This window comes from Pogona vitticeps, chromosome 1 (assembly GCF_051106095.1).
Source record: "Pogona vitticeps strain Pit_001003342236 chromosome 1, PviZW2.1, whole genome shotgun sequence".
NCBI classification, from domain to species: domain Eukaryota; kingdom Metazoa; phylum Chordata; class Lepidosauria; order Squamata; family Agamidae; genus Pogona; species Pogona vitticeps.
In genome coordinates this window covers 64,826,911-64,948,806 of record NC_135783.1, presented here as the reverse complement: position 1 = coordinate 64,948,806, position 121,896 = coordinate 64,826,911, and the positions used below count along the sequence as shown (strand labels likewise).

General features: G+C 40.1%; 4 protein-coding genes across 9 annotated transcripts in view; all 4 read right to left on the bottom strand.

The window, feature by feature from the left end:
- Positions 1-1,876: 1,876 nt before the first annotated feature.
- LOC110087146 (uncharacterized) lies at positions 1,877-65,276 on the bottom strand. Of its 5 annotated transcripts, none has more exons than XM_072994314.2 (14): positions 65,116-65,276; positions 62,782-62,882; positions 55,172-55,288; positions 51,141-51,296; positions 43,356-43,442; positions 41,106-41,244; positions 38,985-39,079; positions 26,972-27,076; positions 16,787-16,876; positions 11,970-12,067; positions 6,956-7,016; positions 5,598-5,791; positions 4,899-4,998; positions 1,877-2,312 (listed from the first exon to the last, which is right to left on the bottom strand). In XM_072994314.2, the coding sequence occupies exons 2-14, from the start codon at positions 62,863-62,865 to the stop codon at positions 2,238-2,240; spliced, it is 1,401 nt and encodes a 466-aa protein (XP_072850415.2). In that variant the 5' UTR covers positions 62,866-62,882; positions 65,116-65,276; the 3' UTR covers positions 1,877-2,237. The 5 variants fall into 5 exon arrangements, with proteins under 5 accessions (XP_072850415.2, XP_072850399.2, XP_072850395.2 ...); XM_072994298.2 differs by having other exon boundaries at positions 64,997-65,117; XM_072994294.2 differs by lacking the exon at positions 65,116-65,276 and adding an exon at positions 64,392-64,504.
- A 6,132-nt stretch (positions 65,277-71,408) lies between these two features.
- Positions 71,409-73,527, bottom strand: PRR18 (proline rich 18). The gene has a single exon (XM_072994277.2). The coding sequence runs from the start codon at positions 73,283-73,285 to the stop codon at positions 72,443-72,445; it is 843 nt and encodes a 280-aa protein (XP_072850378.2). The 5' UTR covers positions 73,286-73,527; the 3' UTR covers positions 71,409-72,442.
- A 2,333-nt stretch (positions 73,528-75,860) lies between these two features.
- Positions 75,861-100,096, bottom strand: SFT2D1 (SFT2 domain containing 1). The gene is made up of 8 exons (XM_020808594.3): positions 99,882-100,096; positions 96,047-96,133; positions 95,044-95,129; positions 86,688-86,769; positions 85,024-85,059; positions 84,438-84,496; positions 78,747-78,776; positions 75,861-76,493 (listed from the first exon to the last, which is right to left on the bottom strand). The coding sequence occupies exons 1-8, from the start codon at positions 99,942-99,944 to the stop codon at positions 76,454-76,456; spliced, it is 483 nt and encodes a 160-aa protein (XP_020664253.1). The 5' UTR covers positions 99,945-100,096; the 3' UTR covers positions 75,861-76,453.
- Positions 100,097-108,255: 8,159 nt separating this feature from the next.
- Positions 108,256-121,896, bottom strand: part of MPC1 (mitochondrial pyruvate carrier 1) — a 14,946-nt gene continuing 1,305 nt past the window's right edge. Inside the window, exons 2-5 of one of the 2 annotated variants that reach the window (XM_072994287.2) lie at positions 117,162-117,165; positions 114,201-114,297; positions 110,657-110,789; positions 108,256-110,503 (exon numbers count right to left, since the gene is read on the bottom strand). In XM_072994287.2, coding sequence (XP_072850388.1) covers positions 110,485-110,503; positions 110,657-110,789; positions 114,201-114,297; positions 117,162-117,165 — 253 coding nt within the window. In that variant the 3' untranslated portion in view covers positions 108,256-110,484. Of the gene's footprint in view, positions 110,504-110,656; positions 110,790-114,200; positions 114,298-116,201; positions 119,013-121,896 lie in introns of those variants that run through there. The other variant, XM_020808581.3, reaches the window with a different exon arrangement.

The following is a 121,896-nucleotide window of genomic DNA, read 5'->3' as shown; positions in this document are numbered from 1 at the left end:
TAAGGGTTAAGAATTCTTCATAAATGGGTCAGTTCTGCACAGGCCTTTCTTAGAAATTCTTGCATATTTTCTTATTTGGCACACAATAAATATTCAGAACTGTTATTAACTTACATTGTGGCTTTGTAGGTAAACTTATGGAGAATAAAGAATAATATTAAGAACTACACAGCACATGTAAAAAGGCTTTATGCAGACTACCCGAGAGGGATTTTACTTCCAATGAATCCGTAGCATCTAGATGGTCCAATTATAAAGTCAAGTATATGGATTCTGCAGTCTTCTTTTATAGAATGTGAAAATATCTGGTCTGCAAAGGAGAAGGCAGCTAGGAAAGGGAAGCAGGGCTGGACAATCCAAGTGATTTACCTGGGGAAAAGTTGTACAGCATGCCCAGAAATGGGACTGAAATGAGACTGAATTCTTGCCTTGCCTGATACTACTGAATACATAGCTATAGCTATAGCTAGATAGATAGGACACATACACACACCATCAGCAACCACCACCAGAGTCTACCAAACCACTTCTTCTGCTCTGAAGAGTGGCTAGGAGAGAAAGCTATTCCATTTAATCACTGTTAACTGAATCCATACCAGTGGCTTGCTTTCTACATTTTCGCTTTTCATTTAGTTCCACTCCATGGCTGCTGCTGATAAGCAAAGTGCCAGGAGAGCCCACGGGAATGGCAGGAATCTCAGTGTTAGAGAAGGATAATCAGTTTCATTTTCCAATGAAAAGTTATTCAGTTTAATTATGCCATTCCCCCAATGAATTCAAGACAACTTAAAGGAGCTTTCCTCTTTCCCACTTTATCCTCACAGCAACAACAAGGCTATGAGGTAGGTCAGGCTATGAAAAATGGCTGACCAGCAGTCCCCCCAAAGAATTTTGTGGGGGCTTCAGCTTGCATTTCCCATGTCCCCAATCAAAACCCTATCCACTATTTTATAAAGCTGGAGTGCACTATAAAAACTGTTCTTGAATCAATGAGGATAAGCAAGACAGCGCGATCACTTGTTATTTTAAGATGATATGTTTGTTCATTAGAATCTGCAGGAACCCACCCTTTTGTAAGGGTATATTGAAAGCCACAGAAGAGCACATTTCTAACAGAATTATAGCTAACCCACCAAATAAAGTGTAGTTAGGGTGCAATCCTAACTAGCCAAGTTGGGCTAGGTTTGGCTGAGCTAACACGAGGTCAGCTAGAACTGTGGTAAATCCAAAATTTTCCCAGCCTATGGAAGTTGGAAATTATTAAGGAATACCATTCCCCTGGTCTAACTCAGCACTGCTCCTCTGCTCCTCTCCTTTTCTGCCTCTTTTTTGGTTCATCTGCTGGCCAATCTCAGCCAGGCTGTGTTGACAGAGCCACTGGTGCTGAAAGATACAAGATAAACTAGCATAATGGGGTTTGTGCCAGAACAAGGGCAGCTGTGCGGACACAAGAGGTGTCTGCCAATTCCAGAACTGCTACAAAGTGTCACTGAGTTTGCATTGCACTGCCAATTACATAGCTTTAAATAGATCAATTTATTAAATTCACATGGCACAACAACGTCACTCCATGAAGCTATCACTTTCGGCACTGAGTAAAATTTCCAACATCCATCAATTTAAAATGGGAAGAAACTGGCTCTCAGTTAAAAGGCCCACCCACTTGTTCTGGGGTATGTGCTCCAGTAACCCTGGTGTTGCATGTCTGTGCCTTCAGGACGGGTGTGGTAGTGAAGGCAAGACTATAACTGCTCAGAGACCTTCTGGGGCAGAGCCTTCCGTCTATGTGGATGCTGGTGAGAAAGGGGAAAGTGGAAAGGAGCAAGGCCAGAACAAAACTCATTGTGAGGCAGTAATTAATCTTCACCCATGAGAATATTTTGGAATTAGAAACTGGTTTATTAAAGGTATAAAAAGACAGTATTAAAGGATGATTAGCTGTTTTGAGGAACAACAGAGTCCTCTGTGTGTAGCAATGAAACTAGTCATAAGAAGAGAGAAGATAATGTATATACATTATTTTTAGAAAAACATTGTTAAACATATTAACAAATCAAAAAGTATGTTGATAAATATTACATGGTAATCTTTTAGAAACAATGTTCTATTTTAATTAAAGGAAGGGATAGTTGAGAAAGAGAAGAATGGTGGGATTTCATACATACTTTTGCTCATTCTCACAGTCAGCAACACTAATCATAGTAAACGTTCTAATATTTTCAGAGTGGCATTTGTGGTTAATATTTTTCATTGTTGCTGATAAAATCGTTGTCTGTGTAGTTTATCCAGTAGTTGCCTGAGGACTTGGATTCCTAAAAATAACCACATAAAAACTAGCTTTACATAGAGTATTATTTAACAAGTGATAAATTAGCACAGTTTGAAATAATGTGTTAAAATTAAGAAAACTAAGAAAAATTTAAATTTAATCTAATGTTTAAAACAATATTTTGAGTGTGCTCCTCTATAGAAGGGACATGTGAGTCCACATTTTCCATTTTCCAGGAGTAATTCAAGATTAGGCCATCTAGTACAAACGTAACAGGACTTTAGCCCTTTGGGGAGTAATGTGTGTGCTCTGTAAAGACTGTAAGACTCTTTTTTTTAACTACTTTGTTAATAGTACGATTCAATCAGTGAAACATTTTCAGGTTTAAATATTAACAGCAATAAATTAATTTCCAATTTCTAATATACATCTTTAACTAAAAATGTTAAAGCTAACATTCCGAATTCTGAAAAAATGACTATATTGTGGATGAATAGTTGGAGCAATAGCTGACAATGGCAACATCTGTAGGATTCACTGGCTATGTAACTGGCTACTGAAAATCCATGTTCTAGTTGACAAGTAATTATTTTCTGTCTCTGATGTAAGATTTCAGGCACAATGATCCTATGGGGCAGGAAAAGAAAGGACCCACCACAGGGGAAATATCTTTTCCAATGCACCAGCAGAACACAAAGCATGTTTGTGAGAAGTCCTTTTTATTTGGCCAAAATCTTTCCTTCTTTTCTTTATGTTTCCCTTCTGTTGATTTCAAACGGAAGGAAATTAACTGTGCTCACTGCAGGGCTGGCATAGCTTATTCCCTGACCTGGGGAAGATCCTCATAATCTCTCTTAATAAACACATTATATACTTCTTTTTTCTTCCCGCTTTTTGATGCCAAAAATGCACTGGTTTCACTCATTTCTACTATGTTGCAGACTTCTCAGGCTGGGTCTCCCAATGGGTGCAGCAGCTCCCCCCTCCCTTCTGGAAGCAAAGATTTGAAAAACCTTGCAACCTCAGCGTCTCCCAGGGACCGCAGGATTACACCTAAATGACGGCTCCCACAAAATGGTATCCGTTACCAATGACTAATTAATTCATATTGCCTGTCATAAACTACACAGTGGCCCTGTATAAATCAAAGTGGTAGTGGGCAAAATATACAAAAACAAGTCTACAGTATTCTGTCTTTTTAAGCAAGAAACACCAATGATATTGAGGGGCATTAAAAAGCATTATTTCCAATAAGTTTCTTCTCTGATGACCTTGATCAATTGCAGAATTGCAAAAGGTCCTCAGACTAATCCAAACCTTGAAAAGTCAACTTTCTCTGCTAGGGGCAGGAATAAATTTTCCTTGGCAAAATTGCTGAGGACCTTGCTGAAGAATAGGCATGAACTTTCTTACACTAAAAAGTTTTCCCATTAACAGTTCGCTAGTTCAGCATATGCTAAGGATTCTGGATTAACAGATTGTACTCCATAGAAATTTTTAGCTACTTTTTACTTTTTCATTTAACATATTTTTCATTCTGTCTATTTATGTCCCAATATCTACCTTTAAAAAATGTTCTCAAGAGAATCACATTCTGCTGGAGCCTGAGGACTGACAGTGGGTATCTAGAAGAGGGATTTAGTGGGGCAATCACACTGACTTATTGCTCCAGGGTTGGGTCTGTAAGATTTGTACTATTTTCTGTTGACAATGCAACATTACAAGTCAATGAACATCAGCCCAGAATTATCCCCCCACACACTTGAATTTTCACAGCACCATTAGGGCTTTGTTTTTTGTAGCATATGCATTCACATTGGTTCAGATGGTGTGATTGCTTGATGCAGAAAACCATGTGCAGGAATGTTGGTGGTTGGTAAGATGGGAAGAGATATATTCCCCTTAAGTCTCAACCAAGCACCCCTTTAAGTAAGCTGAACTACAAAGCATTGGGACAGTTTCCCTTTTCTGTGGCTTTCCAGCCATCCTGGTGTCAGAATTCACTGTAAACAATTACCTCCAACAGGTAATGCTGCAATACATGCTTCCCTAATAAGTAAGTCTAATTGAACTCCAAGGGACAGAGTGTTGATTAGACATGTACAAGACTGTGCTTTAAATATTTTATGAGACCACCAAGAATACTTTGGATCTTTGCTAAAATGCTGTTTCGTTTCTTTTCTTTAAAAAAAAGTTTGGTGCCAGTGTTGCAACAAAATGTGCTACAACACTTAGGAGAAAAAAATAAAAAAATTAGAGAAAGGAGGAAATTACAAATCTGCATTTGTTTGCAGCTTATTAATGTAGCTCTGCTGTAGCCATGCATCCTACAAATCTTGAAGGCTACAGTATAAGTTTTCTTAATAAGCTACAAACAAGTATTGATTGCCAATTTCCTCCCCTCTTTCTGCTATCTCCTGTCTGGTCAGCTAAAGTAAATTCACCCAGGGAAACAGTTTCCTGGTGCAAATTCACAATGAATCAATTTGTATTTTTCTCATTGTGCAGTCTCACTCTTAGTCCATGAGTTAAGAAATGCTACACGCAGGCCTATGAAGAACTACTGACAGAATAATGTGCAATGGGATTGGAAAAGAGAAGAAAGAAAAATAATTACAAATGAACATACAACAACTGGATTGTAGAGAGCAACATCTTCCAGAGTTAAAGGGACAGGAATCATTTCATGCTGGCCAAAGGTAGTGGTGTTGCATTTTTCCTCTTCAACTCTATAAGGCACATAAGAAACAACTTCAGCACCATTAACAGAAATCGCAACACCCTTTAAATGCATTATCCATTCATTAGGATACAAAATGATGCAGCAGTGGTACAGGGATTTTGTGTTCTAGAAATCCTGTTCTTGCACATCATGTTACATACATTTTCCAAATGACAAATGGAGCTTATTTTTCAGGAAGTCAAATTATATAAATGAACATTGGAGACACTCAGAATGAGGAAGTTTTAGAACTTCTAGAATGCACTGTGTGACAACTGTTAGGTAGCATATTATTAAAAGACCTCCTTTCTTATTTCAGTATATTTTTGTTTGAATACAAATGTTATATACATTTCAAATCAAATATCCTTAGTGTATGTGTATGTTATTTTATTCAAATTTAGAAACAATCGCCAGGATATGAAGGTCTGCATCTTCCCCAATGAAGATTACCTGCTAGCTTACATTTGTATGCATGAAACCTTATGAAGTACAGTACTGATCAACAACTCATTCTTTCCAATCTTAATTATGTCAAGAAAACATCAAGTCACTCCACTAATACGTGCTCATGCAATATGTGGAATGAAAACAAAGAATCTTTACATTTCAACAAGATTGCTCTCTTGGTTCATCATCATCTTCTTTTCTTTTGGAACTCCGAGTATTTTGGTGGATACCATATACTTCATTTCCAGCTGCTTTATACCGACGGAAGCTGGGGTTCTCTTTTCATCTACTATCTTTTTGGTTTGATTCCTTACAGATCTTTCATGCTCATTTGGAAATAAATATTCAACCTTCAGATCATGAAAACAAGCATTAGTGTAATATTTTTTTTTAAAAAAACAGCAACTGTTTCTTAAGTGTTAAACATTTAGTGGCAAGTGATGATAGGATTAAAAAGACAAAATGAAAAAGATACGATTAGGATGTATTCAAAGTGGATGAAGTAAACTGTGCTCAGCACCTCAGAAGTTACTTTTTGAACAACAACTCCCAGAATCACTAGCTGGGAAATCGTACAAATTGTAATCCAAAAAGTAATGTTTTCACATTCTGATTGCATTACATATAACACACTAAATTAGCCTTGTGTAATATTTAGCATTTAAGTGGACATACATGGGGTTTAGGACAGAGACTGAGAACGTGTAGCTCTCTAGAACCTGTTGGATTGCAAATCTCATCATCCTTCAGCATTGGCCATGCTGGTTGGAGTTTATGGGAGCTGTAATCTAACAACTGCTGAAATCTTGTTGCTTAGCATAGTAAGTCATACTATAGTGGGCCCTCTGTGACTTACTTTAGCACAGTAAGTTGCAAAATAAAGTAGGCCCATTTGAATCAATGGAACCTATTAAGAAGTAGAGTCTCAAAATCTCCACTGATTCAGTGGGCCTACTCTAGTGTGACTTACTATGTTGAATAACAGGATTTCAGCCATTGTCTGAAGGCCCCCCCATTCTTGAAGTGTCAAGAGATTTATCAGAATATTCCCCATTTAAATGCAATAACACTTTCTTATTTATGTCTTGGCATTTTCCATAAAACTCTTTCAAAACTAGAGATCTTCTGCCTCAGTTGCTGTGCTGAATAAGTGATTTTATATGAAGGCTTCCCAGGCACCATATGCACCCACAGCACAACAGCAGTATTCCCTGGTTATGCCAAGGAGTACAAAGGAGGATATGTAGATGAAAATAATTATCAAATCTTAGATATGAAGCATGCCCATCAGGATTTGAGGCACACACTTTCATTTGGTCTTTGGAAATTATTTCTGAAAATTCAGTATATAATCAAAATTTTAAGTGTTTAATCAAAGGGCATAACATAAAATACCAAAATAGAAGTAAATAGAAGTAAAGGCTTTTAAAAATATGTTCATGATTATCAAAAACAACATTCCTGAGAAACATTTAGGTATATACAACTATGGAGAGATAGTAGTGACTACTGACCAGATCATGAACATAGTCTTCTCTTCTGATGTCTGAAAATTGACCATTTTGCTCTAGTAGCCTAATTCAGATAGCATCAAACAAAGAAAATCTAATTTAGAAAACAAATTTACGTTGCAGCTTCTTAAATACAGCACAAACTCTATTCTAACTATTTTCATGTTGCTGTGCTGTCTACATATCTTGCCATGCTGGTAAGATAGCCAGAGAATTACTCTTCATTGCATTTAATAGAATCACAAAATGTCAGAGATGGAAAGAACACACAGGTTATTGAATCCAACATCTTGCTGACTGCAGGAAATCCAGAGCTAATACATTCTTGACAGATGAACATCCAATCTCTGTTTAAAACCCTCCCAAACCCCTCCAAAACATGCATCCAAGAACCAATAAATATTTAGTATGCAACTGATATTTCATTCAACATTTCATTCTGTTTCTATATGTCTGACGAAGCGGACATGTTCACAAAAGCTCACATCCAAATATAATAGTATTTAAGGTGCCACATGTTTTTGTCTTTTTTATTATTATTCTTTGGATTTTGCCTGATTTACTATAAGGAAGTTTTCCTAAAGTTTATTTGGAATTTCCTTTCCTGCAATTTGACCCCATCAGTTCAGGTCCTACCCTCTGAAGCAAAAGTAAATAAGTTCCCATGTGGCCATTCTTCAAACATTTGAAGAAAGGTATTGTATCAACTCCCAGTCTTCTCTCCTCCAGATTAAATGTGTTGTTTAGTTCTCAACTGCCCATCATAGAGCTTAATTTCAAGATCCTTCCCTTTTACCATATTGGTCACCCTTCTCAGAACATGTTCCACCTTCCTAAACAGTAGTGCCTAGGACTGGACACAATATTCCAGGTGACATCTAATCAGAGAAGAACTGAGTGGTACTATTGTTGTTGTTACATGCTATAAAATAACCTCTGGCTTATAGTGACTCTACACATGAGCTATTTTCAAAATGTCCTGTCCTCAACAGCCCTGCTCAGCTCTTGCAAACTGAAGCCTGTGCCTTCCTTTAAGGAGTCAATCTATCTCATATTTGATCTTCCTCTTTTCCTACTGCCTTCAACTTTCCCAGCATTATTGTCTTTTCCAGAGGAGCTTGCATTCTCATGATATGCTCAAAGTAGGACAGCCTCATGTTCAACTTTTTTGCCAGTAGAGATAGTTCAGGCATAATTTTATCTACGACCTACTTGTTCCTTTTTCTGGTAGCCCAGGTTATCTGCAAAGCAATCCTCCAGCATCACATTTCAGATGAATTTTTTTCCTGTTAGCTTTCTTTAGCATCCACCTTTGATTGATTAGGAATACAATAAAGTGGATGATTATGGTCTTGGTCTCTAATAACACACACTTAACACTTGATGAGCTTTTCTAATTCCTTCATTGTTGCTGTTCTGAGTCTCAGCCTTCTTCTGATTTCTTGGCTGCAATCTCCATTTGGATTGATGATTAAGCCAAGGTATGCAAATCTTTAACAATTTCAGTTTCTTTATTGTCAACCTTGATTTATGTCTTCTAAATGTTCAGTTGCAGTCCTGCTTTGCACATTCTTCTTTCACTCTTACTAAACGTCATTTCAAGTCATTGCTGCCTTCTGCCAGTAAGATGGTTTCATCTGCATATCTTAAATTATTGATGTTTCTTCCAACAATTTTACTCCTCCTCCTTCTAAATCTAGTCCAGCTTTCGATATGATATGTTCTGTATATAGACTGAACAGAGAAGGGGACAAAATACACACTTGCCTCACACCTTTGATTAAACCATAGGCTGATCATCTAAAATCCTTGGTGAGCTCCGGTAGTCAGAGGATATTTGCAATATGATCTTAAGTGCCTCTTCTTTTTTGGAACCAGTTTGAACATCAGGCATTTCTTGTACATTTCCTGTACAGGTTTTTCATCACAGAATTCCTCTTCAAAGGAGTTTGTCATCCTTTTATCACTTCAGTATACTGTTTCCACCTTCTCTTTATTTTCTTCTGGTCAGAGAGTGTGATTCCCTGTTCACCATTAAGCACTCCTAGTCTAAGCTTAAATCTCCTTTTGATTTCTTGAATATTCTGGAAGGGGGGGGATCTCTTGTTTTTCCCTTGTTGCTCTCCTCTGTTTCTTTGCACTGGCTGTTGTAGTGTTCTCTTTGTCTCCATGTGACAGTCACTGAAAAGTTGCATTCAAGATTCTATTTCTATCAACTTTCCCATCTCTCCTTTACAATTTTAAATATTTCTTTCATCATCCATCTAAGTTCTTTTATTCTTTTCACTATACAAATTGTATTTTTGCATTCTTCCCTAATAATATATCTGGCTTCAATCCACAGTTCTTCTGGTTCACAGTCAACTGTGTTTAGTAATACAAATCTATTCCTTGTGTCGATTTTAAATTCTGCCACATCCATCACCATTGGAACTATGCATTATTTTCTGCTGATGTGACCATTACCCTTGAAGAGGGTGGGTGCATCTTAGTCTGGTGTCTCAGCTGTGACCATTCTGCCTTGGGTGACCTTGCTAGGAGTCCAGGCTCATAATGAATTCTGTCCTCCAGATAGTTTTACTCTCAGATCCACTGGCACACTCAAACCCCTTAACCACATTAAGGTCCGCATCCAAGAAGGTGGTGGTACTATCACTTACAGTTTCTTTGATCTGGACACTGTACATTTGTTCATGTGTATTACATAAGCTTTTTTTCCTGCTGCATCACACTGTTGACAGATCCTCACTTAGCTGTTTACTAATACCTCTGGAACATTTTCATATGCATTATTTCCAAAGCAGACGTCACCCATCCTATATTTGTGCCTCTGATTTTTCCTACCTAAATTTAGAACCTTATCACTAGAATTATGTCACTAGAGTTTTAAAAACTTATTTTGCTTAAGGTCAGTCTACCATTGCTGGGTTTCCATGAAGTCCCCTTTAAGTAAGAAAGAATGACATACTTTGCTGGGTATGTTATGCTTCAATCTACTGCTCCCTCTTTCAGCCTCTTTCATTCTTTCAACTGCTATTCCATGTTTGTGCGCACTCATTCACCTGTCCTGTGCCCCATGCTGTTGGCACAGTCCCCACCCACCACATAAATGCTGCTCCAGTCTGCCTGCCACTGCTGCCCACGGCATTCATCACTCCCCCAGTGTGACCTGTCACCTGCTTCCCCAATGCTGCTGGGATTTTCTGCTGGTATTCCCACTGTTCAGGGTTCAATCAGTAGGCCCATTACAGTCATTTCCTAATATTGAAGCACTGCTGGCTGTTGGTGTGCACTTTTTTGTCTGGCACAATCACTGGGAAGATGCTGGAGGAGAAGGGAAATCCTATTAAAATGTTTTGCCTGATTGTGTTTTGAAAAGGGGAAAATAGCAATTTAAGATTCATATTGACTATAAAGGAGTTCTGGATGTCTGCAAATTCAAAATTTTTAAAAATTTGAATCTGAATTTTGGTGCGAATGCAGCTTTACAAGTCTATGATTCAATGGCTTGATCCTACAGGGTATTTATGTCATCACAGTGTTAAGTAAAAAGTAGATATTGCAGTAGTGAACTGATGCTAGTTCATCAGCTGCCATTTGACTTCTTCACAGTGCACTAACACACGCATATGTATGTTAAAAGAAATAGAAATTAACTAGGAGCCATTTGCTGCAGCAATTTATGCCACTGCACACAGTTAGCAGCACTAATCACAACTTTGCTATAATCTTTTCACTGAAAAATGCATCAAATGCTTTTTACTATGAGTTCAATGTGTGCTCTGTTTTTGTTTACTGTGCTCACCATGGTTACTGTCTAGCTAGCATGGCAAGCTCCTTTATTTTGCCTCTGCATAAAATGGTGAGGCCCAGCCTTCCTCCTCACTCTGGAGCAGCAAAGTTGAACATGGATATTTCCAGGAGTTGGGCTCATCATCACAGCCAGCTCTAGTGAAGGGCGAAGGACTGGATATTGCTCAGCTACGCTATTGCTGAGATGCTCAGAGCCTCGAGTTCCTTTGCAAGACTGCTTGTCTGGACCAAGGAATGAAGGCAGGAACTTTCCTTAAAGCTGAGCAGCAACTAAACAGGCAACCTCTTTGCCCCCTAAGCAGGTTGCTTTCTTGGCTACTCTTCAGCAGGACTGATGTGATAGGTTTGATATCCTTGCAAATTTGTTATTGGATTTGTTTTGTTATTTTACTGTTCACTTAATTGGCTCTAAAACTAGGGCAATATACCTGTACAGGGAAATGACATAATTCCCAAGATGAGGCTATGAGATTCTTATTCAGAAAAATATTATAATAATCAAGATTCTTTGGTGACACTTGACAATGTACAACTCTTCACATTACACTTGTTTTCTTCCTGCTACTTCTTAAATAGATAGATGACATTTTATTCACTTCTTATGAGAAGAAAAACTGTTTGTAATTATTTTAGTTTAAAATAATTTTTCAATAAAACTTTTGTTTTTGTTTTTAATTTCAAATTATGATTTTTAAAAAGGGTCTTGTTGATGAGAGAGGAGAGATGAGGAAGCATGACAATTTAAAAAAAAATGTGAAACAGGAACATGATGCCAAGAAGTCTGGGAATTGCTCACTTACTTGGACTGAATGAGAATTATTTGAGACAGTTACTCAGTCTGCAAATTATAACAATAAATATTGAATTATTGATTCAACAAAACAGCTAAATTTTGGGATGGTGGATGCTGCTGATTGCCATATATTGCAGTAAACCCACTCTTCCTTTCAGTGAAGCATCCTAGCTGTTCTATAGGAACAGTGAAAATTGTGTTTTTCACTTGTGCAGATCCATACATTCCCCATTCTTCTTCCAGTGGCTTGATCTGGCTTGTGTAGTGTAGCTGGTACAGTGTAACAGGCTAGGAAGTCTGCTTTGTGTATCACATTGTAAAAACCTTGGCAAACCTGCACAATAAACAACTAAAGGAAACACACAATTGTCTCTAAATGTTATTATGCAGTTTGTTTACACTACAACCTACCTCTTAGATAATGCCGCACTCACAAGAGAGAGGTAATACATATGATGCAAACGGTGAAGATGCTGTTCACCTTTTACTTGTCTTTTGTATGTTTTGTTCTGTAAATTAAAAAAAAAGAAGTTGGCATCTATCTGCACATTGGTTTTTAGAGCCCTAGCATCACTTGATGAACATTATGTGAAATTCCTAGGAACTTTCTTCATGAAGCTGTTCCATAATGACATGATCTGTATGCCCACAACATACCCTCTAATTGTCAGCCCCACTGAGTGGGTCTCTCTCTGTCTCTGTCTCTGTCTCTGTCTCTGTCTCTGTCTCTCTCTCTCTCTTGTGCCTTCTCCCCTGCATGCAAGCATGACTCCACCACCCCCCTGCATGTGGGGTTCCTGCAACCAGAACCAAACGGGCAGTGTGGAGGAGCTAGAAAGCTATGTGGAGGTTGTTGGAGTCTTGTGAGCGCGCAGCCATGCACTTTAGAGTGATCCTTGCTTGCCCATAATGATTTCATAGCTGACTTTCAAAACAAATCCAGCCGGAGCCTTCCAGTTTATACAGTGATAAAGAAAGGACTTCTTTAAAGTTTAAAGCTGAATCCTGGTTGGCAGGAGAAGAAGAAATACAGTTTGCTAGTTCTGGGGTAGCCCTACCATTAGACCAGGCAAGACAGTTGTCTCAGACAGCAGGTGCCATGAAAGGGCACCAAACTCTTATTTAGTTTGTGTTTTTCTACCATGGATGAGAAAAGATCGATATATGCAGGATCTTCTGCCTGATGTGCCAAAATCACTTGGCTACCTTTGGCTATTGTACACTCTGATCCGTGTGAGCTGAGGGGGAATCATCTGATGTTCTCCTTCAGGTAGCAAATTACTTTGGGCTGCCCCTGGCCAATTCAAATACAATGGTTTCACATAAACCAGGCCAGGAAGCTATGCAATGATATAACTGAATCAGCTCTGTGATAAATAATGTGCTTGTTAAAAGTATTTACAAGTATTGCCAAATACTATACGAATGAGAATATTGGCAGTGGCTCCAATTTGAGAGACACATAAGATTAAACCCAAAGTTGCCTATACTTGGAGTAGTTACATTAAAATAATCAGGAATTCATTTTTTGTGAAAAGAACATTATTTCATGTAAGTTCCTTTCATTTCAATGGATCTACTCTAAGTATGATTAACTTTGACTTTAACATATTATTATTATCAATAACTGACAATATTATTGCCTTCAAGAAACAAAGCTTATAGGGATGCCCCCGGGTTCCAGGGAGGTCGCAGCTCTTAGAGAAAACCCTTTGCAAGCAGCATGGTAGAGATGCAGCCTGTTATTCCACTCATTACTTCCTTCATCTGTAGTCACAGTAGTAGACATCAAGGAGGATGGCAAGTCTTTGGATCCAAGTCCCAAGTACGAGTCTGTGGTACCAAGTACCAAGTCTGAGTGGGAGTCTTTGATACCAAGTGTCAAGTCACAGGCCCCAAATCCGAGTCCTTGTTAAAAACAAGCTTTTTACTCCAGAAAAGAAGGGAGGAGAGGGTGGGTTCTGAGTCACAAGTCGAGTCTGAGTCATAGGGGGGAAAAAACTGTGAGTCATGTCTGAGTTGAGTTGCCGGTGCAACTTAAGTCTGACTTGACAGCAAGTCTTGCAACTCAAGCTCCCATCCCTGGTAGGTAAAGGTAAAGGTTCCCCTTGACAATTTTTTGTCCAGTCGTGTTCCACTCTAGGGGGCAGTGCTCATCCCTGTTTCCAAGCCATAGAGCCAGCGTTTGTCCGAAGACAATCTTCCGTGGTCACATGGCCAGTGCGACTTAGACACGGAACGCTGTTACCTTCCTACCAAGGTGGTCCCTATTTACCTACTCGCATTTGCATGCTTTCGAACCGCTAGGTTGGCGGGAGCTGGGACAAGCGACGGGCGCTCACTCCGTTGTATGGATTCGATCTTACGACTGTTTGGTCTTCTGACCTTGCAGCACAGGCTTCTGCGGTTTGACATGGTCTGTATTTGCATGCTTTTGGGTAATTCAACAGGGAGCCTCAGTTAAGAGCCGACCCACTGAATCAATGGAATTTTGGTAAATTAATCCATTTATAAATCCAAAGGACTTAATGAGTTCACTTTAGTTAGGATTAACAATTGGATTTAATCTTTGCGCCTTTAACTAGAGGCCAAATCTAGTTCTCTGAACAAACAGCGAAAACACTTTTGGCGGTGGGGTTCATTCAAAATAAATTAACTAAAAATATTCATGGACAGTATCTCTTGCCACTCCGTTGTGGTATGGCTCTTCCATCACATCCTCAGCTACATTTTCAACTTCCATTAAGAATCAAACTTTTTCTAGCTGGGAACTAAGCATGCTGGCAAAAAACAGCATCTTCCTAAAGGCCATGAAAATCAACCACATGAAATTCTTATACAGTATCAACTCTTATATAAAATGTATTTTTATAATTTCATTATTACTACCTCCTCCCTGTCTGAATTTTTTTTCTTGTTATCATAAAATAAGTCCAAGGAGGTAAGATAACTATTTGTTCAAAATGACCAATATAAAACAAATGTGTCATATCAGGGGCTCATTAATGAAAGAGGATTTGGGTGAAATGGGTTGCATTAAAATAGGCCACTATCTCAGCCTCCTCTAAACACTACATTTTAACAAATGGCCACCAGCAGATTTGTTCTGGTACATTTTACAGGACTATTTGTCTGAATTGCAATATCATAAAGGCTGCGATACAAGGATATCTGGAAGTGGGATCTGAAGGTCTTAGGAATGGACCTCAACAGATGGGAAACCCTGACATCCGAGTGTTCAGTTTGAAGGCAAGTGGTGCAGCACGGCCACCTCCCAATTTGAAGAGACACTTTTACAGCAGGCCGAGGCAAAGAGGCAATCCCGAAAGCAGCAAAATCAGGAAGCTGGACAGGGGACAGATTGCATTTGTCTTCATTGTGGAAGGGATTGTCACTCTCGTATTGGCCTTCTCAGTCACACTATGGTAACTGTTCCACGTTTCCACAGTCTCTCAAGATTGAAGAATGCCTAATCTAAAGGCAGGTGTGTGGTATTATTTGTTTGTGAAGGTTTATTTCCAATTAATTTATATTACAAGGCAAGAACTCTTCAGACCCATCCCAAATTATTATTGTGTCCTTATTAAATGCATGATTTTAAAAGTCACAAGCTCATTATCAGGTTCGTTAGAGTTCATTGAGAAAAATTGTCCAAAGCAAAGCATCTGATATATTCTCAATTTTTAAAATGAACTTATTCTGCTGTTTCCAAATCAAGTAAGGATTTTAGAATAAGATGAGAAAACACCGACTGGTCCCTTCAACCTGAAATCACTGAAATATATTGAGATTATATGTAGGAAATTATATGTATCAGCACAATTAATCTATTCCTGTGACCAGCAGACTTATATACAAAAAATGTATTTGAGTTTAATTTTTTGGCAGATCTTTGCATCTAATTAAATTAGAATATTTTTCAAAGGACATACAGAAGAAGGTTGCCAAGTCACAATTAATAGTCCTAAAGCAGAAGGAAAAGAGGAAGTCAAAATATGAGATGGGTGGATTTCATAAAGGAAACCATTGACTTGAGTTTACAAGAATTGAGCAAGCTGTTGAAGACAGAAGATCTGGAGGTCATTCATTCATAGGTCAGAGGTTATTTGACCATACATAATAACAATAGTCATAAACGACAGACTGCTTTCTATCTGCATATTTAATTAGGAAGTTTGATTGCACCTTTTGAGAAGTCTTGTGCCCTTAAGTAAAATGGAATTTATTTTGAAATAGGGATAGTGTTGACACAGACTTAGAAGCCAGAACTGCTGGATAGTTCAGTGGTTTAGGTATCTAATTCCAGAGCTAGAGGCTGGGAGTTCAATTCCCCACAGTGCCTCCTTCATAGGGGCAGGCAGGACTTGATGCTCTGGAGTTCTAAGATCACGATGATCATCTGAATGTTTAAGCTCACTTTTGGTGAAAGAAGTAGAAGTGGACTGTGCCCATGAACACTCACATTAAAATATAACAGTTAGTCTTTAAGGTGCCATAATGTTTTTGTCTTCTCTACTTATTTGTTTTTGCTTTTGTTTTGTTTCTTGTCTGATAAGCATCTGAATGGTAAAGGCTACCCTATGAAACAAGCTTTCCTCAAATTAACTGAGCCTTGACTTTCTTTGAAAGCAGATGGGTGTCATCTTGAATTTAGGGAACCTCAACAGCAGTTATTGCATCCTGATTTAATTATATGCAGAAATACTTAAATTTTCCATTCACATCAGTGCTAGTGCTATAGACTCTGTTTCACACCATTTCAGGTCCTTCTTAGTGAAAGAAAAAAAATTCATTCACTGTACTGAGACCAGAGGCAACATATAACAGCTAGTCTGAGAAATCCTAATTCAGATGGGTTCCAGATAAGAGAGTGAAACCTGCCACTCCCCTTGACTTTGTAGTTCTCTAATCATCCTACAGTGAAGAAGACCTGTGAATCTCTCTAGCAGGAAGCAGTTGATGGCACAGTAGCCTAGCCCCATTGTGTAGGCTCCTTCTATCTAGCTTCATTATTATCATCACAACAAAGACAACGTGTTTCCCTTTCTCCTCCTTCAAATCTCAGTTTGATCTTCAGTCTTTAGAAATTCTCCTTCATTTACTCTAAAGGCACTGGCTTCTCTTCCAGACAGAGAACAAATACAAGAAGGAACCCTCCCTCTCTCCTCCTTCACACAAATAACCTCCCTGCTTTGGAGATGGAGAGGTGGGAGTGGGAAGATGCAAACCTGATGAAGATTAGCTGAAGATGTCACCACCTGCTGAGTTTTGGATGGCTCTCCAAGCCTCTTCTGCACTTCAGAAAGCCAAGAAAGCAACTGTGGAGAGGAAATGGGAGAACATCTCCGATGAGTTTGTTTGTTTTTTTAAAACATCCTTATGGTGGGAGGAAGAAAGCCTCAAACTGATAGCAGAGACACTCATAGATATAGGAGCCTTTCTTTCTTCTCCCTGTTTCTTTGCTTTGTAACTGATCAACATGGCTACCCTTTGGAATCTGTAAATATTTTATTACAATTTTGAAAGTCATTTCAGACTATGTAGACCCTATTAATTTATTTAATACGCACAACTGACCTTCAACTGAAAAAAAAAAGTTGCTCAAAGTGACTGGCAATTATAAAACACACACTAAAATGCAAAGCCAGTATTAAAACCAAAAAGCAAATACAACAAAACAATCAAAAGTACAACATACTACTGTGCCACTCACCACCTTATGGACAGCAGACCAGTTTGCATGCCAAACATAAGATAAATAGAAATGTCTTTGTCTGCTGTTGGGACAAGAGCGACTAGGTGGGCATCCTCCTCCTTATTAGAGAGTTCTAGAACCTGGAAGAAACTGTTGATAAGGCCCTTTCTGCCCTCCCTTCCCCTCCCCTTGTGACTCTGATGGTGGAAGGACTGAGAGAACGGCTACCTTCAGCTGTCTTAAAGTTTTGGCAGGCTAGTGTGGGAGAATGGAGTGTTTCAAGAAGCCTGTTTGCCAGTGAATATATAAAAGTTCAGCCTTACTTTCCACCCACCCTCACACATTTTCACAAACTAAAACTGCTTTAACGATCCACCCAAGCTCATTCCAATAACTTGAAACTAGTCTTGAGCCAGTTATTTGCTCCTTACTGAACATCTTTTAGAGTGTGGGCATATGTTTTAAATACTGAAATTTAAAGCATAAGCTTGTATTCAAGGGTGCTTCTAGGCAGGTGGAAAACACTTCTACTGATACAAGTCACAGTTCCTATTTTCACTGGTTCCTCCCTCTGCAGGACCCCATGTTGTATTGTCTACTATTCTGGAAGGTCCTTCAAAGATCAGAAGCAGTTTGCCAGAGGGAATGTAGCTTTTCTGTTTGTGCCAAAGCATCCGTGGGTACAAACCACAAGTGTATTTTGTATTATTACAAAATTGGCATGGGCTTCTCCCATAGCCCTTCAAAAATAGTTTGTCATTTTCTTACTAAATAATTCAGTCTTGTTTTGAAATATGGAGATGTTCACCTAAAGATGTATCCTTTGTGATATTTTTGCAAAATAACTTTTCAGAAAAAGGTATCATCTCAAAAATACCGTATGTGCCATTCAAGCATTTTAAAGTTTCAGCAGACAAGTTAAAGAAATACTCATCTTCTGCTGAAAACAATTACACAGTGACGCATTTGTTTTTGTATAGTTCCCAATCATATTTTGGTTATTACATTCTTTGCTAAAACATTTTCTTCTAGTTACATGAATAAATAACCACACAAGTAATTCTGAGCATAGTAAAAATGTGCATGTGCCCAATTATATTTTAAAAATCTTTACATTCTACATGCCTGCCAGTTTTGTACTGAGTGAGAAAGTAACATGAAAGAGATCTCTACAATGTGTAATTCCGTTAAAGATGTGTGTATTTTTGAAAATGCTCTCTGAGACTTACAAACAGCCCTTCATGAATTCTCAGAGATAAAAGCTGGTATTTTCAACACACTGGACTCTTGTGTGGTTATTATTCTGCTTGTTATTAATTGAATTGATATATTTGCTTGTATATTTTTTTAAAAAACTTTTAATTTAATTAAATAAAAATATTTAGTAGGAAAAAAATAAATTGTGTGTGGTCTTCAGACTCGCACTGCTAACATGAGAAAGTAATGTCACCGAGTTGTCCACATACTTATGACAGTCAAGACCCATCAAATGTAAGGTTAAAAAAATCTTGTTATAAATCAGTTCAATACAAAATGAAACAGATGTTGGGACACAGTGAGTATTAACATTTACAAATACAGTCCCATCCTACTTTTTTTAAATAAGCAGCTACAGAGTAAATTTAAGCCAAATAAAGGGATCTAATGGTTGTTGTGGGTTTTTCGGGCTCTTTGGCCGTGTTCTGAAGGTTGTTCTTCCTACTGTTTCACCAGTCTCTGTGGACGACATCTTCAGAGTGCTGTCCTCTGAAGATGCTGGCCACAGACACTGGTGAAACGTTAGGAAGAACAACCTTCAGAACACGGCCAAAGAGCCCAAAAAACCCACAACAACCAAATAAAGGGAGATTAGAATTTGGCAAAAAAAAAAAAGTTAACTACATATTAACTAATAATATGCTATGTATGCACTTCAAGGGAATTACTGTTGCCTTAGAAACTACAGTATATGAGTTTTCTGCCTTGCATGTGATTACTACAGCTGTTTCCATATTGAATTAATGTGGGACTGACAGATTTGCTTCTAGCCAAGAAAATTATAACTGAAAAATTTGTTTCAGTATTCTCTGCAGCTTGTGGTAAACACCTTTAACATTCACATTTACAAATTAGTCTATTGTGCCTATTCCTCTACCCAACTCCCACAACTGATCTAGTGGTTAATATCTCAATGTACCTGAGACAGCTAATTAAAAAAGGAAGTGGTCAAAGTCATTCTTTTTTGTAAACTTCAAAGGTGATCTCGCTGCTGCTTCCTCCTCTTTACATTTTACTGTCTGCAGTTCTGCAGCTGTCAGCTTACCCTGGGTTTCATGGCGTCAAACCTACCTCCTCATGGTCCATAAAGTTACAGCAGCAGGGATCATGGTATGCAGGTGTGGAAAAGGGAAAAAGTGCAGGATGAGTCTGTTAATGATTTTTCTGACACCCCATGCTGGGCTGGATGAAAAAAAAGAGCACAATGCAGAAGACCACCTTTCTTTGCTTGAAAACTTATTCTGCTTTGTATTGTGCCTCTCTGTTGCAAAGGTGTTGGCTTTCCATGTTAAGGGCTGTTTGCTGAAACAATTCACCTTATAGAGCTTTTAAAAAGGCCTGGAGGATTTAATTAGAAACAGAAGCAGAATACCGCCACAGCAAAGACTTATACTTTCTACTTAACTTTACCTTGCCAATGTTTTCTTTAGTGATAATTCCATGCACTTTAAGTTGTGTAAATGAAGGGAGACAAGCAGAAAAAATTATGCCATGGTACAAACCTAACATACTTTCCACAAGCCAGATTCAGGCTGAAATTGAAAACACAACTACTAAGGAGCACATTTCATGGTTCATGGGGAGAAATAAATATTCACAGGATTATATGCATTTCTCATTGAACCCCACAAAACAGGATAGTCAATATCTGCTCCTTTTAATGAAATTTAGTAACTACTATCTTTATTTGATTTGAGGTGCTTCTATTTCATTTACTCTAAAAGAGCATTCCTGATTTTACAGCACATAAAAGCTACTGTGACAGAGTCTACACTGGCTGAATTGAAGCAGGCGGGATCAAACTAAATAGTGTCATTTAAGGTAGGGTAGAGGTCCGGTAGGCCATTTGGTGTGATCCTTGTGCTCCAATGGCATGCGTACTTCAAGGAACCCTATGTAGCTGGGTTCCTTTAAAAGACTAGGGGGGAAATCTCTATCCTTGCCCTCTCCTGTTTTCTTCTGCTTCTGAGAGGAAGATTTAAGTAACGCAGTGAATTAGCAATGCCCTAACTTCTTCTTCTTCTTCTTCTTCTTCTTCTTCTTCTTCTTCTTCTTCTTCTTCTTCTTCTTCTTCTTCTTCTTCTTCTTCTTCTTCTTCTTCTTCTTCTTCTTCTTCTTCTTCTTCTTCTTCTTCTTCTTCTTCTTCTTCTTCTTCTTCTTCTTCTTCTTCTTCTTCTTCTTCACAGAGTGCTGTCCTCTGAAGATGTTGGCCACAGAGACTGGCGAAACGTTAGGAAGAACAACCTTCAGAACACGGCCAAAGAGCCCGAAAAACCCACAACAACCGTTAGATCCAGGCCGTGAAAGCCTTCGCAAATACATAAAACCATAATGCTTCCAAATCATCTATGAAGGGAATTTTCCACAAATACAGTTTGTTTAAAAATGAGAGCTTGGAAAGATTTTTTGGAGAGTACTTATACCAGAAATAGTCATGGAGTACCTATAAAATTGATTAGCTTAAAAAAGCATCAACAAGCTTTCATAGCTCTTCTGAGGAATAGAGTGGCCATGTACAGTATAATGACACAGTATCATGAAATTGTCTCTGTGAAGGCACAGAGTGTTCTCAACTTTCTGACGTACTCCTGATGCACACACACATTTGCTCATCTCCTAATGTGATACATGCAATCATTTGTCAGCAACAACCCACTGCATTTTATATTGAACGAACAGGCCAAACTCCACATTAGAGAGCAAATGGACACAAAATGGACATCAGAAATAAAAATATCCATAAACTAACAGATAAATATTTCACCCTTCCTGGACACTCTTTCTCTGATCTCAAGAGTTTCAGTTCTTGAGTAAAGGAACTTCAGGGGAGACTACTAAGCATGGATACACTTTCTCTAGGCCACTGGTGGCGAACCTTTTTGGGCTCGTGTGCCCAAACTGGAGGGGGGAAAACACTGGGTGGTGTGCCGCTGCCGCGGATCTGGAACCAGAAGTGGCAGCAGAAGGGGGAATCCCGGCACAGAGGTGCCTGTGAAGCCCCAGGCCAGGGCTAGGAAGGATATATAGGAGTGCCGACGCTCCCATCTCACTCTAAAAGCAGGGGTTTTAAACTCAATTTACCTGGGGGCCGCTAGAGGCAGAGTCTGGGTGAGGCTGGGCCGCATCAGATTTTCCGCCAGGCGGAGCAAGAGCCCGAGGAAGCCGCCCGGGAGTTTCCTTAGCCGGCAGACAGGTGGGCTGGCTGGCAGGCTGTAGTTCTGGATGGAGGGTGCAAGAGGTGCTGTCTTGGGAGAGAGCCGGCAAGCGAGGCAAGGCTTTTTTTTAAACTTTTGACAGCAGAGGATGTGTGGGCACTTTGGGGGGGCAGGCAAGGCGAGCGCCACAAACTATCATCTGGGGGGCCGCAAATGGCCCCCGGGCCGCATGTTTGAGACCCCTGCAAGGAGACTCAGACCTCCCCCCCGCCTTCTCCACCTAAGAAAGAGAACAAGAAGGTGGACACTAAGGAGTTGGAGGAACTGAGAGACAGAGAGGGACAGAAACATCAAGGGGTGGATACCCGAGATTTGTTATTGGGGGAAAAGGGTTAAGTGTGTCAACACAAACCGGTGAGGATTTGGCGGGAAAAGGGGAACAGTTGGTGGAGGCAGGGGCAGGTGATATAAGGGCGAAGCAGGATGACATCCCAGGAGGTTGGGAAAAGGTTTGGATACAAGATCCCTGGACAGGGAAATGGGAACAAGTAAAGGTTCCCCACGAGGAGGCTGAACGGCGGAGGCGCCAGGGACAACAACCTCGTCCCTCCTACTGGGGAGAGACTGAGGCAAAGGAGTGGAGGCGCCGTCTCAGGGAGGAACGCGAGGTGGTAGCACGGGAGATTGAGGCCGAGAAGACATGGCATCTTTCCGAGCTCCAGAAGATGGGAGTCTTCCCGGACCATGGCTGGCCAGTCCAAGAGAGGGGTCCCCATTCTGGGGTTGAAGCGGGGATGAAGAGACCCTAACATTACTAGCTGCGGAGGGAGATGAAGGAGACCCACCGGTTATAGAGAAAGTTTTATCGGGACCGTGGGAGTTTGACGAATTGAACCCGTTTGTTAACAATGTTTGGACACCCTTGCAGGCACGGTTTCGACAGCAAGAGACGTTAAATCTTGTTCAAAAGGAGGTTGCAGTTAATGTTGAAACATTAATAAATGAAGACAATGTTGTTGAGTTCAAACCATCTCCTACTTTATTTGGTGTGACTGAAGCCCCTAATAACGAACCCTCACAGTGCCTCAAGCCCCCTCTGCTGCCAGCACCAGTTGCTCCAGATCCGCCTGCTGAAGCATCAGCACCAGCTGTAGCCGCCTCCTGAGGTTTATCTGCATGGGGTTGAGTAGTGATCTGGCGACCTATGGCTTGTGTGCCAGCAGAAAGGGCTCCACGTGCCAGCTGTGGCACATATGCCATAGGTTCGTCATCGCTACTCTAGGCCTTAACAAGGATTATGGTTACATACACTATTGTAATCATCTGAAACTTTTTCATCCAGCCAAACTCCAATCACTATTAATGTGATGAAATTAATCACTTCCTATTGTCTGTTTTAAACTGTTCGTAAGGAGAACTGATGACATCTTAGAACTATTACCAACAATTTTAAACTGCCAATAGTTTTAAACTCCACCCAGAGAGCAGTGCATATATTTTAACTCTGTTCCACTGGAACTACCTAAGTACTTCATTGGTTGTTCATGCAGTGAAAAACAGATATCCTACCAAGTATAATGTTAACCCCCATAGGCACAGATCAGTCGAAGTCATGAGGAATTCCCTAATCATTAATTTCTACAGGAGATTTTTAATTCTGTGTATTTTCTCTACATAGAAATCAATATGATTTTTTAAAAATGAACGCCAGCCAAATCATTTAAATCTCCTGAAGACCATAAACATCATCTCCAACTAAAGAATAGCCAATAGTGAGGAATTATGGGAGTTGCAGTCCAAAAACATCTGAAGGACCCAGTTGCCCACTGCTGATACAGCTGAACTTGGACAAGGGAATCTTATAGTTTTATTTGGCCAAACCCTCAGCTCTTTCTACTTTTTGCTACTTGCACTGCTAATTTACTGCCAATGCTGTGATTATGCCAAGGTTGTGTACAGCCTTGATATATCAATAACAGTGGAATTTAATAGTGATTCCAGAAGATCAGGAAACATAATGTGAGAGTAAGATTACATGCTAAAATAGTAACATATTATAAATTGGATCCCAATTAGATCTCTGGAATATGAGAAGCTACATTTTGTTAAGTTGGAGTACTGACTCATCTAGATCCCCAGTGTGATGTAGTGGGTAGATTGACTGACTGGGACTCAGGAACCTTGAGTTCAAATCCCTCCTCAGCCATGAAAACTCACTGGGGGTTGGGGCTGGAACTGGTAAAACCACTCCTTAACTATCTCAATTACTTTGAAAGCCCTAATAGAGTAGCTGTAAGTCAGATCTGACTTGAAGGCACATAACAACTCCCCATGTTTCAGGCAAGACCCTTTTCTAGCTGTATCTGCAGACCCCAGGTGCTACCTAGTGGTCTCCCAGGGCAACCTTTCCCAGCTTCTGAAATGAGATGAGATCAGATAACTTCAGGATGGCAAGATAACATTATTCATCCTCCATCAACAGAAGAATTTCGGGTCTTTGTGGAATGAAATTAAATTAATCATAGGCTACTGTTAGATGTCAGACAGGGAAACCCACTTCTTATCAATTCTTCCATTACTGTGCAGTCTCCACACAACTCCCCACACTGTCTCAGAAGGTATGCCAGCTTTTCAGAGCACCTTTTCAGGGGCTGCTGTGAAGAGAATCAGCAATAACAACATACCCATGTCTTCCCAAAAGGATTTCTTTTAGTTGGAATTCTGGTCATGGGAACTCAGGATTCAAGCCAATATGAATTTTATACTGGTACTCAGATCTTTTTCCTTTGCAACTAATCTTGCTTTGGACCCAAGAATGTAAGCTGGTGTTTTGTGTTTCATATAAGTGTGACAATGCAATGCACCTGAAGGGTAACAGGAGGAGGATAAGACTAAAGCATCTATAGTAAGAAATTAAATGCATACATTAGGAATAACACTTACGCCGAGATTTTAGATAACTGAGAAAAGGGGAACAAGGAAGGCTATGAGATAAGTTGTATTTTGGCTGTTTATCTTTTCCTTGTAGTGAACTATTAATCCTCAGATGTCACAAGAGTAAAATATTGTCATAAATTATTGTGTTTTCCAGTCGTTTTGACTATGAGACTCAGGCTTATTTGCCCACCCTCTGGGAACCAATAATTATCTTCTTTTCATCTGGGCAGCTGATTGTTAACACGGACTTGCAAGAAACAAAATCTCAATTTTGAGCCACCCCACTCCTCTCTGCCAAATGCTGCTAATCTTTGTGCCCCTGGCATTGTATTTTACAACATCTTTCTTTTGGTCAGGTTTGTAAATCATCATTCCCAATAATTCTCCCAATTCATTATAAAAAAATTCATACAGTACAAATTCTTTAAGAAAGGAACAATGCAGTTAATCAAGCTGGGTCATTTGGAGTTTAGTTATAAACAAAAAACAAACAATAAGAAGAAGAGATTGATGAGAACCATTCAAACTTATAAATAATTTAAAATTATTAATTAACTATTAATTGTGATTACTACACAAATAACATTCAATTCATAAAATAACAAATCTACATGATGAGACAAAACTATTATGGAGAAAAAGATCAATTCATTATGATCAAGTGATTTTGTCTTTCTATATGTCAATGTGATGCATGAGGGCCCCCTCTTCATTTGAATTTAATTAAATCTATAAATGGGGACAAACTGTTGCAAAACTGTGCGCTGTCACAACTTCCTTAGAAACCTGTATTTAGGCAATTTGCTTTTCCTATGTCCTATGTACCATACTATATATATATATATATATATTTTAAAAAAATCTTGACATCAGTAGCTGAGGCTTGTGTACAGAACATTTACCTGGTACCTTTGATGAATAAGAATGGTCTTTGGTGAGAAGGAAATTAAATGTTTTTAACCGAGGGAAAGGGTGTTTTCCCCAACCCCTTTCCAGGAAATTAATTTTCCAAGAAACAATATTAAAATATATATACAAGTAGACTGACTAGCTACCCCTTTCTGCATATATACACTGATATACATAGATGCTTTATGGAATGATATGAAGGTCAGAAGAGGGGAACAGTGTGAATGAACCCACTTTTCCTACATAATTTTGATTTACTCATAGAGGGAAGCACTGAAAATGAGCATTAAATCTCGCTAACTTGTTTTTTAAAAAGAACAGAACACGGAATGATAAATTGGTATATATATATATGCAAGAGACACTGTGATATTTGTAAAATATACACATATAGTAGTGTAGGGAATAAAAGGGCACCTTGTAGTATACAACAGTAGTGGTGGACTAAGCATGCTGAAAATAATGGAAAAATCCAACTTAGCAAGAGCTGATTAATAAGATTTTGCTGAACATTCAATATGTTTCATTCATTTTTAAAATTTACTTGTTACGTTTATATTCTTCCTTTCCTCCAGGAGACTGAATCAGCATACACAGCATTTCTCCTCATTTTTATTTTGAAAATAATCTTGTAAAGCAGAACAACATGCAATCTTCTGGTATCTTCAAGACTTACACATTTTATTTGGCATAAGCACTTGTGGAGTGCAGTCCACTTTATCAGCGGCTTGAAATACACCAAGCTGAGAGAGAGTGACTCTATCCATGGCAATCCAGTGAGTTTCACAGCAGAGATCTGAACACAGGTCTCCTTAGCCGTAATTTAGTACTTTAATCCCTACATTATGCTGATAGCAGACAAATGATAATAGGGCAAAACCAAGCAACCTTCTTTCCGAACTCTCTTTTCTTTACTGGAAGACAGCTACCCAAGTCATACATCCCATAGGCCTATCATCAACAGGAACCTATGGTGGATGACAATAGGCCATGACATGATTATGAAACATTTGAACCTTAAGAGGCAGGAAACCCCAAAGAAAGAAAAACTTAGGACTCATGCTCCATGTTAAATCCCGTAGCCAGCAGCTGTCATTGGTGGGTGGGTGTGTTCAGTCGTTTAGTCGTGTCCGACTCTTCGTGACCCAATGGACCAGAGCAATCTCAAATAATGCATTTATATGATCATTTGACCAATTCAAATCAAAGACTGGCTGGAGGGCAGAAAGAATTAGCTGGTACTTCTTATACTTTCACTGCACAAAGTGCTCCACAAAACTTTAGATTTATTATCACAGTAATGGTTGAATATTGAGTTCATATGGGATCACGGACTGTCCAGTAATGGTGGTGAATAATTCTACTGTATTTTAAGGTGTGCTGGAACTATATCTACTGCATAACCTCATCAACTTCAACCTAGCCCTCTCAAAGGATAATTGTAAGAGCTTCCCACCTACCTTGGGAAATATTTGTTCAGTTTCTTGCTGAGAGCTCATCTGTTTACTCATATCATGAGTTGGAGGCTGGCAGGTGTCTGCAGACTCCAGCGGTGAAGCTGTATTCTGCCAGGAAAATTGGGGAGGGGGACAAATAGGGTTTTTTTTTACCAGCACAAACATTAAATGAGTAGTACTTAAAGACGTTATTTTCATGATTGTACCTTCTTCAAAACAAAATATATAAATAAAGAGCAAATTTGGTGCCACTTTGTTTTAAACAATGAAGAACCTATTTCTAAATTAAGCTTACTCTTCCAAATTGTCAACATTGGTCGATGTCATATTTTGCACCAATGAATCACATAATCATGTGTCTAATGTGGTTGAGGTATAGCTACTTCCATTGTATAGCCAGGACAAGTGACAAACAGTGACAGAACCATGAGTTGAATCTAGTTTAAAGTGTGTGCAACTGAGCTGGCTGAAACAGATTTCCATGGCAGTAATTCCAGCCTTTTAAAATGCTACTTAAACCACAAGGGCAAAAAATGGAAAAGCTACATTTTTGGAATACAACATCCAGAATGTCTTAGCTAGCATGGCTATTTATTTTATTGACTGGGGAATTAATGGGAGTTATTTCATCAAAAGTAACTTATCTTTGTTCTTGGTGTTGGGACTCTGTTGAATAGAGTGAAATGTGTGGGCAGAAACCCTGAAAATCAAGTGAAGGCATCATCCACAAAAGTAGACCTTCCACCCATGCAAGGCAAATCTTGGATCTAATCCTATATTTACTAGTCCTCACTCTCCTAGTCTAGCAAAGTGACAACACAATTCTCAACATGTTTCTCAAAATGTAAGCCCCATTAACCTCAGTGGGATTCATTTTCTGGTAAGAGTACATAGCAGTGGTGGGACTCTCTGGTTCAATGGTTGCTTTTGCCACCAAGCCCTAACTGAGATCATCTCTTTCTTCAAATGTGTAGTATCAGCATGAATTCGCAACTGGCATGGGGTGGTGAAATGAATGAAAGCAATAATCCCACCACTTCTAATAGCATGTCAGCTTTCCTGCTTCCAGTATGCAGGTACAATTCCTACTTTCAATCTCCAGACCAAATCAAGGCTAAGATAGGTTTGGAGCACTGAAATACAGAGAAACCCCTGCTCTACTTCTAACTCTGAACTCACAAGTATAACATTTGTGCATACATGCGAAGTCAAAGGGAAAGATATCAATGATAAGTTGACCTGGGATATCAAAGCTTAAAAGGGCTTGATAAAAGGAGAATAAATTTGTAGAAACATGGCAAGACTTGTTGAACTATGTGTTAAGAAGGAAAGGTAAAGGTTGTTTACCTAAACAATTCTAAAAGGGTTAAGAGACACCATAACAATAATAATACATGAAACATATCTCTGTCTCTACTGGTCCAAATTGGGGGGGGGTGCACTTCAGCATTGCTTCTAAGGCAAAACCCTTCCCTTCTGACTGGGAGAAGCTGTTCTTCATGTATCTCCATTAGTACACATACACAGCTTCTTCACACAGTTGTTGAGTGTGTGACCAATATACCCACATAGGTGGTACAGCTGACAATACCATTATATGACCTCTTCACACCATATTTCAATGTGTGAAAGCGTCTGACTGACCATCTTCCGCATGCTTCTAGGCTACTACTAGTCTCCTCCCCAAGACTCCTGTTTTTAATTTCTATGGCACTACATACAAAGATAAGAAGAGGAATTAAAATGCACTACATACAAAGATAGGAAGATGAATTAAAATTAAAATTAGGGAATAGTCCTAGACTGTAGAACAGAAAGACAGACTTTTAATTTAAAAGATATGGAATGCCAGCCAACTCATTCTTCTGACAAAGGGCTGTCAGCAGAAAATGCTGGACCGTCTGGTATCTTTTTTGAACACAGGAATGCAGGGAAGATACCCTATGTGATAAAATTTGGCAAAAATAAAACCCTGCACTACAGGAATCCACACATTTGTGAAATTTTGGAGGCCAGTCTCTAGATTACTGATGGGTTCCCAGAGTTGGTGCGATGTAGACCGCAGCCCATAAACTGACCTTGGAGAAAATCCTGTAAGGAAGTATTCTTTTGCAAGCAGAAGTTGCAGCTTTTAATTATTTTATTAGCATCCTAGAAATGCAGTGTATCAATATAAAAAATGCGACAGCAAACTTCAAAAGGATCAGACTACAAGTCTTGAGAACTGGGAAGCATTACAAAAAGTAGCAACAAAGGCATAGCCAGTAATACAATACTATATTCTACTATTTCCTAAGATACATATAAAAAGGTGAAAAGCTGGAGTTATTTTTCAGGGGATCTCATTTCAATTTCTTGCCACATAATCAATAAGCTACATGGAATCCCCATGGCTGCAGTGTGTGTGATTGACATGTGTGGACAGATCTTTCTGAATGTCTGTTAAATTATGGCATGCAAACAGGCTTAATCATAAACTGGAAAGGCCAAGTCAAATAAATCTGCAAGAGGAATTAAAGGCTGAAATCCAGTAATAAGTCACAAATAACATAGGCCCATTGAATCAATGGGAATGTTCATAGGCAGTGACTTATAAATCCCCACTGGTCCTTCTAATTGCATCTTATTACTGGATTTCAGCTAATATTGCAAGATATTTACACTAAAACTGTTAACCTAGCTCTGCTTTCTTCTAATCTGAAGAATCCCATGTAAATGCATTAGAACAGTATCAAAGTTTAGAGAAAAGCTTCAGAGGTGCAGTTAGTTTAACTCTGATTTCTTTATACATTCACAACCATAATGACATAATTTTAAAACTGGAAAAACTTACAAATCTTAAAAAGAAGCCGTCTGAATTTTTGAACTGTATTGTTTGAATACTAAAAGAACAGATTCTAGGGTTATTGGAAATTGTGTGGCAAAAGTCAGTTTACAAGTTTAGGTTTCCTGTTACAACAACTTTCAAGTGACCAGGCTGTTACATCCCGACTTTCTATCCATATAGGAAACACTACAAACATCTTTGTTAGAACAGGTTGTTTAATTTAAGCACAAGCCAGCTGAACAAAGAGAAGACCGTGTATTCGGCCTTCTAACTCTGTGCCACATGTTACCCGTCTATTTTACTGTTACCCTGTAAACAGTCAACCTGTATTCTACCCACTGCAGCACATGTTTTGCAGAAACAGTGAAAGAAACAAAGAAGTTTACTTATACTGATCAGAAATTCTATGCATGTGGTAAGAACATGGTTCAACATATAAGGCAGAATCTTATTGCGCATTTATGGCATAATTGTATACATTAGCAGGCAAATTCCTGCTAGTTAACAAGTTCCCATTTGTGCTCTTAGCTGCACAGAAAATCAGGCAACTAGCACTTGACTAAAAACACAAGTGGCAACTTGTTAATTACTGCCAGTTCACTGCTATGGTCTGCATGGTCACACTTATGCTAGTGTAAAGCCACAATAAGGTTCTGGCTGTTGTGACATTTTAACCACAACTATATGAATTACAACAGTACAATATCTGACAAATGTGAAAGCTAAAATTATTACAGATAAGGCATGGAATGGCTAAAGATGAGCATACACTTTAGCACTAGATACAGAAAAAGAAAGGTCTCTTTTGTAAGCTTGAAATAGCTATGATGAGAATTTAACTGGCTTCGGAAATGGAGGGATAGCATCTGCCTTGTGTTCTGCACTGGGGAAAAAGGAATGATATAAAATAACTAAGTAAAATGCATAAATAAAAGGAGGCTCAATAGTCTTCATGTTTAATGGGACATTCAATAATGACACTTGAAATGGTTCCAATTAAGAGATAAATACTTCATCATCTCTGGATGAAATACAGGTTACAGAAAGCTATCCAGCAGAAAATACTGGTGAGATAGCTAGAAGCATGGGCTTAGCTTTAAAAATTCAGCTTGAACAGATTGAATGAACTGGAACCATATTAGCTGAAGTTCATGAAGTGGACAGAAAGATTAGCTAATGCTTGGAGACCAAGGAAATATGAAGCAACATGGGACAACCATTAAGGGGAAAGGAAAGCTCTAGCCAGGATATTTCAAGGACAGAAAAGCAAGGCATTTAAGATGAAAAATAAGGAACTAATTGCCGAGTAAGAAGATGTGGGACTACAAGGGGAACTAATTCAGAATGGGATCCCCAAATAAAAAACACTCTAATGAAGGCATTAAAAGAAATAAAATCTGACCAAACTTTTTAAAGAACAGAAAAAATATATTTAGTACCATTGCAACAATAGATCTAGGAATGAATCAAAGATTCACTGAGATAAGAAAATAGTGAATGAAATGATTGAATCCAGTTAATTGTTTGAATACGTGATTTCCAATAGTGTCATTTTTTTTCTTAATATTGCTACTTATCCTATAAGAAAGGAATAGTGTGAGGAAATAGGAGGAAACTGGGACACAAGATTGCCATCTCTGTGGCAGCATCTCTGTGGAATCCTCTTCCTTGGGAGAATAATCTGATGTTTTCTCTTTTATTTTTCCACCAACAGCTGAAGACAGGTTTTTAATAATTGAGTCCTACATGCTATTTTTTAGCTAAGTAAGTTTGTTTTTAATTTTAATTAACCATTTAATATATTTTATTTATTATTATAGTTTAAATGTTTTTTTTAATTGTACCGTCCATTGTGTTTTTAATTTTATTTGTTTTAACTTGTGAGCCACCTTGAGTTGCCTCATCAGGAGAAAGGCAGCTTACAAATGACATCAAACAAACTTATATTGGGAGAATAGAGGTGTTTATTCAGTGGAACCTCTGTATACTTTGTATGCTGCAACCCATAATTTTATAACTGCAAAAGAAATGCCAATGGACAAAAAGAGAAGAGAAGAGAAGAGATATTTTCAAAAACATATAGGTTTTTTAACTGTTAATTTCTGGACATGTTTAGATGAATTTGCCATATTTATGTAAACCAGCTCCTGGGTTTCTTACTTAAGTTCTCCTCCGTGACAGATTTTTGCACTAAGCAGCCAAAGTGTGCCAGCACTGGAGTGAGTGATATTACTGGGTGTTAGCTGCAGCACTCTGATACTTCCTTGAGAACTAGCACATAATTAGTGATACCTTCACAACTAAATGTTCAGGCCTTAGATCATATGTCAGATAAAACCAAGTGTGTTCCTTGGTTCTCTATTTCTTCTTCACTTAATTTTTTTTTAGTTTATTTAACTGTTTTGATTGCCTTTTAACATCTCATGGAGATTTATCAATGTAGCTACTCCTCCACAGTATGTATGCATGTATGTGTACATATTTTATAAACAATTGACTTACTAGGTTACATTACAGTCTTGTACAGTACTAAACTAAGGTTCATTCTACAGGATTGCCAAAATCTACCTGATCAGTCAGTTGACTATTATTTTGCACCAAAACTAATTGTGGTGAAAATGCAACAGGTGTTTTTAATAGAGTTTATGATTCACACAAATAAACACATTTGTGTTTTCTCAAACAGATCTATAGTAATTTGCAAATTTATCATAGAAGCAGCATACACCCAATTCATAAAAACTGAGAGTCCATAATGATCTGTGAACAAGTATAACATATATAATTATAAAATTTAGCCACATAGGTTGGAACTGTGAATCACATAGAAGAGAATATGATAAAAGTGTACATTTATGAAACAAAACCATTCAATGTATTTTACATAACACATGCATTCACTGATAAAAGCTGCTGTTAGTTTACTTCTCTCCTAAATCCTGTAAGTTTCTTGATTTGTTGAGATATGCTTCTTAGTACTGAGGGGTAAAATAATCTCATCTGGAGCTTCCTTTGCAAATTGAAAAGGGAGACTTTGCACTGACAAGTTGTCTTCTAGGTTCTTTACTAGTTTTGGTTGGTGGAGTCCATCCTCCATGCCTATTGCAAAGCCTTAAATTGCACCACAGATTTCTACTAATGGTGTTGGAACCCTAGTGACAATCATAGTGTTTTTTGGAAAGTCTCAGCTCTAATCTACTGGCTGGCTGTTGTAGTCAACAGAGTCCCCGTCATTTTGGGAAAAAGAAGTTCTTTAACTCTATATTGACTCCCTTGCCCCCTCCCAAACCCAGATGTACATATATAGTCTTTCTCAGTCACTCTTTCTTCTCTGATTCAGAAATATTTTTCTTGAGATGTATCCAACATTACATGATACAAGGGAAGACTGTGTTGTGGAGTCTTTTCAATCTAGCATCTTCCAGATGTTCTAGATTCTAGCTATCATCAGCCCCAGCCAACCTGGCCGATGAACAGGGATGATGGGAGCTGTAATCCAAAATATTTGGAAGACATCAGCTTGCTCACCTCCATATCATGCAATCTCTACTCTGTTTCATTTCTCCTTCCAGAAGCACCTGTATAAAAATGAAGCAAACCAAATGCTTGCTTTCAGGTTCAGTGCATCACAGAAATATATGATGAAAACAAAAACAGTGTAAACTACAATTATTACTAACTATATTTGAAAATAAAAATTAAATTGCAATGACTAAACATAAAAAGATAGAATTGGTTAATCCAAACAATTTTTAATTTTCAAAACCATTTTCACGTACACATTTATATATTTACTGATTTGAACTTTCTCTTTCTTCTCTATCACACTATAATCTCAAATAAGATTTTAATTCAATGCCAAGATGCATGTAACCATTCTAATGTATAAAAGCACTTTTTCTTTTCTCCGTTTTATTTTTTTCACACATAACTGTGAACAATTTCCTTTGCTTCGCTCAGGCTCACAGTAATAAGGATTCAGCCAAGATATATTTGTCTTAGGCCAGGCAAACTGGGGCCCATGTGGCCTACCTTTGACTGGAGCAGGATGAAAGTCTAACAAGATCTTCTAACGGTTGGGTGACATCTCCACTAATCCTCCCTCTGTTTGCAAACAATTACAGAAGTCACCCAAGAGCATCTATAGGAAAAATATCCATGGTAAATTTTTGGAAAGCGTTCAGTTCAAGATCCAAGGTAAATCACTTTGTTGTAATCCTGAATAATTATATTGGGTTTGTTGAAGTAACTCAGAATGAATATCAATGAAATTCCATTCCAAACTGGAGACTTACTTAACATTATGAAATTCATTATGGTAAAGAATAGTATCAACTTATCAAATTTGGACAGATTTTTTTCTAAAGGAATGCAAAAAATTTAGAATGATTTTTTAAAAAATTATCAATTGATCTTAGTTAATACAATGGAATCTCCATTTTTGGGAGCTGTATTCCTCCACAACCCTGATGCCAGAGATCAAAAACAAAGGAAACCACACCATCTTAATTCTCTGTTTGTCAGCTTTCAAAGGCATCCAGTTGACTACTTGTCAAACTGTAAGTACAAGACTAAGAAATGCTTGGTTTGATTCTGAATCAGACATCTTACTGTTACTAGCTGAAGAGCCATCAAATTAATCCCTTGCCAACTTTCTCCATTACTTCTCCCTACTTTCCAACTCTCAATAAATCACCGATGCCATGTCCTTCAGTGGCACAGGGAATAGGCCAAGCCCTCCTTCTCTAAAGGGGATCCTACCTGTATCCCAGAACCAAAAGTCCTGATTAGAAGGAATGGAATCTCTACACTAGCCCATGTGCACACATTAACTCACTTTAACCTAGACTCTTCATTCAAGGTTGGGGTAGATAAATAACGAGGCAATTGTTCACATTCTAGTAGCTTCTTGAATGAGATTCAATATGCAATCCCTCTATTTGCAACCTGTTTATTTTTTTTCTCAGAGAATTCAGATACTGTAAGAGATACTAAGAATCAATTTAGGCCTAGCTGCTTATACAAAAACCTGCTCACAGGTTTATTTCTTGATTCCACTAACTAAAATGTGGCAAAACACTTTAAACTCATTTTATATGTTTTGAAATTCTTATCTTTAGTATCTGCAGATGCAGCAGACAGGCAGAAGCTAACATGCTTCTGAATTCCCTATGACAGAAGATCCTGACATGAAAAGGAGTCCAAGATGGTGGGAGTTTCCTAAAAAGGTTCTAAAGAAGCAACTATAGACAATTCCAACAATAATAAAAAGTGAAAGAAAGCAAAAAACAAAAACAAAAAAAGTGTCTTCACAAAAAAAGTTCAGAGAGGACATGCAAATAAAGAGAGGCACATAAAGGAAGTGGAAGGAAAGCCAGGCTACGAAATACAAGTACGAACAGGTACCAAAGAATTGCAAGGATGGCATTAGAAAGGCAAAAGCTGAGAATGAGCAGAGGTTAGCAAGAGACACTAAAAGCAACAACAATAAAAATTCTTCAGGTATGTGTGTAGCATAAGAAAGAGTGACTCAGCTACTCAATGGGGATAGAAAAATGACAACAGATGACAAAGAAAACATAGAAGTGCTCAATTACTACTGTAGCTCGGTCTTTTCCCAAAGGATAGCCTATAACCATCCAGGCAAATGGGAAGCACTACTGGAGGGGACAAGATTGCAGATTCAGACTGATAAACGAATAGTCAAGGAATACCTTCTTATTTTGAAAGAGTTCAAATCTCCAGGGCCTTATGAATTGCATCCAAGAATATTGAAGGAATTGAGTGAAAATTTCTCAGAACAACCATCTATTATTTGGTTGTTGTGGGTTTTTCGGGCTTCTTGGCCGTGTTCTGAAAGTGGTTCTTCCTAACGTTTCACCAGTCTCTGTGGCCGGCATCTTCAGAGGACAGCAAACTGTGCTCTGTCCTCTGAAGATGCCGGCCACAGAGACTGGCGAAACGTTAGGAAGAACCACTTTCAGAACACGGCCAAGAAGCCCGAAAAACCCACAGCAACCATTAGATCCCGGCCGTGAAAGCCTTTGCGAATACATCTATTATTTTCTTGAAATTTTCAGAGGATGCATGAAATGCTGAATTATTGGAAGGCTAACATAGTACCTATCTTCCAAAAGGGCAAAAAAGGAAGAACATAGGGACTACAGACCAGTCAACCAGACATCAATTCCAGGAAAAATTCTGGAGCAGATTATAAATCAGTCACTCTGCAAGTACCTTGAAACCAATGCAATAATAACTACTGTATAAGCCAACACAGATTTGTCAAGAACAAATCCTGTCAGGTTAATCTTATCTCATTTCTGGTTGGGTAAGCTCCCTGGTGGACAGTGGGAAATGTAATATATCTTGACTTCAGCAAAGTCTTTGACAAAGTGCTACATAATATTCTGATTAGCAAAATAACTACTGTACATGTGGACTGGATAGAACAGGTGGATACATGGTTAGTTACAGAATCATATTCAGAGAATCCTTATCAATGGCTCCTTCTCAATTTGGGAGGAGGTAACAAGTGGAGTACCACAAGGCTCATTCCTGTGCCCATTGCTCTTCCAACATTTTTATTAATGACCTGTATCAGGGAAATTTGAGAATGGCACAGAATTGGGTGGAACAAAATTCAAAAAAATCTTGATAGGCTCGAGCACTGGGCTGAATGCAACAGAATGAAATTTAAGAAGGATAAGTGCAAAGTTCTACACTTAGGGGAAAAGAAACAAATGCACAGTTGCAAGATGGTGGATACTTGAGTGAAAAGAATCTTAGAATTGTAGATCACAAGGAGAATATGAGCCAACAGTGCAATTTGGCTTTAAAAAAGGCAAATACTATTTTAAGCTGCATGAACAGAAATAAAGTCTCCAAATTCCATAAAGTACTAGTTCCCCTTTATTTTGCTCCAGTTAGACCTCATTTTGAGTACTGCATCCAGTTCTGGGCACTGCACTTTAAGAAGGATGCCGACAAACTGGAACAAGTTCAGGCGAGGGCAACAAGGATGATCAGGGGATTGGAAACCAAGCCCTGTGAGGAAAGACTGAGAACTGGGCATGTTTAGCCTTGAGAAAAGAAAACAGAGGAGAGATAGGATAGCACTTTTCAAACATTTGAAAAGCAGTCATAGAGAAGGAGGGGCAGGATCTGTTCTTGATCATCCCCGAGTACAAGACAAATAATAATGGGCTCAAGTCACAGGAAGCCAGATTTCTGCTGAATATCAAGAAAACTTGCTAACTATTAAAGCAGTACAACAGTGGAACCAATTATCTCAGGAGGTGGGGAGTGATCCAGTGGTGGAGGCATTCAAGAGAAAATTAGACAACCTTCTGTCAGACATACTTTGATCTGTATTCCTGCTTTGAGCAGGGAGTTGAACTCCATGACCTCATAGGCCCCTTCCAACTCCATTATTCTATCATTCTATGATTTTATGAAGAATAGAAATAAAGCAACTTAGGTTCCTATGGAAACTTTGTAGAGGAATTTAGTTCATGACTATAATTCAAAATGACTTGCCATTCTACCAGTGACTTGATGTTACTTGCAAATTATGCTTCCTAGGAAATTATGATTATTCTAAAATGGAAACAAAGCTGTTTTTTATTCTGCTTTATTAAAAAGATGTAGATGTGCAGCAATAGAATGAATGTCATTGCATACACTCAAAAGGACCTTAGGATCCTGAATATAAATTGTGATTCAGAGACGTGAGGAAATGGGGACTTCCCTTTATTTTTCCTATTTTGTGTGCTTTCCTAGCAAGAATATGCCACAAATCTGAAAAATGAAACATTGGTCCACAGGGCAAAAGCATTTAATATACATTCCAGTCCCAAAGGAAGGAGACACCAAAGACTGCAGTATCACTCGGACCACTGTGTCTACTTTCCTGTCTGCTCTCAGTCTGTACACACAGCATATCCTATAGAATTAGATTCAGATGAAAGAGCCATGTAAAACTGGTGAAAAATATCAGTAATTTACAATATGAAGATGACGGCGTACTATTGGCAGAAAGCAATGATTAGATAGAGATGGGCACGAATTGAACCATGAACTAGAAAAACTGACAAATCAGGCTGGTTTGTGGTTCAGTTCACAGCCTAGTTTGGGGATCCTGTTTTACCAAAGCAAAACAAAGTGCTGAACTTTTTACCCCTTGGCACTTTGTTTTGCTTCAGCAAAACGGATGCCCACTCACCCTCTTCCCACTTCCCCTGTTGCTTCCCTGCTTGGTACTGCTGCCACATCCACCACTGTTGCCATCATCAGAGACAGTGGGCTGGCTTCCCTTCCAGGATCCAGGCCTGCTGCCATTGTGCATGCACCTGCTTATCAGCTGGGTGGTGAGTGCATGTGCAGGGGCAGCAGCTTGCTCTGGGAAGCCATAGGCATTTGAAGCTATGTAGACAAGGAGCCCATCAAACCCTATTATTTTCACCTAAGCACTATGAAAAATCCCTGTAGCAAACTGGGCTCCATTCGCTCAATCCCAGAGCTAGGCAGTTTATGGCCCCACAGATGTTGCTGGACTGCACAGCCATCATTCCTCAGTATTGACTATGCTGGCTAGGAATGATGGGACTTTTAGTCCAAGAACATCTGCAAGGCTACATGTTGCCCCCTGGTGATGCCGCCCCATGCCAAAACAAGCTGCATTTTCTATATACAAATATATGGCATATAGAATAAAAAGAGCAGATTCCTTTTTTTTAGGTGTTTTGCACACAACTGTAAGGAAACCTTTCAGCTTAAAGGGATTAATATATGAATGATATAAATGAAGTTCAGAAGGAGAAGATACTGATTTTTGGGTAGAATGCCTAATCTCAGCACAGTACAGGAAATGAAAAATTCTGATTTTAAAGTAGAAATAAGATTTTAAATGTTGAAATGTAAATACACACATTTACAAATGCAAGACAGATAAAAACCTATCTACACACCACAGGAAACAAATCTATCAGAGTGATTTCCCCTATCCCCACTCACTTGGATCATTATCTAAAATCATTATGATCTAAGATCATTATGATATAAGAAGCAGAAAAGAAGTAACTTCATAATTAATTATTGGCTTTAATGAAAAACCTTATGAATTAAGGCAAAATATTTAACAATTCAAAGTTATAAACAGAAAAAAAAAACCAAACCTTATTTACTTACTTTTTTCAGCCTGGTAATGTTTGCAGAGTCATTAACAGGCTGCGGTTGGGTGGTTTTTGCCGAAGTGGAGATAAATACGGACTTAGCGGCAAACACTGTAGAGCAGAAGCACAAAGTAACTATTGTGTATATCACATAAGTTATTTTTTTCAACTCTAGAAAAGAATAATCTGCTGCTGAATCTTTACTACACCATGTTAGTCAATCCAGCCTTTCCAAAAGCCATTCCTTCTTCATGGTAAAGCAACATTTAGAAAGAGATTCTAACAGAATAGCCGTGTTCCATGTTTAGGTTAAATGGAATACCTCTGTAGTCTATTGTGGGCAGACTAGCAAGTTTTATTTGGTGTAAGCATTTGTGGACTCTGTTGCCTGGACAGAGACTGCAGGTAAGAGGAGAATGTTTAAAGCTTCAAGGGTGGGTGACCTAAGAAGGACTGAGGGCCATTTTCAATACTTGACAGCAGCCCGAGGACACACATTCTCAAGAGGCTAGGGTTAAATGGAAGAAAAATGGCCAATGGGGAGCTAATTAACTGAAAAAAACTTGCCTCATGTCCTCTAGTGGCCCAAAAAGAATTATTTTAAAAATAAAAATGATGTGGCTATAATATGACACCAGGTATTCTGGGGGACCCTAAAAGCATGGCAAATTCCACACCCCACAACAGGTACAAAGGGGCTTTCTGAGTAAAAACATATACAGCATGTTAAAAAAAAAAGTTGGAGAGTCTGGGAAGGATAAAGACATGTGCTCCACGAGCCACCTGCCTTACATGCAACTTTCTCCCTGTAACTACCGCATTTTGAAACCCCAGATGGGTAACGGGAAATGTAAACATGGAAAAAATCATTATTTTACAGATGTTTGCACTAGAAGAGAATACTAATGATTTGAACAGTTTTGTTTCCCAACAGATTATTTAAATTTATAATTTTCATAATATACTATGGAGATAAGCTCCATTCCATTAATGCAAAAGTAGCAAACATATAGATTATAGTGACTACAAATGGTCTCTCAAAATAGTCCAAATTATTCTGAGATAAAGAAACTGAGGAATTAGTTTACCAAATTTCTCCAAGGGAAGGAGACTTCTTTAACAGTTTGTCAAAGATGGTGCTCATCATTAGCAGTGGATGTAACACAGCTTTGTTCATTTTCCCCATTGGAATGTTTTAGTTTTGCATTGGCAGTACACTGTATCAGGAGCCTGGCCATCATTTTGCTTACTCTACAATGCCCTCTATCATTATACAATTCTAGGGCACAATGGTGCTGGCAGTGAGGCAATCACACCCCTCTTAATAGCATAAAAAAAACACTGGAGAAATTTTGGAGATACAGTAACTCTGCAAAGTAGTCTTTACATTAAAAGTGTATGTGAACTCCTTAACATGTGGCAATTCACACAATGAGATTTATATAAATTGTATTATGTGGGTATAAAAACTTGGCCAGCATCTCTATGGGGGGAAAAAGTCTTTTGAGTAATTTTGGCTCATTACTAGTTGTCATTCCATGGGGTTCAGCACTTTTCCTGGGCCTCCCAAATGATGTTTTGGAGGGGTCACTGTAGCTACCCTTTCTCTCTACAGCAGCCATTCTCAACTAGGGGAAGCATATGTCTCCCTGGGAACCATGGAATATTTGAAGACTGAAAACAATTCCTCACACACCACCTTATAAGATTTGTTCTGCATCTTCCACAATCCTGATTTGGCCTATATGTCCTCCATATTGTGTGGGCCCAAAATGATTGAGAACAGCTGCTCTATAGGACAAGATGTCTTTAATGAAGCTGACATCCCCAAAAGCTCTGTGGGAGGAATTGTCATATGACGTCTGTAACGACTTTTACTAAACTGTGGAAAGTTGTGGGGAAGAGTTGCACAGAGATGACTCTACAACAAAAGAAATAATATTTACATATGTCCTCAGCTATCTGATAAGCGAGGTGCACACACAAAAATCTGAACCTTGACCAGCATAATTTCTCTGAAATTTGTCCTTCTTTGAAATTCTTTTCAAACAGATGTTCTTTTCTATCAAATTAAACTATAATGGTCAAAATTTCCTTAGGTGAAATTTGCATCATGGAATTGGTATAGATACTCAGCTTTTTGCTTTTATGTCTGGAAGCTTTTCTTTCAGCTTTGAACCACAAATGTTCTCTTGGACAAGATTCCAAAAGTATTCATAATCTTGCTGGTTCTTTATGATTCCAAGTTTAGTTAATTCATTCTGCAACCCAATAATCTTAAAAGAAAATGAAGTTAGAGAAAAAAAATAGAAGGATAATAAATATTTTATCAGATAACAAGTATCAGAAGCAAATACAATCTTATTTATTCCAATAATTTCCATATCTTGTGATAGATGATCAAATGTAAGTGAATACAATATTTTACCAGGAAATTGTTGTCCAGATATAATTTTGCAAGAATTGAAAAGTAAATGGAAACATTCAGCTCATAAAACTTGTCTCTCCCTGTCTAGCTTTAAAAGTATAGCTCATGATATTGGCAATGATTGGGGGGGAGGGGAAGAAATGTGTTGTTCTTTCCTTTGAGCCTCTCTAATAACAATTGTGATCTGTCCAATCAATTCTGATTTACAGCATCCTATTCCAGGGCATTCTAGGTATAGGGTACTCAGAAGTGGTTTATCACTTCTCCTGAGTACTCTTGGGACTGCACAGCTTGTACACAGGCTCTCTCTTCTCTTGGCAGGCAGAGTAGGGAATCAAACTCCCAACCTCTGGTTCTTCAGCCAGATACCTAACTCACTGAGCTATTCAGCCAATCTACCTGCCTGTAGATTAAGAGCAATCACATTAATTGCACAAGCTACCCATGTAACTGAAATACATGTTATGCTATTTATTATATACAGTGACTTCTATTTGAAAGAAAATACAGATAGATTAAGATACTGTTTTTGAATATGTCCAGCCATAAAAACACAATATATGCAGTAATTCTATTTGAGCTGCACTAGTTGTGCAGCTCAAATAGAATTGCAGTACCTATTGTAATTACAGTAAAAACAACAGTACAGCTCTTTAATATATTGATCCACTTCCACCTTTAAGCAGGCATCTAAAGATACGCCAAAATGACAGACATGATTAAATATGAGGTTAGAAAACAAACCCCCATTAATATATGAAAATATTTTACATTTCAATAGATTTCCTTACTCAATTTCCAGTACTAAATCAATCAGAAAGAAAGAAGTTAATAAATGCAAGCCTCCTCCTACAGGGTAATATACCTATTTTGTAGGACACGCTCATTGTCTATTATCTATTACACACATACTACCATATGTCTGTAACAACAAAAAAGCTCAATGATAAAAGCATACAATGTACCAGGGAAGGGAAGCAGGCCTCTCACACCTGCCAGATCACTTTTCATTAAAGAAAAAAGCATATAATTGTAAATTGGCAAAAATATATTATATCAATTCACTTTTGAATGGAAAAGGCTTTTTTTTCAATAGTTAAGAAGTGTTTTGCTACTGCCTATACAGAAGTGAAAAATCTACATTTAAGAATTAATTTAAGGTTATATAGATTATAAGCTAGTTCCTGCAGATAACAAGCATTTTCACAAAGGGCTGTGAGTTGCTCTTTAGGATCTATTTGTAATTCAAAGAAAACAAAGCAAATGTCTAGAAGGACAGATTACTAGGAAAATCTACATAAAAGTCAAAGGCCTATCCACTTCTGTTTGATTTTTAAAAATGCTATAACTTAAATTGAGTAACTTCCAATACTTATGTAGTACTTTGATCTAAACTGATGGTTTAAAATTATTTTCCTGGTGATAAGGTAATGCCTGACTTTCTAATGCTAATTAACAATTAGCATTAGGAGATTTAAAATGAACAGATGGTACCTTGAACTGGAAGCATAGGAAGGCTGAAATCTTTGTAAACTCACACTGTGACTGCTGTCTGTATAAGGAGAAGTCTTCAATACTCAGGACTTTCCATACAGATTATACAGTACTTCTTTTGATGCTCAATTAAGCTGACAATACTACCAGATATGCAAGTAAGGTTCCGATTGTAAAGTACTCTTTTTCTACCGCACAAACTCTTGCAATCCAGATCTATGGGCATTTTCTACCCAACACAAGTGGAAGCAATAAATACAAAACCAATCGCCAGGATAGGAAGGGAAGCTAGTGTCGAGAGCTATATATTTCAGGATGTTTTGCCTATAGAGAGTATCCTTTCTGACATCCCAGATGGGATAAAATGATAGCCATATTTCCTGGTACATTTTTCAGTATCAGTAACATTTCCTAAAACAATGTAATTGCAATTTTAAAAAAACTAAGCAGAAACTTGGACCTTACCAGGTAACTACTTGACTGTGGTACTGTCTGGAGGTATTTCGTATCATGAGACAATTTGCAGAAAGGCACTTTATGACTGGGAATGCACTTTTGAAAAAGAAGATTAAATTTTGATAAGTATTTTTTTTTCCTAGTGGCTGGGAAACCAAGCTCAGAACAAATGACAAGTAAACATTCAACCACAGGAAGCCATTAACAACAGTGGGCATCAATTAGGGCTCAGCAGGTATTCCTAACACTGCCTGGTGCTTCTGCTCCACCCCAAATGCTTTGACCTAAGATTCACAAACTCAGGCTTAGGAAGCAGGATGTTTCATTTACTCAGTAATTTGTGGCTACATATTCCTGCTGACAGGCTTATAAATCTTATTGTAGACTTTTTCTATTCCCCTTCAACTTTGTTTCATTAGACAAGACAATTACTGTTCGTCTGAAGGAAAATATTTTTGAGAGAAAACGAAATGAGTTTTGACAATCCCTATGTCTTTTGCCTTCCCCTCCTCCTTGTATAAAAGCAATGATTAATGGTGGATTTTGTGCACTCTGTTTATAAATAGTATTTTCCAGAGTGGAAGGATAACCATTTTAATAAGACTCTTCAAAAGATTGGAATATGTGGAACAAATCTACTTTAAACTGTTGCTATTGTAAAATAATTTTCCATCTTCTAATTTATATTAAATTCATATAATGCACTGAGAGAAAAGTGATATTGCGAATACTGACTTTCCAACTGGTTTCTTAGACATAAGTTGCTAGAGAAGTTAGTGCACATCAGCTTCAATTAAATATACTACTTAATAATTAAGCATAGAATTGTGCAGGATTTCTAGTTTTAAAATGTTGGTTTTTGGTAAAGTCTGGAATCTTGGGGATAATAGGTAATGAAATGTAAAAAAAATATGACACTGACCCAGAATTCAAAAGTATATGTACAAACTCTAGCAAGTATTATTCATGTCAGGTCAGTTATAGGTTTAAAGAAAAATTTCAACTGGGCTTTTTGTTTCAGCAGACAGAGTTTCAACAACAACCTCATAAACATAGCTGAGGCAAACATCTCAGCTCTTGCAGGTTTTGTCTGCTGCTTCTGAATTACTTTTAGATGTCCCAGAGTGTTACTTTCTAATAAGAAGACCTAGAGATCAAACAGAAGCTAGAAATAAGCAGAGGGGTCAAGCATATATAAAGTAATTTGGAAGAGGGCAAATCCGGATAGTCAAATTAGGAGACAAAGATCGTTGTTTCGGCCGCATTTTCTCTGATGTTGGTTGGTGCAGTCTAGTTTAGTCTGTTCCCAACATTTGCAATTGTTGGGAACAGACTAAAGCAGGACCTTTTCAGAAATGCAAGTATTCAGTGGCTGTAATCCCTCTTAGGGTGTGACTACACTTGAAAGCCAAATTGGAATGTTTCAGCTTTGCTGCAGTTTGATTAACAGCTTGTATTATGTTTGTAACTGCATTCAGTGCTCACGCAGGGACTGCAGATTGATTTGGGAGTTCACCCTTTTCACTGGATGCAGTGTGAGTTGCATTCACAGACCAAAGCCCCTCTTCTTTCCTTCCTTCCTTTGGTCCTGCCTCTGCTGATCCTTCTTTCCTCTGATCCCACCTATGCTGATTCTTTTATGGTTCACTGTAAAGCCAGTTTCTCAATTAAAGATTCAGATTACTACATTTCTCAAAAACCTGTCTATAGAAAAATAACATGGAAAGGTACTTAACAGTAAAAGAGTACAGAACAATTTTGCAAAATACATCATATTTCACATATCAGAATGATTCCATAACAAGGATCAACATCTTCCCTCCCCATACATTACTCTTTTCTCTTACTTTCAAGTACAGTGGGGTCTTGACTTGAGAACTTAATCCGTATTGGAAGGTGGTTTTCAAGCCAAAAAGTCTGTAGGTCAAGTCTCCATTGACCTACAGTGCATTGAAAACCGATTAATCCCGTAACATGCCGTTTTTGTTCCATTTTGGTTTTTTTCTGGTCTTTAAGTCAATTCTCAGGCTGCAAGTCAAACCTAAATTTTGCGGCCAGAGAAGACTGTAACTCAAAAAGTCTGTAAGTCAAGCCGTCTGTAAGTCAAGGGTCCACTGTAACAGAATTATCTAATCTCTGGTCACATATGGTTTTAAACTATTGGGCAGATAAACTTTTAAAGTCCACTTTCAGACCTGTCAGGTAAGTAATTAACAGAACTAAGCTTTTGCTTTGCAACAAAAGGGCCTTCCCATACGATCTGAAGCTCACAGTGTTTGACAGGATTCGCAACTAACCCCACATTAAAATCATGGTGCTTTGCTTTTGAATGTCCTCCTGCCCCGCTTGAGTCTGAAAATCACATCTTATCTGCCTACATCACTGAAGCACCACCTACAGACATGCCCCTTTCTTTACAAGGATATGTCACAACTTAGTACATAGGAAAAAGCCTGTTCAAATCATTCTGGTTTGAAAAAGTTGCTTTAGGAGCAAAAAAAAGGCTGGGCCAATCTGAATCAGCCTTTGCGTCATGCAGTCAGTAAAAAAATACTTCAAATTCACCCATGTTATAAGTGGCGAAAATCCTGTGTATTTAACCATATACTTGCACTCTTAGCAGCAGACTGTTAATACATGTTACAACCAACTATTTATTACTTTTTTAAAGTTACATCTTATTACTTTATTTCAGACTTGTTTAGATTCCCTTTGAGAAGGAGGGGGGAGAAAGCAAAAATCTAAGCAACTCATTAAAGGTGTTGTTTGGAGTACAGAGGGTTGTTACAGTGCAACAGCAGTATAATTTGTGACTGAGTTATGGAGTCCCTTATCCAAACTGCTGTCATATGAACATATGAAATGCCTTTGTTTTGTCTTGATCTCAGATGTTATTTTCCTGTTAGGTGAACAGTGAAATGTTAGTCATTCATTTGGTGAAACCAGAGAGAGACATTCAGTGGCAAACAAATCCAGACTGAAAGACAACGCTTTTTGAAGATGGCCACAATTGAAAACGACCATTAAAAGTGAAGCATCTTGTTCATAAACAGAACCTGCTGACAAATTATGAAAGTAAGGCATGCCCTTATGCTGGAGGTGGGGCAGGGACTGAGCTACAGCCTTTTTACTGCTGCTTCATTGTTTTAACTTTCTCCACACTTTAAAAATTTATAGTACCAATAAAGTTACTGAAATTCAAATGGTATGGAGAGGAGCATTTGCCTGCATTTCTTTGTTATTTCATCAAGCCCTAGCAATGCTTTATGGTCACTATGGATGTAGTATTCTTTCATCAACACAAAGAAAAAATATACAAATTTGAAAAATGAGCAGTGTTGTTATTTAACTGGAATATCTGTAACTGTGCAGGGTGATTTTTATCCTTCTTGGCTTATATAGCATAAGAATACACTGTTAAAAGTAAACAGGCTTAATGTATAAATATTTATGCATAATTTTGACATCAAAGAATCAGTACTCATCTGAAGATTCATATGAGTGTTTCATAATAACATTTAACCCATCCTGCATCCTGTCACATCTGTATAGTATACTACTCTAGCCGCCTAGAGTGGTCTTAATCGACTAGATAGGCGGGATATTAAATAAATAAATAAATAAATAAATAAATAAATAAATAAATAAATAAATAAATAAATAAATACATACATACATACATACATACATACATACATACATACATACATACATACATACATACATACATACATACTGTGTGACCATTTATGTTCCAATACATGTTAACCATTGTGTAGTGTTTTAAAGGAAGCATTATACGTGGACTGCTCTCTTTAACAGGAAGGTTGTTTTGCTGCTGGTGTTTGCCACTCCTGTTTTATTTGAAAAACATGGCACATTCTACATGCTGCTATAGGAGCTGATGCAATGTCTCCCAAATGTATAGCATTTTTAAACAGGAGGGAAGGTTTAGGTGAAAAATGCTCTTCTCTCTGTACATTGCTTTCCCAAGAGTGAGCTGCCTGACATCTTCATTGGTGGCATTGAGATATTGGGCTAAAATCTTCCTCTTCTGATAGGCATTCACAGGTTTTTATTTTGTTTTTTGGGGATTTATTGTTTACATGTTATTGCTGGCTCTCCACATTTTAATATTATAGCATTCTATTACTTTAAAATCCTAATTCCGTTTCAGATTTTTTAAAAAAATACTGTAGAAATTGTTATTTTATTGATTCTTTTTGTTTTAATACTTGTAAACCACCCTGAAGACATTGCCATTGGGAATATACAAACATTTAAAATCAATCAACCAATCAATTAATCAGTCAATCAATCATGTAGCTTAGCTGCCCTCCCCCACCCTACAATGTCAAGGTTCATAATGCCTTATATGTCAATCAGATTATTTTAGAACATGAAGTAGAAAATCCCCCAGGGGCTTCTCCCATCCCTGGCAGAACAAATGCATCGCAACATATTATCTCTCTCACAATTTTCTGCCCTTTTATGACACTCTAAATCTGCAGCCTAAGCTGGTGCTCCGCACTGTCTAATAGGTCTGTCTCGTCCATATCTCTGGCTCATCCTGTGATGTCCACTAATCCACTGCACAATTTTCGCCACCTCTGGTACAGGCTGGAACATGTCTAGTGGAAGAGACATTAGCACAGGTAAGCCAATATACCATGATGTTATACAAGCAAGAGGGACTTTCAAAATACTGGGTGTGTTTTATTTTTAATAGCAGTGGCTATATCAAACACAGAGTGTAGTTTCACTCTCAGGCATCCTGAAATTATTTTATATATTTGACCATCTTTGTTTCTATGTTGTGGGCTTAGTCTTATTATAAAATTCACTATTGGTTGCTGACAGACAAGTCCCAATCTTTTGAGGACCTGTCTGTACAATGACACTTAATCCAACCTGTATTTTGGTTTCTTGGTAATCAATGCAGTCCATGGTAATAAGTAAAATTAAGGTGAAATAACATAAGGCACAAAAGGAAATTTGCAGAGGGTGATGTAATTTACTAGTGAGTCATAAAGAGTTATGAACAGATTTAAGGTCAGTTACTGCAACTCTCACATAGTGGTCAACTTGACTCGTATGTATCCAAAGTTTTTTCTACAGTGAATAATTCAACTGGAGCTCTCCATTCCCACAACTATTAAACTATTATTTTACTGCTTTTTTAAATGGCCTATTCTTCATTCTATTCTAAAGTAAGATACATTTATTTCAAACAGCAAGTTTTTTTGTCTCTCAACAGATAAAAATAAAGTCTGAACTGTTGTTCAAAGTTATTATTCCTTGTTAACATTCAATGCAGTTAAAATCCATGAGATCATCATAAAAGGGTTCCTACTGCCACTGTGATTACATAGCTATAAAGAGAATTTAATGCAGTATTCTCCTCTTAAATATGGAGAAGTGTTTTCTTTAGAAGAGGAAATTCTTTTAAGGAAGTTGTTTTAACATAAAATAAAAGCTGAGGGAAGCCAGCAAAAGGTGTGACGGTTTTCTCTTTGATTTCCCAATTTGTGTATTTAGGTTGAGACACAGACTACATTTTATGTACATATTAATAGCATGCTAATAAGACTACAACCTGTATTTTAACATTGATTTGTAGAGACTGCTTGATATATTAGCTTTCTTAAGACAGGAGGTGTCCTTTCTTCTTGTGGAGAGAAGCTGAGTGTTTGTTACTTAGAAATCTGAGTAGAGAAGTCTTGTGAAAGTAGAGTTCTTTATTTTTATGCCACTCTGTGCTGATGTAGCCTGTTTAAAATTAGCTGAACTTGTAATGTAGTGGTGCAAAGTAATTTCATAATGTTACATAATATATTTTACTTTTTAAAACTATGATTAATTGGGCAGGGATTGTGCATAGCTGGTACAGATGCTAATTCTGTTTAAAAAATTAATAAGATTCAAAGTAGTACATTTCTATCCCTGATACTACCTGATGAGAAACTCTGATCATTTAAAATAATATGTACGTTTCAGATAAATTAAACCATCATTTTTCTTTTAAAAATAATATTCACATTTTCTTTCTAACATTAACGTTGCAAGTTTCAAACAAAAAAGACTTTTTGAATGCTGCATAATAATGTGCCTAAGATTTGAGGGATGGCGCAGGGGAGAAGAAAGCAGAAATAAAGGGTGGGGGGAAACTGCCTCTAAATATCATCACCATTTTTCAATAAAAGTAACCCTCAGGAAAATATATTCTAAGTGCAAATACACATAGATAGAGAAATTAAAAGGCACGTTACAAAATTATCAGCATGAAACCACATATGTCTATTTAGAAGCTGTCTTCGGACAAATACTGGCTCTATGACTTGGAAGCGGGGATGAGCACCGTGCTCTAGAGTCGGACACGACTGGACTAAATGTCAAGGGGAACCTTTACCTTTTAAGTGTCTTTAGGATCATAGTAGATTTAAAGTTACATCATCATTTAAGTTTAAATCTTAAGCGCTACAGTGAAAAACATTTAAACTATAAATGTTTTACAATGCTGTTTTTCTTCGCAAGAACTTACTTCTTGTCCTTAATAACATAATGGACTGAGAATATTTCATTTTGTTGTTGTTGTTTCAAATTTGGCCAATCCTTTTGCCATTTTATACTGTTATAAAACGCAAACAGTAAAGCTTTAGGCAACAAATTGCTGCAAGTTACAAAATCCATACAGGCATTATTTATTGCATGACTGGGCACACAGGAAATTATATTTATGCAGTCTTTGTACCGGCGAAAGGTACACAATTCATATTACATTGCAGGTGTAATTAGCAATATTTTAGCCATAATTTGTTTCACTTTCTCATTCTTAATCCACACAGCATATATTGGGTTACAAAAGGCCCTTTGGGTATATGTCAGGGCTTGTGCGCATGCTGGAATTTGTGAGGTACAGAGACTTCTCTACGAAGCTCTCAAGTCCTCTGCTCTTTGAATCCCCACAGCCATTGTCTCACTGATCTGCACACTCTGTAGAACCTCATTGCACCTGATCGCCACAATTATCTAAAGCATCTCAAGCATTTTACAAAATAAATTAAAAAATGCACAGACAAGATTACAAAGTTAGATACATTGGAGTTGTAAAATTAATACACAGGTCATTACTTAAAAAAAAAAAAAAACTAATCTGTCAGCGTCCAGGAGTCCGTGAGAACATCAGGTACAGAAAGTGCCAGAGAATGGCCAAGTTAAGATCTTCTGAAAGTTTTGGATTCATGTTGAGCACAATACATCAGAAATAGCAGTAACAGAACAACAACAACAAAATGTCTGGATAACTGACATTGCAATTCCAGAGGATACCAGAGTTGAAGATAAAGAATTGGAAAATCAACATTTCAGTGGTCCCCATAGTCATCGAGGCATAGGGAACAATGCTGCAGAATTTTATAAAATATTATAACCAGGTGCAGATCTTTGAAATAACACCATCAGAGCTGCAAAAAACAGCAATATTAGGAATAGCATACATACTACATGGATATTTAACTAATGCTTAAGGGTTTTTTCCCATTAAAACTTGCATTTGTTTTACAAAACTAGTCAAAGATTTAGCCTTGTATTCTACTATTGCTGCTGCTGCTGCTGCTGCTGCTGCTGACGACGACGACGACGACGACGACGATGATAATCATCATCATCATCATCATCATCATCATCATCATCATCATCATCATCATAAAAAATGAATCAAAACAAGAGGAGGCATCAGTCAAAAGATCTACAGGGTAATTTCTCCTTTTATTTCTACAAAATTGTACTGCCTACCTTTTTTGCTTCGTGTTTAAACTGCTTTCGGCATCTAAGATTAGACAGCTGGATCTGAATCCGTTGCTTTTGAACTTTCTCATTCAACAAAGTCTTGTAATGTTCACATAACATATTTCTCAACTTGTAGAGGTTCTTGTAGGTTTCAAGATAATGCTGAAAGAAATATATCTGACACTGTATTCATCAGCTCTACATTTTGAAATACTCATCAGAAAAGCTTATGTTTAACATAAAGCAGTATCATGATTTGTTTTTTCTTGGAATAAACAATTAGATGGTTGTTTTCTACATTCCCAAACAAGCTGATACACAATCTTCCTTTAAAGTGTATTCTTCATATGTTAAATGCAACATCTTCCCTCAAGGGAATATTTTGGTCTGATGGAGGTTTCATTTTCTCGCTATTCAAATGGTAAGCTGCTGTTGCTTGGAAAATGTCATTTTTTTTCCAACAGCATCTTTTCTTGGACCAATCACCCACAGGGTGATTCTGCACTGCCACCTGCTGTCATTCCTTTGTACTACACTTTCATCCATCTTGGTGAGCAAATACAGTGTACAGTCCATTGTAGGACAGTAGGCTGTAGTATATGGTACTAAAATCCTTCTATTGCTCACCGACTACTGCTTCCTCTCATCTGGGATGAGCAAGATCTGGTGGGTAGCTCTGGTGGCTACATGGCCCCTCTGTCAGCTAGCCAGGGCTTCATCCATTTGCTACTGCTGAATCATACTAGAAAACCAGTGGGGGCAGGGCTTCAGTTCTTCTTCAAGACCAGTTGCATGCTCCCCATACACTTTCTTTTACTGCAAAAAAACATGCCACTCCTGCACTGCAGAATGTCTGTAGGACGGTAGGGGAATAATCAGGAGCCAAAAAAAAAGGAGGAAAGTCATGTGACCTGTGGGCAACCCCTTGCCTGTCCCAGCTCTAATCCAAAGATTTATGGTTTTGCAAAGGTCCTACCATGTCATATCCAAGTATATTTTCATGTTGAAGGAAATAGTCTGAGCAAAATGACAACATACGTACTGCAAGCTGAGTAGGTTCTTTAACATTTCTGTCAACAATCACAAGACTTTCCTTCTGAGGAGGTGGTCTTGTCCACAAAAGCTCACATTACAATAAAGCAGTTAGACTTTAAGGAGCCACAATATTTTGTCTGATTATTTTTTATTTTTATTTTGTTTTTATGCTACCACAGACTTACATGGCTACCTCTTCTAAAATATTTTCCTTGTGATACATTCCTACCATTTCCATAGAGTGGTCTAGCTGCCTAGAGTGGTCTTAATCGACTAGATAGGCGGGATATAAATAGAATAAATAAATAAATAAATAAATAAATAAATAAATAAAAAATAAATAAATAAATAAATAAATAAATAAATAAATAAATAAATAAATAAATAAATAAATAAATAAATAAATATAACAGTATAATGGCTATAGTACAGCATCCATATTCCAAAGGAGAAAAAGTTCTAGGAGATACAATATATTACTGATGCATTATATCCCCTTAAATGTGCCATGGTCCTCAAACTCTGCATAATGTCAGCATGCTATAAATGTGGTTTATAAAGTTTTCCTGTTCCCTCTTCTTGATCTGTCATCTGTTCATTGTGTTAATAAATTATCTAAACTATATGTAACACTAGCAATCTGTATGTATTAAAACTGGACTCTCAATGCAAGGATAAAGAAACATGCACTCTGTAGTATATTTTCTGACATACTGAGATGTCTAGTGGATTCTAGGATACCAAAATGCCCTATGTCTAAAACAGTGTTTGAATGTGCAGAATTGACCATCTAAACCCAGAAAGCACTAGCTCCTTCATGCATTATGTAAGAGCATGAAACTTGATAGTAACATGGGACACAGGCAGGCCCTGCTCTCTGCATTCCCATCATACTCAGAAGTCAGACCAGCTTTTGTAAGTCCACAGCAAAGATCTGCTGCTGTGCTTGTAAGGGCATTTTGCTAAATACTTTTCAGCGTTTTCACAACTGCAAGGTAAGGCTCATAGAAACACTATGAAAACATAAACTATGCCAAATATTTAGGTGAGGTAGGGATATGCAAATGGGAAATAACATGTGCACCGAAAACCCCTCTCCCGATGCTACAGGTTTTGCCTGGTTTCATAAGTGGAACAGCAGTGAAATAAAATTATATAAAGTAAAATAAAATAACATGTATCCTTTTTTGTATTGTGGAGTATTTCCTGGTCCCAATGAATTTCAGTGATCTCCCAAGAGACTCAGTTTCATCCTCTCCCAAGTGCAGCCAGCCTACTGACAACCAGAACATGTTATTTCTGCTTCATTATAGCAGGTTTGTTCTCCTTGCAGTCCAGGGGACTCTCAAGAGTCTTCTCCAGCACCACAATTCAATTCAACAACCTCAGATATGCAGATGATACCACTCTGATGGCAGAAAGTGAGGAGGAATTAAGGAACCTTGTAATGAGGGTGAAAGAGGAGAGCGCAAAAAATGGTCTGAAGCTCAACATCAAAAAAAAACGAAGATCATGGCCACTGGTCCCAGCACGTCCTGGCAAATAGAAGGGGAAGATATGGAGGTAGTGACAGATTTTACTTTCTTGGGCTCCATGATCACTGCAGATGGGGACAGCAGCCCCGAAATTAAAAGACGCCTGCTTCTTGGGAGGAAAGCAATGACAAACCTTGACAGCATCTTAAAAAGCAGAGACATCACCTTGCCAACAAAAGTCCAAACAGTCAAAGCTATGGTTTTTCCTGTAGTGATGTACGGAAGTGAGAGCTGGACCATAAAGAAAGCTGACCGCTGAAGAATTGATGCTTTTGAATTGTGGTGCTAGAGGAGGCTCTTGAGAGTCCCCTGGACTGCAAGGAGAACAAACCTATCCATTCTAAAGGAAATCAAGCCTGAGTGCTCACTGAAAGGACAAATCCTGAAGCTGAGGTTCCAATACTTTGGCCATCTCATGAGAAGAGAAGACTCCCTGGAAAAGACCCTGATGTTGGGAAAGTGTGAAGGCAAGAGGAGAAGGGGACGACCGAGGATGAGATGGTTGGACAGTGTCATCGAAGTGACCAACATGAATTTGGCCCAGCTCTGGGAGGCAGTGGAAGACAGGAGGGCCTGGCGTGCTCTGGTAGTCCATGGGGTCACGAAGAGTTGGACACGACTAAATGACTAAACAACAACAACAATAGCAGGTTTGCAGAAAAATGACAAACAATTCATTAGTACCGTTTTTGTCCCAATATGCCATGTTGTCTGGCATTATTTTAAAAAATGTACCCTGATAACAAAAATCGAAAGCATTGTGGGACCATCTATTTGCCCGAACAGTTTCTTTCTTTCTCTCTTCATAGGGAACAAACTGTACTTAGCATAATGAATGAAATAGGTGGGCACTGTATTCTATTGCACAGCTGACAATGTTGTAGGATGATTTACATTGTAGGTTTACTGTGTATACAGTACATTCTGCAAGCTGAAAGTGCAGCTAGGGGAGAGAATTAAGAAAATAAGAAATGCAGCTATTATATATATCCTCCAACAGATGGTGCTGTTGAGTGCAAATCTCTTGATTTCTTTGGAAATACTGTACAGTATATACTTGAATGCTTAATTGTGAGAAAATAATTGGGGGGGGGTGAGGGTTTTTGGAAGACATCTCCACATCAGTAACAGCCATTACTATCCTGTGATTCAAGTTTCAAAGACCTATCAGTTCAACACAAGAAGGCAACAAACAAGCCTTGCCTCAGAGAATCCCAAAACTCTCTAGCAAATGCTCAGCTCCTTCCCTCAGTCTATCGCCCTCAACCTTGTAAAGATATAAGCAAAACATACAAGTGGTAAACCAATTCGCACCTTTCAATATTCTGGTCACTGACAGTCAGTACTATCCTGTTTAATTTCTCTTCACTGCATTTAGGGATCAACTGGGCACTTGGTATGCTACATCTCTGCGGGCAGAAAACAAAACCCACTAAACACATTATCTATAAGAGCAGGCCACGTTACCTGTTCTTGCAGAGCTTTCTTGATGAGTTCTTCTTTCCTTTCATCACTTAAGACTTGGCTGTTGTTCCTCGTCTTTCTTTTATTGCCTGTTTCTACCTTTTGCTGGTCTGGGACATTCTGGGTAAAAACAAAAATCAGAAAATTGAGCAATAGTTGCTTCAAAGTTTTCATTTTTTAGTCATTTCATCTTATTTCATTTTTACAGTTTAGTATTTATTGTCATAGGACAATAGCCAGAAGAAAACTGATCTGGACTGTGTGGACCTACAACTTAAGTTGTGCTGCTGGCCTGAGGTATTGATGCCATGTGGGAGATATTGTGCTTTTAATATATTCCAAGGACAACTGTACAGATTTGCATTAATTCCTAATCACGGAACAGGGCAGCTACAAAAGTCAACGGGGTAAATGCTTTTCTCCAGGAGCCCTATTCTGACGTCAGCTACCTATAAAATAAGAGTTTCTAAGTTTATTCAACAATCTGGATTTCATTAGTGAATCTTATTGATTGATTGATTGATTGATTGATTGATTGATTGATTGATTGATTGATTGATTGATTGATTTGATTTGATTTGATTTGATTTGATTTGATTTGATTTGATTTGATTTGATTTGATTTGATTTCTATCCCGCCCATCTAGTCCAAGGGTCTACTCTGGGTGGTTTATAGCAATCTTATAGCAATTTTTTTTCATATAACTGCATCACCAGGAGAAATCAGATTTCTACTAGGCATGTGGCTCTTAAAGAAAAAGATGGCAATTTATCTTCCTGTTCATCAGTCTGTGTTTTAAAATATTTGTAAAGTTAGTATCCTTAAACAATGCAGGATTTGAAATTAAGTTCCAGAAAGGGGGAAAAGGAAACTTCCTATATTAAATTAGATACTATTTTTAAAGATTGGCTTAATCTACACTCTTATATACAGCCTGACCAGCTATAAAGCAATAAAGAATTCATATATTCAAAATTTCATGCTTAAAAAAAAAAAGAATGTATAATGTATGTAGCTGACTGGATAGCTCAGGGAGTGGGGTACATGGCTGCAGAGCCAGAAGTCATGAGTTTAACCCATCACTATATTTCCTTAAAGAAGAGCCAACTTACCTGGTCTTGGGCATGCTCTACAGTCCCAGAATAGCCCAGAAAAAGGGAATGGCAAGCCACCTGTGAATATACTATACCTAGAAAACCCTCGAATACGTAACCATAAATTGGAATTGACTTGAAAACACATAATTATTATTACAATACATATATTAGTCAAATGAAAACTATCTGTTACAAGTTTAATTTAGTAACTAGCTGACAAATGCTATTGGCTTATTTTCTATTTCTGTTGTTACTTAAACTTGACAATTGCTCTCAGAAGCAGGAAAAATTACTGGCTTCCAAAATATTCTAGTTACCATGAATACTGACAATGCCGAGGTATTCTGGGAGTTGTAATTTTAAAAAGTAATTCTGCCCATCTCTGGTACGTATAATTCCACATGTATAACCCTAGAAAATTTGATCGTATATGGCACTATACAAAGCAAACCTTGATGACATATATTAAATGAGAGTGAAACTATGTCTTTATTGGGCTAGTTGGTGTTTAAATCTATTGGAGTTGCATATAAAGTGATAAAGCTATTCTTACGACTACCATTCAAAACATTGAGTGTCCAGTCTCATGTATTAAAGTTGACAACACTGGATATTCTTAGCCTAATACAAAAGACCTACACTGGATTACAAACAGTGGTGTGATTTGTGTGGTAGCCATTGGCAAGTCCACCCTGACTTTTGACGAGCAGAATAAACTTCACCACTCCTCAAACAACTGTAGAACCAGTGAATGTCCATTTAGGTAGCATGTACAATATAATGTGTACAGCCCCTATTTATTGGGAATAACAGCACCATTCATGCAAGTAGTTTATTGGCTTGCAGGTAGAATAATTAAAGAGAAACGTTTAACCTAATTTCAGAATTTGAGACTACTAATATAAATCGGAAAGCATTTTTAAAAGCATCTGAAAAGTAAAGTGTCTACTGAAATTTAACACAGCTACAGAATGTTGTTCAGAGTTCTTTCTCTTGAATGTTGTTCTTTCTTTTGAATAAGATATAGAGTAAAATGATATAAAAGAATTAAAAGCACTGAGGTTTAGTCATATATGATTTGAATACAGGTAACAAAACATAAGTGCAATGACAAGGCTGGGTAAACCAGACATTGCACAGAACAAGAAATAATCTGTAAATAAAAAGATGAAGCTATACATTTCCTCAGCTATTTTTCCCTGTTTGTCAAATCTTTGTCTCTGGATAAGAACCAATGGGCTGCTTAATGAGCACATTGCTCAAACTGGCAAGAACTCTCCTCACATTGTGTGTAATTCTTTGCTACCAAGGACACGCTGCAAACATGCATAATCCCGGCCATTTCTAGAAAGGCCTGCTTCTGTAAAGCCTTAAAGTTTACAAAAGCAGCAGAAGGGCCAGAATAACTACTGAAGAGGCAACAAAAGCAACAGAAGGGAGCTGGAAATTTTAAAAGAGCCAAGACATTCAGTCTTGCCAGACAGTAGCTAACTATGTGCTGAAGTTATGAAACATCTAAAGTTCAGTGCATACAGTTATATGGGGAACAAAGAAAGGGAAGGGAACCATTTGATGACCCCCAAATAGTGGTAACCACATTTCTTATCCATTGAACTGGATTCTAAAAGATAAACTGCTGCAGGAATTAATATTTTCACCCATTGCTGAAATGGGTTCGTGTGTCGGATCATCACATCTTATTGTATTAGATGAGTCTACTCAGCAGACACGGTTTATTCAATGACCATGAAAAAGTCTGAAAAGGTGTCCAAATCTGGGGCTTTCCAGATGGCTGACAACAACCCACATCATTCTCAGCCTGCATTGCCACCAGGGATGATAATGTAGCCCAGAACACGTAGAAGGACTTAGATGCAGATCGTTTTTAGGGTCATAAGGACTATCCAAAGATTCCAGATTCAGAAAGAATAAGGGAATTTTGTAAATCATAAAAGTTCCAAAGAAGAACAAACTCTAATTTCTCATTCAAGTCTCGAGGAACCAAAATAGCAAATATGGAAAACCACCATTCTTTGCAAAGTTAACATTTGGGAGAAATAGGTGCAATCCACACAAATAAGATTCTCCTGAAAAGAAAAAATGCAATGGATACTGAGATTGGGAATGCTGGCTCCTCAAGGTCTTAACGAAGAATCGCAGCTTGTTGAACTTCTTCAGAGCACAGTATTTCCAGCTTCTTATGAAAATTCAAGTATTGTATGAGGGCAAGCCCTGTTGAGATGTTGAATATACTGTAAGAGTTATTCTGAAACCACGAGTTCATATTTGTCCTGCAGCTGAACAAACAAACTAGTCTGGGTTTTCCACATTTCTTCTTTCCCATTCCTTGGAAAGCCCCTGGATAAGTATTTGGGGAAACAAATTCAAAATATACCATAGAGCTGAATCCAAATAAGCCAACAATAATGCTTATGGCTTATCTCTGGTAAACAAACCACGGTTCCTTTGTGGAGATATCATGGCAATAAGTCAGCACTCAACAAACACAACAAATGACCCCTGGAAAAAATCGTGCAAAACTACATCTTAACAACTTAAGGGACCAAATATGTAAATCATGGCTACTTCTATGATGTTTACAAGAACTATTTCAACAACTTTTAATTGTAATGATAATAAATAGAACCATACACATCTCGCCTCCACACTGGACAATGAATAGCTATATTTATCACCTTGTTACTATGGCAATATTATACCTGACATACTGTTTGATAACATATTGCTGCCTTCTTTTTCACTTTCAACAGAGGCTTTTCATCTATTGCTTGGTCTGCTTTGAATATGTGTTTTAATTACCTCATGAACCTAATCAAATTCTCCTCAATCCTACTTTATGGCTTTGCATAGACCATTCTGGTTTTCCTAATGGTCCCTGCATTGATATTTGATGGCAGAAAACAGACATTGAAATTGTATATATGTGCACAGATTTGAAATTCTCCACCCTATTTGGTGGGAGGGGGAAAAGGGGGGAACATTATACAAAATATCTCCATGAATTTCTTCCACAAGAAATTCTCCAACAGTTTCTCAGAAGGGAGTCTCAACATTTGAAGTGCATATTGTGCAGTCTTCTTGTTTTCTCCAAAAGATATGCTTTGCAGTGCCCCTGCCTGCTACAGAGGCTTATATCACATCTCCTTCCCTGCAAACTCTGTAACCAGTAAGAGGCGAACCAATGTAGTTGGGCAGCTCTAGGAAAGGGTAAAGCTTCTAGTGTGCCATAGTTTTCTATTTATTTCTCTGTGAAACAGATTTCTATTTTATAACCCAATTATCAGAATTTCTTTTCACTATATTTTTAAGCTTATTGTAACATTGATATATGCAGCATTTGGGGGTGGATTTTTTTTTCCTGCTGCACATCTCATCATCCCTCTGCAGCTTCCTTGATTGCTCATGCTTTCTGGTTTTTAAAAAAATTAAATTTATTGAGAATAAATGTAAAACACAGGAAAACCTGTTGCACCTGCCTTTCATAAACCTACTGTATATAAGTTACCAATGTCCAGAGGAAGGAATTATCTCATGACATCCTCCCCTAGGCTTTAAAGGTGTAGGAAACTGGGATGTGGTGTGTGACAGACAGCAGTGGTGTCTACCATTTCTTTGGTGTCCACCATCTCAGTGATGTCTACCATCTCAGCCATCATAGCTCTCAGAAGGCTACGGGAGGGAATTAAAAAGTGAAATGGCTATTAAAAAGGTGGAGAAATTGTTGTTGTGAGTAGACAAGGGGAAAGGGTGAGAATGAGGAGGTGAATGGCATGATATAAAGGTTGAGAGAGCAGTTGAGAAAGTTTAGGAAAATATTAAATGAGTTGTAATTGTAACAGAAAATGAATGTCTGACAGTCACCCACCAATAGACATTTTACAGAATTTCTATTCTTCAGGATTCTTTTTCAAGGAAAGTCACTTCCTATGCATTTGATTTAAATTGGTCAAAATTATCATGGGTGAAAATTTCAGCATGACACTAGTTTTACTTACAGACATATTTGTTTTAATAGACACTCCCTGAGTCAGGCACTAAATTTCAATGGTAAACCATTTAAAGGAAGCATTTTCTGTCATCTTTGACAGCTTATGATGATTTGTCACCAAAATTCAGTGTTGCAGTTTACTGTTGAATTTGGATACTATGGTTTTGAGGTGTTTTTAAGAACTGCAAAATGGGTTTGGCACCTGATGTAACCATGGCTGACATGCTATCTGTTCTTGTTTTATACTGAAGTTGCACTGTGGACTTGAGATAACAGCAAGCCATAGGAGCTCAGTAGTAATAGTGGTTTCATAGAAAGGCTGACACAATACTAAGCATATCAGGCCAAAAACAAAAGAAAAATAGAAAATAAAGATGGGTTTGGCACCTTCAAGACTAACTAATATATTTTGATGTAAACCTCTGTGGATATGTCCACTTCATCAGTCTTTGAAGAAAAATCGTTTTGCCGTCTTTATTTTTTATCTTTATTTTATTTTTGGCTTGATATGCTAGCACAGACTAATGTGGCTACATCTTCGGGAAAAAAATATTAAGCAACAGCTCACTATTAGAAGTCAAATTAGTTGCCTGTAGTTTAATGCATTAGGTCAGTGGTTCCCAACCTTGGATTTCCAGACTAAAACTCCCAGAAACCTTCACTACTAGCTTTGCTGGCCAGGATTGTAGTTGAGAGTTGTAGTCCAAGAAAATCTGGGGGCCCAAAGTTGGGGACCACTGCTTTAGGTAGTGGAGAGTAGTGTTTACTGTTGGGTTGAATTCAGTCAGCCTTTCCTGTCAATGAAACGACTTCTGTCATAAAAAGAAGAGTGATTCCCTCCCTCCAATCTTCAGATGTGTTCCATATGTTTTTCTGAGACACCAGGGCAGGGCAGGGTTTGAAGTAGATAGTGAGGAAAGGCCTTTTTAATTACAAGAACCCTCACATAATGCTGAATTTCACTCATGGTACTTCCACTGAATTGTTTGTTTGTTCGTTTGTTTTTACTCCACCTTTCTCCTTAGAAAGAAAAACAAAAAGCAGCTTATGACATTAAAAGACAATATCTAAAGCTAAGAATACAAATGCTAAAAAGGATCAAACAAATACCACACTAAAAACAGTAAACAAAACCAGCACCAACATTCATTTAAAGCAGTGGTCCTTAACCTTTGTTACTCAGGTGTTTTTGAACGGCAACTCCCAGAAACCCCAGCCAGCACAGCTGATGGTGAAGGCTTCTGGGAGTTGCAGTCCAAAAACATCTGAGTAACAAAGGTTAAGAACCAGTGATTTAAAGTACAACCATCCATTTAAAAACCCCACTCAGGTAGCCAGTGACTAAATTAATCCTTAAACCTTGACCAGGCCTACTGAAGTTCAATTGTCTTAAAGGGTGCACATTGTTTGAAAGCTGAAGAGCAATTGTGATCAGTTTCCACACCACATCTTATTCACATAGATAGCCATATAGAGATGACCTCCACTGATGGTTGCCATGGCTGGACAACCTCTGAGGGGCCATATTTCATCATGGTGACAAAAGACTCCATTGACCTTTTCTTCTTTTCCACCGCTGGCACCTACTGCTGCAACCACCTTCTTTCCTTCAGACCAAGAGGGAGCAATAACACAAGAGGAGCAATGAGATCTGGCACTTCCTCCTTGCCCACTTGCTCTTAGCTTGGGAAGGAAGGAAGGAAGGAAGGAAGGAAGGAACAACAGTGGCAGTAACGGAATAGGCTGATTGAGTGAAAAGGATCTATTGAGGCTGCCTCACCCGACAAACCCCCAAAGCCTGTCACCAGCACGGCTCATGAATACTATCTACAACTCAATTAATTTTAGCAAATTTTGATTCATTGATTTGTTTAGCTATAAAATGGCCCTCAAGATGTCTAGTGACACAAAAATTGCACAGAAGCTTCCTCTGCCTCTCCTCTACAATCCCCCCAAGTTTGGTGAAGATTGGGTTTCACATGACTGAGGTATACACCCACAAATAGGGTCCTCCCAGGAAAGCTTCCTTGGGACACCAAAAGGGGGTAACCTTTCCAAGTCCTACATCTACAGCAAGCCATAAAAAGAAAGGAATCATGTCAGAGGCACCTGGACAATGTCTTGGTTACTTAGTACAGTAACCTTGGGTTACTCAGGTGTTTTTGAACTGCAACTCCCAGAAACCTCAGCCAGCACAGCCGGTGGTGAAGGCTTCTGGGAGTTGCAATCCAAAAACACCTGAGTAACCCAAGGTTAAGAATCAATGACTTAGTACCTCCCATGGTATTGGATTTGGGTTGAAACTTTAACTGAGCATATGCAAATTCACATTTAAGACGATTATGTGCACAAACTTCTGCCAAAGCTAAGATTTACTATTATACTGTTACTAGAAGGAGAATAAGAAGGACCCATCACGACACAGACATACCCCAGAGTTCAAATATAATCATCACAATGATTGTGCTGAAAAATAGTCACCCCTTGTGACTTTAGAAAGGATTACCTGATTCCTGTAACTCACTGGCAGGTAACTATCCAAAAGTGGAGGGAATGTACTCTTCCTGTAAGGCTGAAAGGAGGTAGCCATCTCACATTACTGTTCCTCTGGCAAGGTGTAATGAAAGAAAAGGAAAACAAACTTACATATTGCAGAGAACACAATATTACCCCATCAAATTAGGTGAGAAGTGCTGAACTCTTAAATCAACAGTAGGTATTGTCTACAGGCTTCTGTTTCAGAACATAATATTCACCTGAGCAACACTAGTTACCTGAGCAACTCAGTACTCAAAGTGCTGAACTAGTCAAGACTAAACAAAAGAAGTGCAGCCACCATGAACTTCACTACCTGAAAACTGTTATCCTATGTTTAATGGGTAACAATTACTCATCAGTTAAATCAAGTAGCCAATCCACTTTCTACAATTACATCCTTCTTTCGGTAAATATTGGATTCTCATTCAAATTATTATTCTCAAATGATTGTTGTGGGTTTTTCAGGCTCTTTGACGGTGTTCTGAAGGTTGTTCTTCCTAATGTTTCGCCAGTCTCTGTGGCCAGCATCTTCAGAGGACAGCATCTTCAGAGGACACAGAGTGCTATCCTCTGAAGATGCCGACCACCAGAGACTGGCGAAACATTAGGAAGAACAACCTTCAGAACACGGCCAAAGAGCCCGGAAAACCCACAACAACCATTAGATCTTGGCCGTGAAAGCCTTCACGAATACATTCTCAAATGAGTTTGTTTTTTTAAAGCAGTCTGAGACATTCAGCGCTGTTTTACATTTGAGGGGTTGGGAATAGGAGCACTCAGGCACTGCTCCTTGGTTTGGGAATGGGGAGTATTTTCTTTCTTTCTTTCTTTCTTTCTTTCTTTCTTTCTTTCTTTCTTTCTTTCTTTCTTTATTTATTTATTTATTTATTTATTTATTTATTTATTTATTTATTTATTTATTTATTTATTTCAACATGTATAATCTGCTCTGTTATCACTGGATCTCAGGGTGAATTACAAAGCTGTATAAAATATTTTTTTTAAAAAAAAAGATATTTAAAACAATTTAAAACCAAACAACACAAAGTTAACTCACTCCGACATTAAAAACACTACTAAAATTGGGGCAGGCTACAATCATCAGCCCTCAAAGGCTCTAATAAATATGTCTTGACTTGGCAATGAACTGATGCCAAAGACCCTGCCAAACGAGCCTCCAAGGGGAAGGCATTCCACAGTTGGGATGCTAGGCAGACAAAGCCTCCCCTTCTCCCCCGTCTCCACACAGCAAATCTCTTCTCAAGGGTGGGACACAGAGGAGGGTCTTAGTGGGCTTATACCGGGAGAGGCGCTCCTTCATAGACATGAAGCCCTTTATATCAATATCCAAAGGGGGGGGGGATGTCCCTATTTACCTCTATGATATTTCGAGGGATTTCCAGTTCAGAACCTCCTGCAAGAGGAAATCCTTTTCCACGAAGCTCTGGGAAGGGAATTAATGTTTGGCCATATAGGGGATTGCCTTACGATCCTCTTGGCAAAAAGGCAATTAGATCACTTTCTGGGTGCAGCTTTCCTGGATCAAAATCTACTGCCACAGAGAGCGCCGCCACTCACCCTGAGAGAAACCTGCTGGTTTTTCACGCGCCCCGATCTTTGGGCTCCCTTTCTCTCTTCCCCCCCCCCAACGCCGGCGAACACGGCGACCTCTTGGCAGGCCGCCTGAGAGATGGGGGACCCACGCCGGCCCCCCGACCTCGGCAGTCACCGTCCCGAGAAGGGAAGGTCTCCTGGGGGCGCCCCGTCCCCCGGCGTCCTCGCCACCTGCCTCCCGCCCCGCCCCAAGCCTCGAGGGTAACCTCCAGTTCAGCTTCCGTCTCTAGTCTACATGCGGGTCAGGGCTCGGAAAAGGTTCTGGGAAGAACTCAGCCCCCACTCCTGGCCCCGAGAGGCTGGGAAGGCGGTCAGCAAGCCGGCCCCTGGCAACCAACGCCTTCCCTTCCCCCCCCGCTCCGCCACCCCCTCCCTCAGCGGAGCCTCTCTTCTCCCCCCCCCCAGACCCGCGCTCTCCACCCGCGCCGAAGGAAAAGCCCCTCGCCCACGTTCGCGCCTATTTCGGAGCCGCCTTCCCCGAGGAGCGGCTCGCATCCAGTTCGGACGAGCGGGGCTCCCGGCGGGGCGAAGGGCGCCCGCTTTCCCTCCCGGAGGGCCTTCACAGTTACCCGAAGGAGCGCTTCCTCAGAGAAGCCTGCAGCCCGCTCAGTGAGAGAGGCAGGAAGGCAAAGGGCCCTGCGGATCCCTGCCAATAAAATCAAATCCAAAATCCACATCGGGGCAATACCTTCACCAGGATCAGCTTATACATTCACGAAACACGCATGCTCTCCTGTTCTCCAACAGCCTCCCTTGGGCTAGATGGTAAAATGTAGAGAGGGGCAGCATGAAAGGCAAGGGGCCAACGGTAACCTCAGAGTCGTCCTCCTCATCATCATGTGCTGCCATGTCAATTCTGACATGGTGATCGTTTTCAGGGTTTTCTAGGTAGTGAGGGCTCAGAAGTGGTTTACCATTCCTTCTTCTGGCCTTGGTGCTGGTCACAATTCCTGGCCCACTTGTCTAGGCCGTTTTGGCATTGGGAAGATGAATGAAAATGGCCAATGCTTGCTGGAGTTTTGCTGTTATTATGGTCTTTGTGTCAGCAACACGGCCTTTGCTACAGAGATTCAACACAGAGTCTCTTGGAGACATCCAAGATCCAAGCATTGGCATCAGCTCGATTTGATCCTCACTAGATGCTCGAGTTTTCCTAGTATTACAATCACACACCGTTACCAGGGTTACCAAGTCAAATAAATAAATAAATAAATAAATAAATAAATAAATAAATAAATAAATAAATAAATAAATGATCACTCCCTGGTGTGTAGTAGGGTAAAACTATGAACAAAGAGATTGTATTACACAAAAAAGGAAGGAAGGCCATGTATTGACATCAGCAAGACTCACAATCAAAGACAAGGGGAGGAATTTGCTCAAGTCCTTGAGGAAACCCTTTCAGGCCCAGCTGATGGAAAAGCACCTGAACAATGGGAACATTTCAAGAATGTTGCTTATGACACCGCCTCATCCACATTTGGTAAAAAGACCAAAAACACGGCAGACTAGTTCGAAGCCCATTCGGTGGAGCTGATGCCAGCCATTGAAAAAAAGAAGAGAGCTCTAGCAGCATACAATGCCTGTTCTAGTGAGTACAACTTGCAGATTCTTCGAGATGCTCCTAGCAAAGTCCAACAGGCTGCCAGGAGATGTTCTAATGATTATTGACTTCAGCTGTGCTCTCAGATACAGATAGCAGTGGACACAGGTAACATCAAAGCAATGTATGACGGTATCAAGCAGGCTTTAGGTCCAATACAGAAGAAATCTGCTCCCTTGAAGTCTCCTACAGGCGTGATCATCCATGACCGAGCATAGCAGATGGACCGCTGGATGCAGCACTACTCTGAGCTATATTCCAGAGAGAATGTAGTAACCAAAGAGGTATTAAATAACATCGAGTGCCTGCCTGTCTTGGAAGATTTGGGAAGCGAACCAACTTTAGCAGCAATGAAAGCAACCTTGGATTGCCTCGCCTCCAGCAAGGCACCTGGAAAGGATAACATCCCTGTTGAAGTGCTGAAGTGCTGTATTTTAGTATACAATATTGGCTACTATTATATTACTCTTATAGTATACAATGTTCTCAAAATCCTCTAATAACATACTTAATAAAAGGAATTCCAGTTCCAAATCTATATAATTTGAAGTGATTTAACCAACAAACTTCGTATTTTATATCAATGATAGCTAAGTTCCTAAAACATAATAGATGTTATCTAGAACATTTTATACAGATTTTCTTTGTACAGTATAATAATTTAGCCATTTCTATCTCCACATTTTCTATCCTGTCTATAACAATATCATATCTAATGGATGTTCATTAAGTACTATTTGTTTGCCCGAACCTTATATCTAGCTTCAATTTACCTTAAAAAACCACTGTACAGTGGGGTCTTGACTTGAGAACTTAATCCGTATTGGAAGGCGGTTCTCAAGTCAAAAAGTTCTCAGGTCAAATCTGCGTTTCCCATAGGAATGCATTGAAAACCATTTGATCCGTATCTGCTCTTTTCCGTCCATAGAAACTAATGGGAAGCTGCTATTCCACCTTCGATCACTAGACGGGGATATTTTGTTTCTTTTTTTCTTAGGTCAAGAAAGGTTCAGGGAAGGCAGGGAAAATACAGTCCAGGCAGTACAGTACCAGGCAGTCTGAAGACTGTCTCCCAATCCACTCTCTAAACGCTGGGAGGAGTGAGGAAGCAGACAGGCACCCTTCTCACTGGCCAACAGTTAACTGAAAGTTCAAATTTTGCACTTTCCCTGCCTCCCACGTGGTTTTTTTTCCAGTTCTTAACTCAAATCTAAGTATGTAAGTCAAGTCAATATTTTCCTACGAGAGCGGTTCTTAAGTCAAAATGTTCTTAACTCAAGTCGTTCTTAAGTCAAGACCCCACTGTATTATGCCTTTACCCTGATTAGTGCTCCCTTATTTCAATTTAATTCTCTTTTCGAATATATAGGATATGTCCCTTTACAATTCCAGAAGTTAGGTATACACATGCTTTTCAACATTGAGGGCCACTTTCCTATTTTTCCCTTTTTCATATTTGCAAGTAATTCCTTCTCTCTTTTTTTTTCAATTTTTGTTTCTGTCTCTCTAAACGTTTTGCCATCTGTTATGTCCTCTGAAACCATTTTATGCATTTGATTTACCTCCAATAGATCTTCCAAGCTAATTTTTAATTAATTCTGCTGATTTTCTCCCCTTATCTTTCCTTAAAACTCTCCTCATCTTCAAGATTAAAATTGTTTCTCCTAGGTTTTCACCATTAATGAAGGGCACTGTAGTTTTTGATGGCTCAACATCAAGCGGAGTGAAACAGGGCTGTGTCCTCGCGACCCTGTATGGGATCTTTTGTTGTTGTCGTGATAAAGCATGCTTTTGGAGCTGCAACAGAAGTTGTCTATCTCCAGAGTAAATCAGATGGAAAGTTCTTTAATCTCTCTAGATTGAGAGTGGAGACCAAAATCCAGCTGAAATACATGTGGGACTTCCTCTTTGCCAATGATGCAGCTGTTGTTGCCCATTCTGCTGAAGAGTTCCAGCAACTTATGAATCATTTTAATAAGGCCTGCCAAGATTTTGGATTAACAACCAGCCTGAAGAAAACACAAGTCATGGGCTAGGGCGTGGTCTCACCTCCCTCTATTACCATCTCCATGCAAGAATTGGAAGTTGTTTATGATGTTGTGTACCTTTGCTCAACAATCTCTGACACTCTTTCCTGAGATGTCGAGCTGGATAAACGCATTGGCAGAGCAGCTGCCATGTTCTCTAGACTCAGAAAGAGAATACTGTATGGCTTAATAAGATGCTGGCAGCATATACCAAGATCCAGGTCTATAGATCCTGTGTCCTGAGCACACTCCTGTACTGCAGTGAGTCCTGGACCCTTTGTGCATGGCAGGAAAGGAAGCTGAACACGTTTCATGTGCATTGTCTCTGACGCATTTTTGGTATCACCTGGCAGGACAAAGTTCCAGATAGAGTCAGTCCCAAAACCAGCAAAACCAGGGAGCTGGACAGGGGACAGATTGTATTTGTCTTCAGTGTGGAAGGGATTGTCACTCTCGAATGGGCCTTCTCAGCCACACTAGACATTGTTCCAAGGCCTCTATTCAGAGCATGTTACCATAGTCTCTCGAGACTGAAGGATGCCTCCTGAGATTTCTGGAGGCACCGGGGAACTGTGTTTTCTACTATTCATCTAGGAAGAACCTCCATAGGTATTCCTCTATATCTGTGGTGAAGGACAGAGTAGTAGGCTGGTGCATCATTCCTGCTCATAAGACTACTCACTTAGATGTACTGTATTTATTATCTGTTTCTCCCATCTTTCTTCCAACGGACCTCTTTCATCCTGACAAGAGTCCAACACCTTATCACTAATCAGCATGGATAAGTTCTTAAAGAAGTCTTGTTTACAGCAACAAAAAACGTGGCAGTAGATCTCAGATTAACAACAAATGTCCTCTCATGGATACATTGCAGCATAGGAGAAAGTTATTGTTTATTTATTGCTTCACTGGCGCAATTAACATTTCCAAGTAAGCTGACCTCATTTGTTGTCAGAGCCCTTGTTGCCATCTTTCCCATTTTATTCTGGAAAGCTGTGCTCCAAGCCGATTACAGCACTTGCTTCTACCAGTCATGCAGCTGTCGAATTGTAAGAGCCCAAGCTTAAGATCTACAAGACTAAAAACAAAGTGCCCCAGTGTTTGGACTGATGTATCAAAAGCCCCAGATTTTCAAACTGTTAACTGCTTAGTATAGAACAAATACAGAGAAACGACATTATTACACCCAGTATTCCCCTGTCAGATTCTGTTGATTCTGGGAGCCATAGGCCAAAAAGTAACTTTTCCATGCTCTAGACCGGTGGTCTGCAACTGTTTTGGGACCGCAGACCGGTTTTGGGGGCAGGCTCCATGCACTCACAAGGGTGTATGTCTCACTAGTGCAACACACCCCTGCAGTCACACAACACGCCCACCATGAGCATGACATTCCCTCTACGTGAGCACAACATGCCCCTACACAAGCGTGACACGCCCATCGTGCGAGGGGGCAGAGATCTGTCACCGCAGCCCAGTTCCAGCAAGCCCACAGACCGGGGGGGGGGGCTGGGACCCCCTGGTCTAGACAACTTAATGTGGCAATGCCCAACTCCCCGTCATTACCTTTTATTCAGAATTAATTCAGAATTAACTGGGCTGTTTATTCATGCACTTATTGCATCAAATTCTACTAATTCACCTGCCTTTATAAAACTTCAGCTGCAACAAATGAAGATGTTCAAACAGTTCAAATATTTGGGTCAGGCAGTCAAAACTATTGCACTTCTATTTTATGGCTGCCAGTGCATGTCCAAGGCAGAAGTAGACTGCAGTGCCAGTTTGGACCAATCTTTTTTCTTTCTTTTTTTGAAAAGATGGCTTGCATCCATGTAAAGCCAGCTGAGTTTCCAGACTGGCTTCAGAGGCCTGGCTTTTAGGTCCACCTTGAAGATCAGCTAGATTGGCACATGATTGTCCATTTTACCGACAGTGGTGATTTTTGATAATTAAAAACTTCCCCCTCCCACACTGCTGCCTCCAAAGGCTTTCTGAAAATTGAAGTATTATGGGAGACTTAATGAGCTGCTCAGTGGTTTTAAGTAGCTGGCTGTGGAGCCAGATGTTCAGTTCCCCATTGAATCTCCTTAACAGAGGCTGGTTCCATTCCAGCTCTGCAATTCTAAGATTATTCTTAGAATTTTAAGGAAATAGGAGATGTTTAATTTCTGAAATCACTAGAGTTGATGCCATAACCATGACTTACATAAGAGGATTTTAGCCTCTACCAAAGTTATCAGATAGATCAGCTACACTGGAGTTTATCCTGCTCTGTAGCCCTGTACCACAACATTTTAGATCACCCTAAAAATGCTGACTACCAATGTTCTTGTTAGAGTATTCCAATCCATCGATAAAGGGGAGCAATCTGTGTCAGAATGTCTAGGGTTGGAACCTACTGTTTATTTGCAACAATGAGGATTGGTCCAAATAAACATGGTTATGTATTCGCAAAGGCTTTCACGGCCGGGATCTAATGGTTGTTGTGGGTTTTTCTGATCAGAACACAGCCAAAGAGCCCAAAAAACCCACAACAACCAAACATGGTTATCTTGCTGTGCTTTCACCTAAATCGTTCATGTAGATGAGCAACCTAGGTGATGGGGGGGTGTTCTTCCTACATCTATGGTGATGTGCAGAGGTAGGCATGGCAACTACAATGGTACCCGCCATCCAATTTTGAAGTGAAAAAGCATTTTTTTATTTTTAAAATAAAATAAAATAAAAATACTTTTCCATTATTGTGCTGCATCAATTAAGTGCTACGCCATTTACCAAAATTTAATTTTTAAAAGAGAAAAGGAGAAACATGGGGATGAAACATGACGCTCTGTACCTCTCCTTATGTGCATTAAAAAACCAGTATTTATGCCTACCCGCAAGCAAACAGAAGTAGGCTGTTTCCCAAGCAGCTGTTGTAAAAGAGAAGGCAAGAGGCAGGGAGTGAGAAGGGCAAATTGAGTGATTTAATGCCAACATGTGGTTGAATACATATGTGAATAGAAGGAGAGATCTAATCAAGATCCATTATTCTAAAGTGACCCAGATCAAATCACTCCTTATTGCTAATATAGCCATATCTTTAGTTCTATTTCCCTTACTAAGTGAAAACAAGAGAGGACAATATAGTCCATTTAAAACAATTTAAAACCCTATTGATTTCAATGGAAGAGTTATGTGCTTAAGGATCACCTTCTGAAATAAGTAACAGGACTTTAAAATGGATAAATTTGAGGTGGATCATAAGGGCTGCCATAAGTCAAAATCAACTTGGTAGCATGCAATTATTGTATAACGTTCTTCTGTGACTCTATGATTGTGATGTGGAATGAATAATGATAGTTCCAAAGTAAATCACAAAGAAATGTTAACTGTTTATTCTGATAAATAGAAATATTACAAATTTACAAAACACTGTTATTATTTATTTACAATGTATCCAATCTTTTTTTAAAAAAGTTTATCCAGCTATGAAACACTTGTGCCTGGTTCTCACCCCTTGCTTTGTAGTGTAAAACAAAAGCTGTTTCGTAAAGTTTACTGTCTTATCCAGGAAGAGAAAATAAACCATTTTTGCACCCTTTTCTGGATCTCTGATTGCAAGTTAAGATTAAAGAGGAGGAAGAGAAAGAAAAATATTACAGATTCAGTTACCTTGTGTTCTCAAGATGTTTACAGAGACTAAAAACTAAAATGCAAATTAAGCAGCTGTTGCTATGCTACCACAGTAAGTTACGCACAGTAACATTACAAAATCCAACAAGTATATTTGGCCAGTCACAGTAAAATTAAGACAGCTAAATTTCACCCATCATTTTTTAAAGCTATTGTCTGCCAGATCCGGTAATTCCAACAAGCCCAGTCAAGGACAACGCAATCGGTTACTCCTCTGTAGCTTCGTTCTCAACTGCTTTCTTTGTTCTAAGGTTTTCAAGAATATGTTTTTAAAAATAAAAAGAAGAAAGACAAACACTGATATAACACTGGAGAAAATGCCAATTTTAAATGTGATGCCGATTCGCAAGAGTGATCTTCAAGAAGGCATGCTTGGCATTGGGACGCAGCTCAGCATCCTTCCTTCAGCAGGTGGTTCGACTCTTAACCCACCAGAGTTATGTCGGGATGCATTCTTTCAAGACTTGCTTGTCCTCCAGGCCTGGTTAGAAAGGATATGCCAAGGCTTCATATGTTTGTTTTTAAAAGGCATCCCCTCAAAAGCAAAATTCCACGGTGGGTGCCAGAGCATTCCAGGCAAACAAACAAACAAACAAACAAACCAAATTCACTTCTATCACAAACAGTTGCGGTGGGAAAGGACCACGCACATCTACGGCAGAGAAGGGGAGGGCGGGATCCTGCTTTAGACGGGGGTCCGGCCAGCGAGCGGCTCAGAGGGTGCTCAGGTGAGGCAGGGTGTCCAGCTTGTCGGCTCGGTCCCGGGCGGCGGCGCGCTCGACCCCTCGAAGCCACTCGGTGCATTTGCGCACCAGCCCTTCGCGGGCCGTGGAGGCCCCGGGCTCGCCCCCCGCCGCCTCCTCGTCCTCCTCCTCCTCGTACTCCACGTCGTCGTAGCGATGGCGCTCGTTCAGCAGCGAGACCTGGAGCAAAGCGCGCAAGTCTCCGCCGGCGGCCGGGCTTCCCGCCAGGGGGCGCTTGGCGGCGTCGGGGGAGGCGGCGGAGCGGGGCGCCCGCCCTCGGCCACGCTGCTGCTGCTGCTGCTGCTGCTGCTGCTGGTGCTTCTCGAGGCTCCGGCGCTGGAGGACCCGGATCGCCTCCGGAGGAAGGCTGAGCGAGAAGCGCAGCGCGGCCTCCCCGCGCCCTCCTGGCGCCGCCGCGGAAAGGCTCTCGCAGGAGCGCGCGCCCGAGCCCAGCGGCGCCACCACCAGGGAGCGGCCCCGGGCGAGAGCCAGAGCGTGGGCGGCGGTCGTGGCGCCCCGGGCTGCGTGGGGCGGCGGGGCGTCCCGGCCGCTCTCCCGGGCGACCCGGCCGCGCGGCTCCTTCCTCGGGGGCAAGGTGCTGCTGGGCCAGGAGCTGGCAAAGGGGCCGGGACGCTCCGCAGGCGCGCCGCCGCCTCTCCGAGGGGGCTTGGCCGGAGCGAGGGGCGCCGTCGCCGGTGTGACCCCCTTTCTGAGGGCCGGCGTCGGGGGCGCTGCCTGGCGCGGCTTCCTCGGCTGGAGCCGAAGGGCGGCGGCGGCGGCGGCGGGCGGGGAGGCGAGGGGCGGCAGGGACATGACACGCGGCCGGCAGGAGCCCCTTCTCTTCCTTGCCTCTCTCGCCTTCAGCTCATCGCCTCGGACGCGGCGGCCGGAGGCGCCCTTTCTGCCCCGGACGGGAGCGCCCGGCCCTCCGGCGGGGAGCCCGGCTGCGCGGCCAGTGGCCTCGGGCACTCCGGGCGGTCGAGACACGCGGCGGCGGCGGCGAGGAGGGGCGGCGGACGGACACGGAGGGCTTCGGTGAAAGCCGGCCGGCCTCGAGCCGCGGGTTGCAGCTCGCCCCCTATTCTCTCCGGCAGAAAGAGGCGGGGCCCTTCCTGGGCGACGCCAGAGGAACGAGACCCTCCGAGCAGCTCAAGTTTCATGGCCGCTACGTAGGGCCCAGCTGGCCGGGCTTTCGCTCTCCTCCTTTGTTGGAGGAACGGGGCGGGGGGAGGGGGGAGGAGAGGCAAATCTGCCCCGGGCCCGCACACGCGCAGGCGGGACGGGAATGTCGCCGCCAGGCTCTTCTGGCCTTGGAGGAGGGGAGCCGTTGAAGGGCGCAGAGGCCGAGTAGGACGAGAGGATCCCGAGAGCGCCTTCTGCGGGGCTTGGGGACCTGGGACAAGAGGGGGAGCTGAGCTGTAAGGGCCACTGGTTTCTTGTGTGCGAAGGTAACGTATAACAGGCAAGCCATGCAGTGGGCATCTTTTCTGATCTAGGGCAAATGCTTGTATTACAGGAGGTGTAACAGATGGGCACATTCATAACAATTACATTATTCACTTTAAACCAACAATTTATTTCACTGCTTAGCTGGTCACCCTTGGCAACAAGGAATTCTGCTTAGGTGAACAAATTGGCTTGGAAGACAGCAATTCAACCGGAGTAGGCTGATTGGCTTCTGTACTGGCCAGAGAAAGCAGCTTCATCCATAGTGGGAATGGAACTCGGGTGTGCTGGTGGACAAAGAGGAAGTGATGTTCCTTTATCCCCAAGCCCAACAGGATAAACAAAATTTTATTTTAAACTTCTGTTAGTGAGTGCACAGTACTATGCTGTTTTAAATGGATGGAGCAGGCCAGTCCACAGGTTGGTATCCATATGATAAGGTTCATTCTGTGATTCTTTCTGCAGTCTTATTTTTCTTGGTTCTCATTTATATGATCTGCTGTTGATAGAAGCTTGTCTTGTAAGAGTTCCTCATTTCACCTGGATGCACTGCAATTCGATCCCTGGTATGTCCTGGTGGAACTGCAAAAGCACCAGTCTGAAACCATTTTTGAAGATACTTTACTGAAATAAATCTTATGTCACACTTTTTTTTCTTGACCTGTAATATTGCCTTCATGCTTGTCCATCCCATCTGAATCTCACTGTACACCTCGTATTTAAGACAGGAGTTGGCAACTTTTGTCCCCTCCAGATGTGACTGGACTGAAACTTCTGTCAACCCCAACTACGACATCCAAAGGTGAAGGATGACTGGACCAACGTTTTTAGAGCCACTATTGCTCATGTGTTAAAACTGAGACTCTCCTACTTTGGGCACATGATGAAAAGACAACTGTTGCTCATCTTTGCCCTGTTTCTTAACACCACAGCATATAATTCTGTCAATATCAACATGTTCTCAAATCAAAATAAAACCAAGGTAGGAAAAGCAAGGGGTTCAAGAGCTGCAGACTGTGGTAGATGAATCTACAAAACATCAGTTTTCCAAAAGCAAACAACTGCATCAAGGCTACACCATATGTCTGGTCTAAATCTCTTTCCTTTGCCAAATTACTAATGCAAATTCTGCTCTACTAACCTGCCCACAGATCAGTGACAGAGTGCTTCATCACACATAGAAGGACTGAGATTCAGTCCCTGGTATGTCCCAGTGGGAGTGGGAAAACACCTGTGTAAAATCTTGACAGGTCCTGCTAGTCAGGGTCCTCTATCCTGAGCCAGAAGGACTAGTGCTCTGACTTGGGTAAGACAGCTTTGTTTGTAAATATACAAGCATTAATTTTGTTGGGATGTTCTCATCTATCAAACGGATGACAGAAGAGAAAATAGGCACTGCTGAATCAATGCAAGAGGAAGGGTTAATTGCTCACGGCATGTTTGTTTCAGATTACTACCTTCTCAGAGTCAAAGATTTCTCATATCACATGTAGGATGGTTTTCCTTGCGGACCCCAGACTACAGAAGAGGAGAACTGAAACTGAAAACTAAGTAAAGCGTATGTGGAGGGGGTTAAATAGTGAGCAAAAAGCACAAGACTTTGCAGAACCTATATGTAAAGTCCTGATTTGGTTCCCACAATGTGAAACTTCAATTTGGTGCTATAAAAGTGGGTTCTAAGCTTCAGCCTCCTTCCCCCATTGCTCTTAGTTGAATTATTGTGGAAAGCCATATTTGTTTGTTATAGCTAAACTGACAAACCCCTATGCACTGCAAGTGAGAATTAAAGTACTGTAATTAAACAATCTTCCAGGGGAGTACATGAGCCTAAGAATTAAGAGTCATAATATCAAGACTTGCTTTGGAATTATATATGAATTGACCTCTTTACTTTCCAAAATATGTTACTTATTGCTTGCATGTTCAAAGGAGCAAGCCTATAGAACTTTTAAATAATTATATTTATTCCACAATTATTGATTTAATATATTACTCATAAGCACTTTCAGACAAGTGTACTTTTAAGCATCACAGTATAAAAAGTTGGTATTACGAAGAGAGTTGATGTGTTTAAAAACAGCCTTCTTATACATTTACAGTATTTGCATATTATACAGCTTTTACCATTAAAGAAACCCCATTAGCTATAAATGTAGTAATACACTTCACTTTACAATTTTAAAGTTCTTTGGAAAGAATACAGCAAACAGTGCGCAAACAGGAGAGATAAATGGCAAAACTGAGAGAAATGTATTTACATGCTTTTTACTTGAAATCAACAGACTATGAGATTCAACTATGTTAGCAGAATCTGATTGGCAGTTTTGAGATAATTATGTGAGGTAAAGTAAGAACAAGTATCAATTTATATCAAGTTTTTCTGATATACCAGTCTGTGCATGTCTGTTTAAAGTTAGTTCTGCTAGCACAGTTTAATCCCCATATGGAAGAAGGATGTCACAGTTTCAGAATCTGGAACAAATGAGTAAACGCTGAGAATTCTAGTATTATTGTATAAAGTTCCTCTTGTTTACTTCAACCTAGGCATGATGTGAAGCATTTCATTACAGCATCCCTGTAAAGAAAATAAAAACAGTGTCATCACAAAGTATGGATATGGTTTGTGAGAGCAAACTATAAGATTATCCGGGAGGTATAGTTTCACTGAGCCTAGGAAGTTGTAAGACTCCCAAGGAAGCCCTATCTCCCACGCAGCACTGGGAGAGCTTCTTTTTTTTAAAACGGGAAGCTAGGCTCATAACTAGGCCCTTCTCCAGGTGAATGAAGTATAGGAATGGATTTGGAACTCCCGTAATTCTGCCTGGGGAAATTCCTGAAGAATTCTGGGAGTTAAGAGTCTGAAAAGTCCAAATGACAGATCCTTGTTCATTATAGGAAAGTCAACTTTTACATTGCCCCACAGAAACTGATCGCAAAGTCTAGTTATCAAGTATAATTATGTTACCTGAAATACTGTATCACTGGTTAGAGAAATGTATCTGATTTTTTTTATCAAATGACAGCCCAGATAAGTAATTGTACCAGTGATTTTAAAACCAGTTTAAGGTGACAAATTTTATTACATTCTTTGGGGAATTACTCCCATCAGATTTAATAGTTCTGTGGTGTCTGCCCAGGTCATGGATATTTATATGCTATTTGTGTAGACCAATAGGAGTGCTGGAGGGGTGGGGTCACGAGATATAAGAGACTGAGCAGCAGGAGGAGGTGTTTAAATAAGGTTTTGAGACAGCGAGATTGAGAGAGTTTAGGAGTTCGGACAGGAGAGTAGTGCTTGAGATAAAGGAGAAAGTTGGTTTAAGAGTTATTGATACAGGTGTTCTGTCAACACCTGTATCAATAAACAATTTCTATTTGGTTCTTTTAAAATGACATATGGCCTGGACCTCGATTATTAATACAGTGGTGCCTCACAAGATAAATGCCATGCAGGACAAAAAAAACTCGCAAGACGAATCGTTTTGGCAATGGGGTTGATAACTCGCAAGACAATTGTTCCTATGGCCGTGCTTCGCAAGACGAATGTTTTCTGTTTTCTGTTCCTGCCTCATGTTTGCTGGTGTTTAACTGTTTTTCTATGATGTTTAAAAAGTTAAAGTTTTTTTATCGAAATTTTTGAAATCATCTGCACAATATGTATGTCATTAAAGAGTACAGTGGTGCCTCGCTTAGCAAGCACTCTGTTTAGCGACAAAATTGCTTTGCGCCTTTTTACGATTGCTTTTGCGATCACTTTACGATGTTCCCTATGGGGTATTTTCACTTTGCAATGACCGATCATTGCAAAGCGACCATTTTCGCACAGTTGATTGGCGGTTTCAAAATGGCCGCCGGGAAAGAAACATGGCCACCTACTGTTTTCTGGGACGGATTCCTCGCTTAACAGGCAGCGAAAATGGCTGCACTATGGAGGATCTTCACTGAATGGTGAGTTTGAAGCCCCTAGGAATGCATTAATCACGTTTTAATGTGTTTCTATGGGCTTTTTAATTTCACATTATGACGTTTTCGTTCAACAGCGATTTCGCTGGAACGAACTAACGTTGCAATGCGAGGCACCACTGTATTTAATAAACCCTTTGTAAACAAAATTTGACTTTGTTCTGACTTTTTTGCCCATAGGAATGCATTAATTAGATTTCAATGCATTCTTATGGGAAAACCCGTTTCGCAAGACGAATTTTTCGCAAGCCAGCATTAACCACGGAACAAATTAAATTCGTCTTGTGAGGCAGCACTGCAATAGGCATTGTTGATGAAATCAACTGGTGGCAGCTGATGGGCACATAGTGTGAGCTCTTTGTTTGGTGAAACAAATGGGCCACATGGGATTGTGACAAGGGCTTACTTCCAAGTGAGCAAAAATCACAGAAACCCAGGACAACAGATTTCTTTACATGCACTTCCAAAAGCACCTTTTTGTACATATGAAATCCTATGTACAATAAGGACTCGTGGTCATCATGTATGAACATGACAGACATACAGTGTCACTTTAATGTCTGAAGATGTGGACTTGATCCACAAAAACTCACATGAAAATTAAAGTTTGTCTTTAACATTTTTATCTCCCTTTTTGTTTTTGTGTGATATATTTTGTATTTGTCTGGCACAAGTTTAACTTTAATTTAAGAGGTAGCAGTTCCTTAGTAGCAATGGTAATTAATGTTTTTAAGTTACACTAGGCAGTTTTACAAAAAAAAAAAAATCATTCACTACAACCTCCCACCCTAAAAAAAACATTTTGAAACTGTACAAGAGGACTACAAGTTCCTGTTTTTGCAAAGAGGATAACAAAGCGACTCACCTTGCATAAGGGATATATGACAGACTGTACCTGAAAGAAAAGGAGGAAATTTTTACATTCTAGATTATTCATTCTGTTTTAGTCAGCCCTCAAGAAAGTTTGTCGAGTGTAATAAACTTGCAAGATTAACTGTTCTGATTATAAATCTCAGAATAAGAGGTTTATTTTTTTAAAAAACTGTGTGTACTGCCAAGAATTCCTTAATTTCTCTTCATTTCAGATTTCATTGCAAGTATACACTTCAACCTCTCCAAAGAAATCTGGCCTAATGCAAGTGCCACAATGAGGCCAAATGAAAAATAATGATTTTAAGAAAATATGGAATGTATTTCTGGAACATGTATTTCGGAGAGGGAGGGGGTTCACACTGAGGGAAGAAACAATGAAATTTTGGAGTGAAAATGGATGGAATGAAGTGTAATGCTAGTCCTGAAGGTGATGGGTGCACATGGGTAATTGTATTTTATTGTTTTGTTTTGTATTTTATGTAGTTTTTTGTGTGTGTAGTAGTATTAAAAAAATTTAAAAAATGCAAGTGCCACAAAACCAAAGCAGTCAACACATACATTTTATTGATGTATATGCTTCACAGAGAGAAAAATACATAAATAATTAATTAATCTGAAGGAAAAATCAATTACTCATGAACAACAGGAACACAGAAAGAGCCCTATTTAAACAGATCACTGCTCCCTACCCCAGCAAGGGAGATGTCTCAGAGAACCCACAAATGAGACAGAAATTGTTCCTTCCAATGTCTGCCCTCAGTGGCTTCAGAGATGGAATTTCCACATACCCACTGTAACTAGCAACATTGCCTGACCTGTCGCTGTCATGTGCTGTCCATGAGGCAAAATCCAAAGAAACAGAACAAGACATGACAAAAATATGTGGAGTCTTAAAGACTATTATATTTTAATGTGAACTTTCGTGGACATAAGTGGAGTAATTTGCCCAAGTGCTTAAGGAAACTCTTCTATGCCCAACTGATGCAAATGCACCTGAATGATGCGAACATTTCAAGAATGCCGTTTATAACACTGCCTTGTCCACACCGGGCATGGAGACCAAAAAGACGGCAGACTGGTTCAAAGCCCATTCGGAGGAGTTGATGCCAGCCATCAAGGAAAAGAGGAGAGCTCTAGCAGCATACAAAGCCTGTCCTAGTGAGTACAACTTGCAGATTCTTTGAGTTGCATGTAGCAAAGTCCAACAGGCTGCCAGGAGATGTTCCAACGATTATTGGCTTCAGCTCTGCTCCCAGATACAGATAGCAGCAGACATAGGTAACATGAAAGGAATGTATGATGATATCAAGCAGGCTTTAAGTCTGATACAGAAGAAATCTGCTCCTTTGAAGACTGCTACAGGTGTGATCACCCAGGACTGAGCACAGCAGATGGAATGCTGGGTGCAGCACTACACTATATTCTAGAGAGAATGTAGTAACCAAAGAGGCATTAAATAACATTGAATGCCTGCCTGCCTTGGAAGAGTTGGACAGCAACCAACTTTAGCAGAAATAAAAGCAGCCTTGGATTCCCTCGCCTCCAGCAAGGCACCTGGAAAGGATAACATCCTTGTTGAAGTGCTGTAAAGAGACCATCACCACTGAGCTGTATGAAATATTTTGTCTTTGCTGGTGGGAAGGGGGAGTACCACAGGACAGGAATGATGCAAAAATCACCACATTGTGTAAGAACAAAGGAGACAGGGGCGACTGCAATAACTACCGTAGCATCTCTCTTCTCAGCATTGTAGAGAAGCTGCTTGCCCGTGTTGTGCTTGAAGAGACTCCAGGTGCTTGCAGACAGAGTCCAGAATCAGTGTGGATTTCAAGCTAATAGATCCACCAGTGATATGTTATTTTCCCCCAGACAGTTGCAGGAGAAATGTAGGGAACAACAACAGCCACTCTTTGTGGCCTTCATAGATCTCACAAAGGCCTTTGACTTGGTTAGCAGGGACAACCTTTTAAAAATACTTTCCAAGACTGGATGTTGACCTCGACTCCATAACATCATCGGGTCCTTTCATGAAGAAATGGCTCAACATTGGATTCCTTTGACACCCAAAGCAGAGTAAAACACGGCTGTGTCCTCGCGATGACCATGTAAAGCACGCTTTTGGAACTGCAACAGGTGGTGTCTATCTATGGACTAAATCAGATGGAAAGCTCTTTAATCCCTCTAGATTGAGAGTGAAAACCAAAGTCCAGCTGAAATGCATGCAGGACTTCTTCTTTCCCAATGATGCACCTGTTGTTGCCCATTCTACTGAAGAGCACCAACAACTAATGAATCGTTTTAGTAAGCCTTGCCAAGATTTTGAACTATCAGCCTGAAGAAAACAGAAGTCATGGGCCAGGGCGTGGACTCACCTCCCTCCATTATCATCTCTACACAAGAATTGGAAGCTGTTCATGATTTTGTGTACCTTGGCTCAACGATCTCCGACACCCTCTCTCCAGATGTCGAGCTGGATAAACACATTGCCAAAGCAGCTACCATGTTCTCTAGACTCACAAAGAGAGTATGGCTTAAGAAGAAGCTGATGGCATATACCAAGATCCAGGTCTATAGAGCCTGTGTCCTCCTATACTCCAGTGAGTCCTGGACCCTTTGTGCACGGCAGGAGAGGAAGCTGAACACGTTCCATATGCACTGTCTCCAACACATTTTTGGTATCACCTGGCAGAACAAAGTTCCAAATAGAGTAGCCAGTCCTGAAACCAGCAAAATCAGGGAGCTGGACAGGGGACAGATTGTATTTCTCTTCAGTGTGGAAGAGATTGTCACTCTCGAATTGGCCTTCTCAGCCACACTATACATTGTTCCAAGACCTCTATTCAGAGCACGTTACCATAGTCTCTGGAGACTAAAGAATGCCTCCTGAGACTTCTGGAGGCACTGGGGAATGCATTTTTGGTATCACCTGGCAGGACAAAGTTCCAAGTAGAGTAGTCCTAGAACAAGTTGGAATTTTTAGCATGTATACATTACTGAAACGACGACGTCTACATTGGCTTGGGCATGTTGTGAGAATGTCTGATGGTTGGATTCCGAAAGATCTCCTGTATGGAGAATTAGTGCAGGGAGAGCACCCCAGAGGGAGACCATAGCTGTGATACAAGGATATCTGCAAGTGGGATCTGAAGGCCTTAGGAATGGACCTCATCAGATGGGAAACTGACATCTGAGTGTTCTGCCTGGAGGCAGGTGGTGCAACATGGCCTCTCCCAATTTGAAGAGACTTGTTCAGCAGGCTGAGGCAAACAGGCAGTCCCGAACCAGCAAGATCTGGGAGCTGGACAGGGGACAGATTGTATTTGTCTTCAGTGTGGAAGGGATTGTCACTCTTGAATGAGCCTTCTCAGCCACACTAGAAGCTGTTTGAAGACCTCTATTCACAGCATGTTACCACTGTCTCTCAAGACTGAAGGATGCCTACATTGAATAAGATTTTCAAGGTATGTAAGATATTCAAGGAGTGGTTTGCCAATGGCACCCCAAGAAAACCTTCATGGCTAAGTGAAGATTTAAGCACAGTTTGGTATTGTAGACAGTCTTAGTCTGATATTCAATCCACTATACCACACTGGCTCTCTTTTGGCAGAACCAGTGCCTATGGATTTGTTCCAGTGTTTTTTACAGGATTCTAAACTACTGGTTGCTATGACTGCGTATCACTGCAGTAAATCTCATGAATTATGTATTATGTGAAGCAGTGCTTTATTATGTATCTACTGCCAGAGTTATAATATTAAAAGGTTTTACCCATTTTGTGTCTAGTTTTATAATCTACTACTATCTTAACCTGTAAGATAGAAAATCTTCTTTACTCAGAAAACCTTGAAAATATAATAGTCCTTGTCTGCCTGGAAAATGTGTATACATAGATATGACAAGGATTTTTTCCTTAATCCTCTCCCTAGTTTGCTTTCTTAAAAAGCTGCTACAAACCACAATGTCAATAACTTTCTTGGTTAGTCATATTACCATCAGTGTTTGTCAAATGTAAGAGCTTATGTGCCCCAGTACACATCATTTTACATTTACAACAAATCTTATAAACTGCAGCAATCACTTGGTTCTATCTTATGTAGTATACAGTACATTTATGCAATAATAAAGCATTTGATTTTTAAAGCAAAAACAAAAACTGCATCTTTCTGCAACTCCAGGCAGGGGTACGGAGGACGAGTCTCCCTGCACAGCTGCCAAGTGGCTAGATGAGCAGAGAGAGAGGGGTGCTCCAGGAGCTATTGGAAGGCTGACAGAGGCTGCTGCTGCTGGACATGTGAGTGGACAGTAAGTCCAGCTGTGCAGCAATATTCGTATATGAATACCTCCATCTCTATTGAAAACCACTGTAAACTATTGGAAACTATCTTGCTTTAAGCTGCACATGTGAGGATTTTGAAAGCTGTTTTTTGTACGTCAACTACTGGTTTTGAAAAAATGCAGAGAATCCATATATTTCAAGCATGCACAGCTTGTAGTTGGTCCTCAAGGGGGGAAAACAGCCATCTGTTGACCATTCCCACTACTGCATATGAAACACACCCTAGAATGTGCTCAACAGTCCCTCATGGCTGCAGACTAAAGAGAAAGTGGTAGGTAAGGTAAAAGTAAAGGTTCCCCTTGACATTTAGTCCATTCCTATGCCAATAAAGGTTACCGAATTGATTGACATTTAGTCCAGTCATGTTTGACTCTAGGGAGCAGTGCTTATCTCCGTCTCCAAGCTGTAGAGCCAGCATTTGTCCATAGACAGTTTTCATGGTCACGTGGCCAGCGAGACTAGACACAGAATGCCGTTACCTTCCCACCATGGTGGTACCTATTTATCTACTTGCATTTTTACATGCTTTCGAACTGCTAAGTTGACAGGAGCTGGGACAAGCAATGGGAGCTCACTCCGTCCAGTGGATTCGATCTTATGACTGCTGGCCTTCTGACCTTGCAGCACAGAGGCTTCTGCGGGTTAACCTGCACCACCATCATGTCCCTTGAAAGTGGTAGGCATGAATATAGATGTATTACCATATTTTTCCATGTATAAGACACTACTTTTTCCTAAAATCATTACATTAAAAACTGAGGGGTGACTTTTACACGAAAGTCAGCTGTGATAGCTGGGAGAACAAAATGGCACATACCTTGCCTCTGTAAACACCCTTCATTCATGAGGCTTAGCTTCTTACAGTCAGGAAACGTAGCTTCCTTCAATCACGAGCCTTATGGAACTGACATCAGCTAATGCTGAACAAACCAATTGGAACACACCTCCTTGGAGGTGGAGCCTGTAGGCTCAGATTTAACAGGGACTCAAAATGTCTGACCATTCTGAGCCCAGAGGCTGAATCCTCAAAGCTACGTTTTCTTAATTTTGGGGTTAGAGAAAAATGGGGGATCTTATAAATGGGGGGCGTTATATATGGAAAAATACAGTATTTACTTCTAGTCAGACCTGAAAAAAATTTAAAAATACAAAGAGGAAATGGGTGATGAAATAAACTCTGATTTTCAATACTTGAAATACATTCTAAACTGGATGAGATATATCTGGAAGGACAACAGAACATTCAAGGTGACCACTTGGATATCTTGCAATATAATCAATCTCCTTGGTTTCACAGACAGTCTTACATGATGGTTAGAATTGACAAAGGTTTGTAAAAAGACTTACCATGTCATTGCCAGGAACTGCATAATGCAGAAGAGCAGAGCTAGCCCTTTCTTTTCCCACTAAAGGAGGAAAAGGAATATATATTGAACATAATGTTCCTTTTTATTAACATGTATAAAATCAATCTTGAAAATTCCAGTAGCACATTCATATTTGCAGTATCTGAAGTGGAGACATGCTGCTGTTCATTTCCAGTAGAGGGCATCAGCAGCACATTGTTTACATTCTTGCATGTAGTTCATTTCACATAATCAGATAAGCTTAAGTAACACATATTTATTTAGAACTTATTTTCACAAAAGCCAGTCAGTCTTATCCACAACTGAATTTACACAGGATTGTAGTGTGAAAAAAAGGCATAGATTTTCTCTAGAAACCTCTTGAAGACCATTTGTTATCAAGGATACTTTTAAAGAGAAAAGAAAGAAAAATAATAAATAATTTATAGTCTGCCACTGCATAACTAAAAAGCAGATTTGAGAGAAGACCACACACAGTTTAGTTTAACAACGCAGATTTAATAGACACAGCTTTGAATATCAAGTTAGTTCAAATTTAGGAAGCACAAAATATTAATATTACTTACCCAGAACACGGCACACAAGGTAAGTATAAAAGAGAACTGGGGGAAAATGTTGAAGTCAAATTAGTATTTACATTTTTAATAGAATATTCTTGTAGTGAAGAATCACTGTGCCAAATTTACTAGAAGGTAATAAATTGCCGTCAATCTCAAATTTTTAATTTTAATTTAACAGCTTTCTAGAAACTAGGAATTCCTGGCCTTCCATCCATACCTCCAAGTAGATCTGATGAAGAGGTCAATTCATCTCAAGGTCAAAGATACAGTTTAAGTACACTGGAACCTCGACTTCCGAACGTCTCCACTTGCAAACATTTTGAGTTACGAACGGCTCTGTTCGCAAAATGTTGCTTCGACTTTCGAACAGAGCCTCGACTTGTGAACGGAAAAAAGGAAGGAGAAAAGGATGGGAAATTCCCCTGCCTTTTTTTCATTCCATTCAAACCGTTGGTGGCGAAAAGGTTGCTCTTTTGCCCCAGCAGTTAGGAAAAGTGACCCCAGGAGGTCTCCGACAGGGAAGCAATTTTAAATTTCCCGCCCTTTTCCGCCGCCGTGATCGGACCCCCAGGAGGTCTCCCAGGGCTTCCCCTCCTCCATCAGAGACCTCCTGGGGGGCCCCCGCCACCACGATCAGCGCCTTCAGGCTTTCCTGGGGGGTAGGCGCTGATCATGGTGGCGGGGGAACCCCAGGAAGTCTCCGATGGTTGTGTGGAAGCCCTGGGAGACCTCCCAGGGTTCCCCCGCCACCATGATCGGAGGCAGTGGTCAGCCAGTGCTGGGAGGCTTGAGCTGGCTGTTTTTTTTTCGGCCACTTCCCTCCCGGCTCGCCTCCCGCTCGCTCCTTGCCACGCTCTGCCGTTTGAATTTGCTGCCATTGGCCCATGGAGGGCGGCACGGAGCAAGCGTGAGGCGAGCCAGGAGGCAAACGACTGAAACCCGGCCAGCTTAAGTCTCCCGGCGCTGGGTGACTGTTGCCTCTGCCGTGGCTGGGGACGAGCGGCTGAAGCACCCCAGCCAAGCTCAAGCCTCACGGTGGCGGCGGTCACGGCCAGGAGGCTTCAGATGGGTAAGTGCTGCTTTCTGCTTTTTAAAAACTGCCTGTTCAGGGTGGGTTTTGGAGGATAGGTTTGGGCTGGGGGGGTATGTTTCTGTGTTGTTTTGTTTTTTGATGATTTTTTTTTTTGGCAGTCCCAGCGTGGGACTTGCAGTGTTTTATTTTTGATTTTTTTGGTATTTTTTTATTCCCCCAGAACACATTAATCAGTTTTCAAAGCATTCCTATGGGAAATGGTGCCTCAACCTACAAACTTTTTGAATTGCGAACACTGTTCCAATAACGATTAAGTTCGTAAGTTGAGGTACCACTATATTAAGCCATCTGACTACACAAGTGATCAAGCCTGGGTGATTTAGAATAAAAAGTCTGACAGTTATAATCACCATCTCTAATAACCTGTGTATCACATTCTGATTCCTGCTGCAAAGCAATCTGTTCTATAGAGTAGGGGAAATCTCTTTACTCTTATATTTTAAAGAACTTATCATTTAATTATTGATAATCTAGTATCAATTCCTTCACATTCATATTAATAATCTTGCCATCATACATTCCTGGATGTTCAGTGTTACATTTTGCGCCTTCAAACAGAGAAACAGATATTACTTACCAACATAACAATTGTAATAAGCAATCTTGTTGGCTCAAACATTTTTTTCAGCTGCTTCAAAGGACCCATCAAAAAGCAAGTGCTGATTTGGAAACAAATAAGTAACAATCATTATTAACTAAACCCACGTAATTTGTCGCTACTAAATTGTAGATTGTTTGAAGAGTTATCTGGGTGGGGGATGGACAAGCAGAGGAAATCAAGTTCAAAGCAATCAAAAGGCACTAAAGAGAGTCATGAAGGGCAAAGGAGAAGCTCTTTTTTTGGGCTGAGGTATGACAAAGTAATCTCAAAAAAGAGGATGGATGACATCTTGGTGAAAGCATAATCAGGGTGGAAACTCATGCTGGTGGCAGACTGTTCTGTAATCTTGAATTCTAGTTAGATACAGAATAATGTGAAGCAGTCTTTCTGTGCAACGGAATTTCTACTTACTAGAATTACCATCAATTTAAATAAATGAAATATTATATGGCTATACGTTGTATAACATTGTAAAGGTAAAGGTTCCCCTTGATATATTCGCGAAGGCTTTCATGGCTGGGATCTAATGGTTGTTCTGGGGTTTTCGGGCTTCTTGGCCGTGTTCTGAAGGTTGTTCTTCCTGACATTTCGCCAGTCTCTGTGGCCGGCATCTTCAGAGGACAGCAACCTGTGCCAACGTGGAATCAGCACTATATCATCTTCCAGAAGAAAAAGCAGAGGAAATAAGAGGGGAAGTGGCTAGGATCCTACGGAAAGCAAACCACCCCCAAAAGCAACATAACAAGAAAGGGGAGAAATGCCATCAAGTCCCTGAACTCAGACCCAGACATCATCATCCTGCCAGCAGACAAAGGCAACGCCACGGTAATCATGGAAACAGAAAAATACAAGGACAAAATCAGAGAACATCTAGACCCCACCACCTACAGAAAACTGAAATGGGACCCAACCAACAAAATTACAAAACAAACAAACATGCTGACCAGGAGTTCCTCCCTGCACCCCAACGTCCATCAATGCATCTGCAAGACAGAAGCTCTCCCACCAAGACTACATGGACTCCCCAAAATCCACAAGGACTCAATCCCACTCAGACCCATTGTAAGTGCCATCAGCTCCCCAACATATGAATTAGCCAAACACCTAGCGACCCTCATTGGTCAAACCTCATCCTACATCAAAGACTCAGGACATTTCATAAGCAAGATCAGCACCCTAAAACTCAACTCTGGGGACAGACTGATCAGCTTTGATGTAGTATCCCTGTTCACTAAGGTACCAATAAAGGTGTTACATACAGCACTGATGTTACCTGTCTGTCATGGGTTTGGAGGGAAAGTTCCATCCTATGGGGAGTGGAAGGCGGGACATCAGGAGGAGGGGCTGTACTGTATATATATGTGGAGCGTGTGAAGAGAGGAGAAGAAGCAGCAGCTGGGAAGAAGAAGCTGGTGTGGGAGTCTGTGTGTCAGACAGGGTACTACTGTGTGTCAGTCAGTACCAACCTGATAGGTTCAGGTGTCTGTTGGTTAGCCAGAACTGATAGGTTCAGGGTCTGTGCTTCAAGTTAAGTGTTCTGTGTGAACCAAACTGTGTGCATGTATGAATGAGACTAAGCCACGTTACTATATCTTATTCACCTGATCATTTTATTTTCCCTGTGTGTTGTATTTAAATAAACCTTATTCTTTTATTTGTTGAAAATCCATCCCTGGTCTGTGTGACTTCTTATAGGGAATGGTTGGTGGCAGCTTAGTTAACGTGTGGCAGATCCCAGTAGGTCTGGGTTTGTCACATTGATTGGTGTCCAGCGTGTGGGATACGACTGGTCCAGTTGTCCAGCGGTCCAGCAAAGCCTTGGCAAGTGTGCCCAGAGCAAGGGGGGTCTAGTCAGGGACAATCTGAGAGCGCGTAGGTAATCTTCTAGGTGTGCCTCACGGGGGGGTGCACTAGTAGAAGAACGTGTAACCTCAGATTGGGGGCTAGATTAGGGAGCTCTGAGGCAGCCTGTTTTGGCGGGAAAAAGCTGAGGCAAAATTGTAAAGTAGAAGTGATTTAGCCTGCCTGCTGAGAGGCCCAGCAGAGGGGGGTAGACTCTAACTCGCAACTGTTGCAAGTTAGTGCTGAAGGACAGCAGCAATCTATAGAGAAAGCTGGTTCTGAGGCAAAAGAAAAAAAAAAGTGGTCGTTTTATTTTGAGGCTTGACTTTTTAAAGCAGCCTGTTCTGGGGGGGGGGGGATTATGCCCTTGACTCGAAGCCAAATGGCAGAAATGGGTGAAGTGAAAGACCCCCAGATTGACCAAGGTTCTGAGGATGAATTTGGCTCAGTGCAGGGTGACAGCACGGGAGAACAGAACCCAGAACTCAGAAAATTGCTCATAGCCCAACAGCATGAACTGAGGATGAGGCAATTTGAAGTGGAGGAAAGGTTAGAGAGAGAAAAAATGGAGGAAAGGGAAAGAGAGAAACAGAGACATTTCGAATTAGAGAGAGAGAGAATGGAAAAGGAGGAAAGGTTAGAGAGAGAGAAAATTGCTCTGGAAAAAGAAAGGATGGCGTTTGAATTAAGAAAATTGGAAATGATGAACCAGAACAATAATAACAATAGGGATTCTGAGGGAGGCCAATTGTCTAAAGCTGACCTGAAGAAATTCCCTGTGTACCACAAGGGAGATTGTCCTGAGGTGTTCTTTTCCCTAGTGGAAAGAGCGTTTGTGGACTTCTCAGTAAGGGAAACTGAGAAGATGACCATCATGCGATCTTTAATCAGTGGTAGCCTTGCTGAAGTTTATTCAGAGATGCCACAGGAACTGATGAAAGATTTCGCAGAGTTTAAAAAACTGGTGTTTGCAAGACATGGGATAAATGCGGAACAGCTGAGGCAAAGATTCAGGTCAATCACCAAGAAACCAGAGCAGACTTTTACCCAAGTGGGGGCCCAATTGGTGAGGCTGCTAGAGAAATGGCTATCTCAGGAGGGGACAGAGACCTTTCAGCAGCTCAAAGACTTGATAGCGCTGGAACAGTTCTATTCAGTCCTCCATGGGGAACTGAAATTCCAGGTGAGGGAAAGGAAACCGAAATCTGTGGCAGAAGCAGCCGAGATCGCAGATTTTATTTCCCAAATAAGAAAGCCCTTGGGTGAGGGGAAATCTGTAGGTAAACCCAAAGAAACCTACAGCAAGTACTCTCAGGGACCAGGGAAAAACCAGCAAGGGGGAGGGGCCCATGGTGAAGGGAAGCCCTCAGACATGAAACCAAGACCTCAGATTTTGGAGGGAAAACCAAAACAGGATGAGAAAGACTCAAAATATAGTAGAAAATGTTATTTCTGTCAGGGAAAGGGCCATCTAATCTCAGAGTGTGAGAAATTAAAGCAGCTAAAAGGAATTGTGCCTCAGGATTTGAGTGGAACCAAGCCAAAAGCTGTGTTCTGTGTCCAGAAAGAGCAAGGCTCATTGTCACTGAGGGAGCCTGTTGCCATGGCTACTCAATCTGGAACAAGTACATCTGCTGATCAGGCTGAGGAAAATGGTCCTCTTGTGGAGGTCAAGCGATGCTTGCTCGTGAGAACAGATTCTCAGTTGTTTGAAACAGCAGGGGTGGACGTAGGAATACTTGACCATCAGTATCGGGGGCTGCGGGACACTTGTTCCCAGGTGACCCTGTGCCATCCAGATATTATTCCTAGGGAGTATGTAATCCCAAATGAGAGCATGAAGGTGGCAGGGATTGAGGGGCAGGCGATCTCACTGCCAGTAGCGGAGGTACCTGTGAACTTTCAAGGCTGGAGGGGAGTTTGGCGGCTAGCGATTTCATCGACTCTGCCAGCAGCCGTGCTCGTGGGAAATGACCTGGCTGAACATGTGAAACGGGTGCTAGTGATTACACGTTCACAAGCCACCACGGGGACAGTTCAGGGGGGTAATGATGAGCCCGAGACGGAAGCAGGTGGGGGGAGTTCAGAAGCTGTGGTGGAAACCTTAACCACAGACAGCAGATTTGGACAAGAGCAAAAGGCAGACGCCACTCTCCAAAAGTGTTTTGAACAGGTGACTGACGCCCAGCTAACACCTGAAACCCCAGTGAGATTTCTAGAGAAAAAGGGGATTTTGTATAGAGAGACCCTGAGGAATACCTCAAAAGGGGGAGATGGGATCAGAAGTCAGCTAGTGGTGCCTGAAAAGTATCGCCCCATGATCTTACAAAGGGGGCACTCTGACATGTTTGCTGCGCACCTAGGGGTGAACAAAACACAGCAGAGAATCACACAGAATTTTTACTGGCCTGACATAGGGAAGCAGATCAGGGAGTTCTGTAAACAATGTGATGTGTGTCAAAGGCAGGGGAATAGCCGCGACAGGACCAAAGCAAAGTTGTGCCCTTTGCCTGTGATTGACACTCCGTTCAAATGCATAGGGGTGGATATTGTGGGACCTTTGCCCAAGGCCACAAAGAGGGGGAACAGGTTCATTCTCACCATTGTGGACCATGCCACGAGGTACCCTGAAGCCATTCCCTTGACTAACATTGAAACTAACACAGTGGCAGATGCCTTGGTGGGGTATATGTCCAGGATGGGATTTGCCTCAGAAATAATCACAGATTTGGGAGCATCGTTCACATCGAAGCTCATGAAACGGTTATGGCAAATCTGTGGAATTAAGCACAAGGAAACCACTGCCTATCACCCTGAAAGTAATGGGTTAACTGAGAAGTTCAATGGGACTCTGATGCGCATGATTAGGGCTTACTTGGCAGAGAATCCAAACAATTGGGACCAGAAGCTGCAATCCCTTTTGTTTGCTTATCGATCAGTGCCACAAGCCAGTACCGGGTTCAGTCCGTTTGAACTTTTATTTGGGAGAAGGGTGAAAGGGCCCCTTGATTTGATCAAACAAAATTGGGAGCAGATCACCCAGGATGACCCACAAGACGTTGTGACATATATAGACACCTTAAGGAATGACCTAAAGAGAAACCTAGAGCTAGCAGCAGAGACCCTGCAAGCTCAAAAGGTCAGAAAGAAAGCTTGGGATGACCAGGAAGGCAGGGAGAGGCACTTTGACCCAGGGGAGGAAGTGCTTTGGCCTAGGCCCTGTAAAGAGAACAAACTGCAGCTGGGTAGCCCAGAAATAAAATACTTGGGTCACATGGTAGGGGGAGGAGTGATAAAACCCCTGGAGGCCAAAATAGAAGCTGTTCGTGATTGGCCCAGACCCAACACCAAGAAAAAAGTCAAATCATTTCTTGGGTTGGTGGGCTACTACAGAAAGTTCATCCCGAGGTTTAGCGAGATTGCGGCTCCGCTGACCGATCTGACGAGGAAGAAGGCTGATGACCGCATCCCGTGGACCAGCGACTGTGAGGAGGCGTTCCAGAGGTTGAAGGAGGCGCTCGTCCAGTATCCAGTGCTGCGTGCTCCAGACTTCGACCGGGAGTTCATCATCTACACCGATGCGTCTAACAGCGGGGTAGGAGCAGTTCTTTGCCAGGAGGATGAGAATGGTGACCAGCATCCAGTGTCCTACCTGAGTAGGAAACTCCAGAAAGGTGAGAGACATTTGGCAACCGTGGAGAAGGAGTGTCTGGCAATAGTCTACGCGATCCAGAAGGCCAAGCCTTACATCTGGGGAAGACATTTTGTTCTGTGCACTGACCATTCACCACTGCAATGGTTAAAGACAATGAAAACCCACAATAGTAAACTTATGAGGGGGGCTTTAAACTTACAAGACTATGACTTTGAAGTGAAGGTGGTCAGAGGGTCAGTGAACTGTGTTGCTGACGCCTTGTCAAGAAGACCTGAAGATTGAAGACGGCGAAAGAAACATGGACTATGTATATATATTGGTGACCAAAAAGTTAAATGTACCTGGGTTTTTTGAATTTGGTTTGTATGAATAAAGGTAACTTGATGTAATGTATATGGTAAATGTTTAAATGCCTAATTGATATGGTTAACTTAGAATGTAAGTATAAGTAAGTATGATATTGTATGTATAAATGTTTTTGGTATGTTTTGGATTCAGGTTGTTTTTTGGGAAAAAGCACCGTAGCTTTCCCCCTACAAAACAACTTATAAAGAGGGGAGGTGTTACATACAGCACTGATGTTACCTGTCTGTCATGGGTTTGGAGGGAAAGTTCCATCCTATGGGGAGTGGAAGGCGGGACATCAGGAGGAGGGGCTGTACTGTATATATATGTGGAGCGTGTGAAGAGAGGAGAAGAAGCAGCAGCTGGGAAGAAGAAGCTGGTGTGGGAGTCTGTGTGTCAGACAGGGTACTACTGTGTGTCAGTCAGTACCAACCTGATAGGTTCAGGTGTCTGTTGGTTAGCCAGAACTGATAGGTTCAGGGTCTGTGCTTCAAGTTAAGTGTTCTGTGTGAACCAAACTGTGTGCATGTATGAATGAGACTAAGCCACGTTACTATATCTTATTCACCTGATCATTTTATTTTCCTGTGTGTTGTATTTAAATAAACCTTATTCTTTTATTTGTTGAAAATCCATCCCTGGTCTGTGTGACTTCTTATAGGGAATGGTTGGTGGCAGCTTAGTTAACGTGTGGCAGATCCCAGTAGGTCTGGGTTTGTCACAAAAGGATACTCTGACACTCATCCAGCAGATATTTCCAGAAGACATCAAGGCCCTCTTCCAACACTGCCTAACGACCAGCTATTTCCAGTGGGATAATGAATTCTATGAACAGACAGATGGAGTGGCCATGGGCAGCCCCCTCAGCCCGGTTATAGCAAACTTCTACATGGAGCATTTTGAAAAACTTGCCATGGCTTCGGCACCCCTCGCACCCACAGTCTGGTTCCGATATGTGGATGACACCTTTGCAATTTGAAGTCACGGTGAAGAAAAATTGGAAGAATTTCTCAACCATCTCAACAGCATCCACCCAAATATACAATTCACCATGGAAAAAGAAATAGAGGGCCAGCTCTCATTCTTAGATGTCATGGTCTTACACAAAAACGACCTCTGACTGGGACACAAGAAAAAAACAGAGCACAGGTTGCTGTCCTCTGAAGATGCCGGCCACAGAGACTGGTGAAACATCAGGAAGAACAACCTTCAGAACATGGCCAAAGAGCCCGAAAAACCCAGAACAACCGTTCCTCTTGATATTTAGACCAGTCATGTCTGACTCTAGGGGGCGGTGCTCATCTCCATTTCCAAGCTGTAGAGCCAGCGTTTGTCCATAAACCGTTTCCATGGTCACGTGGCCAGCGCGACTAGATACGGAACACCGTTACATTCCCACCATGGTGGTACCTATTTATCTACTCGCATTTTTACATGCTTTCGAACTGCTAGGCTAGCATTGTACTGACAGTCAAAAAATTGCCAAAATCCAATTTGGCTGAAAAATATGTTAACAAGCTAAAAACATACTACTGTTAACTGAAAAACTTTGATTTTGGAACAGTAAAATGATTTGATAAATAATAAAAAAGCCTATTCAGACTGCCAATATTATTCCAATTGTTTAATTACTGCTAGTATTTATTCATCTTTCCAGTAAAAATATATATCCAATTATATATTTGGATCCATGTTTTACTGGGACAAAGGGAAACAGCAATAGTTTACTAAATGCAGTGGCAGTACAAATATTACAGAACTGAAGTCCTTGGCTAATAGTACTGTTGTGGTAGATTACTGAAACTTAAGCAAGTGAATGTCAACCTTCTCCCAAACAGGGTACCCTCAACAGATGTGACCATAGATCCCACTATTTCCCATAAAGGCATGGTCAGTGATGGGAAATGTACTCAATACATCTGAAGGACTCCACACTGTGCTACACATACAGATCTAAATATAGTCTATCAAAGTACTGTACCCCATAGATAGCCCCTTCAAACGTACCCTCTAACTTTCAGCAGCACTGGATGCAGCTCTGCCTCTCACATGCACAACTTTGCTCCTGTAAGAGCACGCAACACTGCCCCCTGGCACACAGGGTTCCATTGCAACCAGAACCTAATGTGATTGCTAAGTGGACGAGGAAGACAGCTGTGGGGAGGGAGGGAGAGGCATGCGTGTGCTTCCAATCCTCTCTTGCTTCTTTATGTGACATGTAACTGTCTCCTGAGACACTGTAATGCTGTATAATTAATACAAAATGAAGTTCATTCTTTCTCTTTTTAAAGTGTTCTACAGGCCACCTGCAGACAGATGGCAAAAGAAAACAATTTTACAGAATCAATATTTTTATTAAATGCATGCTTTAACAATAACACACACAATATTATTCTTAGTTTGAATATTATTTGCCCTTCTCTTGAAATGAAATGGCATGTGGGCATTAGCTTCATTTAAGAACCATAACAATGAAAAATCCTTTCATACCTGGCTAAAGCAGCAATGTTTCCTATGGTATAGAACACTGCAAAGAGCTTCATGCCACCTCCTGGGAGCCAGAGCATTGTTGTCCCCTACACAAAGGAAAACAAGTTGCAACCTTAACCTATGTAACAAAAGCAAAGCAGAAGACACAGATTTTTTCACCAAAACCGCACAACAACACACTTCTAGCACTCTGCTGTTACCCTCTAATGGGCCTTTGATGAATAATTTCTAAAATCTTATTGGTAGCAGGCTTAATATTTGAAACTAGTAAGAGCCTATGTGTAAGTTCACAAAGCTTATTTAAAATGTGTGTTTTCTAAACAAAATGGAATTTAAAGGAACAGGCTTAAGCCATGTCAGAAAACCACATATTCCAAGCATCAAAATAAATCCTTTTGGGGGGAAATAAATAAAGGTTTGTAAGCTAGGTTTCCTAAGGGCTAAAAGAACATGCTTTCCAGACACATATATGAACTCTTGCATGTTTTGAGATTACAAATGTAGAAGGGAGTGCTGAATAATGGCAGTAGTGTGCCTTGGGTGATGTGTCTCAGTATATTACATTCACATAGAACTATTTGAGCAACCAAAATCACATAAAACAAATTACTGTATTGTTTTGGGATTAACATTATAACTATGAAATCTAGTAGGCAATTGCAGGATCTCTGTCAAGTGGAAAGGACTTTTATCCAGGCGAGTGATGTATACACAAGAGGACTGTCTCACATTCTTTACAGTGGTATAAGTTTTCAAGAGGTAGACAGATTCTGATGTGTAGAGTATTCGGTTATGTATTCTCATCTTCTTCATTCAGAAATGGAAAACTGCCATGAAGGAGGTATTGTTTAATTTTCCTGAACAAGCAGATTGACAATTGCTAACTTGAAGTCCCCATGCAGATGTGGAACTTTTGCTCCAGAAGAGAAACAAAAATCAAATACAAAGTATAGATTCAAATGCTATCTTGCTTTTTATTATATTTCAGAAAATATTTACTTACTAGAATGGAACACAAAATGCCACATGCGAAACATATAGCAAACCATTTCACTCGGGTACTAAAACTAAGGGATGAAGCATCAAGTACCTTTAAATAAAGAGAGCAGAAATTAGATTTTAGCTGTGAAACAAGAGTCTTCACCATTAAGTCTTTATCAGTGCAAGAATCATAACATTCAAAATACAGTGCAAAAAAATACATACATGTCTGTATGAGCTGGTGATTCAAATGGCTTACAATTAAATAAGACCACACATAATGTTTAGGAATATATCCATCCCAATAAAAATAAGGAAATACTTATTTCTGGTGCTTCCCTTCCCCTGGCTATTGGTTCCTTCCTTTGCATTGCAGAACTCTCAATCCTTGCCCCCCAAATCATGTCAAAGGGGAAAAAAGAATGCTAAAAATATTTGTGCATTCAACAGGGATCACAAGCTTTTAATCCCCAAAACTATATCTAGTGTTTGTGCATAGTAGCAGTGAAGGCCATACATAAGCAGATACATGCATATGTACATCAAATCCCACTCCCGCCTGTCTCACTGCATACAGATAGATTTAATTCCCTCGCTTAGCTGCTAACATCTAGGAATTATCTCCAACCCCCAGTCAACACAGCAAATTATTTGCAACAACCTGAGAAGCTGGAACAGTGTTGTTCTCCCATAACTCAGATAACCCAGTTGGCTTCAGGTGCTGCAAACAGAGCAGCCAAGGGCTGTGAGATCTGCACCCTGTTCAACGCCATGCATCTTTCCCTCTTTAAAAAGGTCCAAACAAATCTAATTAAGGGCTCAAAATTTTACAGTACTGGACACACCAGTTCATCTACATGTGAAGAGGAAATGTTCTTGTTTGTTTTGATAGCTGAATGAGTTGCTGAGCTCAAGCAGTTACAGATCATAAAAACAGGAGTGAACAAGATCAGTCAAGTGGGTGAAAGGCATGATTCCCATATCATCTACAAAATGGCATTTCTTGTTTCCAGGAACTAGATCCAAAGGGTCTTGCAGCCTTTACCCAATTCTTTATATCAGAACTACACAGAAATACTACATTTATTATGCTTGACCTTGAATGAAAACTTCTCATGATTACTTATTTAAATCAAAGAGCAAGCTTTAAATTTTGATCCATTTTAAGAAACTGTGAATGCAGACAACATGCATACCTCTGGATTTAGTTAAAATAAGCAATTGCTGGAATTTTATTGGCGTTCCCATAACATTTGTGAAACTTATTGTGCAGCTAATTGATGAAGTGCCCTTTCAGTTGCAGTCACCAGTCACATGACTGGGATATACTTTGGCGCCTCATCAATTAGCTGCAACAGTGATTCCCATGGTTGTGCCTCTTTCGTGGCCATACTGCAATAGGAGAGAGACATAACAAAAGGAGACAATGCTATCTTCTCTCACTAGTCTCTTCCCTCAATTCTGACAGTTTTTCTCAAATGCCAGATATTGCTTTGAAAACAAAACATTACAACTAAAGACAGGGTGCCAGGGATAGCCTCCTATTTTAACAATTAATACCTAATTCTTTCAAAATGCAATAGTATCTAACTTACCTTTTTTGATCCAAATCTTTATCCTTATATAGGCAGCAAGGAAGAAAAACATTTAAAATTCAAACATCACAACGTATGAGGCAGAAGCATGTATACTTCTAAGTATACAGTCCACATATTTTGGGAAAAAACCTTATGACATTAAATTAAATATACTGGTTTCACAAAAACAAACAAATAAAAAGCAACCATGCAATGCAAATTATGTTCCTATTTAAAACTAAAACCAGCAGCAGTGGTTTTATGGTGCTTTACTGTTTTATGTTGGACTTGGTTCCACCTGGAAGAGAGAACTCAGAGGGTGGTAATGGGGGATTCCTGTTTGACACATTGGCTGCTGGTCTGTGGGGTCCCTTGGGGTTCTGTTTTGTTTCCCATCTTATTTAACATATACACAAAACCATTAGGGGAGGTAGTCTGAAGGTTTGGGGTTTGGTGTCACCAGTATGCGGAGGACACCCAACTCTCTCTCTCCTTGCTATCCAAACCCAAGAAAGCTGTTTAGGCTCTAGATCAGTATCTGGCATGAGTAATGGAATGGATGAGAGTGAATAAACTGAAACTTAATCCAGACAAGTCAGAGGTGCTCCTGGTCAGTCAAAAGGCAGATCAGGGAATAGGGATGCAGCCTGTGGTGGACGGGGTTACATGCCCTCTAAAAACACAGGTGCACAGCTTTAGGATGCTCCTGGATTTGTCTCTGAGCCTGGATGCCCAGGTTCCAGCAGCGGCCAGGAGTACGTCTGCACAATTAAAACTAGTGTACTAAGTGCACCCATTCCTAGAGAGGTCTGATCTGGCCATGGTAATACATGCCTTGTTATATCCCAGCTAGAGAACTCTAATGTGCTCTACGTGGGGCTGCCTATGAAAAGTGTCAGGAAACTTTAGCTGGCCAAAATGCAGCACCCCGCCTATCTAAACTGAAGTATACTCTGGGCAGCTAACAGCAATCCAAATAATAACAGTATAAAATAAAACAACAGCATTAATGCAATTCAAGACAGCAAGAAATAAATTAGGTAATGACAGGAGGGAAGGCCTGCCTAAAGAACCAGGTCTTGAGTTTGCTCTTAAAAACACCCAGCGAGGGGACCAGACAAATTTCTGAGGGTAGACTGTTCCAGAGGTGTGGGGCCACTGCTGAGAAGGCCCGATTTCTTGTTCTTTCTCTCCAGGCCTCCCTCAGCATTAGGCCCCTCAGCCACCCATCCTGGCTAAAGTGAGTGATTCAGGTAGATCTAAGTGGGAGGAGGCATTCCACTAGATATTGAGGTCCTAAACCATTTAGGAAGGGACGTGGTGGTGCTGTGGGCTAAACCGCAGAAGCCTGTGCTGCAGGGTCAGAAGACCAAGCAGTCGTAAGATCGAATCCATGCGATGGAGTGAGCACCCATCGCTTGTCCCAGCTCCGCCAACCTAGTGGTTCAAAAGTATGCAAATGCAAGTAGATCAATAGGGACCACCTCGGTGGGAAGGTAACAGCGTTCCGTGTCTAAGTCGCACTGGCCATGTGACCACGGAAGATTGTCTTCGGACAAAACGCTGGCTCCATGGCTTGGAAACGGGGATGAGCACCGCCCCCTAGAGTCGAACACGACTGGACAAAAATTGTCAAGGGGAACCTTTACCTTTACTAAACCATTTAGGGCTTTATATGTCATCATTAAGACTTTGAAATCAATGCAGAAACACACTTCTCACTGGGGTGAGAAAAGGTCAACATATCTCCCCCACTCTGGCTGCCCTGCATTGGCTGCCTGTTTACCATTTCTCAGAGTGGTATTTGTTTGGTCCTTTTGTATAACTGCCTTTTTAGCTTTAAATATTGTCTCTTAATGACACAGGCTTCCTTGGATCTTTTTTAAGGAGAAAGGTGGAGTAAAAACATTTTAAGTAACTGAATACGATAAGTAAGCGTTTTTCAGAGGTGTCAAAGTAGCATGAAGAAAACGGTAATCTGCTGAACCTTTTTTATTTGGCACTACAGTCAACATATGAGAAGAGTTTATCCTCCCCTTCCAGCTCCTCAAACCTGCTCAATGGCCCTCCCAACTTCTACGATTCAGGTCAAGCTCGAGTAACTCGGCGCTTGTGTGCAGCCAAAAAGGGACGCTATTCCGTGGCCCCCGAGAGAGAGGACGGGGCGGTTCTTTGGGGCCCTCGAAGGGACTCGGGCTAAAACCCCGAAGGGAAAGGGAGGCAGGGAGGCAGGCAGGCGACGCCGCCCCTTCCCCGAGAGAGAGAAAGAGAGAGCCGCACCTGAGCCGTCAGCCCCTGCTCCTCGTCGTCCTGCCCGCTCAGCACCCGCCGAAGTTTCTCCATGGTCACGACGAGACGCCCCTCACCGCGCCCGAGGAGAAGCTCTGCCCGGAACACGCCTCTCTTTTTTTTGCTCCCCCAACCGCGCTCCTTTCCTTGGCGGAACCTCTTCGGTCGCCTCTTAGGCAAAGCCAAGCCGGAAGCTGGATTCCCATCTAACCCGGAAATACTTTCGACAACTGGGGCTTCAGCCAATCGCCAGGGTTTCAGAGTTGCCCCATCCTCTCTAGGGGACTAAAGCCCCATCGCAGGGCAGGACACATTTCCGGCTTCCGTTCGGCTGCTGCCGTGGGTGGACAACCTCTTAAAAAGAAGGAACTGCTGCTGCATCGCCACAGCAAACGGGAAAACGCCCAGTTTGTTCTTAAGAGGAAACCGAACTCTAGAAGTTGCAAGTGGGCAATACCTTGAGCTATTATTACACCACCGTGCGCAAGGGCTGAGGTTCTCCAGAGGTTCACCCTCAGACTAGCTAGCTAAGGAAGGAGAAGCATGAAAGGTCCAGAAACTGGGCTATGCTGTATATTTTAAATAGTGAAGTGTGCGGCTGCCTTTCGTCAACCTTCGTGTAACAAGAAACCTGAAGTAACGTATTGGTAGAACCCAGAAGCAGTTGCGCTGTCTCCGCTCAGTCTCAGCCAAAAAGCCACTTTATGTCCTTGGCCCGGGCGCTCCGACCCCCAGGGCTACACCAGCTCTTTACGCTACATATTCAATCGCTTTTTGCAAAAAGGAACATGTGACGTCCTGTGAATGACTCCGTTGTTCTGCCCGGTTAACAGCTTCGTTACAGAGGAGCTGCACAACCGGGCAACTGGAGAGGAGCATATAAATATGCCTTCCGTAGCATGACAGCCAACGTCAGCTGAGGCTTCTTTATGTTATTGGATATCTTTTGCTGGTGGTTCTTTTAAGTGATCCGACCTAATGAATCATTTGCAATGGGCTGTGGTTTATTTTATTGATTAGTCGTTAAGTCGCGTCCGACTCTTCGTGACCCCATGGACCAGAGCTTGCCAGACCCTCCTGTCTTCCAGTGCTTTCCAGAGTTTGGTCAAATTCATGTTGGTAGCTTCAATGACACTGTCCAAACATCTCGCTTCTCCTCTTGCCTTCGCTCTTTCCCATCATCAGGGTCTTTTCCAGGGAGTCTTCTCTTCTTATCAGATGGCCAAAGTATTGGAGCCTCAGCTTCAGGATCTGTCCTTCCACTGAGCACTCAGAGTTGATTTCCTTCAAAATGGACAGGTTTGTTCTTGTTGCAGTCTAGGGGACTCTCAAGAGTCTCCTCCAGCAACACAATTCGAAAGCATCAATTCTTTGACAGTCAACTTTCCTTATGGTCCAGCTCTCACTTCTATACATCACTACTGAAAAAACCATAGCTTTGACTATGTGGACCTTTGTCGACAAGGTGATGTCTCTGCTTTTTAAGATGCTATCTAGGTTTCTCATCACTTTCCTCCCAAGAAGCATGCATCTTTTAATTTCGTGGCTGCTGTTACCATCTGCAGTGATCATGGAGCCCAAGAAAGTGAAATCTGTCACTGCTTCCATATCTTTCCCTTCTATTTCCCAGGAGGTGATGGGACCAGTGGCCATGATCTTAGTGTTTTTGATGTTGAGTTTCAGACTGTTTTTATGCACTCTCCTCTTTCACCCCAATTAGGGGTTCTTTAATTCCTCCTCACTTTCTGCCATCAGAGTGGTATCTGCATATCTGAGGTTGCTGATATTTCTAGCATCAAATCTTAATTCCGGTTTGGGATTCATCCAGTCCAGCCTTTCACATGATGTATTCTGTATATAAGTTAAAGAAGCCTTTCCCAATTTTGAACCAATCAGTTGTTCCATATCCAGTTCTAACTGTTGTTTCCTGTCTCACATACAGATTTCTCAGAAGACAGATAAGGTGGTCAGGCACTCCCATTTCTTTAAGAACTTGCCATAGTTTGCTGTGGTTCACAGTCAAAGGCTTTTGCGTAGTCAATGAAGCAGAAGTAGATGTTTTTCTGGAACTCTCTGGCTTTCTCCATAATTCAGCGCATGTTAGCAATTTGGTCTCGAGTTCCTCTGCCCCTTCAAAATCCAGCTTGTACTTCTGGGAGTTTTCAATCCACATACTGCTGAAGCCTACCTTGTAGGATTTTGAGCATAACCTTGCTCGCATTGAAAATGAGTGTAATTGTATGGTAGTTCAAGCATTCTTTAGCACTGCCCTTCTTTGGTATTGAGATGTAGACTGACCTTTTCCAGTCCTCTGGCCACTGTTGAGTTTTCCAATCTTGCTGGCATATTGAATGTAGCACCTTAAGTGCATCATCTTTTAAGATTTTAAATAGTTCAGCTGATAGTTTATATTGTGGTTTATTGTGCTTCTGGAAAAGCAAGATATTTATATGTTCTTAAGCAGCAGTGCATAAGGATAAGGTCATGCTTCCTTTCACCTTGTTACTATGCATATGGTACCAATGCTAGATTAGGCATTGCAAAAAGGAATAGGCACGCTAACACCAGAACCTGTAGCTCAGAGAATAAATGTGAATTAGAAACACGCGCCAACAGCAGTGTAAACTTACCTGTAAACTAGCAGAGCAGTGATAACTTTTTCACATGGTGGGGGTTCAGAAAGCTCTTTTGTCAGGATAGAGATTGGAATTCAACTGTAGCAGAGCATCATGTGTTCTGTTTTCTGTTTTACACATTTTCCTGTGTAATCACTGGATAGCTCCCCCTCCCCCCCAGAACAAAGCAGTTTAAATTCAGCATTGGCTTGACGTCGCAATGAGACAACAGGAGGACAGAGCTCTGTCCCCTGGGCTGAATTCTAACCTGTTTGGGACATCCCAGGGTGTCGGAACCACCCCGGAGAGGTGGTGAACTGGGGGGGAAGCCTGTTGATCACGGGGGAGGGACGGCGGTCACCCCCGTTCGATCCAGGAAACTCCCTAATCAGCCAACAGGCAGAAACAAGCAATTTTTTGCTTGCAAACTTGTCGGCAGCCGACTAATTAGAGGCAACAATCAAGCTATGCAACATCAACGTTACTACGGGTGAGATTTTTTTGCAACTAATTGCTTGTGATTACCCCTGGAGAAGACAATTCCTATATACAGGAAAAAGAACCTTCTATCACTCTCATGAATCATTAGCAGCAGATAATCTGGAGAGAGGGATAGTTGATGTGAAGAAATAATTTAAAGATTAATGGGATATTAACTACGTATTCAAATACATTTAAAATATACTTCAAGAATATTATAATTTGGCGTTATAAAGCTTAAGAACCTTTCTCGTAAGTTATACTTGATAAATCTGGACTTTGTTTGGCTACTTGAAGTCTTTTGGCATAAAGGCCAGGAAAAGTGACCTTGAGTACTCTACTGTTGCTTAAGCTTGGAAATCTGTTTATTTCTTTTTGCTTTTTTTTAATGCCTGGCTGGATAAATTAACCCTAAAGTGGACCTTTAAAAAACTGTGCCTTGGGAATTCATAAACCTGTGGAATTAGGCCATCAGGCCACGGATACAAACATTGCATTCTACCCTGGTACTTTGGAGGTTCAAATTTGGTTCAGGCCTATTTAGCCAAAGCGGACTTTTTGAAATGACTTTGGAACCTTGGAATATCTGTTTAGCCGGCATCAATTTGCCAGGGATCAATTATGATACAGATACAATCATCGATCTGGACTGTGAGACCTGGGGACTTCGAATCTTGGCTTAAGCACTTGGGCAGCTGGAACAGAATGGCACAACAAGGACAATTTTGGGATGAAACAAAATCTACCCTTCAAACAATACTAGAAATAGTGAAATCCCATTATCAAGAGGCAAAATCATTCAATCAACATCTGAAAAATTATAGTCAGCAAGCAACAGGGAACAACGAAGACGAAAATGAGAGTGTTCCAGATGATGTATGCCAATCAAAACAGGAGCTGGAGGAAATTAACCTAAGAGAAACATCAGTCTTGGATCCGAGGAGAGTACTAAGGGAAGACAAAGGGACAAAATCAGCAAAATTAACAAAACTGGAAGATCCATTGAAGATAGACCAAGTACATAAAGAGTTAGTGGACATAAAACAGATGTACAAAACGGTTTCAGAGGACATGAAAGATGGCAGAATGCTTAGAGACACAGAAATACAAAGTGAAAAAAGAGAAATCAGAGAGGGAATTACTTAGAAAGATGAAAAAGGGGAAAACAAGAAGGGGCCCCTTAATATTGAAAAATATGTATATATTTAACATCGGGAATTGTAAAAGGGTATATCCTTTATATTAAAAAGGAGAATTAAATTGAAATAAGGGAGCCCCAAACAGGGTAAAGATGTAATATGGTGGTTTTTCATTTTAGGTAAACTAAACTAGATATAAAGCTAGGTCATGGATCTGGAACCACTTTCAATAAGAATGTTATTAGAAGACTTTGAAAATATTGTACAACATCAGAGTAATATTATGATAGTAGTCATATTATATACTAAAATATGTACATGAATGGTTTGAATGTTTGAAAGATGTTTGGAATTTGGGGGGACAACCAGGAAGACACTGAGATGTAAAAAACAAATAATTGTAAGCAAAGCATGTAACACGATGTTTGACAAGCACAAACCAATGTAGATAGATTGAAAAACTAATAAAATGTTTTTTTTTTAAATTCAGCATTGGTGAAGAACAGTAACAATGTCCAAATCAATGAATTTGGGTCAATTCCCAAGAGTTCAGTAGCTCATCTGTCAAATCCAATGCCTAGCAGCAAGCAGTGCCTGCCCAACTGGACGTTGGCAGGCAGTGTGAAAAACAGTGAAGAGAAAGAATAAAGGAGAGATGGTGCTTGGAGACAAGTAATTAGGTACATATGGAGCACATGTAAACAAATTGATACCACTTGACCTACAATAAGATTTTCTGAATAGTAGCAACTTATTTTCGTTTGCACTATTTCATCATCTCATAGTATCTCCTTTCCGTTAGCTTCCTTGCTCATGGTTTCCAAAGGGACAAAATTAGTAATAGAGCCAGGTATTAAATTGGTATAAAGCAAAACAAAATAGTTATGTTTAATATAAAAAATAAAATGGCAACAGCTGGGAAAATATTCCTCTAATATTGGCTCAATTTTTTGCGTCATCAACCCATTTTAAACTAAAGAAGATTGGGACATATTGAATAATGCAAATATTCCACCACCAATATCTTTCAGTGTCAATTTTTCCTGTGGCCACTGGACCCAGGATTATTGCCAAGGCACTCTTCGGCACAGGTTTTCTCCCCTCATTTAGAATCAACTGGAAGAAATTCTGTGATCCATGAGCTACATCTTATTAATGTGGAACACTGAAAAGCCACATTCATTCTTTATAGAACTCTGGACTCTCCTCTTCAGGGATAACACTATTCTAGCTTTTCACAGGAAGTGATAGATGGCAATATAGGCAAATCATTCTTCTTTTTATAGACTTTAAAGGTGCTGCTACAGGACAACAAGTGGAGCTTTTGTCTTGATGTTAAGCTAATGATATATTAGTATTGGTCTTTGTCAGGGCTAATTGTACATTATCTAGTTCCCCTGCAAAATATAGATTCCAAGTGTTCAGAATGCCTCATACAGGTTTACTGCAACATCCTCCAAGCTTGTTTTTTTTCTTTAAATATTCTTTGCAAAAGTGGTGTCTTCTTTAGTTTCCTCAGACGTTGATGGTCCAAGAAAAAAAAATGGAAAAAAGCATAAGACTCCGAAAACTAAGTTTGCTCCTTCTAATACGGAGATGGCACTCCTCAAGGCCTTCTAGAAAGGCTCTATACATTCGAGGTGGTACCTCAGTGGTCTTGTTCTGCCTCATAAATTCCCTTTTTATTTTAACAGGCATTTTGCCTGTCAGATTGCTGATTATTTTTGTGCCCTTAAAGAATTTATGCCAATGTTATCTGTTGTTTATGACTATTAAAATATGGTATATAATGTTCAACAAACAAAATGACTATGTGACCTTGGTCCTTAAGAAGACAAATATCACACTTATTGCCCTTTCATAGCATGAGAAGTCAATTGATTAAGGTCAGTATCAATGATCAGGGTGTGGCTACATTGCAATTTACTCTCCATTTTAGACCCCTGTTAACACAGTGAAGTCCGATGTATTTTCTGGTGACTGTATGATGTACAGCTGATTGCAATCCAGCCCAGTCATGGTCATTCCAACATTTTTTGGCTCAATGGCAGAAGTTACTGTGTTTTGGAGCAACTGGGGTAATTCTGGGTTCTGGCATGTGCGATTGTTTATCTTGTTCTAAACCAGGAGTGATGGGTGTTTTAGGGTGACATTAATGGTGAAGTACTCAGTGGTGTTTGGCATGTTACATACCCTTCTATGGCACTATACAGTGGGACTATCCCCTCCTGTGTGTCAAACATTTTAAGTACTTTTATCAGATGCAGCATTGTATTAGGTAAGCACTCTGCCAGGTAGGTAGTGTTAGAAAATATTAAAGGAATACAATAGTCTGTCATTTGCAAGGAAACAGCTCAAAACTCAGGCTGACCTCCTCTCTCTCTCTTTCTAATTAATATTGTTGAAATAAATTTTAGAAAAGCAAGATTTACATCAGTGGTTCTTAACGTGGGCGATAATGCCCCCCAGGGGGCGATTTCATTTTTCATGGGGGCGGTGGAACGAAAAGGGGCGGTGTGGGGGCGCTGGAGCAGAAGGGGGCGGTAGGGGGGCGCTGGAGCAAGCCAAACCTGTGAAGATGGCTGCAGCCTTTTTACAGTGTGCATGAATATATATTTTCCTCCAATCTTAATTTAGTTTCAGACTTTTTGTCTTGAAATTTTTAGTTCCTGCATTTGTTTTTATGCCCTTTTTATATTTATTTTTGCGTCCTAAAATTCACTTGCAACTAAATCATTAAATGTTACTTTTTGGGTGGCATTTCATTTTCTTGGAATTTAATTTTGTTTTCAGGGGTCATTGGATTTAAGTGTCTTAAATAAACAAACAAACAAACAAACAAATAAATCATCACTGCGGGGAGGGGGGCAATGATAACTTCCTCAATGGCTCAAGGGGGCGTTTCTTTCAAAAAGGTTAAGAACCACTGATTTACATGACTACAAATTACAGGCACTGAAGCTTCCTGATGTTGTCTTTGCAAAATTGTAGGGCACATCTTTCCCTTTTCCCCAAAGGCCTTTCTGCTTCAGCCCTTTCTCTTGTGGCCTGCCTGCTTCATCTGCAGAACAGCAAGGAGCAGGCTGGCAGGAGAAGGGTTGCCTGGGCTGCATGGAAGTGGGGACAGGTGTGAAAGGGAGAAACAAAAAGAAAGAAAAAGCCATGATGAGGATATGGCAGGAGTAGCAGTGAGGGCATGTGTGAAGGAAGAAGATTTGGTTTGTGGATGTCTCTTGCATTGTTCGCAAACTGTGTCCCTTTAAAATGTTTTTAGGATGAGTGGAGTGGAGAACAGTACGTATGATAGTGAGAATTGCAGCAATTTGGTGTGTATGGTCTCTTTCCCAGGATAACTTGTTAGCTTTTCCATGCTACTTGAATGGCCTCATTGCCCAACTGAGCCTGACAACCCAGGGATGTCTCAGCCTCGGTATGAACAATAATTTCTCAGGCTACTCAAAGTAAATCAGTTGGGAACTGTAAGGTTTCAGCTGGAGACAAAATACTGCACAAGTCTGTTCTGCGAATAGTTCTTCCTTTGATTCTATGATTCCCCACTGCTCACCGAAGAGAGAATCCAGTGATCCCTTGTGTAAGTAGAAAAGGCTGTTGCCAGTGGACCAATCGCTGGTTTCTGTAACTGCTAGCTGGACATAACTTGGGGAATAATGGAGCTCTCATGCTCTGCATTTCCAACAGGATACTAGCCTTAGTTTACAACGGCATTATATCATGAATGGTGAATAGTTGGTGTCATTTTTCAATGGCAAGTTATCTTTATTATAACACTCTGGCATTTTGTCTGGATGTTACATATATGTTGCCTGTTTCTGGTTTAAAATTTACTGACATATAGTGCTCTGGTATAATACGGTTATAATATTTTTGTTCTATTTGTAATTTAATTTTTTAATGTGGACTTGGCAGTCTGTTGAGGTATACTTTTCTTTTTCTTACAAAATAATCTCAGGTATTTAAAAGAGTGCTGGTCTTTCAAGGCTTAAGAGTCTGCCACTGACTTGCTATTAACTTCATAAGCTATCTAGTTTGTAGTTTTCATTCATATATGTGTACCTTGTGCTCATCCAAAAAAAGAGTTCTGTAACAATAATTAAAAACCACATAAAATAGTTTATGCCTTGAAATCAACATTTTATGCACAGATATACATATCCACCTTACTTTAGAAAGATGTCTGTACAGAATAGTATTCAAAGTGTACTGTATCTCTGTGAAATGGTTTAATACATGTTTTATTTTGTATTTTGATATCTGTATTTAAGTTATGTATGTCAAGTAATCAGTTGCTGTCACTGTATGAATATGAAATTCTGATTGCATACAAATTATAATAGGCCTTTCAATTATAATCAGGGACATATTTTTCTCCCTTTCATGGCTGCTGAAGAAAAAGTGAAATATGAGGTCCAGGATGGTATGAGGTCTCCTGCCTTGGGCAGGGGGTTGGACTAGAAGACCTCCAAGGTCCCTTCCAACCCTACGACAATTCTATGACACTTTAGCACTGCCCATAATTACAGCATTTAAAAATACACATAGTTTACTCTTATCATTACAGCAACTTCATAAAACCCATGTCTAGGTTAGTAAAATAAGTAGAAATAGTGAACTCCAGTGTCTTTTTACTAATATATTAATATTAACCTGAAGATCATTACAATTGAAATGCACCTCATATATGGGAATCTCCATCTTTCCTAGACTTTCAAATAATCCAGTTATGCATGCAAGATAGCATTTTTATTCATATTACAGACAATTGCCGTTACAAAATTCCCTCCAAATAGTTTTATTGCCTTTATTTTTGATTAAAATGTCCTTAAAACTTCTCCCCACTGGGAAGTTTAATTTCCCAAAGTTGTTCCAATGGAAATAAATTCTTAAATACAGTCTGTTCATTGTTCTTCACAACTCATAGAAGCTGTAATAAGAATGAAGTGAATTGTCAAGTTAAACCAAAAATATCTTTCTGACCTTTCTGATCAGAAGTTTTAATTTATGATTCTGGGGACTTCTAGTGTTAAATTAAGTTTTATAAGAAACCCTTCAGTGTGCAACATCCTGTTGCATAACTTTGCATCTGGCATAATTTGGATCTGGTGCTAGAAAGTTTAAATTTACACTAATTAAAAGCTTCCTAACTACCACCCTTTAGGTCTGAGGCTCAGGCTCCTTTTTGCCCTGGGGAAGCCTTTCACAGCCATGGGATGGGGAGCTTCAAAAATCCAAAATCCCCGCTAGATTGGGGCTGCCACAATTGGGATTGTTGCTGCCCAATCTGGTGGTGATTTTTGACTTTTAAAGTTATGCAGTATCTCCAAGAGGCAACTGATGTGGAATTATGACACTGGTGTGAATTTCCACAACGTTTAGAGTGGTTGCAACAAATCGATCAATTCAAATCAATTCTCAGAAATAGCATAGTCTACACATTGTCGGATGCAGGACTAAAGTGGTTTTGCTACAGAGCATCCAACCTATAAGTGTAACATTTCCAGAGTACCCACAGGCAAAAATGGTTCCAAATGATGTGGCTGTTAATACACATGAAGTCACCCCATCTTTCAGACCAAGATGGTGATCTGCACAAACAGGATGACCCATCTCTAGATGCTTGATGGAACTGTGAAAGAATAAGTTATTTATTTGAACTAGTATGTAAATTGTTAGGAACTTCCTTTGCTTGCTTCTCGAGTGGGGGCAACTTTTAATGATAAAAATATTCAGGTTAATTGCTTAAATGTGAAGGCAAGCAGACAAAAATGTTTAAACCTGAGAACAGTTAATAAGCACCTGCTTTCAGTCAGCACTATATTACTGATACGGAGGCCCACTGTACTCTTTAAGTATAAAAACAGTCAGGAATTTATACCTTGTATGCAAGTACTATTCCACAGTAACTCCAATGCACTTTGGACAGAACATCAGTTTCCAAGTACATTTACATACCTAATAGCCAAGTAACCATGTTACCCTAAATTTCCAGTATCAAATTGTACAGATTTATTCAATGCTTCTTTGTTGCACGTTTAAGAGAACATATCTTTCAGAGAAGTTATTTATATATAAGATAAACAATTTCATAAGTATAAAGTTGTAGTACACATAAGGCAGAAAAATATGTGATGCAGTTTCAAACTGTTATGTAATTCTTTGTAGAAGAGAGACTAAAAAAATAATGGATGGATGGATGATGATTGCTGGACAGAGTATTTTAGCAATGATCATGAAGATGGTGTTGATGCAAAACTATCAAGTCAGAGCAACTGTGGATGGCAAAGACCTTCCTTTGTTGTACTTTGAAGAGAAGCACCTTTTTCATTTTCCCTTTATAAACAATCAGTTCTTTTTTTCCATCCTGTCAAAAATAAGAAAAAAAGGAAAAACGGAAGTTGATTCATTGAAAGTCTCTGATTAATCAAGAGTATGCATTCAAGAATTATAAATACAAACAGAAATATGATTTAATTTGTCTTCTTACTTGTGATGTCAGATTTTAAAACTAACTTACTTGTATTTGATCAGTCTTCCTCCTTGAATAAGTTGTGCTATCTCATTAGTAAAGTGACAAGCAAACAGTAACCAGTTCCTGGGCTGGACCTTGTATGCAAATCTCATGAAGGTCAACGAATAACAGCAAAGTGCTATAAAGCAAATTTAATAAGAATTTAGTGGATTCAAAAATCCTGACCTGTGATTATGACTTTATTACATTATAAAGCAACTTCAGTTCATACTGGAAAATAACTGTACCAGTTTCACCAATGTGGAATTACTACTAGTAGTATTGCACACACCTTCACAGATTGCTGCCTTGTTGTGGTGAAGGGGCTTTAGTAATTCAGAGAAGCTGTGGGCTATGCCATGCAAGGACACCCAAGACAGACAGGCCATGGTGGAGAGTTCTGACTAAACGCGATCCACCTGGAGCAGGAACTGGCAAGCCACTCCAGTATCTTTGCCAAGAAAACTCCATGAACAGAAACAAAATGCTAAAAGATATGACACTGGAAGGTGAGCTCCTCGGAGGTGTCCAAGATGCTACTGAAGAAGTACAAGTAGCTCCAGAACTAATGTAGTGGTTGGGCCAAAGCCGAAGGACTCTCGGCTGCGAACATCTATTTCTGCTTCATTGACTATGCAAAAGCCTTTGATTGTGTGAACCACAGCAAACTATGGCAAGTTCTCAAAGAAATGGGAGTGCCTGGCCATCTTATCTGTCTCCTGAGAAATCTATATGTGGGACAGGAAGCAACAGTTAGAACTGGATATGGAACAACTGATTGGTTCAAAATTGGGAAAGCAGTGCGGCCGAAGCTTCCACTTACAAAAGAAAAAAGGCTGGGGAAAAAGGCGGGAAATTTAAATTTAATAACCATTGGTGGTGAAGAGGTGGGTGCTTCGCCCCAATAGTTAAGAAAAGCGAGGCTCAGGCTCCCGGGCTTCCAACACCGCCCTGACTGCCGCACCAGGTGCTGGTGCTTTGGAAGCCTGGGAAGCCAGCACCCGGCACAGAGGTCAGGTGGCTTCCAGCTTCCTGGGCTTTCAAGCCATCCCTGCTGCCCTCTGCATCCTGTCCCCGCTGCTTCCGCTGCTGCAGGAGGCAGCGGGGACGGGAAGCAGAGGGCAGCGGGGGCGGCTTTGGAAGGCACAGGGCAGTGGGGGCAGCTTTAATTTTTTGGGTGATTTTTTCCCCTTGGCCGGAACGGATTAAATGGTTTGCAATGCATTCCTATGGGAAACGGTGCTTTGACTTACAAAATTTTGGCGTTGCAATATGGATTAGTTTCGCAAGTCGAGGCACAACTGTATATTGTCTCCCTGCTTCTTTAACTTATATGCAGAATACATCATGTGAAAGGCTGGACTGAATCCCAAGCCAGAATTAAGATTGATAGTAGAAATATCAACACCCTGAGAAATGCAGATGATACCACTCTGATGGCAGAAAGTGAGGAGGAATTAAAGAACCTCTTAATGAGGATGAAAGAGGAGAGCGCCAAGAATGGTCTGAAGCTCAACAACAAACTAAGATCATGGCCAGTGGTCCCATCGCCTCCTGGCAAATAGAAGGGGAAAATATGGAGGCAGTGACAGATTTTACTTTCGTGGGTTCCATGATCACTGCAGATGGTGACAGCAACCACGAAATTAAAAGACGCTTGCTTCTTGGGAGGAAAGCGATGGCAAACCTAGACAGCATCTTAAAAAGCAGAGACTTGCCGACAAAGGTCCGCATAGTCCAAGTAATGGTTTTTCCAGTAGCGATGTATGGAAGTGAGAGTTGAACCATAAATAAGGCTGACTGCCAAAGAATTGATGCTTTTGAATTGTGGTGCTGGAGGAGACTCTTGAGAGTCCTCTGGACTGCAGGGAGAACAAACTTATCTATTTTGAAGGAAATAAACCCTGAGTGCTCACTGGAAGGATAGATCCTGAAGCTGAGGCTCCAGTACTTTGGCCATCTCATGAGAAGAGAAGACTCACTGGAAAAGACCCTGATGTTGGGAAAATATGAAGGCAAGAGGAGAAGGGGACAACAGAGGACGAGATGGTTAGACAGTGTCATCAAAGCTATAGACTATAAAAACATAAGCAAATTATTGGGATGCAGGTTTGATATTTGGAAAACCAGTCCATTCACACTGTCAACATACTTTTCACCTATATTTCTGGTCTATTGCATTTATTCATCAGAGTCATTTAGTTATGTGAAAGAAGGACTTCTTATCATTTTAGGGACCATTCACATTATGATAAAGTCTTAAAGCAGCTTCTCCAAAGAAACAAATATAATTTTTTCAAAGGCTTTAAAACACAAATATAGTTTTCTAATACAGTCATTTTGAGGAACAAGAAAATATGGGTGTGTCCAGTGCCCGTACTTCAGATGGTACCTTCAACATCCAGTCAGGAGCCAATACATGGCCATTTTCTCATGTGTCTATCTTTTATCAATATATCCATGTTACATGATCATTTAACAGTCCCTCAATTTCTTTCAACAGATACAGATACTACACTCTTACGGTATGTGACAAAGCAGAGTTGGTAAGACAAACTAAAAATCATATAGACACTTTAAACCTGTACTACTCTATTCTGTGAGATTTTTCTCTTTGAATAGCAAACATACTTGTACCACAATATTCTGCAGCTCTGTTTTTAAAAAGGTTCTAACATGTTGGTAAGAACAAGTTGTACAAGAAATACATATCTCCCCACCTACTTGGGCACACAGAATTAGGAATCTCGTTGTTTCTATGTGGTAAGGAACACTGCATATGACCTAAATCCTTACCTATGCCAACAAGGCTTGACACTTCTTATCAAAGGTGTACATGGGCAGCTTGTAAGGCTTTAGTGCAGCTCTCAAGGGTGCCAAAGCTATCCTTTTACAGTGGTGCCTTGCTTAGAGACGTTAATCCGTTCCAGGAAAAACATTGCTAAGCGATTTAATCGCTAAGCGATTTTAAAAAGCCCATAGAAACGCATTAAAACATGTTTAATGCGTTCCTATGGACTTAAAAACTGACCTTATGCGAAGATCCTCCATAGGGATGGCCATTTTCGGTGCCTCTAAAGCGAGGCAAAACAGCGTGCAGCCATTTTGTTTTTCCGGTGGCCATTTTGGAACCGCCAATCATCTGTGCAAAAAGGGTCGCTTTGCCATGATCGCTTCCCCGCAATCACCGCAAAGCGATTTTTCCCCATAGGGGCCATCGCTAAGCGATCGCTCTGGCGATGGCCAAAACCCCATCGCTAAGGGATTTCATTGCTCAACGGAGCGATCGCTAAGCGAGGCACCACTGTACTACTAAACTTTGTTGCCTCACCCAAATATAACAATGGGGCAAGAGCAACCTCCACGCATTCCTCATATAAACAGCCAATCAGCTATTTGGAGCTTGGGTGCAAAATGCTGTCCATCCTGTTGTATAATATATCTATTCCAATGCAGCAGAGGTTAGATATTATTAAATGTGGCACACACATCTAACCAGCTTGGTTTGTGGGCACCACTCAGTGCTTCCCTAGGTCACATTACTACTTACCAAATGTCATTCGGCCACTGATGATTTCTGGTGATTTCTTCATGTCATTCATAGCAGCAATAGGCAGTCCCCAGTTGGCTACAGGCCCCCAGAAATGCTGCAATAAAGATATTATGCAAGAAATGAAATTTGTTTCTTTGCTGATTCTTATTTTGAACTACAATTTCTAAGAGTGGTGCTTTTATCATCGACATCCTACACCCTGATAAATACACCTTTCTTACAAGCACCAATAAGAGAAGAACATGATGGCAAAAACTGTGTTAAGCATCTTTTATCTCTGCACTTTTATATACACCAGTCTCAGACTTACCTGCTAGGATTTATTTTGCTGGTAGTGGTGGAAAGATGGTGGCATGGCAGCCACCATTTTGGGCCAGAGCTTCACCTTCTTATAGGCCCCTGCAGTATGATGCAGGCCTTTTCACAATGTTTTGGCTGGTGGCCAATCAGGTTGGCCAAGGTGTGAGAACAGTTTTCCGGGTGGATCAAAGGAGAGAAGTTTTCTTACCAGTTCATCTGGGAAGTACAGTAATAACCCACATAACGCTGCCCCATACAGCACTAGTCTATTATAGTACACATTTGGATGGGCATTTGGTGATGCTTCATAATACATATCTGTACTAGACATCAGCTAGGCAGAGAGAAAAAGCAGAACACTCAAAAGTTCTCTGAAATGGACTACCTCTGAATGTATGGCAGCTGAGTAGTATTGTGTCCACACTGCATATGTGGAAGTGGGAAATTCTGAAGATAAAACAGTAGCTTGCCTAAAGTTATCTATACATTTCATGGTAGAGATGAGATATGATTGTTTTATTCCTTGTTTGTATTGATGGCATACTGTATATGAGAGTTTTTATTTTAAAATTAATTATATGTTCTTGGTTTAACAATCTTGGCATTGCACGACCAGCATAGGGAGAATGTCTTATCCAATAAGTTATAACATTAAACTGCCCCATTTAATGCTGATTTGGACGGTGCTCCAGAGCACAATTTGCTGTCCTCTGAAGATGCCGGCCACAGAGACTGGCGAAACGTTAGGAAGAACCACTTTCAGAACACGGCCAAGAAGCCTGAAAAACCCACAACAACCAGTGCTCCATTTTCTTGGAACATAATGTATCTTGAGCACTAAGTGGAATATAAATGTATTTATGGAGCTGTGCTGAGTCCTAGGCAGCCACTCTGCCTGTCCTTCTCTTAGCAATCCCTTTATGTGGGCACAGGTACAAAGGTCATTTGCACACCTAACTTGGGGGATGTTGCACATTTTATATGCCTAGGCAGAAGAAGTAAGCACACATAAGCCCTTGTGGTTAACTCTGGATGCTATCACTGTAAGATCCATCCTCCATGGCCATTAGCAGTTGTAATCAGTAAAGCTGTTTCCCATTTTGTTCCAATTATAATGTGGTTGGTTCCTGTGCCTTAGCCTCCAATACAATTATGTTCAATCAACATAGAGATAGGCAAATATGTTGGTTATCTGAATTTTCAAATAGTTGAATTTTACTAAATTTCAGCAGAACTAATTTTAAATTCCAATGGATCCCTAATTCCACAATAAGGCAAATTGTTTTTATATGAATTAGACGAAACGATTCAGGAAACTACTGTTTCTTTTAAATGATGAAATACCTTTCCCTCAATTTTATTAACAGTATGCTGTAAGGATACTAACTTCCAGAGACAAGTGCAAGTGCCAAACATGTAGAATTTTCTTCCTTTAAAAGAGAATGTATGAGAAGGAAATCTATCCGAATATACTTCTCAGATAATAATCTGTGCACATCTTCCAGGGAAGAATTGTTGAACAAATAGAAAAGTTGTGAGTGTGATAGAATTGGAGCAGAAAAACATGATATTGTACAGCTTAGCATTCTTGAAAAGAAGAACGATGGCAAATTCAGTAGGTCTGAAGACCAACTTCTTTTAGTGCAAGAATGTTATAATTACTCATGACTTTTTAAATAAATAGAAACAGTGCCTTACCGTACTTTTATAAGAAATCATAGTTGTTCACCGTGCAAGAGGATACATGAAAGAGAAGAAGAGAGAGTACTGTGTCTTCAGGAAATAAATTCAGTTAGCATATCAGTAGCACCAGATACTCTACAACAAGTCAAAGTATTTCTTCAAAAGCAATGGCTAAAAATTAATTTATATTCACACTTAAAGGAAACCCTTTAAATCAGTTCAGATTCAGACAGCATTAGTGGTGAATCATACTGAAGTTGCAACAGTTTTTAATGCAGTATTTATTCACTGGAGAAAAAAGGATATAATACCAAATGAGATCATTATAATTCTTAACAAGTTCTCTTCTGCAGCATATTAAGTAAGTGTGCTCTATCAGTAGAATTCAGCTAATATTTGATCACATTTTTAAAATAATAAAAAATGCAGGATAGATCCAAACCTATGGTCAGTAAAGTTCTAGTTCCACACTAAGTTGAGGACTCTGTTAGAGTAGACATTATAAGCTAGTTAAGTCTACTAATAGATCACATTTTACAATTACAGTGGTGCCTCTCTTAGCGAGCACTCCGTTTAGCGACGAAATCGCTTTGCGACGAACTTTTTGCGATCGCAAAAGCAATTGCTTTGTGATGTTCCCTATGGGGGAATTTCGCTTTGCGATGATCAGTTCCCTGCTTTGGGAACCGATCATCGCAAAGCAACCATTTTCGCACAGCTGATTGGCGGTTTCAAAATGGCCGCCGGTTAAACAAAATGGCCACCCGCTGTTTTCTGAGACGGATTCCTCGCTTAAAAGGCACCGAAAATGGTTGCGCTATGGAGGATCTTTGCTGAACGGTGAGTTTTAAGCCCCTAGAAACACATTAATCAGGTTTCAATGCATTTCTATGGGCTTTTTAATATTGCATAGCAATGTTTTGGTTCAAAAGTGATTTTTGCGAAATGAATTAACGTCGCAATGCGAGGCACCACTGTACTTCTTACTCTAGTTGAAATGCTTTTCTACCCATGCAAGAGATTTCTGGATCCAGTCACAGATATAGCCAATGCAAGCCCCAAACAAATCCAAATGAACAAATGTAAGCAATGTTACAAACGAACTTAGCTATCTACTACAAAAATGTAAATATACCTTAGAAGTGTTTTTTTTACAGCAAATACACTGAAATTAGTACAGCCACTTTTCAATATGTTCAATCATGAAATTGTAAGACATAGAGTGAATAGTCCTACATTAAAAGACCCTTAAGGATTTTTTTAAAAAACGGAAAACCTTTGATATAATTTATGTTAAAGTAAAATTCTTTTGCATCTACTACAATTTAGTAACAGAGGTTAAAAGTAATTTTGCAAAAAGAAAAATTAAGCTATATTAACATGCGAATAGAGAAATAATTCAGTCTAGAATATGGGAAGCAGAAGCAGAATCTTTTTATACTGAATGGATGATTTGCCTACTCGATTTCTCAAATCCTTGGTATAAACAGCAATTGCACATGATTAGAATATATCTTTATTGTCCACGCTGTTTTTATCTTGCACAATATAAACACAGCATTGCTAAAGAGCCAGTATCACCATGGAAATTGACATTTAAGTCATTTCATAATAATGTAACATTTATGTATATGCTATAGCCCATTTAACAGAACAGAATTTCTAAGAATGGAATTTAATAATGTAAGTTACTAAATTTACGTTACAAATTTAGTAAAACTAAAACATTACAAATTTAGAAAAACTAACACACTAAGTAGGTTTATCTTACAAAACATCAGTCTTTGTCATCTTAGGGCATGCTTAATTCTAAACACCTTCTCTGACCTTTACTCCATTATATTCCAAGTGGTTGTTCATGGGTTTGAATGTGCTTTTGTATCCACAAAAGACTGCAAGGAGGGTGGCCACAAAAAAGGGCAGAGTATGTCAAGCTCCACTTGCTGAAATTCACTCTTCTATACCTCTGTTATCATATCTACTATTATGGCGAAGAATCCCGTAGAAGAAACTGAGTACCCCTCATAGACAACAAAAGAGTGGGAAAAGCTATACTGGGATACAATCTCAAAAATGATAGAATGATTTCAATACAAATCCAAGGCAGACCTTTCAACATCATAGTAATCCAAGTTTAGGCACCAACTACCAATGCTGAAGAGGCTGAAACTGACCAATTCTATGAAGACTTACAACACCTTCTAGAACTGACATCAAAGAAAGATGTTGTTCTCGTTATAGGGGATTAGAATGCTAAAGTAGGGAGTCAAGAGATAAAAAGAACAACAGGGAAGTTTGGCCTTGGAGTTCAAAATGAAGCAGGGCAAAGGCTAATAAAGTTTTTTTAAGAGAACAAGCTGGTCATCTCAAACACTCTTTTCCAACAACACAAGGGGCAACTCTATACATGAACATCACCAGATGGGCAATACTGAAATCAGATTGATTATATTCTCTGCAGTCAAAGATGGAGAAGCTCAATATAGTCAGCAAAAAACAAGACCTGGAGCTGACTGTGGCTCTGATCATCAGCTTCTTATAGCAAAACTCAAGCTTAAACTGAAGAAAGTGGGAAAAACCACTGGGCTAGCCAGGTATAATCTAAACCAATTCCCTTATGAGTACACAGTGGAAGTGAAGAACAGATTTAAGGAAATAGATTTGGTGGACACAGTGCCTGAAGAACTATGGATGGAGACTCGTAACACTGTACAGGAGGCAGCAACAAAAACCATCCCAAAGAAAAGGAAATGCAAGAAAGCAAAGTGGCTGTCCAATGAGGCTTACAAACAGCAGAGAAGAGAAGGGAAACAAAATGCAAAGGTGATAGGGAAAGTTACAGAAAATTGAATGTGACTTCCAAAGAACAGCAAGAAGAGACAAGAGGGCCTTCTTAAATGAACAGTGCAAAGAAATAGAGGAAAATAATAGAAAGAAAAACCAGAGATCTGTTCAAGAAAATAGGAGATATTAAAGGAACATTTTGTGCAAAGATGGACACGATAAAGGACAAAAATGGGAGACACCTCAGAAGCAGATGACATCAAGAAGAGGTGGCAAGAATACACAGAGGAATTATACCAGAAAGATCTGGATGTCCCAGACAACCTGGATAGTGTTGTTGCTGACCTTGAGCCAGACATCCTGGAGAGTGAAGTCAAGTGGGCTTTAGAAAGAGTGGCTAACAATGCCAGTGGAAGTGATGACATTCCAGTTGAACTATTTAAAATCTTAAAAAGTGACACTGTTAAGGTGCTACACTCAATATGCCAGCAAGTTTGGAAAACTCAGCAGTGGCCAGAGGATTGGAAAAGATCTGCCTACATCCCAATCCCAAAAAACGGCAGTGCCAAAGAATGCCCCAACTGCCGTACAATTGCATTCATTTCACATGCTAGCAAGGTTATGCTCAAAATCCTACAAGGAAGGCTTCAGGAATATGTGGACCAAGAACTCCCAGAAGTACAAGCTGGATTTCAAAGGAACAGAGGAACTAGAGACCAAATTGCTAACATGCACTGGATTATGGAGAAAGCCAGAGAGTTCCAGAAAAACATCTACTTCTGCTTCATTGACTACACAAAAGACTTTGACTTTGTGGGCCACAGAAAATTATGCAAGTTCTTAAAGAACTGGGAGTGCCTGACCACTTTATCTATCTCCTGAGAATTCTATATGTGGGACAGGAAGCAACAATTAGAACTGGATATGGAACAATTGATTGGTTCAAAATTGGGAAAGGAGTACGACAAGGCTGCATATGCCTGCCTGTTTATTTAACTTATATACAGAATACATCATGTGAAAGGCTGGACTGGATGAATCCCAAGCCGGAATTAAGATTTCCGGTAGAAATATCAACAACCTCAGACCTCAGATGATACCACTCTGATGGCAGAAAGTGAGGAGTAATTAAAGTTCCTCTTAATGAGGATGAAAGAGGAGAGTGCCAAAAATGGTCTGAAGCTCAACATCAAAAAAACTAAGATCTTGGCCACTGGTCCCATCACCTCCTGGCAAATAGAAGGGGAAGATATGGAGGCAGTGAAAGAGTTTACTTTCTTGGGTTCCATGATCGCTACAGATGGTGACAGCAACCACGAAAATAAAGACACTTGCTTCTTGGGAGGAAAGCGATGGCAAACCTAGACAGCATCTTAAAAAGCAGAGACTTGCCGACAAAGGTCCGCATAGTCCAAGTAATGGTTTTTCCAGTAGCGATGTATGGAAGTGAGAGCTGAACCATAAATAAGGCTGACCACCAAAGAATTGATGCTTTTGAATTGTGGTGCTGGAGGAGACTCTTGAGAGTCCCTTGGACTGCAAGGAGATCAGACCTATCCATTCTGAAGGAAATCAACCCTGAATGCTCACTAGAAGGACAGATCCTGAAGCTGAGGCTCCAATACTTTGGCCATCTCATGAGAAGAGAAGACTCACTGGAAAAGACCCTGATGTTGGGAAAATATGAAGGCAAGAGGAGAAGAGGACGAGATGGTTGGACAATGTCACCAAAGCAACCAGCATGAACTTGACCAAATTCTGGCAAAGACAGGAGGGCCTGGCATGCTCTGGTCCATGGGGTCACGAAAAGTCGGACATGACTTAACTAAACAACTACAACAAACTCATATAGCCACTCATCACACATCAGAAGTGACTTGATGGCACATAAAATCTTCAGAAGTTTTTTTAAAATTACCAAGCAAATGTATACTGACAAGATAGGTGGAATGGTTGTAAGTATTGCAACACAGCAGCACTAAAGCACTGGTAATATCAAATAAGACTATCCCCAGGCACAAAGTGACAAACAGTACAGTAATTTCACATCTTAAATGAGTGAGCTTCTCAATAACTGTCCTGTATTCTTTTTTAAAATATCATTTTGGAGATGTTTACAACTGAACACAGAAACTTTTTCCCAGCACCAGTACCTGTTTGGCCAGGAAACAGTTTAAAAGTTCTCCTTAGACTCAGCTAACCGGTTCTCACTGACAGGGACAAAGTTCAGATTGCCCCAGCAATTGCCTGAAAGCACCCAGAGCTGGGACAAGCACAACTGCACTGTGATTTTGTAATGCAGAAATTGTTTGAATACGCCTTACAAAATTGTGTGCTAATTCCCTGGAGATAAATGGCAAAATGTCACTTTCTGGAGGACTAGCACTCCTTTACTTTCTTTAAAGCAAGCATGTTGGATTGATTTGTTTGTTTGTTTTACTCTTTAAAGAAAACCTGTCTTTTGGCTCTGGCTCTATTACCAACAATGTATCTACTTTGGAACATTCTTGCTTACAAACCTGTTCCACATATGCTTTGTTTATACCAGAATCACGGGTTTTCTTTTTTGAAACACCTTTTTCCTGCATTAATGTTTCAGCCTCTATTATCTAGATTCTTTCCAAAATAAAAAAAGCAGGTGGTGCTGACCATTCTCCTTTAAGAAAATAGGTCTTTTCAATTTTTAAAACTGAGGATGTTTTAGGATTGTTTCTTTCTGCATAGGGGGAGATTTTTACTTTTAAGAAATTGTAACTTAGTACCTTCCCAGATTTGGCACAGAGCAAGAGTAGACTGTATGCAACATTTGGTGCCAATCTGAAGTCCAGTTTGAAAGTTCTACTTGTTTTGTTTGAGGTGTCCTCATTTGTAAAATTGCTTTGTAAGGTTGATTTACTGCCACACTACATATCATCTGCTGTAGTGT

Excerpts from the sequence above, each read along its gene's own strand:
- SFT2D1 (XM_020808594.3), bottom strand. The coding sequence starts at position 99,944 with ATGGAGAAACTTCGGCGGGTGCTGAGCGGGCAGGACGACGAGGAGCAG. Across the intron at positions 84,497-85,023 it reads CCTTGTGTGCCGTGTTCTGG|TGGGAAAAGAAAGGGCTAGC; the intron begins GTAAGTAATATT and ends TTCCTCCTTTAG. Across the intron at positions 78,777-84,437 it reads CAGTTCCTGGCAATGACATG|GTACAGTCTGTCATATATCC; the intron begins GTAAGTCTTTTT and ends CTTTTCTTTCAG.
- PRR18 (XM_072994277.2), bottom strand. The coding sequence starts at position 73,285 with ATGTCCCTGCCGCCCCTCGCCTCCCCGCCCGCCGCCGCCGCCGCCGCC.
- LOC110087146 (XM_072994314.2), bottom strand. The coding sequence starts at position 62,865 with ATGGCTACCTCCTTTCAGCCTTACAGGAAGAGTACATTCCCTCCACTT. Across the intron at positions 51,297-55,171 it reads AGAAAGCTCTGCAAGAACAG|CATTATCTTGAAACCTACAA; the intron begins GTAACGTGGCCT and ends TATTTCTTTCAG. Across the intron at positions 41,245-43,355 it reads CACAGTCAAGTAGTTACCTG|ATTATTGGGTTGCAGAATGA; the intron begins GTAAGGTCCAAG and ends TTTTCTTTTAAG.